The sequence below is a fragment of the Lynx rufus genome, unplaced genomic scaffold (assembly GCF_022079265.1).
Source record: "Lynx rufus isolate CCGP_SWC_20201006 ecotype Redwood Valley unplaced genomic scaffold, mLynRuf1.p SCAF_3, whole genome shotgun sequence".
Taxonomy (NCBI): Eukaryota; Metazoa; Chordata; class Mammalia; order Carnivora; family Felidae; genus Lynx; species Lynx rufus.
Genome location: NW_025814845.1, coordinates 53,926,635 through 54,068,097, shown reverse-complemented (window position 1 = coordinate 54,068,097; position 141,463 = coordinate 53,926,635). Strand labels below are relative to the sequence as shown.

Sequence of the window (141,463 nt, the reverse complement as noted above, 5' to 3'; positions counted from 1 at the left end):
GGCCATACGTTTGTGGGTCCATTTCTGGGTTCTCTATTCTGTTCATTCCATTGATCTGAGTGTCTGTTTTGTGCCAGGATTAATTTCTTTTAGATGCATAGTTTACATAATAGAAATACAAAATTGTAAGATTGAAAGAAGAGAAACACCATATATAGAACTTTTCTTTAGCTTAGTGATTATGAATCAAATAATATTTGCTTTTATAAAAAAATAAGCTTTGGAGGAAACATTTTGTCCCCAGGGACTTATCCAGCTTGCTTTGGGGAGGCAGTCTAGCCTTGAGTTTATTTTCAAGGACATAATGACTAAAGAAAACAGTATGCAGCTAACTTCCAATTACTCTCTTTGGGAATGAATGAATAAATCAGTTATTTAGAAACTACAGTTAAAGATGAGGAGGTCTTAAGTGGTTGATGCTTGTTTTGACATCCTGATCATACATTAAAATAATGTGCTTTCAGATTTTTTTTCAAATAGATACAATTGTTCATGTGACTCCAATATGTTTTTCTTAACCCTAAATATCTTTCTAAGTCCTATGATAGCAGAAATTAAAATGAGAGTTAAGTTGACAGTATAGTAATATTGTATGTTCTAGGGCCCAGCACCATGTTCTTGTTAGACTCAGTACATGACTGAAGGAGTGCAATTCTGTGCTAGCCATTAATAGTTCTCATCCTGCTGTCTTCTGCTGCTGGCTGTGAAATCTGCTTGCCTGCTGATGATCCTGAAGCATTTTTTAGTGCCTCTCAAAATTCTAAGAGATCCTTAAAAAATTAGAGAACTGAGAACCAAAAGTAACTTAGACTTGATGTTGAATATATATGTAACCAGCATGCTTGTGGAACCAACCCTGCCTAAGAGTCAGGAAATTCTAACGTGTTGGGGCAGAGGGTAGGGGGATGCCCTGTCCAAAAGCTCAGGCGTTTGTTTATTTGTTAGTTAGTTAGTTTGTTGACACTAATTAATGACCAAAACTTACAAGAAATACTGCACTGATTGAGTTTTCTGTTGAGGCATCTCAAATGAAAATCATTTCATGGATTTATAATTCTGAAAGCTGTTACTAGATGATCAAACACAAGGTCTGCCTTACGCTGTCAAATTAATGGCAACTGATACATGTAGTATCCATTTGTTTTGAATTCCAATTTCACGTTTGAGTTTATAAAATAACTGAAAGCAATCAGAATATGTATATATTACATATGTCATGTATAATATGTATATTTAAATCTGATAGCTTGGTTAATTAAGGGCTAGGAGAAAAAGTTGACATAAGATATAATTGGGACCTTGAAAGACTTTAATTTCTTCTCCTTCTCTTCCCTTCATTTACTGTTCTAGGCATAACAAATATCACATATTTGATTTGAAAACAATATTGTGTAGGGACTAAAGTTAGGAATCCCTACTTAAACATTCTTAATGTACTCTTGACTTGAAATCATTATGAATCATCTGGTTTAACTTTATAGAACAAATGTGAAATAAAGAGTAATTGCATCAGAGTAGGTCTTTGGAGGGGCTACTTTGGAAGAAAATACAGAAATCTGAGACATACACTTCTGTCTAGTGCTGCATTTAAATTTCAGATTCCAACCGCAGTTGTGATTGTTTTTAGTTTGTTAGCTGCCTAGGGTGTTATTTTAAGAAAGCAGAAGCACCATCATTTGCACACTCCTTATACTTCACACACCTTAACCCTGACTTTTTAGCTTCAGTTTTTCTAAAGAAGTGAAGCCAAGATGAAGAACCATTTGCTTTTCTGGGGAGTCCTAGCCATTTTTGTTAAGGCTGTTCTTGTGACAGGTATGTGGTATTTTGAAAATTAGCCCAGATAAAAGGAAAAATACAAGACAGATCTGCTCTTCAGTTTTAAACATTTGTGTTTGTGCTTCAGTTAGCTAGCTGTCTGGCTACTTTTTTCTAACATGCCTTAACCTTCATATGGGCAGTGATCTTTCTGCAGATGAGACTCATTGTAATTTTTTTTATTCTTTTTTTTCTCTTATTTGTTTGCCTACTATAACTTAGAGAATAAGAAAATATATATATCTGGATAAGTGCTGACAGCTATACTTATATAAATTTTCATATTGAATCTTGAAAATCAGTAATCCTCTCCTTGAGTACCTTAAGAGAATATTCTGGAGACATGATATAATCATTACTGTAATTATAATAATTACAATATAGAATGCTTGGGATTTTACTTACCCAGGGAGATTGATATTGCTTCTAACAACTTTCCTGAATCTGAGCCTACAGATTTCTTATGACACTTTAACAATGTTTAATATTATACAGGTTGCCTATAACTTGATGGCATAACTGTGGTTGTTTTGTTTATTAACCTTTCAAACTGCTGTAGAAAATGGAATACACCCTGACCATAGATGTAATAATGTTCATGTAGAAGGGCAAAGTTAGAAATGATATAATTTGGCCTGTTTCTAACACTTACTGAGCTTATTTCTCTCATTTCAGAACAGGGTATGTTGTAATTAAGAAGTCGTTTTAAATATATTTTTTGCTAATTTAGCATTAGAAATAATGAATTTCTAATAATATTTAAACATAAAGATAGTAGAATTAAAAATGTGCAGTATATGGACCTCTAATATATAAATAAACATTTATGAACATGTTTATATATCTATAAACATATATATGAAATACATATAGATACATTTGTAAAAGATCTGTCATTTCTTAAGTACATACTATTTTTCAGGCATTATGTTAGCTGCTTTACATATACTATTCCATTTAATTCTCACAGTAATCACTTGAGATAGGTACTATTAATATTTCTAACACATGGTTGAGTCCATTGAGATTTAGAAAGGTGAAATAACTCAGCTACAATCACATGGCAAGCATGTGGTGGGTAGAACCCCGGCCATCTAACCCTACAGACCACACTCCTAACTTCTATCCTCTTTTGCCTATATAGGAGAATCACTTTTTAGTAAACTCATGTTTATATCTAGTATGTGTTGTTAAGCATATTTTCTTATTTTTTGAACTGAATTAAATTTAACAAATATTTATTGAGAACCTGCTATGTCTCAGGTGCTCTTGGAATAAAGTAAGGTACATTCTAGTACTAACAGGTTTATTAGGAGAAATGCTGTCTGTCAGTGAGAATATTAGGATCTTTTAAGCCTTGGTGCATTGACTGTATTTGTATATTCCCTGGAAGATGTATTAGGTTGCCTAATATTTTTGTATGATAACAGTAAGTAGTAATAAACAGGAATAGTTTTTTCCTAGGTTTCTGGTAAGAAAATTAATTATATGGGGCACCTGGGTGGCTGAGTCGGTTGAGCGTCTGACTTTGACTCGGGTCATGATCTTGTGGTTCCGGAGTTTGAGCCCGGCGTCGGGCTCTGTGATGACAGCTTAGAGCCTGGAGCCTGCTTCGGATTTTATGTCTCCCTCTCTCTCTGCTCTTACCCTGCTCATGCTCTGTCTTTCTCTCCTTCAAAAAGTAAATAAACAGTAAAAAAAATTGAAAAGAAAAGAAATTATATGCTATAAATAAAATAAAGACATTTTCTATTTAAGACTTAATAGACAAGTCACATACTTGACTCAATCGGTATTTTTGGTCAGGCGTTACATACTCATTTGTATTTTATTGAGAAAAACATTTAAGAGTCTTGAATATAGGAGTAGGGAAAAGACACCACTTAAGTCATCTTATTCTTTTCAAAATGTTAAGAAAAGTTTTATTATTATGTTGAATTGAATTCATAATGTTTCTTCTGCAATACTGTACAGACTTTGGGGCGCCTAGGTGGCTCAGTCGGTTAAGCATCCGACTTCGGCTCAGGTCACGATCTCATGGTCCGTGAGTTCGAGCCCCGCGTTGGGCTCTGTGCTGACAGCTCAGACCCTGGAGCCTGCTTCGGATTCTGTGTCTCCCTCTCTCTCTCTGCTCCTCCCCCGTTCATGCTCTGTCTCTCTCTGTCTCAAAAATAAATTAAAAAATTTAAAAAAAAAGATATTTAATACTGTACAGACTTTTATCAGAAGACATATTAAGAAGTTATGAATAATGCCATAATAATGCATTGTAAAGTACTTCCAACAATTTGAAGTACAAAACAATAGTCTTAAAATGTTTTTGTAATGACTGTTAATCATTAAGACTGAAATACTGCAATTAGGTCCTCTCTGTTCTGGGATACCTCTGAAATAATTAGACTTCCAATTAAAATTATATCTATCCTGATCAATTTTATTATAGTGGGTTATAAGATTTTTTTTTCTAAAGCACCCTACATTGAGTAAATAAAAGCTAAAATTTGTGAATTCTATCAAATTCAGTATTCTGGCTGGGAAATTATCCTATAGTTTTGCAAGATGTTACCACTGGGAGAAACTAGGTAAAATGTACATGGGTTCTCTCTTTGGTATTTATTATCACTGCCTGTGAATTTACAATGATCTAAAAATAAAAAAAAATTAATAAAACAAAACAAAAATATATCAAATATCATTATTATTGTTTAATTAGCCTATTAAATAAAGTTGTTATAATTCTTCAAATACTTGCTAACTGATACAAGTCCTGATTATAAAAATTTTGTTTGTTTATTCTTTACAACACTTACCAGACCTCTTTTTCCAATATTCAGATTAGACCATAAATGTTGATTGTCAGAGTTAAGGCTTTAATGGTCATCTATGCATCCATTCAAAAGCTTGTATCTTTAATATTTTCTAAACTGTTTTTGCAAATTTATAGCACTTTACATCTATATATACCATATCTTTTAAAACAATTCCTATCAGAAATATTAACATATATAGCACTTATTATTTTATTTGAATGAATCATTATGCCATGATAACCTGATTGTTATTATGAAAAAGAAGATAGGGAAATTATAGTAAAGAATATTTAAAAGTCTCACCAAGTAAGGTTATCTTGGAGAAAACGTGCCTGTTTTTAACTCTAATGCAATATAAGGAGTAAAAAAAGTTTAAATGGGCGTTCAGGAAGGATGTGACACTTCAAACTGGAACTATAAAGGCTGAAGTTATTTTTTGTTCACTTCTGAATAATTACTTTGGTCTGAGAGAAATATCATCTAGATTTTTTGTTTTCTCTATCATTTTGTCATTTGGCACCGATTTTTACAAGGCTGCATTATTCAGAGAGCTGTGCCTCTATTAAAAGTATTAGACAAAAATCAGAAATACTTCAGCCAGGTTCCCATAGACTGGTCCAAGAGAAAAAGAAAAAAATTTGTTTGGAGTGCATTTGGATTTCCTTCTTGATGCTGTAAGATTCCACTTAGCATTTTAGATTAGGAAAGAGAACAAATGGAGAAAGCTGAAACTGATCAACCACAAAACTTAGTTTTTCTACAGGGAAAAAGATAAATTACCTCAGTAAAAGTCCATAAACAGACCTTTCCCCCCCTTTCTTCTTAATAATGTTTTATCTTCAAGCCCAAGATGAAGATGAAAGGACTGTTCTCGTTGACAACAAATGTAAGTGTGTCCGGATTACTTCCAGGATCATCCCTTCTGCTGAAGGTCCTAATGAAGACATTGTGGAGAGAAACATCAGAATTATGTACGTGGCATTTAAAAATTTTTTATTTCTGCATGTTGTAAGCAGAGATACTTTCAGATATTAACCACTGTTTGAATGTAATATCTGTCTATACCCCCTTTTTGATGTGCAGTACTTAGAAGAACTTACTTCTAAACTGTAAAAAAAGGTTAATTATCTATGTACATATATAGACATGCAGACTTTATGTGAGAGTTAAAAATGCTAATGGACAAAAGCACCTAGAACAGTGTTTGACCCACAGTAGACCCTCATACATGTTTATTACTTATCTTTCTCATTAGTTAAAGTCTTTCCTGATATTACTAGAGCCTTATACTCTAATAAGGAATAGATTCATTCATTCATTCATTCATTCATTCATTCATTCAGGAAACATTTATTGACTGCTACTAAATGCCAGTGAGGATTGGAGCTGGGGATACAACAGTTTATATAAAACACAGCCCATGCCATCAAATAATCTACAGTCTGGTAGGAAACTTTAAGCAGTTTAAAAGGCAATCACAGTATTGTAAATGCTATGACAGGAATAAGCATAAGATATTTCAGAAGCACTAAGGAGGGGCACCCAGTCCAGTCCTGGAGGGTGAAGGGAAAATGGTGGTGGGAGTCGGGTGTTTGGAGTTAGTAGGTGGAAGTGGCTGTTAGCTGAGTGAGAGTTAATTGGGTAAATGTGTGTGTGGAGTGACAGGGTTGGTAGGTGAGGCAGATCATTCCAGGGAAAGGAAATGGTTGCTGTAAGGAATCGTATGAGATCATCATGTAACATGCTTACCATAATCCCAGGCGCACTGTAAATACTTAGTAAATGTCAGAACTGTTAACTGCTTTTGTTATTGTTAAGACTTGGAGATGAGAAAAGCCTAGTAAATATGTGGAATTGCAAGCAGCTGCTTACAGTTGGCATGTAAAGAGGGTGGCATGGTGAGAGATGGGGCTGGAGAGGGGGAAGCATATCATGAAGTGCCTTCTGTGCCATCATAAGGGTACTCTGTTATTTGTGTGAAGACACTATAGGCTTTAGGCAGAGAAGAAGATTAGGCTAGTGTTTTAGAGGCCATTTTGGCGATAATGTGGCTAATATATTGCTACGATCTAGGAAAGAGACGGCGGTGTCCTGAACTGTGCACAGATTGCAAAGGATCAGAGTCAGTTGAACTGGTAGATGGATTAGATATGGGTCATTACAGAGAGGGAGGACTTAGAGACGGTGTCTAAGGTTTTGGCTTGACATATATGTAGATGGCATTGCTAAATCCATCGTCACGTTTTCCTTTGTGTCCTTTGGTAGGGAGGGGTGCACATGAGGAGGAATGATGACATAGATGAAAAAATTGTAAGCATTAATGAAATCACCTCAACTAGTTGAGAAGGGCTACCTAATTTTTCACGGAACATCACCAAATCTAGGGATCTTGAGTCCAGTTACAGCTTTGCTACTTAGTAGTTGTGTGAACTTGGGTAGATCATAGAGCTCTCCAGTTGATACTTTCTGCAGTCCTAAAATATGGATAATAATATCTGTCCATTTATTCCACAAATATTGAGCACATTCTACATGCCACACATCTAGAAAGGCATTGAGAAAGCATAAATGTTTTTGCCACAAAGAACTTACATCATCTACTACAGCAACCACTCTGTAGACAAGCAACTATGAAATGGCCTTTGCCATAATAAAGATACATGAACTTCATACATGAATGTCAGTGAGACAACAGAGGAAGGAGTTTGTTCAGGGGTGAGAATGATCATCGTAAAGAGGGTAAAACTTGAGCTGATTTTTAGAGGAAAAGCAGGGATTTGCCAACTAAGTGAAGATCATCGACAGAGGAGCTTCTGGGAGATTTATTTTGAATGGGAAATGTTTAAAATATGCAAATTACGGTGAAATCTGAGCAATAGTATTACTGTAGAGTGCTTGTAGAGTGTTATAGAGTACAAATGTACTAAACTGCTGATGAGACAGTAAGTACTGTGCCAGCAATATACCTATTACCAAAAATAGCAATATTTGCTAGTTTCATTATTTTGATCTCTTTTGTTTCTTTTTTTAGTGTTCCTCTGAGCAACAGGGAGAATATCTCTGATCCCACCTCACCACTGAGAACCAACTTTGTGTACCATTTGTCCGATGTGTAAGAGATTTTCTCCTTCATACTAATATAGATATGGAAGTTCATAACTTTTATTTAAACTTGTTAGTAAGAATGTTTCTGAATATATGAGGAATAAACATTTACCAATATAATTTGAGCTTTGAATACATTAATTCCTGTGTTCATTATGAGATATCATACATTTATAAAACTTTATCACAGATAAAAGTTAGCTATACATTTATTCTTATTTATTTATTTATTTTTTAATGTTTTGTTTTATTATTGAGAGACAGAGAGAGACAGAGCATGAGCATGGGAGTGGCAGAGACAGGGGGAGACACAATCTGAAGCAGGCTCCAGGCTCTGAGCCCTCAGCACAGAGCCCTACGCGGTGTTTGAACTTGCAAACCGGGAGATCACGACCTGACGTCGGAAGACTAACCCACCGAGCCACCCAGGCGCCCCAGCTATAAATTTATTCTAAATAAGAAATTATTGCCATTAGTACAGGAAGGGCCAATTTGTCTTAATAGCTAGATAATTGGATTTCAGACATATTAACATGTAGGTGTTACTTTGGAAACTATGGAATCCAACATCAGACAATTTCTTTTCCTTAAAAATATTCTTCCTGGGGCGCCTTGGGTGGCTCAGTTGGATAAGCGTCCGATTTCGGCTCAGGTCATGATCTCACCGTTCATGGGTTTGAGCCCCGCATCGGGCTCTGTGCTGACAGCTCAGAGCCTGGATCCTGCTTCTGATTCTGTGTATCTCCCCCTCTCTCTCTGCCCGTCTCCCACTCATACTCTGTCTCTCTCTCAAAAATAAATAAATGTTAAAAAAAATTAAAAAAAAAAATTCTTCCTTCCCAGGGCATCTGGGTGGCTCAGTTGGTTAAGCATCTGAATCTTCCTTTTGGCTCAGGCCATGGTCTTGCAATTCATGAGATCGAGGCTTGCATCAGGCTCTACGCTGACAGCCTGGAGTCTGCTTGGGATTCTCTTTCCCTCTCTCACTGTTCTTTCCCCACGTGCATGCACAAGCTTTCTGTCTCTCAAAATAAATACACTTAAAAAATATTTCTTTCTTCTTTGTCACTGTAAATAACCTGTTTAATTCTCCTTTACGGTTAGGAACAAACCTAACAGACTAGAAGGTGAGGTACAGTATAGACAAAACCATGATATTGTCATATCATTAATTTATATTGTTTACTTTCAACGAATTTTTGTATATTAAAGGCTGAAAAATCCTGTTAACTATTCTGTATTGTAGAGCAGCTGAGGTCTGAAAGGAGCTACCTTTTGTTTGTGGTCAAGTCAGAGCTGCAAGAGCCAGCTGATTGTGGATAGAAACGAATAGTCACTCAGGTTCTGATACAACATCTGGTGGATATTGTCTAATACGTATTTTTATTTTTCAGCTGTAAAAAATGTGATCCTGTGGAAGTAGAGCTGGATAATCAAATAGTTATGGCCAGCCAAAGCAACATCTGTGATGAAGAGAGTGAGGTCTGCTACACTTATGACAGAAACAAGTGCTACACAAATCGGGTCCCATTTACCTATGGTGGTGTGACCAGGATGGTGGAAACAGCCTTGACCCCGGATTCCTGCTACCCTGACTAACTGAAGTCACTGCTGACTGCATAGCTCCTTATCTTAAAAGGCTCTTCATTTCGATGCAGAAAGTTAATATATTTACCACCAGTGAATTGAAACAATGATTTTTTTTTCTTCATGTAAAACTAACCCCCCCAATTGAAATAGTAACATTATTATTTTTATTGAAATGACTTTTCAACTGTATGTTCTTAACTCTAAGTAGTGAAGTCTCTCATTATCCTTGCCTGAAGGGGTAGATGCCCTTAAGAATATAATTCCTAGCATTTAAAAAGAAACAAGGGGAGAAAATAAAATTCAAAAGAGTAAAAATCAGAAGACAATTAAATTTCAACTTTCTTTTCTTTTCTTTTTTTTTTTTTTTTTGGCATTGCCTTGGAGAGCCAGAGCTTTTGCACCTTACATACTGTTCTCTTTTTAAAAAGTGTCACTGTGCAGAGAAAATTTATATGTAAACATAGGTCAATTGTATGTCTTCACTAGAAAAATAATAATTGGAAAACGTGTTTCCAAAATATTTGTAAAAATAATTTAAAATGGGATCTCCATTTATGAGACTGATGAGCTGAATGTGACATCATTAAATGCGTATTTGAAAAATATATTTTGACATAGCACAGATTCGTTGGCAGATGACACAGACTTTTGTTTGATAATCAGGGTAGTGTAGGAAATTTCCATTGGAAATCATGTATGTTGTAACTGACTCTGATGAAATATGTATTCCAAAATATGTATTCTCTAGCACAGTTTGAATAATTAAATAGATTCATAAGCATATACCTGTGTGAAATAATTTATTGACAAAAATTGTGGAAACTTTGTTGTATGTAAGTTAAAATATAACTTATTACTGATGACAGTGTGTAAGTACGATATAATTATGCATTAATCACTGAATTCATACCTGTACATATTTGAAGTAGCTTCGTCATTTAAACCTAGAATTAAATTAAAAGGCAAGGTCCTTCTTGACAGTGTTTATCGTGGCACATAAACTTCTTATGACAGAAAGCCAAGGCCAGTTGACATACATATCCCAGGGTTCTGTGGAAAGTAAATGCTGACTTTGGATTTGAAATAATGGGAGGCTGCTTAGTAAAAGTTTCCTGAAGAGGCATTGTTCTGTTTTCTCTCTCTCTCTCTTTTTTTAAAGTTTATTTACTTTGACAGAGAGAGCGAGAGCATGTGCGCATGAGTGAGCGAGTGGGGGAGGGGCAGAGTGAGAGGGAGACACAGAATCCCAAGCAGGCTCTGCATTGTCAGCACAGATGCAGGACTCAAACTCGTGAACCATGAGATCATGACCTGAATGGAAACCAAGAGTCAGACGCTTAACCGACTGAACCACCCAGGCAGGCGTCTCTTTTTTTAAATGGTAACAGTAATTTTTAATAACTTCCACTGTGTTCGTACTGATTATTCAGTGTTTTTTTTGTTTTTTTTGTTTTGTTTTGCTTTTTTTGGATAGGGCTGGGATACTCTAGGGATCAGTAGGGATCGTAGTTTTGATGTGTTAAAGATACATCATTCCTGACTAATCTTTGATCTAGTGTGTGGTTTTAGCCAAGTCTTTGAATTTTATTTAATTAGTAAACATTTATTAAATATTTATCACGTGCAAGGAACCGTGCTATATTTTTTAGTGATTAAGCTGTGGTAAGTGCCCTCAAAATCATCACCACCACTCACTCCCTAGACCTCTGTCCCATTGTCATCTCATGAAGTTCACCGTGTTTTTTAAAACTGCAAACCCTATTTCCTTATCTTGGTTTATTTCTCCGCATGCACTTATCACCCTCTAGTAGGCTAGATAATTTACTTATTTATCACATTTATGGTTTCTTTCCCCCTCTAGAGTATAAGGTCCACAAGGGCAGATATTTTTGTCCAATGATGTATCCCCAGCACCCAGCACATCGCCTGGCACATTGAGGTGCTCAATAAGTATTTGTTGAGTGAATGAACATGAATACAACTTACTTGAGGAGATAAGACACACGCATAAATAATGACAATCATCTGACAGAAACTCATGAGGGCAAAGCAATAAGGTCCGAAGCATTATAAGAATTTATGGGCGGCTTCTGGGGAACGTGATCAAAACAGATGTGACCACCTATTGACCCATAGGCAGGACCTGGGCACTTCGAGGCTTCTCTCTCCGTCCCCTGTCCTTGGAACGTGGGTTCCCCTCGCCTTTCCTTCTCCCAGAGGCTGCTCCAGGTACATCGCCTTGAGATAGTGATGTGGCGTTGAAAACACCTGCATGACATGCGTGTTTGAGCCCAGGTAAAGCCTCTTCATAAGCTTTTAAGATTTGGTGGGCAGGTGTGGGGATCCATTCATCTTGACAAGCCTTGTATGTAAGTTTCCTTTGCTATTGTTAAAATTGCCGCCTACCAACACGGTCTGCTTCTTTCTTTGGTGTCTCCCTGTCCTCTGTGTCAAGAGGCTGGTTTCAGATTATACCAGGAGAGTTCCCGAGAGGCTTGTGAATCCACGTTTCTATCCGCCCCCACCCCGTTGTTTTATTGAGATATAATTGACATATAACACTGTGTACAGCATAATGACTACATATGTATCTATCGTGAAATACTACCACAATAGGTTTAGTTAACATCTGTCGCCTCATATAGTTACAAAATTTTTTCCCCCTGTGATGAGAACTTTTAGGGGGACACTGTTTCTGAAGAGGCTCCTCTGTTCTTTTGCCATCTTTGCCTTAGTTTTTCTTCATACCCAACAGAAAAAGTTTTGGTTAGCACGTAGCAGATCCTTGTAAGAAAGATTCCATCCTTATTCCAGCCCTATTGCCTCATTAAAGGACAGCCGAAATAGAAAACCTAAGAGCAAACATAAGTTCTATAGGTCTTCATTCTTTCAGAAGTTCAGTTAAACTCTAAGACCTTGCGTGTTCATAACAATTTGGCCACTTACCATGTACTAGACACCAATCTAAGTGCTTTATTGAACATTAACCCATTCAGTATAAATCCAGAGTAGCTGCTGGTTCTTAAATGAGAGTTACTGAAGAAAGATTAAAATTCATTCATACATTTGGGGCGCCTGGGTGGCGCAGTCGGTTGAGCGTCCGACTTCAGCCAGGTCCCGATCTCACGGTCCGTGAGTTCGAGCCCCGCGTCAGGCTCTGGGCTGATGGCTCGGAGCCTGGATCCTGTTTCCGATTCTGTGTCTCCCTCTCTCTCTGCCCCTCCCCCGTTCATGCTCTGTCTCTCTCTGTTCCAAAAATAAATAAAAACGTTGAAAAAAAATTAAAAAAAAAATTCTTTCATACATTTGCTTGTCATCAGGGAAACACTAGGGAATCAGTGTAGACAAGGCAGCTGTGAAAGGCCACTCTTGTTTCTGCAGCAAGCTTATTTGACTTACGGCTCTAGTTTGTGGGAGAGGTCCGTGGGCTGCTTCCACCCCATAATGATTGAGGGTGGCAAGGATACTAAGACAGGCTCATTCCTGGGAGGCATAGGACTCCTCTGAGGGGTGACTGACTTGAGGACTCCCCATCAGATTCGCTAAACATTTCCTGGCACTGCCCACCTTTAGATACTACCTACCCAACCTTCCTTCCTACCCTCTTTCCTCCACACGGGTCAGTCCCGCATGAGGCTCTGACAGTTGTCCCAGTCTTCTTGGGCTCCCACCCCATCTCCTCTTACAGGTATTTTTCCTGATAAATCTCTTGCAACTTTAATCTCATCTTGGATTCTGCTTCTTCGGGGTCTAAATTAAATAGTGGACAATTATAAGGTGTCTGATTTAAGAATGGTGATACTGAGCATTTTTCACACGCCAGGTGATTCACCTATGTCCTCTCATGTAACCCGCACAGTGACTCTTTGGGTGTCACTTTTATATTGTAAACGAGAAAAACAATCAAGTGAGTAATTAAAAATTTGACTGGTTCACTTGATCTAGTAAATGACAAGGAAAACTGAATCACTGCTATAGCCTTAACAAAGGTTAACAGAGGTTCTTGGCAGTCATTTATGCCCACTACATTTTCTTACAACTCATGCAGCATTTTGAGGTTAATCAATTCATTGATCTGTCAGAAGTCAGTTATTTTTGAACTTTTTGTCCTTCCTTTTTAATATGAATTAAATGGACATTTTTATTAAAAAAAATTTTTTTTGTTTATTTTTGAGAGAGAGAGAGCACAAGCAGGGGAGGGGCAGAGAGAGGGAGACACAGAATCCGAAGCAGGTTCCAGGCTCTGAGCTGTCAGCACAGAGCCCGATGTGGGGCTCAAACCCATGAACTGTGAGATCGCGCCCTGAGCTGAAGTCGGACACCTGACTGAGTCAGTCAGGCACCCCTGAATTAAGTGAATATTTTTAAAAGACAGGCATAATGGATATTATTGGTGAGAATGCTTTCCTTCTGTATAATTCTTGAAAGGTAGCCATTTGCCTAAATGAGCACACTCAGCACCGGTAAAGAAATATTGCATTAATTAACAGTAAAAGTAATGCTTCTTTGTATCAAGCCCTTAGAAACTAGTAGACCCAAGCCAAGTATTCAGTTTTCACTTTAAGACTATTGTCATTTCTAATTGTTTTATATAACTTGATATTCAAAATGGAGCATAATTACACTTCTGCCATCACAAACATACCACCGTATACACGTTCATAACCAGACATGCACGGACTCCCTAATCTAGAAGCAGCTGGATAGGAAAATTAACCTTCGATGTACTGCCCAGGTCTTGGCTTTGGGGTGGCAGTGTAGTATAGTGGGTAAACCCATGGCCTGGGTGGAAATACAGACTCTTCTTAGTAACTAAATGGCAGGTCACCAAGGGCAAGTTCACTGAATCTAAGGTTGAAGAATGGGAGTGAACTCTCTTACAGGTTTTTAAAATACAAAAACCCCAATATACATAATATATTTATATTACTTAGTACAGCTGTTGTAGCATTCAGTAACCTCCTGTAAATTGCAGTTGTTTTGTGTGTTGTTTTTCAGCTTTTCTCTCTGCTCAGGCAACAAATGAGAGAAAAATGTAAATATGTATTGGATCAGTGATTCTCAAACTTTAGCATGCATGAGACTCACCTGGAAAACTCATGGTAACAGATTGCTGGGCCCCACCCCAGAGATTCGGATTAAGTAGTTCTGGGATGCATTAGGAGAAATAGTAAGTCTCAAAACATTCCCAGGTGCAGCTACAGTTGGGGAATTGCTCGAGACCCTACAACTTTAGCATTCTAATCCTCCGTTGCCCCCTGGTGGTTGATTTATGAAGTACAACGCATATGCATTTTAACACACCTTTCATTTAATACTCGTAACTGCCCTATGAAATAAATACTATCTTCATTTTACAAATGACAAAACTGAGATACAAAGAGATGAAATAATCTTTATAAGATTTTACAAATAGTATATGGATAACCTATAATTGGATCCAAGACTCTCAGACTCCAAAGCCAATGCTCTGACATAGTATGTTATCCTGTCTAAAATACATTTTCAGACCATTTCCCTCAGTAATTCCACTTCTGAGGAAATAATAAAAAATATGGACAAAGAGGAATAAAGATATTTATCACAGCATTATTTATGATAGTGAAAATTTGTAAGAAACTTTAGTATCAAAGGGAATATAGTATAGGTATATTTCTGAATATTTCACAGACGATGAGAGTGAAGCTTTAAGTATTTTTATTTTTATTTTTTTTAATTATATAGGAATTTTTTATTTTTTATTTTTTTATTTTTTTCAATATATGAAATTTATTGTCAAATTGGTTTCCATACAACACCCAGTGCTCATCCCAAAAGGTGCCCTCCTCAATACCCATCACCCACCCTCCCCTCCCTCCCACCCCCCATCAACCCTCAGTTTGTTCTCAGTTTTTAACAGTCTCCTATGCTTTGGCTTTCTCCCAGCTTTAAGTATTTTTAATTGTGTGTAAATTGCTTATAAAACGTGAAGAGGGAAGTGTAGGATATTTCATAAAAGAATTATTTTAAGACTCCCTTCCTCCATACACACACATAGAAGAAAATAGGAGGAAATATTAACATTAGATGTTAGGATTATGTGTTACTTTTATTTGTTACATTTTACTTTTCATTATTTGCCAAATATTCAATAACAAGTGTGTATCTTGTAATTAGAAAAATATTAATCATTATTAATTTTTATTTTTAATCAATTATATTAAAATTTGGGAAATTCTGGCCTTGTATTCATTTATAAAATATATTTAAAGAAAAAGTGATGTTTATTTAGCATCCATTCTGTGCTCAGCACAGTGCCAGTTGTTATAAGGGCCTAGCTTCTTAGGAGTGTTTTTCCCTGTGTATAGGCAGAATGAACACAGGAAAAAACACATGATACAAAACAATGTGTGATTAAGGGGCGCCTGGGTGGCGCAGTTGGTTGGGCGTCTGACTTCAGTTTAGGTCATGATTTCATGGTTTGTGAGTTCGAGCCCTGCATTGGGCTCTGTGCTGACACCTCAGAGCCTGGAGCCTACTTTGGATTCTGTGTCTCCCTCTCTCTGTGCTCCTCCCCCACTCACACTCTGTCTCTGTGTCTGTCTCTGTCTCTCTCTCTCTCTCTCAAAAATAAAGATTAAGAAAAATTAAAACAAAACAAAACAAAACAATGTGTGATTAAATATAAAAGATAATGTGCCATGAGCCCTCAGGGAAGTTGGGGGTGTTAAGGCTGGGGTAGTCTTGAAGGAGATAATAATGAAATAGAATGGAAGTAGAACTTTCTAGAAATAGGTGAGTCGTAAAGACAGAGGGAGAAAGAAATATGATATAAAATTAGGATTGGGCTGCTCCTCTTTCTCTTTGTGTTCTCTAATCCAATTACATGCTTCATTTATGCATATCGCCTCAAATTGGTGATATTCAGTGGTCAAGACCTTTCTGTTCCTACCCTGGTGAGTGTGCAGTTGTCCCTTATTTACAGGCAAATAGCCTAGCACTTCGCCACTCCAACTTTGGTCTACCAACTGGCTGATTCATCTTCATGTGGAGGCATGTTCATAATACAGAATCACAGGTCGCGCTCCAGATGATGAGATTAAAATCTGCATTTTAACAAGATTCAGGTGTGCATTAAAACTTGAACAATGCTGGTATAGAATGCAACTTTGCCAGAAAGAGCCTGAATCCTAGGCTGGGGAGACAACTGGCAGCATGGTTTTATAGCTAAGGGACTGACAAGGTCCTAACCAAATAAAATTTCCTACCACTATCCTATTATCCTTCTGTAACTAGGTCATGATTAGATTCACTCTTTTTTTTTTTTTAATTTTTTTAACGTTTATTTATTTTTGAGACAGAGAGAGACAGAGCATGAATGGGGGAGGGTCAGAGAGAGAGGGAGACACAGAATCCAAAACAGGCTCCAGGCCCTGAGCGGTCAGCACAGAGCCCGACACCGGGCTCGAACTCACGGACCACGAGATCATGACCTGAGCTGAAGTCGGACGCTTAACCGACTGAGCCACCCAGGCGCCCCTAGATTCACTCTTTAAGGGCATGCTGGAGGATTTGGGAGGACTGCATATTGGTCAACACTTGGGAAGGAATATTTTTGCCAAGTTAACAACGGCCAATACCCACCTTGTGCGGTGCAGAAGAAATGAGGCATGGTTATTTGGATAAGCTCAGAGGAAATGACTGTCCAAGTTCTGCTGAAGCACAGAAATGGAAGCAGATGAAATGGGGCAATACAACAGCAGAGGACCTTGCCTGAGGAGGTGATGGGGGCATTGAGGGCAGCTTCATCAATTTCACAATTTTATCTGTGTTGATTACAGCTCCGTGGCCTCCTTCTCTATTTGAAGAATTTTCCTCCGCCAGCATGGAATTTTATTTGTTACTAGCTGAATCTTGATTCTGGCTATGAATTTAAAGTAAGAGAAAAGGTCCAGTGGCTGACATTATTGGGTTAGGGCTGAGGTACAGAGACAAGGAAGAACAGGTGGCCAAAACCAAAAGCTATATTCCGTTGTGAGATGGTGATGACCTGTTTTCCATCAGGTGTAGTTTTCTTCTGAGTTTTAATTGGGCAGTGGGCCTGAGTCACAGTGAAATCTTTGAGGTTTTGTGAAGGAGGGACAGAGCTGTTGATTTTAAGTCCCACATTTCTAGTTCCCCTTTTGGTTTTTAGAAACAAAGTTTGGTTTCCTGAGGGCAAGATGGATCTTCTTTAGGGTCTTTAGGGTCATGACTGAAGGAGAGCGGGGTAAGCAAAGGCAGAGATATGGCAAAGCAAGCAATGAAAGTAACTCAAAGGCCATGTCTTGTGAATTTTCTTTAAAAAACCTATAAAGTTAAGACTCTGATATGAGTGACTAAAGTAAAACTCGTTCAGGGGACCCGAAACCCAGAGGAAGAAGCTCCATGATAATGCCTACCAAGCTCAGTTTTCAGAGGTACCTGTACACACATTTCATCATCCTACTTTTATTCCTACTTAAAATTAACAAATGTAAGATTTCCCCCAGCCAACTGGATATATGGCCAATATCTAGACAAATGTATTGTAGGCTGTGAGACAGAAAAGTTTAGAAAGCAGGTGTGTGTTAGTTTTGCTGGATTGTCTTCTGTGTTTGTTATCCTTAGGTATTATTTTCTTGTTCTTTTTTTACTTTATTGACTAAAAACACTACCAGGATATATCCAGTCATTTTAGAACCAGTGGATGACATCCTCTAGACATAGGAACTCACTATAGAAGTGGGGCTGTAGTGGTAGGGTATGAGTGCTAGAGGAAGGGCTGATCACTATCAGAGCCTTCCATATTCAGTGTGGGCACCTTAACCGTAGAGCTGACTTTGAAAGCTGATTAATAACTTACCAATGGCACACAGGATAATCAGTTTACTGTGAGAAACTCAGGCCTGGTTTTCGGTCAGTACAAGGATACTTGAGCTGATGAGCTAGAGTGATGTTCGATAGGGACATCCCCCCTGTCCCGCCTTTTTTTTTTTTTTCCACTCTATATTCTCAGATTCAATAGATATTTTTGTCCCACTGTGCTTTTACATTTCACATTATGGAAATCTTAGATGATAATTTAAGCTATGGCACCTCAAGGATGAAGATGTGTCAACGTATCTGCCAAAACAAATATATGATTCATATATTTTATAAAATATTCAAGTGAATGCATATTTTAAATGAAAGTATTCATATCTAGATTAAAAATCATGTGGAAAGAAAGTGAAACAAGACTGTAGCTTTATTTTAATGAGGATAATTCTTAAGAGACAGTTTTATATAGAAAAAGTTAATGATTTTTCAGTATGTGATTAAAATATAAAAGTGTGGGTGGTGGGTTTTAGCAACTAGTGGATGGCTTGCATAATCTACCTCTAAGACCCCTTCTAATCCTGAGATTCTATGTTGCTGAGTATATATAGCTACAGAGTATGACGTGGCTAATTCGGTATCCCGTATGGTTTGCCCACAGGAAAAGCACACCACAGGATTTTCATGGGAGCTTTGAAAGCCCTTTTAAAAATGGTCAATCAATAAATATTTATTGATTATCTACTATGTGCAAGACACTGTGCCAAGAACTTCAGAAGACTCAAAGCACAAGATTCCTTTCCTCTTGAAATTTTCAACATTGTATATTCTCAAATTTCTGAGATCTTCTTATGAAATCTGTCCCAGGAAATCTTCTCCTAAGAAACTCCTTAGAGTTGGAAGTAACTTTCTAGATAATTCTGAGAATTCTCCCCCTCTAAGAAGGAATAGACAGATAGTAGGCCAAAATGCTGTTATTAAAAAACAGAACAAAATACCTAGATATATATTCTAAGCAAGGAAATACAGAGATATCTACTTTACAAAATAATTTACACCATTTAATCAGGATAGAAAGAAAATATGTCTGCAAATAATTCTGCTAGGACATGGAGAATAAGTCTTTACATTGGTAGTAGCATACACTGGTAGAATCATTTATATTATGCTGTTAAGGAAAACTGACTGTTGGATGTTTCTCTTATTTGGTTAGGATGGTGTTTCCTAAAATGTACTCTCCAAATCCTGCAGAGTATGCATTAGTGATGGGGTGTGGCAAGTCCTACACTTTGTTTTAGTTTATGGATTAATTTTGAGAGAGAGAGAGAGAGCGAGAGAGAGAGAGAGAGCGAGCAGGGGAGGGAGAGAGAGAGAGAGAGAGAGAGAATCCCAAGCAGACTCTGCACTGTCAGTGCAAAGCCCCATGTGGGGCACAAAATCACGAACTGTGAGATCATGACCTGAGCAGAAATCAAGAGTCGGATGCTTAACCAACTGAACCACCCAGTTACCCCAAGTCCCACACTTTGTATCTGGGTGCTCAGTCCCAGAGTTGCAGTCTTTCCCTCCCCACATTCCTAAGCCTTGTCTCCAGGCCCCTAGTTCTAGCATGTCTTCCCCACACTTCTTGAATGTCTTCCTCTGGCTAAGCTGTATCTACCTGGTAAAGGCCATAAGAAAATTAAAAACGAGAGTAGGTACCAGTGTCTCCTATTTCTGAAATATATTCTACAATGATGGTTAGCCTGGGTCAAAAAGATGAAGGTAGCATTTGGAGAGTGGATACAAAAAGGAACAGAGATATGTGGTCTTAAGATATGAAAATGGGGTAGCAGTGAAAAAGATAAATATAAAATTCAGAGAAGAAAAGGATTGGTTGACAAGCGACCCATTAGGAGAGAGAACAGAAAGGTGGGAAGAGGCAAAAACATAATGAAAAAGGTAGACATAAAGACTAGTGAGGGTTGAAGATTGCTTAGTACGTAAGATGTGACATAAAGTGGGAAAGATAGGGAAGACAAAAATAGGAAGCAAAATACAGAACAGTTGACAGAAAAAAAAGACAGAAGGAAGAGAGGAAATGATGAAGAGAGAAGTAGTAGAAGAAAAAAGGTGTCAAAAGAATATTAACTAGGGCAAAAAAAAAAAACTGAGAAAGACCAACACAAGAAAAAAGTGTACAATCATTTGGATTATACTGATGTATAGATCTCCATACATAAAATGGAAATTTCATCTGCCTTTCTGTCTTGCAAAACCAGAGAATTTTGCAAGTATGGAACTTTGAGAGAAAAGGGAAGTTCAGCAAACAAAGGGAAATTGACCCAGACAAGTGGCTTCCACGTTTCAAGGATGAAGGTCATAGCCTTTCTGCTGCTTTTTAAGGTCTGTGCTAATTAGTGACAGTACTGAATCTATCAACCCCCAAGGGCCCAATCTCACCAGCATCACCTGGGCCACTACTCCTATTTTTGGAATGGGGAAAAACTTAAGGATAACCAAGAGGGTTGGGAGAAAAAGTTGGGAAACCACTGTAGAATATCAGATATAGAATATCAGGTATTTTTCTTCCCCAAAGAATGCTTGGTTGGGATAATCCCTAGGCCTGAAGTAGTAAGCAGTCTTGCACATGGTCCTGTCGATTGGTCTCTATTTGAAGGGAATCAAATGAAATGTGTTCATCTGCATTAAGTGGGTCTACATTTATACTCTGAAACTGTGCCCCAGTAGCTAACCTAGACAATGAGTTAGGACTTTCAGTAGGCGTAATCGGATCTTCATCAAATGGGCCTTGCCTTCCAATGCCAGATGGAGTTCCAGTGCTGGAGGAATGATACTTTGCCAATTTGGAGCCAAAGCATGGTAACTGCAGGATGCTTGATGGTCTTTGTTGCTGCCTTTCACCCTCATTTCCTTGTACTTCACTTTGGATTCCTTCTGGATTGGGGGCTTCATCAGGTGTACCCATAACAAGCTGCTCAGGAGTAAGGTCAACAGTTCTTTCATTGAGCTGGTTGCCTTCAAATATTTGTTCCAAAACATTGTCCCCATCTCCTCCAAGATCACTTTTGAGGCAAGGCATATTCTTTGATTGAAGGGAACTGGCTTCAGGAAAGGGCATAATTCCCCTTTGGCTCAGCTGATTCTTCATGGAACATGGTGTGTTCCTCCTCAGGGTGGACACATCATCTCTAAAAGGACTTGGGTTTTCACTTTCTCCAGGCAGTCTTTTCTCTGAGCTGTTTCTTTGGCCAGGTAGGTTGCTTGGAGGGGAGATGGTATGTCTTGCATGTTTAGTATGACTATCTTCTGTATACGGAGGACTGGTGTCTTGGTTCTCCCCTGGTGCAAGACCAAAGGATGGAGTGTAGTCCTGTAAAGCAAGTGGATCTTCTTTGTGTCCTGTGGAGCTGCCAGCACAGCAAGGGCCTCTCTGGCTTAGATGAAATACATGCGCTTCTTTTTGACCTGATGGGTAACTTGGAGGAATTAAGTCTGGGAAAGCCAACTGTTCTCTCTCTGGTGAATTTATCCTAGTAATTTGCATGCCATAATTCAAATTCTCACTTTCATGCCATGTTGGACTTTTCTGAAGCCCAGCTGGGGAATTGCTAGGATAAGGCTGGTTCTCTTTCTCATGTGGTGGACTAGGGGGAGCTTTGTGTAAAGTTGTTGGCCGATCCCAGAAGTTTCTGTTAAAATATGGCCTTCTTTCTTTCTGCCCTTGGGCTTGAATCTCATGGTCCCAGGAGTTCCAAGAGGGGAACAGAGTGCTTTCTTCCTGTCCGACAGCATTATTAGCATAATAGCCCCTGCTCTCCACAGGTGGTGGTGCACTGGGAGCTGTATTATATGATGGAAAATTCTCATCTTGGTTCCAGGGATAAAATTCACCATAAGGGAAATCCTCCCTGGGTTTTGATGGATTATCTAAGGAATAGGGAAGGTATTCTTTTGGTTGATTTGAGGTATATTGCTCGCCTTCATAGTGCCTAACTGTTGGCCCTTCTTTAAAGCTCGGCTCCTCCATACCCCATCTACTTTGTCCTGGAAAAGTTTCATCTCCAGTTGCATCAATTGGGTCCTCTTCATTATAAGGGACTGTTTCTTTCAGGTCTGGAGTATTCATGGGGTACAGTGAATTTTTGGGTTGCCCCATAGTATTGGGAGAATCATCTCTCTCATCCCATGTATTGCTTCTAAGGTATGGTGAGTTTTCCCTGGGATTATAAGAGTTATAGTCAGGGTAGTAAACACCTCCCCTTGAGCCATGGGAAGGATGAAGTAAGTGTTCTTCCTGCATCCCGGGATCTTCCTTAATAGGTGGAGAGATTCCTTGATGATTCCAAATATTTCTTCCAGCAGGAAAATGTTCTCTTGCAGTGGAAGGGATTTCCTCAGGGTATACACGTTGATACGTACTGTGCTTTAATTCTGGTCGATTAGTTTCTGATTCATAAGGGATTCTTCTTGGCTCCAAAATAATCCCTTTGGGCAAATTCTGGCTTTGGGTTTGTCCATCAGAATTTGGGGCTCTTTTGGACTCTCCTCTTGGGTAATAAGAGTTTTCATGTTGACCAACAGAATTAAAATTTGGGACTAGCATGTTACTCTCAGGATGAGGCAGTTTATAGTTTGATTTATTAACTCCATAATCTTGAGAGTTTCTCCAGGGGCCAGATGGATCTCTTGTAGGAATGACTATTCTTTCTTTTGGACCTACTGGTTTCTCTGCTGGATTTTGGATTTTTTCATTGCGGACAACAGTACCATGTTTGGGACCCAGAGGAGCAACGTTGGTTCCCATAGGGTGTTTATTTGGTCCCTGAGGCTTTCTTCTGACATTTCCTGGATTTCCTGCATGAGTGGGAGAATTGCCTCTTGCAGTAGAAGCATAAGCTTTGCGATAAATTGGATTTCCTGAACGAAATGCTTGTTTGCCTTCCAAAGCAAAGGAGTTCCACCGAGGACCCCTTTGAACCTGTTGATTTCTGTAAAAAGGCCCATTCTGTCTACGCCCCACGATAGTACCAGTGGGACGCCATTGTCTTCCTGCAGGAAAATTTCGGATATTAGGATTTGGATAGTTTTCATAAATATTTGGCTGACTTGGTCCCCATGAGATTTGAGTTCTTGGTACTCCCTGGCCTGAAACATTAACTGTAGGGGGTGAGATAACCCCGTTTTGAGCGGTAGGATTACTCACAGTGTTTGGGCCATGGCCACTGTTTCCTGTTGGGCTGGTGTCATTTCCGCCCTGACTCCCTCCAGGTGCATTTGGTTGAGTAGAATTAGTCTCAGGACCTGTTGAATTACCCGAGGGCTCAGTGGCTGGACTCTCTGCTTTAGGAGGATCTTTTTCTTTGGGTTTTTCAAAATCTTGTTCAAACATCTCTTCTGAATAATAAGGAGGACGGCCCCCAAATCCCTGATATCCAAAATATCCAAAATAAGGATTCTGTAGGGAAGAAGATGGAAATTGGTAATTAGTATTTGTTTTGCACCATGGTGTTGCTCGGAATTTTTTTAACGTGATAGGGAAATGAGCCACATGCTTCTTTTAAAACCATTGACTATGCTTCCTTTCTTGAAAGTTAATTCCTCCTTGGTTTCCATGACCCAACTCCCTTCCAGTTTTCTCTTCTGGTACTCTAACTTTCTGACTCACTTCTTAGTTTTGTCTTCCTAGTCCTGACCCCTAAATCTGAGGGGTGTTTTTTTTTTAAAGGATTCCATTTTCTGTCCTTCTAATTCTTCTGTTCTCATTTTACACACCTGCCTTGAGTAATCTATTGCAGGCCAATTTTTTTCAATGCAGATATATATCAGTGACTCCCAAAGCCATAAGTCTGGCCCATGACACTATGTCCTGAGGCTGAAACAGCAAGACTGGGTCACTAAAGATCTCATTGGGCACCTCCAACTGAATGTACCCAGAATTGGACCTATCTGCGCCCAAACTTCTTTCTCCAACTTTCTATATATCTAAGCAACATTCACCACTATCTACCCAGTTTCCCAGGTTTCTACTCTCCTCTATTTCCCCCAACCAATTAATAACCAAGTCCTATAAAATCTGAACTTTCATCCTGTCCCCTCTTTTTTTTATCCCCAGTACTCTTGAACTGCTGCAATAGTTTTCTTACTGGTTACTCTGAGTGTAATTGTACTTTCCTCTCCATTGCTATCAGAACAGTAGAGGTTGGGGGAACCTTCTGTCACTTTCCTCTTTTAAAAAAAATTTTAATGTTTATTTATTTTTGAGAGAGAGAGAGAGAGAGAATGAACAGGGGAGGGGCAGAGGGAGAGGGAGACACAGAACTCGAAGCAGGCTCCAAGCTCTGTGCTGTCAGCACAGAGCCGGAGGTGGGGCTTTAACTCACAAACCGTGAGATCATCACCTGAACAGGAGTCAGATGCTTAACTGATTGAGCCACCCAGGCACCCCATGTCACTTTCCTCTTTAAATATTATTTAAAGTTGCCCTTACCTTACAGGATAAACTCTAAATCCCATAGCACAACATACAAAGCAGCACAGCATGGTCTAAAGAGTGGAGCTGTAGGCAGATATGGGTTAAGATCCCTGTTTCATCAGTATTAATAGTATGATCCTGGGCTAACCTCAGTTTATTATAACTTTGGTTATTTGTAAACTCAAGGTAATAAAATAATATCTATCTTATAAGTTGCCATGAGGGTCAAAAGAGATAAATATGTACAGCTCAGTGCCTGGCACTTAGTAAGAACCTAACAAATGTTGTACATTATATAACACCACCACCACCACCAATAATAATTTTTTATAATCATCTGGCCCATAATTATTACATCCAGGCTCATTTCCTCCCCCCTGTACTTTGTGCAGGTGCAAATCACAACTACTACTGCAGCTATTCACAATGGAATCTAAATGTCTCTCTATAGATGAATGGAAAAGGCAAAAAGTGGGCGAAATTGAACAGTAATTTATCTTCTTTGGGCTTCAATTTATTTGTATAATGAAGGAGTTAGATGATTACTTAATTCGCTTCTAGGAATAACTTTCTAGAATGTATTTACTTCCTTCTCTTAGTTGCCCCATCACTGTCTAGAGTCCAGTACCAACCTGGAGCAAAGGTTATTAGGTTAGCCTTTTTAGAGAGAGAAAGAGTGAGAAAAAGGGATGGGGAGAGAGAGGAAGGACAAGGGAGGGAGAGAGGGAGGGACAGGGGTCAGTACCTATAGAGGAGAAATGATGTACCACATTTATATTTGTTACTGGATGTTTTTCTTATATCATGGGCACTTGAGCTACAAATTCATGTGTTGAAATTTAACATTTTGAATAGATAGGAATTAAAAATCAGAGACTAATGGGGAGAAGGTAGCTTTACTTGTACTCACCCCGCCTTCTTCATTGCTGACTGGTGGACGTCCGAAACCTGGTGGTACCCTCTGAAAGGTAAACACCACAATGAATGCAAGAGGAAACCACGTTCTATGCTACCATTTGTTTGTAAGACTCAGGGTGTCTTAAAAGAGTTCGAGTCAGTGACTGGGTGTTAGCATTATTAGTTTTTAGCTTTTGAGTCATTATCTCTCACAATCTACTATTAATTATAATTATAACCCATCAGTGAATACTGGTAAATACAAAGGTTTCAGCTGAATTCTAGATTATCTTATTCAAAATACCATGTATGGCTGTGTATCCTAGCAGTCACCCCATCCCATGGCCTCCAACACACAGACACACGCAGACACACATACACACAGACACACACACACACACACAGAGTGTGATTTGAGTGTTATTAGGATCCAAACATCCATATTAGAACATGTAATAATGGAGATCAAATAATGACACTATTTTCAGAGAGTCTATGTCACATTTAGGATGACAAACCGCCAATTCTCCTGGATTATTATGATAACTTTTTTATTTGACCAAGGTTTATTTTCCTAATCAAACTTGGAGGCTGAATGTTTGATCAGGGGAGAGAGTTCAGGAAATCAGTCCAACTCCTGCAGACCTTCAGGAAGTCCTATGTGGATGATGTAATAGTTCAGCATGAGAATTACACTTATCTGTTTTTTAAATCTTCACCTGGTACTGCCTTAGTTTCTTTAGTTCAGTATGGCCAGTGAAAGGAAGACACTCTTTTAAGGAAAAAAAGTAAGGAACTCTTATTCCTTGAAATGAATTGTTCCTTATTGATAAGAAAGTGTCTTGATTATAGAATGATAGACCAAAAAAACCAAAAAACAAAAAAGCCCAACAACAACAATGCCATAGCTGAATAAAAAGTCATCAAATATTTGTTGTTTCTGGTATTTTAATAGCAACTGGCCTTTAAACTTTTCTTTAGGTCAAATAGTTTATTTTGTGATTTATATTTTTAATGCCTGTGATGCAATTTCAATAGTTTTATTTTAATGATTTTAAACTTTAAAGGATTCTCGTAAATATTATTTTGCAAGATTCTTTATAATGAGGTATTTGTGGCAAAAAATAATAAATGACGGAAAGACCTTAGTCTAATCATAGCGTTTCTTATGATTTGCAAACTCCATTTTGTCTCAATTTCCCCTTTACATTAAATGAAGATAATTTTTGTGCTTTCTAATCTCTTAGGGAAGTGGGGGAATAGTAGCGAAATAGCGCAATCCTTTAAAATTAATTCTTTGACTAAGTCATTAGTAGTTGTTTGGTGATTGTTCATGTCTCCAATTTGTCTGAGTAAAATATTCTTAAAATTTTTTTTCCCTACATGATTAATGATGTGATGATTTTTTTTCATACTCTCTACTGACTGGCATACGGATTCCATCTAGAGAGTATGAACTCATATTAGTTTGAGATATGACCTGTTAATATTATTTTTCACTTCTAGTATAAAGAAAAAACTCACATGTGGAACTTGCCATGGTGGCTGTTGATAGAGAAATAGCCCATTGCCAAATGGTGGGAATGCCTGAAGAGAAAGAAAGAACCATAGTGATGTGGAAGTGAGAAAGATAAATGGAAAATGAAACAAACCTATTAAATACAATTGTTTGAAACTTGACAGTCTGCATCTCCCTTTGCATTAAACTGCAATTTTCTATTTTTAGGGGTGAGATGATGATGATGATAATAATAATAGCAATTAGTATTGGTGAACACTTATGTTCTAGGTACTGTACTGAGCATTTTGTAGTGATAAACTTATTTAACCCTCATATAAACCTAGAAGACATGTGCTGAAGACATTATTTCCTTTTCACCGAAGATTCTGAGGTTCAGAGAAATTAAGTCACTTGCCCAAAATCTCTCAGTTGGTAAATGGTCCAGGAGTGTCTTTTCATTTAATTTTGTGTTCTCTCATCTGTAATAGTGTCTGATAATAAATAAATAGTGTCTGTTAATCGACTAATAGACAGCATTTTGGAAGCTCCACGTTGGATGATATCTTGAGAAACCATTTGCACATCTTCTTGCTTTAAGTCAGGATTATTTATGCCACCCAGAAGTACCGGAAGCAGTGTTACCTTTCAGGGCACTATTTGAGATCATCAAAGCATAGATCTGGAAGAGACTTAGAAATTGTTTCTTTACTCATGGGGAGCCCGTAGCCCAGAAAGGTAAAGTGACTGCTCAAGATCACACAAGTAATAAGGGCTGGGGATAGAACTCGAATCTCTGTTCCCTGATTCTTCTGTTAGTGCTCATGTTACAATACCATGCTGCCTCTGCATGGTAAATAAAAATAAAAAGAGCTTCTTTAAAGCAACAGTATTTTGGTAATTTTTTTAAAGATTTAAAACAATTTTTTTGGTATCTATCTATCTATATATAGATATATACATATGTTGGTAATTTTTAATCAAACAAAGGCTGGGGTAACTTGGCAGACAATTTTGGATAGGCAGTGGAGCATCATGTTAGAAGAAAGTGGCAAAACTGAAGATTCTATTTCATACATAGCAGTATGTGTCTTGAGCAACATTGGAGAAAGTGTGTATGTGGGGATGGTATGGCTCTCCAAATCCCTCTGAGCCCATTTGTTGACTCTAGTTTGGAATTTTGCTGGGCAAGCCTCACCTGAGGTGGCTGGGCTTCCTCTTCTGGCTGTGCTGGGGTAGGTGATGGCTGCTTTAAAGGCCGCTTTGGTGGTGGCTTTTTTGGTTGAGGCTGGTTGGTTTTCTGGGTCTCTGGGGCTTGATCAGTTTTGCTCTTTTGGCGTTTGGGTGCTGAAGGAGATGAGGGTTTCTGTGGGCGCCCCGTGTTTGGTGGTGGTTGAGGCCACATGGGCATCTGATACTGCGGGAAGAGCTGAGGCAGACCATTCCCATACAAGGGGCCCAGTTGTGCCATCTGTGAGGGTAGCAAATAACAGTAAAACCATAGGAGGGCTGAGATTCCAGCTTTCCTCAGCCTGTAATGTCACTCTCTAAAACTCAGGCAAAATCTCAAAAATTCTATGAAACTTAACAATGGAAGCCTCAAGATCTTTAGTATTTCTTTAAATATTGTCTTACAGAAATTAATTTCAGTCTTCTAGAAAACTAACAAACAAAGCAAAAGACAGAACTGGTGAGAAATTTAAGTTTAAGAATTTGGCTGATAATTTTCTAACTCTGAAGTGCTGACTCCCATAAGAAGTCATATAATTGATTACAGAGGACTTGGTGTCAGATTCAAAACTGTGACTTGTTACAGGCTGGAAAAGGAGAAAAAGCAAAAAGAAGATAAATGAAGTAAGAATGACAAACAGAAAAAAAACCCAACAAGGAACAAGAGAGGAGAATACAAATTCTCTGTTGTGTAAACATCCTTACGTGGTACTTATGGTTTTTGGTTACTGGTGAATTTTCATTAATTCCATTTTCATGATCAGAATCTCCACAATTTCAAGGTTGGAAGGGAAGCAAAGGTGGTCATGATCTGAAGAAACTAACATATGAATTGACCTCCTACAATGTCAGTTCCCATTCAAACATTGTTGCTTTGGTTTAACACCAGAGCTAAACACAGTAAAACCAAGAGTGAGAGTTTAAAAGAGTTGTGCCAATCAGTAGTTGAAAATTGACAATGATGATGATATAGGTGAGAAGCTTTTAAAGAGAATGACTTGAATAAAGGATTAAGAGAAAATTGATTTTGAAGAGAAAATTGAATTGAAGTCCTTGATTTTTCCTCCCAATGGTTCTCACGATCATCACAAAAGTCAAAAGTGACATATAGTATGGTAGTCATACAACTTTGTCAGAAAAATTATGCTAAAAGATCCAACTGATACGTGATTTATTTTTAGTTGGTTCTAAGAATTAGCACTAGTGGTAAGTATAATTGAAATTTATTTAGATAAGATAAAAACTTATTTCATAAATTTAGTGTTATCTTTCAAGATAATCCAAATAAAATTTACCTCCCCACACACCTGGAGTATTTTTTCTCCTTATTATTTGTGAATACATGTTGTATGATCTTTCCCCAGAACCAATTTCTCTTGGATACAAAGAATGTTGGTAATTAATAAATGATTTTTTTTTTACATGAGAGAATAACAGTAATGAATAAGAAGAAAATCTGGGGTAAGGAGACAGGCAAAATGATTTTTCCCCTTTAAAACTCTTACAATGATTATATTATAATTAAAGCATGTGGATAGCTGTTGGTATCTTTATTAGCTATGACAAAACTTATAATGTAATTATCCATATATAAAGAAGAAATTATCAGAAATAACACAAAGCGGAACTTACATGTGGGGAGTTCATGAAGTTGAACTGACCATATCGCATCATCTGTGACCAAAGGAATCCATTAATGTGATACAAAGTGAAAACATTTTATTATTTAACCAATCTACAAATCACCAGAAGTAAGCTGAATTTCTGATTTTAATGTACAACAGTCATATCTTTTACTATTTATGCATGAATTTAAAATAAGTATGCAATTAAAAAACCCATGTCACTAATTTTTAAGTCAGGATTTTATTTTGAGAAGAATCAATATAGAATAATAGAGAATAAAAATCTTGTCTACTCTGACGTTTTTGAATGTTCTACTCAACTTTTGGAATTCGAGACTTGAGAATATGATAATTCTGTGAAAAAGATGATTCTCCTTTCTGATGTATGTTGAATTTGGCTAATGATTTTGGCTATAAATCATGTCGAAGATATTATATGCCTATGTGTCTACCTTCTAAAAACGCTTGGTACAAATATCTACCTTTGCTAGCTTGAAAACTTAGCAGAGAAGCCAACATTAGCTATTCCTGAACGGAAATTAACATTTACCTTGGCAAGGAATAATGAAGTACATAGGTAGTATGGAGCTGATGAAATTACTACTTTGCCTTGATTTGAGAGTTTAAGTCTTTCAAATTTTCCCTTTCCCTCCCTCCATCTTTTTCTCAAGAAATTTTATATATCAAAAAGTTTTCCCTTTTTTAATGGACTCTCAGGACAGGGCTTACAAAAACTTCTCCCCAGAGACTGAATATACATACCTCCTCACTTTTACTGCTAAATCCAGGCATTCGGGGCATTTGCATCTGGAAGTGAAAGAATATTGGTGACAAATTCAGAACATAAGTTGAAATAAACCCAATAATTATCTCCAAGCTATTTAACAACAGAACACAAAAGGACAAGTCCTAAAAAAATACTCACTGGCATAGCAATAGAATTACCAAGCAGACCTAGAAAAACCAGGAGAATCTTCATTTTTCCACTTGGTACCTGGAATACAAAACTGGATTTTATTTTTGGAATATGAAATAATTTCACTGGCGGCATTCTGCCCAGCTCTGTCAAGGAGAGCGTAGAAACAGACCACGCTGGGGGATTCTGCCGCCATTTTTACTTTACGTTAAGAAACTACTAGTTATTACCTTATACTGTTCTAAACTGTGAAAAGGATCTGATTTAAAAGGAAAGATAGAAGCGAGAGAGAGAGAGAGAGGGAGGGAGAAGATTGATCCTTGAGAAGATGGGAGATGGTTTATAGCACTGGAATATGGACGTTAGAAGTTAGGAGTTTACCTGAAATATATAAATATTGCTGATTTTGAGTTCTTGTTGCTAGGCTGGTTTAGAATGGCATAGTAATGTCTGATTATAATCACCATTCAGAATAATCTCAGTTTCAGTGAAGGTGCAATCCAAAATCAGTACTTTTAGCTACTTTCTAAGATGCCATAGACAACATTCCATTATGTAGAGGCTAATTAAATAAGCTGGAATATTCCAGAATCCTACTCTTTTCTTCTTTCCTCTATTGTTTCTATTATTATTATTATTATTATTATTATTGCTTTTTTAAAAATTATTTTATCTTTTAAAAATTCACTTCTGCTCAAGGGCTGGTCAGAGAAATAGAAAAATATAGGCAAAGATATTTTTATCTCTTTGTTAGACACTTTGATTGAACATATAGAGGAAAAGATTGAAGTTATAGACGTATGTGTGAAGTTTGAGAATGTTTTCATGGATTTCATTTATCCCGCTCCAGTTAATTATGCAAGCCTTGTATAATTAAGACTTGTAGTTACAACTTTGAACAATTTTTTTTCTGAAACATTTACTTTTTTAAGAAAACTCTGCCCTATTTGCATGTACAATAGAGGAAAATGAAGGTTTTAATCAGAATGATTGATTTCTTGGTACATCGGATACAGCACAATTCCTAGTATAGTAACCAGCACATAGATACCAGTAGTTGCTCAGTCTTTTCGTTCCTCTTTCCTTTTTCTGGGCATGAAATGTGCGTAGAAGTATTTTGAGCCAATGCTCACCCTTCTGTTTACTTCCCATAGGAGCAATATAATTAAAGGACACTTCAGCATTTTCCTAAATTATAGGTGCAATCAATAACCTTTTAGATATCAGAGAAATTGGGAGAGTTCAGTTAAACAAAGGAAGCAGTAACATGTAAATGTCTTTACTGCTAATTAAGGATTTTCAGAATCATGACATTGTAGAGAATTAAAAATAAGAACTGAAACTATTGTCTTCAGCATAGGCTGAAAACATGAGGAAGCTAATAAAGAGGATATTGGTGAATGCTTTCCTTTCTAAATCTACTTTCTAAGATCATGGCCCAAGATTTTGGGGGCAGTTGGATGTTTAATTTCTCTCTTACTTAACCATCCATTTAATCTCTGTAGTAGCTGTCACTGAGACTCCTGATAATGTTACACACATAAGTAGGAATTTTGCCAATACAAAATGCCACTCACTTTCTCTTTTGTAAAATTAATATATTATACTGGACGACTGATAGTTTCCTTCTCTCTCTAGAAGTTCATGATTGGATGAAAGTTTATTTTTAACTGAAAATAGCACTCATAATGGTTGCTGTGGAGTACAGAGACTATGCAAGTTCTTACTTCTTTGTCCCATCTGTGAACTCAGATGCTCTTTGTTTCTTCTGACATACTTAAATAGTGTTTTACCCTCTCAAGCATACTTCTGACAATATTTAGTTTGATATGTGACCTGTGTTATAAAAAATGAATATAAATTCTCACCAAGTTATCTAGCTTAGGAAGAGTGGCTTCATGGCTGTGCTGGAGCAGCAACATTTTTCACTCAAATTTTGAAAAATATAGATTTGGTATAAGACGAAGGTCAAACACAGAAATGAGACAAATAAATGAAATGAATAGCAAAAGCTCAGCTCTAAGGCAGCGCATGTCATATTAGTTATTTTATCCAATCAGAGCCTTACTAGAGGGACTTAACAATCAAACTGAGTCTTCTATTGCTTTAAGAGAAGGGTGAAAGCTAAATCAGAGAGAAAATGACCCAGGAACAGTATTTGAGGTATTTCTAACGCAGTGCTGACAAGACTTGACTGCTCTACAGGAAGATGTACGAAAGCATAGTGTTAAATGAGATCTAAGTAGGTTGGAAGAAAAGTTAGAAGAAAAACAAATCTACCAAATAAACCAACGAGTTTAAAGTTTTATCAGAAGATCAGTATGCAGCAATGACTATACAACCAAGATCAAAGAATGCAATAAGGAAGTCAACCAGTATCTATGAATTAAGTTCATTCTTTGGCACTATATCATTTATGTTGACAATCTCTAATACTCACCCAATGCCAGCTAGTAGCTCCAATATATAACAAATAACTTTTACTTGAACTTTGTTAGCCTGTCTTTGAAATATAGTCTTACTGGTGTACAGTGGAAATGCCTACAAGTTGCTGAAGCCGGGGAGATCTCAAGGAGCAAGACACATTTGTTTCTTGGTAATAAAACAAAAATTCTTCATGAAGATGTCATGTTGTTTAACAAAAAGGCTTAAAATAAAAAGATTCCTCCTGTAAGAAAGCTTGGGATAGCAAGGTCACATTTAAGCTCTGTTGTAGACCTGTACAACCAATCAGCTTTGAGAAAAATGGTTTTGCCATCACAAGAGTTTAAGGTGAAAAAACACATCCAGTGTAAATTTATAATGTGTTATTATAGGAGCTGTCAAATCAAGTCTCTTATTATGTATAATAACAGTCCAGGAAAATGAGCTTACAGCTGTAAGATTTGGGAGATGCTTTCCTTGATGAATTTGGGGTTTTTCAAGCTTAGAAACTTTGTTTATGCAAAGATATTTAGGGAACAAAAGTGAATATTAACTATATTCTACTGTGATAAATCATTGACCATCATCAAAATGCAGGCCTACATACATCTCTCTCTCTCTCTCTCTCTCTCTCTCTATCATTCTATCTCTATATCTCTAATTCTAATTTTATAGATATAGATATATAGTATAGCTATAGAAATATAAACTTAATATAGTTAATTAGTATTTATTTAACATATAATTAAAATTAGGTGAAATGTTATACCCATGGACAACTCAGTGCCTTCATTTGATTCGTATTACATAAGGCTACCAGGACATAGTGTTTTTTTTTGAAGAAAAATATAACTGAGTCACTTGGGATTCCAAGTTTTAGATCAGATATGCAAAATGATAAATGAACTCTCAGCTATTCATGGTAACACAACCTCATGAAAATAGGAGTTAAGAAATTCACTGAAGGGGTTACGTTATGAATGTTTTTTGATATCTGGCTTTTTATAATAAAGATTTCACTTCCAAATAAATGGAAAATTTATACTTTTCATTAACAAGAGCAAATCGCTCTCTTTGCTGTACTTGGGATTCTCCTGTTCTCTTACGGCTCCACAAGAGAAAATATTTGTAGTGGTGATCTTTGCTTACTTATTTTCGTGTTGGCATTTAAAAATTAAGAATATTTTAATTTAATGCCAAAAACCGGTTCCTACTTGATATCATGGTGCACATCAGTTCATCCAGTGGTTCCGAAGGGTGCTGTCCTTCCAAGGCACCAGAGCTGCCGTGTCCTTCCTCTCAGGCCCAATAACACTGCATTTCTTAGCACCCCCCCTCCACTTCCTGCCGTCTCCCTGAATTTAGAACCACAAAGAATAACATTGCACCAGAATGTTTGACTTTAAGTTCTAAATACCTTTTAAGCCTGTCTGAATCCAAGATGTACAAAGGGATATCTGCTGCAAGTGCCTGCCTGTCTTTGATTTTGTAAAAACTGGGTAGTAGCTATAATGCTGTTTGTGCTCTGTGCACATTGAGATGAATTTGCAAGTGGTAGAACACCTAGGGGACAGTGTTTTCTTGTAGGTGAAATGAGAATCGTGATGCTGGGTGACACTGGCCTTTGCCCGTGCCCTTCATGTAGATGCTGGAGTTCTGATTTTGGCCTTAGTCATTTAGGTTAGTTCCAGTGGCCACTAAACCTCCTTTTCTTTTTCTTTTTCTTTTCTTTTTTTTTTTTTTTAAAGTAAGCTCTAGGCCCAATATGGGGCTTGAACGCATGAGAGATCAAGAGTCACATGCTCCACTAACTGAACCAGCAGGGGCGCCCCTCCTTTTGATCGCTTTCTTTATTTACCCTTGTTCCCTCTGCCACAAGGCTGGTTAGTGGTCATGAAATAATTCATGTCTTAAATATCCAGCTGAGCCTTTGAATGGATGAATTCTTAGTAGTGGTGGATAGGATTTAGGAAACAATCAAGTCTCTTTTTTCTTTCAGAACACCGAAGAAGTGCTTCACTTGACAAAATACTTCCAAACCAGTCCTTTATGACCTTTCCCTTTTACTGCTATCATCTCTGCTGATTTTATAAATTCTTTTTCCCTCCAAACAATTACAATTACTAGTGAACATGTTAATGATTTGGCTTAAAACCATTTTTAAGTGTATCTCCTTTCTTTTTTCTCTGTGTTCTCTTGACTTGGCTTAAAACCATTTTTAAGTGTATCTCCTTTCTTTTTTCTCTGTGTTCTCTTGACTTGGCTTAAAAACATTTTTAAGTGTATCTCCTTTCTTTTTTCTCTGTGTTCTTTTCTTGTCCATAAGCAAGTCTTCTTAACCTCTTCACTGGGATCTGTAAATGTATGAAATTATATATACGAATTTCTGTGTTTTTGTATAAATGCATTATTTTTCCCTGAAGGAGAACCATATCCTCCAAAGGTGTCTGACCTCCCCACTTTTTTCTCTCCAATTATTAAATAATTGATGTAATAGATTTTAATAAGATAAGATTTATAAGATTTTAATTGATTTTAATAAGATTTTTCTCATTGTCCTAGATTTGAAGCTGGTGGGAACAGAAAAGTCTTTTGGTTTCTTACTGTAGATACTGTAGAAAGAGGCCAGGCTTTGGAGTTGGCAGACCTGAGTTTAAACCTTCCACAAATATCCAACTGTTTGATTTTCTGTGTAGTAAAATGGGGGTAGTATGTTTCTTCTAAGAAGTAGATTAAATAATGCATGCAAAGTGCCTGGCATGTAGTAGGCACTGAGTGATGATCAGTGACTGATCAGTACATGAAGGTATTCTGATGATTCCACATTACACCTTGTAATGATTCACTAAGGACTCAAATGGAAACAAGGCAGTCATAGCTCTCAGAGCACATAGATCCTCATCTAAGCACAACTGTGGAGCTGAAGTTCTATGGATTATTATTAGTATAACACTCTATCTAACACTGCAGGACTCGTGAATGAAATACTTGAGACAAATAGTGTCTTAGAAATTTCTTACTGGTGACTACATAGTTTCTAAGTATAGAACTCATAACCTTGACTTCTCTTTGGGAACCGTCCATATAGCATATCCTCAGGCTTTAAATGTGAGACACTCTTCTAACATAGGAAAAGAGGAGGTGGTGTTGAACTCTTACAGATTAAATGGTTAACAATGTTTTATTCTACAAACATTTCCTGAGTGGCCTCTTCATGCGAAGCCCCAGCTTGGGTGCCCACTCATCCTGCACCAGATATTAGAGAAGGAAGTTTTCTGAGTCAGAACTCAGCATGGGGTTCGAACTTCAACTTCCATGACTTACTCGTTTTAAAATCTTGGGGTGCCTGGGTGGCTCAGTCGGTTAAGCGTCTGACTTTGGCTCAGGTCACGATCTCGAGGTCCGTGGGTTCGAGCCCCGTGTTGGGCTCTGGGCTAATGGCTCAGAGCCTGGAGCCTGCTTCAGATTCTGTGTCTCCCTCTCTCTCTGCCCCTCCCCCATTCATGCTCTGTCTCTCTCTGTCTCAAAAATAAATAAAAAACGTTAAAAAAAATAAAATCTTGGGCAAGTGAATTAATTGCTTTAGCAATTTAGCCTCAGTTTCTCCATTTGTAAAGTGGAAGATAATAATAGTATTTCCTTCGTTGGTTTGTTAAGAATTTAACAAGATAATTCGTTTAAAGTTCATAGCACATGGCTCAAATAAATCTTATAAGAAAATAGATATATGAATGAGCTTGCTTAATAGCTGCTTTAATACTGACCACTGACATATTCCCTAAGTACTTTTTGAGGAATGTTTCATTTCATTGTGCTTATTCATTAAAAACAAAACAATATAAATACGGAAAACAGGGGTGCCTGGGTGGCTCAGATGGTTAAGTGTCCAACTCTTGGTTTTGGCTCAGGTCATGCTCTCACGGTTTGTGAGTTCGAGTCTCAGATCAGGACTATAAGATAAGAGTATAAGTATCTCTTATACTTCATATAAGCACTCTCTCTCTCTCTCTCACCCTTTCTTTCTCTCTGCCCCTCCCCCCACTTGCTCTCTCTGTCTCTCAAAATAAATTAACTTCAAAAAACAAAAAAAGGAAAGCAAATACCCCCCCCACCCCCTCAAAGAGCAACCAAGCGTACATAAATAGAATATAGAAAAAAAGAAACAGGGTCATACATTTTATCAGATTTATCCAATTTAAATCCAGCTTTTAGTCTTCAAATAAAAAAGTTATTCTGTGATGTCAGGGAGTTACTGCTGTTGGGTGGTTATTTATTTGGACCACCCTCAGAGGTAGTGTTTACTTCTTGGAGCTCTGAGTAATGACTCTCTTGTATGTACTCAAGGTCAGTTTTAAATGATACAGAATCTAGGGAAGACTATCTTCTTCTCTCTCTTCCCTCTTCACCCTGAGAAGAAAATGTAACCCAGTGGCTAAAAACACAGGTCTTGTGGTTCGAAATACTGAGTAATGTGTACACCGTGCTTAGAACAATACCTGACTCCTCCTAAGTCCTTCATATGGATTAGATGTTTTTCTGCCTCTTATACTTCTTATAAGTTGGTTGTGATTCTGTCTCACGGTAGCAATAGTATATTTATTGATCATTTGCTGTGTATTGAGTGCTGTTCTAAGTTAATAGATTAACTCCTCTATTCCTCACCACAACCCTAAGAGGTAGGTTCTGTTATTCCACGCACTTTACTATAAGGAAACCAACATGCAAAAGGATTCAATAGTGTGTATGTTCATGGTTAAACAGCCAGTAGGCGGCTAAAGCCAGATAGTCTGGCTCCAGAGCCCCTGTTCTGTCCCCTACTCCTTGCTGTCTTGGTCTAAATTGAAGCAATGGTTTGAAGACACGGCTTTTCTAGCTTTTCCTTTCATAACAATGGCTGCCATTGTCCCTATTTAGGTGTCTCAATGTTAAGTGTGGAGAAAAATCACAGGCAGTCAGACTATCTAGTTTCTAGTTCTTGATTGATCACTCATCAACCCTGTGACTCTGGGAATCAGACTTTCTAGCGTTTCTTTAACAAGAACCTGTCTATCTGTTTTCCCACGCATATGATATTGTCCTTCCTCAGTAGAGTGGAATATTAGTGGGCCAGACTTTCAGTCTAAGAGAATCCTAAATTATTTGCAGTTCAGTTCTGATAAAATGCCTGATTGAGAAAAGTGGTTTTGGAAAAAGAGCTATTGAACCACTCCTGAAAACTGTGAGATCTGTCCCTGGATCAAATCATACTATTGGTAGCCCATACTTCTAGATTAGTTTAGCTCCTTAAAAAAAAAAATCGTCTTCGGGGGGCACCTGGGTGGCTCCGTCAGTTGAGCGTCTGACTTTGACTCAGGTCGTGATCTCGTGGTTTGTGGGTTTGAGCCCCGTGTCCGGCTCTGTGCTGACAGCTCAGAGCCTGGAGCCTGTTTCAGATTCTGTGTGTGTGTCTCTCTCTCTGCCCCTCCTCCACTCATGCTCTGTCTCTCTCTCCTTCAGAAATAAATAAACATTAAAAAAAATAAAAAAAAATCACCTTTGGGGTGCCTGGGTGGCTCAGCTGGTTAAGCGTCCAATTCTTGATTTGGCTCAGGTCATGATCCTATGGTTTGTGAGTTCAAGCCCCAAGTGGGGCTCTGCATGGACAGTGTGGAGCCTGCTTGAGATTCTCTCTCTCTCTCTCTCTCTCTCTCTCTCTCTCTCTGCACCTCTACGGCTCATGCTATCCCCCCTACCCTCAACATAAGTAAATTAAAAAAAAATCACCTTCTTTAAGTTACATTTACTAAAGCTCACAGATGAGAGGCATAAGACATATGCCGTGATTAAGTGCCCATGTGCTGGCATGGTGCACATAAGTGGTGTTATAATGGTGAGCACCATAGATAGAATCTGTACCTTCAGGGAGTTATTTGTGCAATAATGGATGTAGATGTTGTGATATTGGTTATAATCCTGTGTAATAGGGAATAAAACTGGAGAAGTTCAGAGCACATAAGAATAATTTTATGGAGAGCATCCCAGAGGATGTGAGATGTAAGCTATAGACTGACACTTGAGTTGAAGGTAGCCAGACAAGCATAGGAACGTACGGAAGGCAGAGAACAGCATTGGTAAAATCTGGAGAAAGAATGAGAAGATGAATCTGAGGAATGCAGAGATGTCTAGAATGGCTGGAAAAGAACTCCAGGACTGAGAGCAGTGGGAGATGGTGAGTGCTCAAGAGGTGAGCAGGGCTAGTCAAACACATCTGGAACCTAGTGGAGGACTTTTCCGTAAGACAGTGCTGAAAGCGGCACCACGTCACTTGATATGCCTTCCATACAATTCTACAGAGGAAATTTCTTCTAGAATTGTATTTCATGAAAAACCTTGCTCTCCTTGACAGGTGTTATTTTTCTGGAGTCACATGGCTACTGGGGGAATCCAGACCAGTGACCTTCCATTCTGTATCTTGCTTGAGAAATACTGATCTCTTTTCTTGCAACTATCATGATTTATTTCCTCTCTTGCCATAATTCTAAGTATGTGACATTCTGGTTACTAGGAAGCTTGGAGCTGAATTTGGTGCTAAATTAATGGTGGATCCAGATAATATGAGACCTAAGCTAGTACAATTTTGGGGGCTTTCTTTAAGGAAAAAGACCACAAAAAAACATTTGTTTAGATAAGAAATGAAATTGCAACAAATTTCAGGTTTTAAAAAGGTGACGAATACAACAACATCACAAAATCTGGAAAAATCAATATTTTTATTAACTGCCTAACCTCTCTCATAACACCTGTACATTTCAAACCCTGTTTTTCCTTCTCTACATACATATTTCTAGTGTCAGCTGCCAGGGACATATTCATACCACAATATGTTCTCTTGTCCTGCACCTTTGAGTCACAGGAAGAATGAGTGGGCAGGTAGAGGTCTGGGAAGCAGGAACATTTCTGGAAGCCATTTCTACATGGGATGGCTAGCAATATTTTAACTAGATACAAGAGTTAACTGTGGATTATAGATAGATAGATAGATAGATAGATAGATAGATATAGATAGATATAGATAGATATAGATATATATAGCACTAAACCCAAACTAAATGTCTCCCCATTGAAACTTCCCCCAAATGTCTATGCTATTCCAGTGCCATTTGAATTTAGGAAAATCATAATTGAGGGACCACGAGAGTTGAAAGAAACAGCATTTTTAGCTAATTGTGGGCAAATTTTATAAAAACTGATAGTCATGTGAACACATTACCTGGGCCCCTCTAAGGCATGGAAGGAAGGACCTGGTGCTTCATATATTTGATGGTGAATCACCTCTGACCCAAAATTGAGCCTGTTTGTACTTCTTTTATGCTTGTGCCTACCTGCTAACTTTACTAACCTTACTATTTCTTGCTGTTGTCTAAATCACCTTTTGAAAAGAGATAGCTACAAACATTTAATTAATGAAATAAAATTGTGACCATAAATCTTGCCTAGTTACCATTGTTTTACAGTAATGATAGTAATAGCACTTTGAAATACATATATAACAATAATAGCTTCATTTACTACGTGCTGGGCTCTGTGCTAAGGGCTTTAGATGATTTATCTAATATTCACAAAAACCCTATGAAGTAGTTACTAGGATCCCCCTCCCCAATATTTTACCATTGAAAAAAATGAAATTTTTCTCTTTAAAGTTTAGTTAGAGAGAGAGAGCATGCAAGTGAAGGAGGGGCAGAGAGAGAGAGAGAGAGAGAGAGAGAGAGAGAGAATTTCAAGCAGGCCTTGCACTGTCAGCACAGAGCCCACCCAACATGGGGCTCTAACTCATGAACTGAGATCACGACCTGAGCTGAAAACAAAAGCCGGATGCTTAACCAACTGAGCCATCCAGAAGCCTCTGAAAAAATGAAATCTTAATGAAGTTAAATAACTCGCCCAAGACTAAGTGGCGTTTTGAACCTAGGTCTGCCTGTGGTTAACCGTGTCTCTCTAGATAGTGTAGACTTACATGGAATGCATGTTTTCACCAGTGGTGTCAAGACACCGGGACCAAGATTTTATAAAGGACTTCTCTGTAAAAATGAAGTGGGATGTGAACTTACACAAAATGGGTTTGTGAAGTTTCAGTTTCAAATGCAAACACAAATTATAGTTTTTTAAAGCTTAATTGCATGGAAAGTAAAAAAAAAATTCTTCCTTCTCTTGAAAGCAAGAGGCTCTCTCTTGGTACTGGGAGTGTATTGCATGCTGGGCAAGATGAATCAGCTTTTAAATGAACAGTTAGAGCAGACTAGACTCAATTAGACTCCTACTAATTGAGTAAGTTGAAGCTTGTTGAGTCTATCACATCATTTCTTACCAGACATCATCTAATCACTTTCTCTAGAAATGCTAGCCTCTACACTGACACAATTACATTGAAACGGTGCACACATTTCAAACTCCTCTCCCTAAACAGGGTCCTATACATGGGGTGCAGCTCTCTGTTTATGGCTTTTGTATAAGGTGGGTTCCCTTTCCCACCCATCACCACCCACACTCACCTATCTATTCATAGCACATGAATCTCATGAGCCCACCCGCAGGATGTTAGATCAACTCCTTGGATTCCAAGGAGCTGCTACTCATTTATTTAACATGGGACTTAGGGACAAAGTTATGTATTTCAGATATATTGTATTCAAACTCTGAATGGTAGACGGTGCGGACTGAGACTCACAGCGAGTAAGTGACAAACATGGGCTGAGGCTACACAGACAGAGCGCAGGTTTGCACAGAGGTCTGTGTGCCTCCATTTTCCATTTTCCACAATACCACCATCACAGGTCTTGGCCAACAGTGGCACGAAGGGCACCGACTGACTGGGGCCACCAGAGTTAGGGAGTCAGAGTGTTGCCCGCAGGCAATTTCCCTCTGTTCTGGCTTTAGGCCCATCTTGGTTCTTTTGCTTTCCTCTGATGAGATCATTCTGGGCTCCTCAGCAATCCAATACTTGCTTTATCTACAAGAAATGTAAGGACCCAGCATAATTTAGTGTTCAAAAGATAAGTAACTGGAAGAGATTGGGGTTTTAAACAATGGACATTTTTCTTTCATTATTTTTTATTATTTTTATTTTTATTTTAACTTGTTTTATTTTTTATTCTTTAAAATTTACATCCAAATGAATTAGCATATAGTGCAACAATGATTTCAGGAGTAGATTCCTTAGTGCCCCTTACCCATTTAGCCCATTCCTCCTCCCGTAATCCTCAATTTGTTCTCCATATTTATGAGTGTCTTCTGTTTTGTCCCCTCCCTGTTTTTATATTAGTTTTGTTTCCCTTCCCTTATGTTCATCTGTTTTTCTCTTAAAGTCCTCATATGAGTGAAGTCATATGATTTTTGTCTTTCTCTGACTAATTTCACTTAGCATAATACCCTCCAGTTCCATCCACCTAGTTGCAAATGGCAAGATTTCATTCTTTTTGATTGCTGAATAATACTCCATTGTATATATATACCACCTCTTCTTTATCCATTCATCCATCGATGAACATTTGGGCTCTTTCCATACTTTGGCTATTGTTGATAGTGCTGCTGTAAACATGGGGGTGCATGTGTCCCTTTGAAACAGCACACCTGTATCCCCTGGATAAATGCCTAGTAGTGCAATTGCTGGGTTGTAGGGTAGTTCTATTTTTAGTTTTTTGAGGAACCTCCCTACTCCTTTCCAGAGTGGCTGCACCTGCTTGCATTGCCACCAACAATGCAAAAGAGATCCTCTTTTTCTGTATCTTCGCCAACATCTGTTGTTGCTTGAGTTGTCAATGTTAGCCATTCTGACAGGTATGAGGTAGTATCTCATTGTGGTTTTGATTTGTATTTCCCTGATGATGAGTGATGTTGAGCATTTTTTGATGTGTCTGTTGGCCATCTGGATGTCTTCTTTGGAGAAGTGTCTATTCATGTCTTTTGCCCATTTCTTCACTGGATTATTTGTTTTTTGGGTGTTTAGTTTGATAAGTTCTTTATAGATTTTGGATACTAACCCTTCATCTGATATGTCATTTGCAAATATCTTCTCCCATTCTGTCGGTTGCCTTTTAGTTTTGCTGATTGTTTCCTTTGCTGTGCAGAAGGTTTTATTTTGATGAGGTCCCAGTAGTTCATTTTTGCTTTTGTTTCCCTTGCTTCTAGAGCCATGTTGAGTAAGAAGTTGCTGCGGCCAGGATCAAAGAGGTTTTTGCCTGCTTTCTCCTCAAGGGTATTGATAGCTTTCTGTCTTACATTGAGGTCTTTCACCCATTTTGAGTTTATTTTTGTGTATGGTGTAAGAAAGTGGTCCAGGTTCATTGTTCTGCATGTCGCTGTCCAGTTTTTCCAGCACCACTTGCTGAAGAGACTGTCTTTATTCCATTGGATATTCTTTCCTGCTTTGTCAAAGATTAGTTAGCCACACATTTGTGGGTCCATTTCTGGGTTCTCTATTCTATTCCATTGAGATGAGTGTCTGTTCTTGTACCGGTACCATACTGTCTTGATGATTACAGCTTTGTAGTATAGCTTGAAGTCCAGGATTGTGATGCCTCCTGCGTTGGTTTTCTTTTTCAAGATTGCTTTGGCTATTCAGGGTCTTTTCTGGTTCCATACAAATTTTAGGATTATTTGTTCTGGCTCTGTGAAGAATTCTGGTGTTATTTTGATAGCGATTGTGTTGAATATGTAGATTGCTTTGGGTAGTATTGACATTTTAACAATATTTGTTCTTCCTATCCAGGAGCGTGGAATCTTTTTCCATTTTTTTGTGTCTTCTTCAATTTCTTTCATAAGCTTTCTATAGTTTTCAGTGTATAGATTTTTCACCTCTTTGGTTAGATTTATTCCTAGGTATTTCATGGGTTTTGGTGCAACTGTAAATGGGATCGACTCCTTGATTTTTCTTTCTGTCGCTTCATTGTTGGTGTATAGGAATGCAACCGATTTCTGTGCGTTGATTTTATATCTTGCAACTTTCCTGAATTCATGAATCAATTCTAGCAGTTTTTTGGTGGAATCTTGGGTTTTCCATATAGAGTATCATGTCATCTGCGAAGAGTGAAAGTTTGACCTTCTCCTGGCTGATTTGGATGCCTTTTATTTCTTTGTGTTGTCTGATTACAGAGGCTAAGGCTTCCATTACTATGTTGAATAACAGTGGTGAGAGTGGACATCCCTGTCTTGTTCCTCACCTTAGGGGGAAAGCTTTCAGTTTTTCCCCTTTGAGGATGATATTAGCGTTGGGTCGTTCATATATGGCTTTTAAGATCTTGAGGTATGCTCCTTCTATCCCTACTTTCTTGAGGGTTTTTATCAAGAAAGGATGCTATATTTCGTCAAATGCTTTCTCTGCATCTATTGAGAGGATCATATGGTTCTTGTCCTTTCTTTTATTGATGTGATGAATCACATTAATTGTTTTGTGGATATTGAACCAGCCGTGCATCCCAGGTATAAATCCTACTTGGTTGTGGTGAATAATTTTTTTAATGTATTGTTGGAGTGGGTTGGCTAATATCTTGTTGAGGATTTTTGCATCCATGTTCATCAGGGAAATTGGTCTATAGTTCTCCTTTTTAGTGGGGTCTCTGTCTGGTTTTGGAATCAGGGTAATGATGGCTTCATAGAAAGAGTTTGGAAGTTTTCCTACAATTTCTATTTTTTGGAATAGTTTCAAGAGAATAGGTGTTAACTCTTCCTTAAATGTTTGGTAGAATTCCCCTGGAAAGCCATCTGGTCCTGGGCTCTTGTTTTTTTGGCAGATTTTTGATTACTAATTTGATTTCCTTACTGGTTATGTGTCTGTTCAAATTTTCTATTTCTTCCTGTTTCAGTTTTGGTAGTGTATATGTTTCTAGGAATTTGTCCATTTCTTCCAGATTGCCCATTTTATTGGCATATAGTTGTTCATAATATTCTCTTGCTATTGTTTTTATTTCTGTTGTGTTGGTTGTGATCTCTCCTCTTTCATTCCTGATTTCGTTTATTTGGATCCTTTCCTTTTTCTTTTTGATCCAACTGGCTAGTGGTGTATCATTTTTGTTAATTCTTTCAAAGAACCAGCTTCTGGTTTCATTGATCTGTTCAACTGTTTTTTTTTTTTTCATTTCGATAGCATTAATTTCTGCTCTAATCTTTATTATTTCCTGTCTTCTGCTGGTTTTGGGTTTAATTTGCTGTTCTTTTTCCAGCTCCTTAAGGTGTAAGTTTAGGTTGTGTATCTGAGATCTTTCTTCCTTCTTTAGGAAGGCCTGGAGTGCTATATACTTTCCTCTTATGACTGCCTTTGCTACATCCCAGAGGTTTTGGGTTGTGGTGTTATCATTTTCATTGACTTCCATATACTTTTTAATTTCTTCTTTAACTGCTTGGTTAGCCCATTCATTCTTTAGTAGGATGTTCTTCAGTCTCCAAGTATTTGTTACCTGTCCAAATTTTTTCTTGTGGTTGATTTCAAATTTCATAGCATTGTGGTCTGAAAATATGCACGGTATGATCTTGATCTTTTTGTACTTACTTAGGGCTGATTTGTGTCCCAGTATGTGGTCTATTCTGGAGAACGTTCCATGTGCACTGGAGAAGAATGTGTATTCTGCTGCTTTAGGATGAAATGTTCTGAATATATCTGTTAAGTCCATCTGGTCCAGTGTGGCATTCAAAGCTATTGTTTCCTTGTTGATTTTTTTGATTAGATGCTGTGTCCACTGTTGTGAGTGGGGTGTTGAAGTCTCCTACTATTATGGTATTACTATTAATGAGTTTCTTTATGTTTTTGATTAATGATTTATATATTTGGGTGCTATCACATTTGGCACATAAATGTTTACAATTGTTGGGTCTTCTTGGTGGATAGACCCCTTGATTATCATATAATGTCCTTCTGCATCTCTTGATACAGTCTATTTTTTTTTTTAATTTTTTTTTCCAACGTTTATTTATTTTTGGGACAGAGAGAGACAGAGCATGAACGGGGGAGGGGCAGAGAGAGAGGGAGACACAGAATCGGAAACAGGCTCCAGGCTCCGAGCCATCAGCCCAGAGCCCGACGCGGGGCTCGAACTCACGGACCGCGAGATCGTGACCTGGCTGAAGTCGGACGCTTAACCGACTGCGCCACCCAGGCGCCCCTTGATACAGTCTATTTTAAAGTTTAGATTGTCTGATATAAGTATGGCTATTCTGGCTTTCTTTTGTTGACCATTAGCATGATAGATGGTTCTCCATCCCCTTACGTTCAATCTGAAGGTGTCTTTAGGTCTAAAGTGGGTCTGTTGTAAACAGCATATAGATGGATCTTGTTTTCTTATCCATTCTGTTACCCTATGTCTTTTGATTGGAGCATTGAGTCCATTGACATTTAGAATGAATACTGAAAGATAGGAATTTATTGCCATTATGATGCTTGTAGAGATGGAGTTTCTGGTGGTGTTCTCTGGTCCTTTCTAATATTCGTTGCTTTTGGCATATATATGTGTGGCATATATATGTGTGTGTGTGTGTTTCATCTTTTCTCCCCTCAGAGAGTCCCCCTTAAGAGTTCTTGCAGGGCTGGTTTAGTTTTCACGAACTCCTGTAATTTTTGTTTGCTGGAAAAAGAATTCTTGACTGCGTATTTTTCCGATTCAGCTCATTGAATATATCCTCCCACTCCTTTCTGGCCTGCCAAGTTTCTGTGGCTAGTTCTGCTGCAAACCTGATCTGTCTTCCCTTGTAGGTTAGGGACTTTTTTCCCTTGCTGCTTTCATGATTCTCTCCTTGCCTGAGTATTTTGTGAATTTGACTATGATATGCCTTGTTGATGGTCGGTTTTTGTTGACTCTAATGGGTGTTCTCTGTGCTTCCTGGATTTTGATGTCTGTGTTTTTCCCCAAGTTAGGAAAGTTTTCTGCTATGATTTGCTCACATAACCCTTCTACCCCTATTTCTCTCTCTTCCTCTTCTGGGACCCTATGATTCTGATGTTGTTCCTTTTTAATGAGTCACTGATTTCTCTAATTCTTAAATTGTGCTCTTTTGCCTTAATCTCCCTCTTTTTTTCTGCTTCATTATTTTCCATAAGTTTGTCCTCTATATCGCTGATTCTCTGTTCTGCCTCATCCATTCTTGCCGCCTCTGCATCCATCCATGATTGCAGCTCAGTTATAGCATTTTTAATTTCATTCTATTTTTTACTTCTTTTATCTCTGCAGAAAGGGATTCTAATCTATTTTTGACTCCAGCTACTATTCTTATTATTGTGATTCTAAATTCCGGTTCAGATATCTTGCTTGTATCTGTGTTGGTTAGATCCCTGGCTGTCGTTTCTTTGTGCTCTTTCTTTTGGGGTGAATTCCTTCGTTTTGTCATTTTGAAGGGAGAAAAGAAATTAATGAGGTAGAAAAAGTAAATAAAAAAATTAAAATTAAAATTTATTAAAATTAAAAATTAAACACACACATACACACACACAAATTTAATAAATGATGCTAGATCCTAGGTGTATTTTAGTCTGGGTGTTGAAAGTGGTTTGACAGATTAGAGAAAAAAAGGGAGAACAAAAAAGGAAATCATTTGAGAATTTGAAAACATGAATACACTGAAGTAGACTAAAATGAGATGATGGGAGTAAAATAGAATTTAAAAAAATTTACATAAAAGCAAAAATATAGTAAAAAAATTAAAGAAAAATATTTTTAATAGAAATTTAAAGTAAAAATGAAGTTTTCCACTTTCTGCATTCAAGAAAAAGAAAGGAAATGAAAAAGAGGAAAAAGAAAAAGAAAACAAGGAAATCATTTGAAAATTTGAATAGGTGAATACACTGAAGTAGACTAAAATAGAATGATGGAAGTAAGATAGAAGTTGAAAAAATTTACACAAAAGTAAAAATACAGTAAAAAAATCAAAGAAAAATATTTTTAATAAAAATTGAAAATAAAAATTATTTTTTTCTTTTTCTGTATTCAAGAAATAGAAAAGAAGTGTAAAAGAGAAAATTGAATAAATGGACCTGCTAACGGATTGAAGTAGGACTGAAATTACTTCGTTTTCCCCTAGAAGTCAGACTATGTAGTGCTTTATAGTCCATAAACTAAGTAGGCGGTGAGACTTCTGTTTTTGAAGAGCCAGGTTGGCCCAGTTGGGCGGGGCTCAGTGTAACAGCTCTATTCTCCACTAGATGGCGCTGCTAGCCTACTGGGGTGGAGTGTTGCAGCGCTTGTAGTTGCGTACGCGCATGTGCAGTAGCGGTGAAAATGGAGTCACCCAGGTACCCAGTCTGTTCTCCCAGATCACCAATCATGCACCCGTCCTCTGTCTTCAGCTTTCATCCACTCCCGCTTCTCCACTCTCCGTGACCAGGCCCCAGGCAGTACCTCCCTCCCGAGTTTTGTCTCAGGTGCGGCTGTTTTCCCCAGCCCCTTACTTCAGAAGGACTGCGGCTTTGACCCGTTCCGCCCCTCTGCGGGAGGGTCTCACCGAGCAATGGCGGAATGAGCAATGACTGAATGTCAGCTGCACCCAGGAATGCCCGCTGGACCCTGCTGCTGCTGGTGCCCTGAGACTGCGGCCAGGTGCCATCCTGCCCCAGAAAAATTTCATGAGATAGTGTAGCAGCAGCTTTTCAGGGATTATGGAAAATAACAACACACATATGGCACCAGGCTTCACCCTTAACCACCTTGTTCCAGCACCAGCGAATGTGGCCGTGTTCTGGGGTCTGCTGGGACCAGGTGGCTTCAACGGTCTCTACCAAATGTCCTTCCAGCAGCGGAACTGCTTTTCCCCGTGTGGCCCGAGAACCTCCGGACCCCACTCTGTTCCTGGGGATTCGCCTTTCCCACCAGAACACCGCCAGGTATTGAGCTGCAGGGTTGCAGACTTTGCGCTGTCCTTGTTTACAGTCTTAATGGAATTTAAACCCTCTTCTTTCTCCCTTTTAGGTTTAGTCCCTGCGGCTGTTTCCAATTTTCCACTTTCTCTCCAGCTGCTTTTGGGGAGGGGTGCTTTTCCTGTATTCTCCCCCAACCCCAGTCTCTGCCTTGTCTCCACCTGCAAAGGCATCTCCTTGCCCACTGCCGGCTTCCCTCTTTCCAAGTTCGCCTCTCCGCACCATGTACCTGCTGAATTCTGTGGTTCAGATTGTGCAGATTGTTGTGTTAATCCTCCAATCAGTTTTCTAGGTGTGTAGGATGGTTTAGTCTGGCTGTGTTTGGTCTTGCTGTATTTCAAGGACGTGAGACACACAAAAAACTTCCATGCTGTTCTGCCATCTTGGCTCCTCCCCTTTCCTTCATGATTTTTAAAGAAAGTTTCTGTCATAGATTTTTCTTTTTATTGTAAGGCTTTCTGAGGAGAGAAAATAGTTTAAAAGAGATATCATACATTTTCAATTTTTTAAGAACTAGTTTCCCATTCAGGGGAAGTTTCCACCATGGAAAAAAGAGAAAAAGCGTCTCCAAATCATAGAGTTTCAGAGTCAGATGATACTTTATTTAAAAAAAATTTTTTAACGTTTATTTATTATTGAGAGACAGAGAGAGACAGAACATGAGCATGGGAGGGGCAGAGAGAGGAGGAGACACAGAATCTGAAGCAGGCTCCAGGCTCTGAGCTGTCAGCACAGAGCCTGATGCGGGGCTCGAACCCACAAACTGTGAGATCATGACCTGAGTCGAAGTCGGACACTTAGCTGACTGAGCCACCCAGGTGCCCCAGAAGATACTTTAGAATCACCTAAAGGGATGTGTCTGTGTCTTTCTAGTTTCACAGGCCTAAAATCTTGGGGTTCTTTGACCCTTCTCCAATTGCTGGATGAATCCTGCCAGCTTTACCTTCAAAACAGATCCAAAATCAGACGTTTTGCACCAAGTCCATCCACTGTGGTCCAATGTTACCATCTTAGTAGTTGCTCGGCTTGCTTCTTGCTCCTCTTCAGTTTATTCTGAAATCAGCAGCCAAAGTGATACATTATATATAGGTCAGATCATGACTCTCCATCTCAGTCTGCATCAAAGATGGTCCTTACATGGCCACAAGGCCATATGTGATCTGATCTCACCTCTCTGATGTCCATCTCTTCCTACTTTCTATCCTTCCTCTGCTCCAGCCATACTGGTATTGTTACTTTATCACGATACCAGGTGTGCTTCTGCCTTAGGACATTTGCACTGTCAGTGCCCTTTGGTTGGAATACTTTTTCCCAGAATTGACATAGCTCACTCTCTGGCTTCCTTTAGATCTTTACTCAAATGCTACCTTGTCAGTGATGCTTAACCTGATGAAAATGGTCACCCCATCATCTTCTCTAGTTCCCATTCTGCTTTTTTTTCTGTTGTACTTATCATCAATTTACACATATTTTTCTAATTTAGATTTTGTTGTCTATCTTTCCTTTACAGTAAAAGTAGGAGCTTTTGTCTGTTTTTCCATTACTAAATCCCTAGTACTTAGATCATACTAGGCACTCAGTAAATTCTTGTGGAATTAAATAAAATCATCCCCTTTATGGGGCAGATGAGGGAACTAAGGCCTAGAGAGATTAGGTGATTTTTCCAGGGTTTCATTGCTGGTTAGGCTCAGTGTTGGAAGCACTGACTTTCAATGTAGAGTCTATTTTGCCACGTGATATTTTGTTTTGAGCAATTCTTAGCAACTGTTAGTATATTCCATGTTTGAGACTCAATACATTAAGTAATGATAGTGGGAGAGGCAAAGAGATAGAAAGCAGAGAGCCAAAGAGAAACAGAGAGGAAGAGAGGTATACACCCCAGGGTTTGTACATGCACGCACACACGCATGCACACACGCACACACACACATGTGCACACATTAGGAAGACAAAACAGAGACAGGAAGAAACACTCAGAGGACAGAGACAGCCCTAACAGGGTTCATGCCTCTAGCCATTCCCCATCCAAGGACACCCTCCAGCCCACCACACTGCTATCAGGGTTAATTTCACTCACAGCCGTTCGTGTCATAGAACACTCTTCTCTGGGAGCTACAGAACAAATGTGAACTCCTCAGCCTGGCGTACAAGCCATCATTTGTCTTTTCCTGTTTTTATCCCTGGCATCATGACACTTTTGCCATATTGTTCCATTTCCCCTCCCTAGATTTGCCAGATTTTCCCACATATTTGTCCATCTGCACGTGTGGTTTACTGAGCCTAGAGTTCTTGCTTTCCTTCCTCCACTTGGAAAACGGAATCTCTGAAACTTCCCTCTTCTTTCCCGGCAGAGGCAGCTTTCTGTCCTTTGAATGCTTATCTAGATAGGAGCATTTGCCACAGCATCTGAGTGACCTATTCGTCTTGGTGCTGTTGTGTTTCTAGGGTCTAAACACAGTGCCAGAGCCTAGCAGGTGCTCAAAATGTGTTAGCTGAATTAAGAACATTGCAGCAGCTTAACTAAGCTTTTTTTTTTAAGTTTATTTTTTTTTATTTTGAGAGAGAGAGAGAGAGAGAGATGCAGAGAGAGAATCCCAAGCAGACTCTGTGCTATCAGTGCTGAGCCCAGTGTGGGGCTTGAACTCATGAACTGTGAGATCATGACCTGAGCCCAAATCAAGAGTCAGACACTTAACCAACTGAGCCACTCAGGTGCTCCTAAGCTTGCCTCTTATGATAAGTGGTATGAAGTAGGGGCCACATAGATGAAGCTGCTTCTATTAAGTAAAGCCAGGTATTGGCTTACTTAGAGCCCTCACTTGTGACAACAAATAGCAAGTTCTAGATTAAAGCCTCATTAAGTCAAAGTAGGCATTGGCAGTTTTTACCAGCAAAAAGTCTCCTTAGCTTTGCTTCCTTTCCAATGACTATGGTAATTATGCATTTTAAATACACTAATTTATTTGGTATATACTTACCGAGCACACACTCTGAGTCAGTTACTGTTCCAGGGTCTGGGAGCCCTGAGGTAAACAAGACAAACATATTCCTGCCATCAGAGAGCTTAGCTAGCAGAGGGCTGGTGGGGGAGACAGACTGTAAACAAATAGGAAACAAATAATTGCTATAGTTGTAATATAGATGATATTATCTACATCAGCAGTTCTAAAAGGATACCTAGCATTTACTGAGTGCTTAGTATGCAAGTCATTACTTCTCTTAGCGTTGAGTGTTTTATTTTGTTTTCGGATAAGGAAGTTGTGACACACACAGGTTAAGTAATGGGCTCACAGCCAGAAAGGGCAGAATTGGGATTTGAATTACTAAGTTATACTGCTGTGTGGTATTTATTTATTTATTTTCTTATTTAAATATTTATTTATTTTGGGGAGAGCACATGTGGGGAAGGGGCAGAAAGAGGGGGACAGACGACCCCAAGGGGTTTCCACCCTGATAGGCTGACGGCAGTGCGCTGAGCCGGATGTGGGGCTTGAACTCACAAACCGGAATATCATGACCTGAGCTGAAGTCTTAACCGACTGAGCCAACCAGGCGCCCCTGGTGTGTAGTATTTATGCAAGAAAGGATGTTCTCAAGTTCTAATGAAATCCAGGCACGGAGTCAGGGTTAATTTATGTGTTTTCTTTCATCTGTATAACACCAAAACTAAGAAGATGCCTCAGTCTGTGATAGAAGGTGGCAGAGAATAGCAGACTAGAAATGTTGCATCCAGGCTGGCTTCCAATTGTGGTTGCAATTGTGCAACCTTGAGCAAGTTATGTAGCTTATTTAGCATTCAGCGTTTTATTTTAAAAAATTTACAAGTGTGTGCATGAGTAGTTTTTCTCTAAGGACATTTTAGTTTTGAAATCATTGCATTCAAATGTCACCTCCTCAGGGAGCCTTCCGTGACCACCCCATCGTTCCTTCTTTCTCTTTCTTTCCTCACCCTGCTTTAGTGTTCTTCACAGGGCTTATCATCACTTGATGCTGTATCACAGATTTGACACTCTGTTCACTGCTGTTTTCCTAACGCCTAGAACAGTGTTTAATGCATGGTGTTCACTCGGATCTTTGTTGAACAAGTGTGTTTTCCAGGAGACTGACTAGGTGACAGTCCTTAGAATCAGGATGGAATCTTCCATAAAAATGTATGCTTTGTGCTAACGTCTCTAAAACCGCAAAAAAAAAAAAAAAAAAAAAAAGAGACAAATGATACGTTTTTAAGAATCTGCTGTTAAAGGAAAAACTACATTTCATAAACTTGGCTTGAAAGTAGCTTGCTTGGCATATTTGGGCACTGGGTGTACATGAAAGAAAGCCTTAGAAATCCAAGACAGAGAGACAGTCTCAATCAGGATTCCTTCCTTCCTTCCCTCCTTCCTTCCCTCCCTCCTTCCTTCCTTCCTTCCTTTTGTTCTTTCTTTCTTCCTTCCTTCTTCCCTCCCTCCCTACTCCCCTTCCTTCCTCTCTCCCTCCCTTCCTCCCCCTCTCTTTCTTTCTTTTTCTTTTTTATATTAAAATTTTTTTTAAGGTGTATTCATTTTTCAGAGACAGAGCATGAGTGGTGGAGGGGCAAAGAGAGAGGGAGACACAGAATCCAAAGTAGGTTCCAGGCTCTTAGCTGTCAGCACAGAGCCTGACGAGGGGCTGGAACTCACAGGGCTGCAAGATCATGACCTGAGCTGAAGTCGGATGCTTACCGACTGAGCCACCCAGGTGCCCCTCTTTCTTTCTTTCTTTCTTTCTTTCTTTCTTTCTTTCTTTCTTTCTTTCTTTCTTTCTTTCTCTTTCCTCCCTCCTTCCCTCCCTCTTTCTTCCTTCCCTCCTTCTTTCCCTCCTTCCTTCCCTCCTTTCTTCTTTCCCTCCCTTCCTCCTTCCTTCCTTCCTTCCTTCCTTCCTTCCTTCCTTCCTTCTTTCCTTCCTCCCTCCCTCCCTCCCTCTCTTTCTTTCTTTCTTTCTTTCTTTCTTTCTTTCTCCTCTCTCCCTCCCTCTTTCTTCCTTCCCTCCTTTCTTCTTTCCCTCCTTCCTTCCCTCCTTTCTTCTTTCCCTCCCTTCCTCCCTCCTTCCTTCCTTTCTTCCTTCCTTTCTTCTTTTCTTTCCTCCTCCCTCCTTCCTTCCTTCCTTTCTTCCTTCCTTCTTTCCTTCCTTCCTCCCTCCCTCTCACCCTCCCTCTTTTTCTTTCTTTCTTTCTTTCTTTCTTTCTTTCTTTCTTTCTTTCTTTCTTTCTTAGGTTGTTGCCTGTATTCTGTTATCTGGGACTCAGTCCTCCTTGCTTTGCAGGGATAGACTAGTCCTAGACAGTCATACTGGAGTGATGTTCAAAGTATGCTAGACACTTAACTCTAGGGTTGACCTCTTTTATGTCAGTTTTTTCAAACACATCTTTAAATATCACCTGCGCATTTCTAGTTTGTGAATAAATTAGAATGTAAATCCCCATCCACTCTGGAAAAACCCACAGTCATTTCCTTCCCTGTGCTCACTACAGCTTATCTTTAAGTCATTATCAAACCGGTTGTTAGGCAGGTCTCTGGGTGGAAAGCTGCTGACCCCCGGGGAAAGATGAAAGTACAGGAGAGTGCTGGAGGCATCAGCAAGGGTATTATGACCAACAGCCTCATAATGACAGTTTCTCAGAGCTGGGGTTTGTTTCTAATGTCTGCCTTCTGTGCAGGGTGCTTGCCAGTGCTTCTACTTTCCCTCCCGTCTCTCATGGTTATGGAAGAAAGGAATTGTCTAAACTTTTAGTTTGGTCTCGTCTGCAAAATGCAGCATTGTCTGTCTGTGGATGTCATTTGGCTGCTCACACAGGCTGTCTCTACAAGTCAGCCCTTCAGTGCTGAGTTCTATGGATGGAAGCGTAACACACTTAGGGAGTCAGAGCTTCTATGTGTTTGAGACTTATTTTCCCAAAGAGAGTATATTCAAGTCCTAATGAAATTCAGATTGTGACTTGGGGTCAGTTTGGATATTTGCTTCAGCTCATGCATTACCATATACTGGTGTGTATTTGAATGATTAGACTTTTAGGCCGTCTGAGTAAGCACTGAAATTTTTTGGCAGAATTTTCTGTGTTCTCTCCACTTACTTTTTTCTTTCTTCCTTCCTTCCTTCCTTCCTTCCTTCCTTCCTTCCTTCCTTCCTTCCTTCCTTCCTTCCTTTCTGAGGAAAGATGACTCCTAGCTTTTGCTAGATTCTCAAATGGAAGTTCAACTGCTATGAAGGGTCCATGTGGGAGAGCATTGAGTGGGGCATCTGAAGGCCTCGGTTTTTCAGCCTCTGACAGCAACTAGAACTTGAAGAACAAATTGCTCTCTGGGCATTGAATCTTCTCATCCATAAATGAGAAGATCGAATTAAATCAGTGTCTTCCTAAACTTCATTCATCGACATAGTCATTTATACTGCCCCTGTGATTATCATATCTTATTATAACCTGTACTATTTACTTAATATTTTTTATTTATTTATTTATTTATTTATTTATTTATTTATTTTTTAATTTTTTTCAACGTTTTTTATTTATTTTTGGGACAGAGAGAGACAGAGCATGAACGGGGGAGGGGCAGAGAGAGAGGGAGACACAGAATCGGAAACAGGCTCCAGGCTCTGAGCCATCAGCCCAGAGCCCGACGCGGGGCTCAAACCCACGGACCGTGAGATCGTGACCTGGCTGAAGTCGGACGCTTAACCGACTGCGCCACCCAGGCGCCCCAATATTTTTTATTTAAACACGAAAAGAAATTTATTTTAAAAGGAACCTTGGGGCACCTGGGTGGCTCAGTCTGTTGAGTGTCTTATTTTGGCTCAGGTCATCTTGTGATTTGTGGGTTCAAGCTCCACATGGGGCTCACTGCTGTCAGTGCAGAGCCTGCTTTGGATCCTCTGTCCCTGCCTCCCTCTGCCCCTCCCCTGCTCATGCTAGCTCTCTCTCTCTCTCTCTCTTTTCTCAGAAATAAATACACTCTTAAAAATAAAAAGAACCTCTGGGGTGTTTGGGTGGCTCAGTTGGTTAAGTGTTTGACTTCATCTCAGGTGATGATCTCATGGCTTCTGAGTTTGAGCCCCGTGATCGGCTCTGTGCTGACAGCTCAGAGCCTGGAGCCTGCTTCAGATTCTGTGTCTCCCTCTCTTGCTCATGCTCTGTCTCTCTCTCTCTCTCTCAAAGATAAACATTAAAAAAATTTAAAAAAATAGAATAAAAGGAACCTCACTTTTGCATCTGTTAGTGGGAAACCAGAATCATTCAGTATACATAAAAATAAAATTATTCCTGTACTACATAAAAATTATTGAATTTATTTATTTCTCTAAGAGTGAGAGTGTTCATATATGTGTGTGGGAGGAGCAGAGGGAGAGAATCTTTTTTTTAAATTTTTGTTTTTTTAAAATTTTTATTTGTTTTTGAGAGAGAGAGAGAGAGTGAGAGAGCATAAGCAGGGGAGGGGTAGAAAGAGATGGGACAGAGGATCCAAAGCAGGCTCCTGGCTGACAGCAGAGAGCCAGATGTGGGGCTCAAAGTCACAAACGAAGAGATCATGACCTGAGCCGAAGTCGGATGCTCAACCAAATGAGTGCGGTGCTCCTGGGTGCCCCAAGGGAGAGAGAGAATCTTAAGTAGGCTCCACACCCAGTGTGGAGTCCGATGTGGGGCTCGATTCCACAACTGTGAGATCATGACCTGAACTGAAATCAAGATTCAGCTGCTCAGTGAGCCACCCAGGCACCCCAAGTTTTTCAAAGTTTATTTTTGAAAGAGAAAGAGAGAGAGCATGAGCGGGGGAGGGACGGAGGTGGGGGGGGGGACAGGGGATCTGAAGCAGGCTCCTGGCTGACAGCAGAGAGCCAGATGTGGGGCTCAAAGTCACAAACGAAGAGATCATGACCTGAGCCGAAGTCGGATGCTCAACCAAATGAGTGCGGTGCTCCTGGGTGCCCCAAGGGAGAGAGAGAATCTTAAGTAGGCTCCACACCCAGTGTGGAGTCCGATGTGGGGCTCGATTCCACAACTGTGAGATCATGACCTGAACTGAAATCAAGATTCAGCTGCTCAGTGAGCCACCCAGGCACCCCAAGTTTTTCAAAGTTTATTTTTGAAAGAGAAAGAGAGAGAGCATGAGCGGGGGAGGGACGGAAGTGGGGGCGGGGGACAGGGGATCTGAAGCAGGCTCTGTGCTGACAGCAGAGAGCCTGATGTGGGGCTTGAACTCACAAAACGTGAGGTCATGACCTGAGCCAAAGTAAGAGGCTTAAACGACTGAGCCACCCAGGCGCCCCTAGACATTATTATTATTGTTTTACATTGAATGTTTGTTTAACAATATCTGCCATTATCAGTTTTACTATTCATTCTTTCTGTACCTCAGACCTTCCTTCTGGGAGATAATTTAAAGCATAATGTAGTGTTTTAAGGTATACACTTAGAATTTTGTTTAATAAGAGCCTGCTTACAGTAAAAATAAAAAAATGCAGCTGCTCAATGACAGTAAAAATTAAAAAAAAATATTCAGCTGCTCAGTGAGCTGAGCCACCCAGACACCCCCAAACTATTGTCTTTATACTGGTGGCAGATGTGCTACTCCTGAGACACATGGGCATAATGGGTCTGTTATGTTTACTGCTCCAGATTAGCTCTCCACCCTCCTGTCTCCAGAAAGGTCCAGAAAATACTTTCTTCGCTAGGGCATAATGAGCTCTGGGGTTTTCTCCTCTGTAGGGCAGATATGATGACGGGGATGCTGCTTTGGGTCTCAATGGGAAACATAGGATTCTGTGACAGGAGAGGCCCAATGGTGGCGTTTATCCCTCAGATAAAGAGGATGTGATTACCATGGTAGGCCACAAGATGGAATAGTAATCACAGTGCTTTGACCAGCAAGGATGTGTGATGATGCCTAGTAGATCATGGGTTTCTCGATAAAAATAGATGGACATTCTGTTAAGATGTGGCCTGACATGAGAAGACAAAAAGAATCTAGGTTCATTGAGCCTAACTCAAGTCACCTAGTGGGACTCACAGTGTCTTATCCAGTTCCCAGACCTACAGCCCCCAGTCAAGGGGACATCAGGTTCCTGTGAGAAAAGACTACGTGTGTATGCCATAGTGTCCCTAAACCTTCTCCAGAAGAAACTGACACAGTGTTCTAGGGCATGTGGGAAGGAGTGGGGGAAGGGAAATACCCAGACTTCCAGCAGGTTGTTAGATGGTGGTCCTGAACAGGCAAAGCCTTCACAGTTTACCAATTAAAGCTTATAGAAATCAGATGAGAGATGGAATCTTGGTCCATGTCCATCTGACAGTGGAGCCAATGGATTTATCTTGTAATTCATTTTCCAGTCACAGAATGTATAGTGAGAATAGATGTATCTTATAACTGGCAGAATCCCACATAGATTCCTACACCAATGGAACACAAGCTGTAACGGTAGGAAGGAAGCTCCTGGAGCTGTGTCTCTTCTTACAATTTCTCCTCCCCTCCCCTCTCCCCCCCCCCCCACCAGATAGTAAGTCTTGTAGGGGGAATTGCAGAGATTAGTGTCACCACTGAAGTCTCGAGGGATACAGGGAAGGTGTCTTTCCACATCCTCATTTAACTCACTTGTTTGGCTGATGCAAAAGCTGGATGGGTCCTGGGAAATCATGGTAGATTACTGCAAACTCAGTCAGCTGATGATGCCAGTTGTAGCTGTAGTTCTAGGTGTGGCACCCTTATTGGAGCCAATCAGCATAACTCCTGGTGCCTATTATGTAGTGATTGATCCACCATATACTTGCATCCTATTCCAATCAGTAAGAAAAACCAGAAGCAGTTTGCTTTTAAAAAACAGGGACACTACAAACCTCAACTGTCTTGCCCCAGGGCTGTGTCACTTTTCCTACTGTCATAATACAGTCCTAAGGGTGCTGGATCACCTTCATATCACATAAGAAACCATGCCAGTCCATTACACTGAAGACTCAGTGCAACAGGTTTTGATTAGCACGAATAGCAAGCCAGAAGGTGGAAGATAAATACTGCAAAAGTCCACAGGGCTGCTGACATTTCCAGACGTTTGGTAGTCCTGGGCATGTCAGGATAGCTAAAAGAAAGGCAAACTGTGGCAGCTCCCAGTACCCCACAAGAAGAGAAAAGCACAATACATGTGGGGCTTCTTTGTGTTTTGAAGATAACATGTAGCACAAACTGTTATCACTTGAATGGCTGTCAGTGTTAAGTGAAACGTAGGGCAAGAAAGGTGTCTATTCAGTAACAAAAGCTTCCCTGTCACTTGTGCATTAGGACGCAGGGACTCAAATGGATGGGAAGTATCTGTGGCTGCAGGGAACCTCTGGCAAGCGCTGGCAGAATGACAGCACAGAGCTTTAGGGTTTTCTTTGTGAAAAGAAGTTCTTGCCTTGCTACTGGACCCTGGTAGAGACAGCATGCTGGGCTATGCGAGCCAAGTGATTATGCTGAGTTGCCTATCTTGAACTAGGTGGTATAGGATCCACTGAAACCATAAAACTGAGTATAAACAGCAGCATTCCACTGTAAGTGGGAACGATATATATGACGCCGGTTTCAGCGGGTCTGGAGGGCTCAAGTAACTTGCACAAGTGATTGGTTCAGACGTCCACGTACTTTCTCTTTTTGACTTTGATGCCTTTCCTCAGTCCACACAGTTAGCCTCATGGGGAGTTCCATATGACCAAAAAAGCAAAAAACAAAATAACCCCCCCCCCCCCAAACCAGATGTCCAGGTTTGCCCTAGCTAGTACTGGTTTATACCTGTTGTGAACATTCATTTATCATTCATGACACCACTTTTTGTTGTCAAAAGTGTCCCAGTTTGGGGAATCAGTCCTGTGACCACCCATCTATGATCAATTAATGGAGAGGAAAGAATGTTTGCCGGTTTGTGCATTTCTGTACTGTATTCCAGCATCAGCTGGAAGTGCACGGTTAGTGCACCACAATGCCACTCGGTGGGCAGGACCTTAAGAGGTGTGTCTGGTCGTCTATTTTGTTTGGAAGAGGAGATGGCTCAAGTTACAGATTTACACTGACTCAGCACAGCACCAGATTGGTCAGCTGGTCTGGGACTTAAAGATAATAAAATTGGAAAATTAGTATTAAGGAGGTCTAGAAGGCAGGCTATTTGGATAGGACTCTGAGGATGGGCTATAGTATGAACATACTTGTTTCTCATGTAAATGCCCGATAGAGGGAAGCCACGGCAGAGGAAATTCTCAATAATGAAGATGGTTCTTCCTGTGGGTGACATTTAGCCTCTTTGGCCACTTTGGTGTTTGCTCACTGGACCAGTGTTTGAAGTGGATATGGTGGCAGGGAAAGAGGTTATTCAAGGGCTCAACAACACTGTATCCCCGCCTTGTCAAACTGATCTAACTATTAACACTGTTCAGTGCCCAGCCTACCAATGGAGAGTCCACCTCTGAGCCCTTGATATGATTCACCAGGGAAACCAGCATATGTGATGTCACAAAAGCATGCTCTGGGGACACCTGGGTGGCTCAGTCGGTTGGTTAAGCGTCTAACTTCAGCTCAAGTCACGGTCTCACAGTTTGTGAGTTCAAGCCCCACGTCGGGCTCTGTGCTGACAGCTCAGAGCCTGGAGCCTGCTTTGGATTCTGTCTCCCTGTCTCTCTGCTCCACCCCCACTCATGCTCTGTCTCTCTCAAAAATAAAAAAAAAACATTAAAAAATAAAAACAAACAAATGCATGCTATGAATTATAAGGAAGAAGTCAAAAGGCTAGCTGTGGAGTATGAATGGAAAAGCACACATTCAGATAATGGGAACAATTCCATTCTATTCTTACTGATTGTTTTGCAGGGTTCTCTTTCTGGAAAGGATCAGCAGGAAAAGGTGGAAACTGCTATGACTCAGCAATTTTATCCCAGTGCTATCCATCTCATGTAGACCTCACAACAACCATGTGGGGTGAGTTGGCTTGTAGCTCCATGATGGAGATGAAAACACAGGATCGGGGAGATTGGGTCTCATTCCCAAAGACTCAAAGATGACGACATGTGGTGTCTGTCTGGACGTCTTTTACTATCCTGCTTTTTAGGAGACTGTCTGGCTTGCTAAGGTGGGACTCAGTGGGCACCTGTTGGCTACGGTGGGACTCATTTTCCAACCCTCGCACCTTTGCCAGAGCCGCTACAGGACACAGTTTTAATCTCCTGCAGGTCTCCTCGGGCTCTAGCCATAGGGTAGGGGTGAGTGGAGCTCTGCCTGAAAAGGGGGAGACATTAGGGGTGGCTGCACGGTCCTGCTGTGGTTCCCGAAGTATCCCAGGTCCGGAGGCATCAGAGCTCATCTCCTGGGCTGTATCCCCAGAATCTCCACAGGGGAGGGATGGGAATCTAGATCCTGGAGAGGGTAAGGCCTGGCTGGGCCACCTGGGAGGGGGTGGACAGAATGGGGTGGGAGGCTACTTTTCACAGGTGACCAGAACTGGCCTCGGAACCTGTCAAGTTAGGCAAATAGCCCTGACTGAATACCTAGCTTTGGTGACAAGTAGCAATCATTTGCTGATTCCCTTTTTTACCACAGTGTACTTCACAGGAATGAGCTAATTCTCACGTGGCACCCACATGACTCTTCTTGTGTTTCTTCCTCTTGGAGGCCTTATTCTGCAAATGGTTCTGAGAAAACTTGTCTGATCCCTCCCAGCCCCTCCAATGCCTCTCCGGCTGGGTGAGGCTGTCTCCTCTGTGGCTTCGGCGGCACCCTGTGCTTGGCATTTTCTTTCTTTTTTTTTTTTTTTTCTCCCCCCTCCCCCCCGTGCTTGGTATTTTCATAGCACTTTTCACGTATGTTGTGGGTTTTGCAGTATTGTTGTGAGATAATGTATGTAAAACACCTGAGTTGGTTCAGAATGGCTGTTTTTGTCATAAAAACAAAAACTGTGGTTGTCTGTCTTCTTGTCAGTCATGCCCAGTGTAAGCTGTGAGGGAAGGGACTGTGTGCCCGTTGCCTAGGACAGTGCCTAGGACATTGGTAGATACTCAATAAACTTTCAATGAAAGAATGAACAGATTAAATAAAATGGGTTAAAGAATAGCAAAGGTAGGGAATGAGCATGCCTTTCTTAACCATTTGAATATATGTAAATAATAAACATATAATTCCTGATATTTTCAACGAGAAAAATTCTTTATTTAAAATAAGCTAAGTGTTTTTACTAGATTAAATAAAATACTCTACAATGAGAATTTTAAATCCAATATTACCAAACCCAGTAATACCAGTCAGGGATTGTTCACTCATCCCTGTTTAATAATGTTTGAATGGTGTCTCTCATAATTCTGAGAATATGTGCCTTTGCTTGGACAAAAATTTCCAAAGCAATGTTGCATTTCCTGGATATGACTGTCATGCTGGAGAGAGAAATTCTATAGTGCCCAAGACAGCTAAGAAACAGCGATTTTCACATGCAGAGACCCTTAAACTTGCTCTGATGTCATTAATAGTATTTCTAAATCACAGAGAAAGCCAACACATTTTATTTCAATAAGAGAATGAAAGCAAGAAGGGGACCTACACTATTTCTAGCCACTTGTATTTATTAATATATGCTCAGCATTTTTAACGCCTTTGCTGCGGCAGGGTAGTAAGTGTTTCAGTAAAGAGATATACTATAGGGACAAAGCTGGGGAGCTTGTGCATACAGAAAGTAGCTGATAATCTCAAAGCTCTCAGGGCTCTTGGAAATGCCACACATCATGCATGATCTGGGGCTGCTGGACCTTGTTTTCTGGCATGGATGTTTGCTGAGTGTCTGGGATGGCTGTGGTATCTGTGGGCGTTTCTTCCAGGGGTGTGGTCACGTCGGCACCATAGGTCTCATAAATATCTGCTAATCCAGGGGTCATCAGTGGGTCAGCTTCTGCTGGGGTGACCCTGGGGGGTCCCCCACTCTGCCCTGCAGGACCTCTTGCCAGGCTGGGGTCGTTGCCCTTTGGGTGAGCAAGAAGCCCTCCCAGGGCACCAGGTGCTACCTCTGGAAGGAGAGCTGGGTTTTCCGGATCGGCCGGGTTGACATCCGGCCTGGGGGAGCCTTGTGCACCTCCTTCGCCCTTCTCAGGGCCTTTGGTTCCGGCGACTGGGGTGTCAAATTCCAGAGTAAAATCCCCACCCATGGCTGGATTGTGGGGTATCCCGCCAAGGTTAGGCCTCATGCCTCCAAATCCTGGGAACATGGCTCCATAGGCCATGGGGCCTCCTCTGCCTCCCTGGAAATAAACCATTTACCAAAGGTACCGTTATCACCTACTATTAAGTATACCACACAATCACAATTGGTCAGATTCACCTAGAAATCATAAAAAACTGTTAGGGAACAAAGAGTGAGTTGACAGCTTTGGGTAAGCACATTTCTCGCTAAACTGGCTTTGAAATATAAAGGAGAGGATTCTGCACTTTTCTGGAAAGGTGGAAGGCAGGTGGAGACCCTTTGCCAAGTCTGAATGAAAGCAGGAAGGAGAGAAGTGGGGAAGCAGGGCAGAACCAAGTCTACAGGCAAACGGAAGTTCAAATTTAATGTTAAGAAAACAATAAGCAGGCAAAATAGGCAATGCCATCATAAAACAAATGAACAAACAAACAAAAACTGGTCCATTGCTGAGTTTGTTGAGGGATATTTTAGAAAACCACCTCAACATCATTTCTCAAATGAACAAAGCGCTCTCTAAGATTTTCCTTTTCTTTTTCTTTATTTTTAGAACATGTGTCAGAAAAAGAAGCTTGATCTCTCTGGAGGAACTGAAATATTTTCTTCCTGTGGACGGTTAGAATTGTAGAACTTACCAGGTCCCTTTTTTTCTGCCTTTGCTGCCCCAAAATATCCAACCTCCAATTTTGGGCTACTTACAGTGATTGTGTAGGGCTTTGTAATTTGCATGTTTGTAATCTCATTTAATTAATCGCTTACAGTTTTTACTCATTTTAAATTCTATCTTCAATTTTTTGGTGACCTTTATTGGGGGCTTTTCATAAGCTACTACAAAATCTTTTAAGCATGAGGCAGAATATAAATAATTAAAATGATAAGATGATAATTAACGCTTACTTGAATTTTCAGCCAGTTGTGTTGGTAGTATGTGGATACCGCATTCTTTTCTCCTACCTTCTCTTGGCTCTCCACTCTCTAAATCTCAGCTTCTCACATCATCTCCTTGAGGGATGGCACTGCGAACCCCTTGCCGGGGCTAACTGCCTCTCCCCTTTACCTCTCTTATAGGTCTGTTTGCCCTTATCACAACATTTTGACACTATCTGCCCTTGTATCTAACTTTCCCATTGATTAGAGAGTAAACTCCTTGCGAACAGGAATCTTATCTAATTTATCTTGCCTCTGTAGTGTCTTCCTATGCATCTAGTTCATAGAAGGCACTCAAGAATGTTGGGATGAGAAAGGCACCTGGGTGGCTCAGTCAGTTAAACATCTGACTTTGACTCAGGTCATGATCTCGCAGTTTGTGAGCTTGAGCCCCCGTCTGGCTCTGTGCTGACAGCTCACAGCCTGGAGCCTGCTTTGGATTCTGTGTCTTTCTCTCTCTGCCCCTCCCCTGCTCTCACTCTGCCTCTCTTTTTCCCTCAAAAATAGGTAAACATTAAAAAAAAAAGAATGTTGGGATGAGAGTTTTCTTTCAGTGATAGCATATTTATAGTATTTATTCATTTGATAGGATCTATAGTTGATAACAATTTAATTTAGTATGGTATTTGTTTTCTTTTGTTTTGTCCTCTAACAGAGGTAACAGGTAGAAATTCCTGGGGGAAAATATGAAATTGTGCAAGTCTACTGGTCTCAAAATTTAAAGTTGTCATATGCATGGATAATAGAAAAAGAATATGCTCAAATTAACTTATTAACGCACTTTGAATTTTACACTAATCACCTTGTAACTTCGTTAGTTTTCTTTTTCTTATCTGAATATAGTTGACACACAACGTCACGTTAGGTTCATGTATACAACATTGTAACAGTGTTGTGTGGTGACAGATGGTGGCTACACTTGGGGTGAGGATAACATAATACATAGAGTTGTTTTCTTTTTCTTTTTTATCTCTCAATGTCGAGGTCTAAATTATTTGCAAAGCTGTTGAATTTGTTGTTTTGAATTTATTTGGTCCGAGAAGAAATGGGAACTCTGTACAAATCATGCGTGTCTTTTTTTTGGTTTGAAGCATATGCCATTCAATGATAATGGCCTTTCAGGAAAGGTTTCTCCTCTGCTCATATTCAAGAAACAGGGCAAAATCTTATGTTCTAGAATGGTCATGACTCAGAAATGACTAGATGGAAACGTGGCGAAATCTTTGCATGTTGCCTAAGAATCAAGGTTTTGGTTTCTGAGTGGAACAATCTGAGTCCTGTGCTCTATATTCAGTGACATTTATGGCCAATGCCTCTTGCAGCAAGTCTTTTGTGACTGTTCTGCCCTGACCACTATTTTCATAACAGTTTGAGGACATTACTCACCGCCATTTCTTCTGAGCTCATGATGCCAAGTCTGGCAGGAGCATTCTGTTCAAAAAGAAACAGTGCATCTTATTACCAGTCAGTAGGTTCCTATTATCCCATTAGCTACTCAAGACAAAGTTAAAAGTAAAGTAAAAAGTTAACTTTTTCCTTAAACCTTAAAGTTAATGCCATGTCCAACGGCAGGGTAAAGTGTAGAGGTGAGTCATTATTAAATGCATGGAGCCAAGTTGGATAATTCAGATAGAAAATTTACCTTTCCTAAATGCTGTTGTATATATGCGTGTGTGTGTGTGTGTGTGTGTGTGTGTGTGTTTCTGGCTAGAGTTACTCAAGTAGAAAGTGTGCCTCCTTGACATTTCAGTTGCTATTAGGCACTCAGAGAATATGGAATCTTTTGTGTGAAGGCTAGATTTTTATAATTATAGCTCTTAAGATAATATTGAATTTAAAATGATATTTTTTGTAGGTTACAGACTTACCAATTGATTTGCTCCATAGGACATGTAAAATATTCCTGGATAAAGCTAAATATAAATACAATAATCATCATAAAATGCATTTTCCAAGGAAAAATGTTCAAGTAAATTATAAGCAGAGGCATCTTTTTAAAAAGCTTACTGGAGAAGGTTTATTTTGTGGCATTGGTCCCCGAGATATCAAACGAGCTATTTGGAACACCTTTAAGTGATAGAAAAACAGTATTAGTAATTCATTTTTGCTATAATACAGGCAAACCTCCCATTACAGCCATTTCTAAGTGATATATGAAATGCATTTTCAGGTGGATTAGTCTAACAAATAACTATTTAATATTTAAGAAAACAAAGGAACCCATTGTACTTCATATTCATGAATAAATGGGGCAATTAAACATTCTCACTCTTCTTTCTTTTTTTTTATTTTTAAAATGTTTATTTATTTTTAAGAGAGAGAGAGAGAGACAGAGTGTGAGTGGGGAAGGGTCAGGAAGAGAGAGGGAGACACAGAATCTGAAGCAGGCTCCAGGCTCTGAGCTGTCAGCACAGAGCCTGACACAGGGCTTGAACCCACAAACCGTGAGGTCATGACCTGAGCTAAAGTCAGACGCTTAACTGACTGAGCCACCCAGGCACCCCTCTTCTTTCTTGAAGTATAGATATTTTTCTTAATAAAGTATCTCACTGAGATCTGTACTTACTGATGGGCCTTGTGGATCAGCAAAATCCATTCCTGGTAGCTGCATCATAGATGAATATTAAAATTACTAAACTATAAAAGTAGAACTGGACATACTCTTCACTTATTTATGACTATAATAAGCAATCTAAAATGAATTTCCTGATTTTCGCTTTCATTTAGTCAGGCAGGACACAAAGTCTGTCTTCTCTTTTTAATTTTTTTAACGTTTATTTATTATTGAGAGACAGAGAAGGACAGAGCATGAGCATGGGAGGGGCAGAGAGAGGGAGACACAGAATCTGAAGCAGGCTCCAGGCTCTGAGCTGTGAGCACAGAGCCTGACGCGGGGCTCGAACTCACGAGCCGCAAGATCATGACCTGAGCCGAAGTTGGACGCTTAACTGAATGAGCCACCCAGGTGCCCCAGTCTGTCTTCTTTTTAAAAAGGATGATAATATCTATCTTTATAGGATTTTAATCAGGGTGACATGGGGGAATGTCAAATGCCTGCAGCATGCTAGTTACATGGTAGCTTCCTTTTCTTACTACTGCTCTTTTCTCTACATTATTGCATGATTGTTTTTTCTCCACCAGATAGAGAAATAATAACCCAAAATACTACATGCAATGCTGTGGGATAATCAGTCTTCTCAGTCCTTCCAACGCTGAAAAAGGTCCTGATGATAGGAAGCATAGATTTCTCTGGGCTGTCCTATTTCCCCTGAAAGCTTTCATCTTATGTGACTAAGAAACTAAGAGGCACAGGATCTTTTTAGAGTCCATGCCTTGTTTCTGATGGCAAAGGACAGATATGTCAGCTGCTTAAAAACATATTTGTATTGTCATAAATTATGCCTGAAAATTCCGATTATTTAAATATGCTCTGCAAATCAGTTTTCCTTCCAGTTAGTGGGCAATCCTGTTTGGACTTTTGAGAAAGAATTACCTCGGCCTTTGGTGGCTTATCTGATGGTGCCACCTGCTGTTCAAGCATTGGCCCCTCTGCTTGCTGCAAGGGCGGTTGTCCCTGGTAAACTGGAGGCTGAGGTCCTCCCTTCTGGGCTGCGTCCTGGATGGCGGTTACAATAGTAGGCTGGAGGAAAGGTTTCTGTCCTGGCTGTTGAGGCTGCAGGGATGGCTGCGATGGGAGAGGTGGGGGATGTACAGGCAAAGAATATTCATACTGCAGAGAAATTTGAAAGGAGTGTCAGGAAGCGATAGCTCACTGAACTGTGGTGTCTAGAATTTCTAAAACAAAAGGGCTTGGGAAGCTTTCTACTTGCAAGAGAGTCCGGGGGAATTGGCCTGAAGCTTATGTTCATTTAGGAAGCACCAATTTATGTAAAGTCAATGTTATTTGGGGCAGTCTTTTGTGTGGCTGTCTCCTCCACTTCCTTTGGAACTATCTGTGCTGAAGAATATGGAAAACTATTGGACTTCCTGGTAGAATTGTTGTTTCCTCCTCTGAGTTCCCAAAGCTGCCTCTAGGTATGTCTCTTTTACCACTTTTTCACTGGATTACAATGATATCTTTGCCCACCGTCAACTGAGAGACAATAATATGTCTTCTTTGACTTTATAGCCCTAACACTTAACATGGTTCCTAACACGTGCCTAGCACTTGATAAATAATATATGTTTTGAGTTAATGAAAGGAGAGAAGTGATAATTAAGTAAAATACCAATCAAATTCCTGCATCATGGAGTCCATTTTGGAAATAATCAAGTAGAGAAACAGTCACTACTAACATTATTTATTGTCCCACTAAATGTGGCTTGGTGAATAATGTTACTTGTGAGCACTGGAATCAAAAGTTCCTATTAAAACAACCATGTTTATTTGCTCCTTTTTGAAATTAACTGTGGTCGATGGCTTCCTGTTATTTTTAAATCATTTGCAAGCTCCTCAGAGTGGTATGGAAATCTCACAACAATCTGGCTCTGCTTTGCCTCTTCAACTACTGCCCATCTCTAAACTCTATGGCTTTTTATTACCGATACCTCATAATTTAACACCTTGTAATACCTTGTCTTATCTTATCTCCCAATCAGATCGGAAACTTCAAGAACCTTGGAGCCATTTTTAAATGTTTTCATTTTCACTCCCAATCTATAATTTGGCTTATGCATTTATTAGGCACCAAAAAAATAATGGTTAACTGATTGATGTATTTATTGATTACTGTAGGGTTCATGATATTTTAACCAGGACTTTGGCATCATTTTAAATGTGACTTTGAATAATTATTTGGGACTCTTGACTAAGATGAGAATTGTCCAGGATATAGCCTGCTTCCATCTTGAAGATAGTTTCTCTCTTGTTATGGTTCATGTCATTAACATAGGCCTCTTATATTTTGGAGGCCATATCTTCCTATTTGAAATAAATATACAAATAAGTTGAAAGTTTGGACCACTTTATTTTAATTTTTCCTAAGTACTAAAAACAATTATAGGTTTTGACTTGCTAATACTTGGATAATTTTTTATTCATTATTATTATTATCTGTCTGTAGCTAGTATATGATAAGTTAGAGAAGGCAAATATTGTTCAGCGTGAAGTTTCAAGCACATTGATGCAATTAACCTACCTGTTGGGTTTCATGCTCCCTTGGTCTCATCCATGGGAAAGAAGAATGTGGTGGCAGGAGACCATGCATCCACAAAGAATTAAATGACTTTCCAAAACCAAATCTTGAATACTAAAGACATGTAGGGGGGGAAAAAGAAAAAAAAAACACATGCTTTTATTTCAGTAGTGGCTTAAACTTGGTTTTCATTTTCTACAAAATCCATAGAAAGTGTGGAGACAACAAAAGTAAGTGTGACATCGGTGAATTTAATGTGGACAGGTAAATGCTCTCTTCCAATAGACTTACTTTCCATCCTAAGACAGACTGCAAGATTCCCATAAACTTACTTGAGATTTAGCTTTTTAAGCACTCATATTTTGGGCTGTTCAATAAAATTGAAGTGCTAGAAAGGATTTTTTTCTTACTCAAGAACATTAAATATTGTTTTACCTACCATCCCATCCAAGGGTCTTATTTTGTTTTAGGTTATCTCAATTACTCATTTGTTCTTTCAATACTTAGGATAATATCTATTCACAAACAAATTTTATGAATTACAATGTTGCTATTAATAATACCACTACCACCACCACCATTAATTCTTGCAATAAGAAATATTTGAAAATAAGGTTACCTGAGAAAGCATATTTAATCCCTGCAAACTTCCCAACTGTCTCATTGTCTATCAAGAAAAAAGGTGGGTTAGTGTTTGCCACATATATTCCTTTTCATATGGTACAACCATTTTCTAAATATATGGTATTAGCACAAAGTTTGCAGTGGGTCAGCTGAATAAAATAAAATAGACACAATCATCATTGAAGAGTGGAAATGTTAAATGTGGTTGTGCCATTGTTGTTATTGCTATTAAAATAGTGAGTTTGCTTTTCATCATGAATCAAATAAGAGAAAAAGGTATCATTTAAGTAAAGGTCACATTAAAACATTGGAAAATAGCTCATTCAATTGAAATAGAAACTTAATCATGAGAACATTGTTTCATTGACGCTTTCCTCCCTTCCCCATTTAATTTACTTTGCCTTTTATAAATCCATCCCCAAACAGGCAAACAAAACAAAAACAAGACCAAACAAAGCACCCTTACCTCCTTCCCAAATAAAAAAGGCCTCAAAATAGTAAATGTAAAACACACTGGGGAAAATGGTGAGTATCTGGATAGATGGTCAAGAATGCTGCCAATTCAACAGAAAGTCAATTTCAATTTATTGGGAAGAGGTTTAGAGTGCTTTGAGTTGTTTTTAAGCTAGAAAATGAGAAAAAAGTAACTCTGTGAGCTTCCATTTGAAATAAACTTCTAGCCTATTGCCCCCAGATTATCATGATATGAATAAACTTTGCAAGGTCTTATGAAACATTTATAATCTCATAAATTTTTTTTTATTCATAACTGTTAATATTTTCTTTTGACATGGTCAAATGTTTCCAGTGTGCTGAGATTTTCTAAACAGAGTATTATTAGTTATGAGAACTTCAGCAAGACAAACAGGCTATGAAGCAGGTGCCACAAAACCAGGTTAATGTTATTTACAGGAGTTCTTATAAATTTTTTTTTAACGTTTATTTATTTTTGAGACAGAGAGAGACAGAGCATGAACAGGGGAGGGGCAGAGAGAGAGGGAGACACAGAATCTGAAACGGGCTCCAGGCTCTGAGCTGTCAGCACAGAGCCCGATGCGGGGCTCGAACTCACGGGCCGTGAGATCATGACCTGAGCCGAAGTCGGACGCTTAACCGACCAAGCCACCCAGGCGCCCCTACAGGAGTTCTTATAAACAACCACATTTTGTGGGGTAAATTCTCTTCAGGGGAACATTGTCATATAAAATACTATAAGGTGATGGAATTAAATGTAAACCATTTGTGGCTTCAGAACAATGTGTTTTAATTAATGTAGTAATTATATTAATATAGTAATTATATAATGTATACATAATATATATTAAATATTAAATATTAGTATTGATCTGATTCACACACAGATGACATTCTGAAGAGTAAAATATCTGAAAGTTTAAAATTGCAGTAAAATGAGAAGATGAGGTTCTAATAAATGTCATATGCTTCTCTGGAACTTCTCTAGAAAGCCACTGACTTCTGACTAGGAAAACAGAACCTGCCCATGGTGTTTCTCTCTTACCAAGACCATACAAATGTAAAGACTACATGTAAATACTCTGACGATACATACCTCCAGGCTCAAACTAGCCATGCCTGGTGTTCCAGGTTGCTGAGGAAACATCTAGATGGAAATAAGAATAATTTTGAGATATCTGGTGAGAACCTTCCCTAAATGCATACTGGAAATAGAAAGCCTAGCCCAGTGCATAAAGGCCAGCTGAGGGATTTTGACTTGAGTTTTTAAGCAGAATAAAGAAAAATTTAAATTAATTGGGAGAATTAACATCATATTTAATGGCTTTGCTCCCACATGAATCATCTACCCTTTGTATCTTAATGCAGAAATTTTTGTTTAACTTTGAGATTACATTGAGCACAAATACAATGTAGGATAAAGCTACAAAATAGAAAACCAAGAATACTTCGTATTCTTAAAGAAATTATCCTATAGGTAAGCAAAAGGGACAAACTTAAGGTCAATTTTCTTGTGGTTTTGCCAAGCTTACATGCTTCTGGTTCATGGAATGTGGCATGGAATCATGGCATTCAGCAAAGAGCACATGCAAAACCTAACCTCCCATCCATTCAAGGGGTTTCAACAAATGCTCCATCATCATTTATGAAAAATTATTTTATGTATAAATCTATTGATCTGTGTTTATATTTTTTGATCATATCCAAAATATACACTTTAAAAAAAGTCAAGTTTTATTATACTTAATGTATTCATTTAAAAGTTGTTAAAAATATAGTTATACTTACAACTAGATTTTTAAAGTGTAAGATATTTTTCTTTCTAAAGCAATCTTTGTTAATATGCATAAATACCAGTAGAAAAAAAATGGAGAATGGAAGAGTAAGAATTAGAGTACTTCGGATTTTGAGGGTCTTTGGTTCTTTGGAAATCCTTACTTTCCAGGGTCCCAGGTTCTCAATGCCTTCTTTCCTTCATTTATACACAAATATTTATGGAGCGTCCACTAAATATATTGGGATTTTTTTTTTTCATGAATAGGAAGTTGAGGAATAGTTTCCTGAGTGTGTTATCTACCTTCCACTTTCCGCTTTTTTATACAAGTAAAATCTTGCCCTCTTAGTCATGGTGCAAATTGCTCCAAATAGTTCAGTTTTGGAAATGGATAGCAGAAAAAGAGTTATAAATGTGTAGCAAATACTCTAAGCAGAGAAAAAGATCAGTTGTGTAGACAGGAAGACTGATGTGTGTGTGTGTGTGTGTGTGTGTGTGTGTGTGTGTGTGTGTGTGTAGTGAGCAGATTATTCAGCATTTTGGGGGACTGTGAGAATAAAGCCTTCCTTCCTCCCAGTGGCCAGTACACAAATAAGGTATCTTGGACAGATTCAACTACAAAGTATACTTTCCTTTCCATTTACTCCAAGTCATGAATTAACAACAAATTTACATGAATGTAAATGGACAGAGGGTACATTTCCAAGGAGGGAGTAAAAGTAGAACATCTAACTTGACAGGCAGTCAGTCGGCAATCCTAAACAATTGTCATGTCCTTCAGGGTGGACCTGATTGACACAGGTGTGGGCCAGCATAAGTTCCAGGAGTGTCAAGGTATTAGACAGTGGATGGCTGAGGCTGACCCCAGGGTCAGTATTATACAAAAGTAAGCTAGGGTGGCAGCTTCACTTTTTCTTTCACTTAAAGTTCATGTTGAGTAATGGAATAGAAACTCTTTTTATTCGCAGAGTTGAGGCTTTCATCCTTGTAGCCAGTTTTTATCCCCTTTCTCCCAAACATTTAACTTTAAGAAACCCAAGTAGCTAATCTTTTTTTTTGTCAGGGAACTGAAATATTTGAAAGTTTATTTAAGTCCAACTATGAGTTCCTCAAGACAAGAGATCATGTCAAACTTATGGCTCCAATGCCCAGCACGTTGCTGGATACATGTCAGGTGTTTGGTCAATATTTGCCAAATGCATATGGCAGCAGAACAAAGTCTCCATGAAAATAGAAACACATACTATTGGCTGGTAGAGTTCAGTACCCAGAGGATTGTATTCATGAGATCATATCAACATATGTTAGAATGAGCCAGGTATAGGACTATAACATACAATTAGCCCCATTGCCATAGCATGTTTTGATTTAAGAAACTTGAACTCTCAGTCATATAATATCTCCCCCATGAGGCAAATCTGTTGGTTAATTACTTAATTACTAGCTTCAAATGGAATTACTTAGCTCTGTTTTGTAACCATCATAATTTGGCTAATATTATTCTTTTAAAAATGAAGAAAATGGACTTTACTTTTTTGGAGAAATTTCTTCTCCATTTCAATTGCACAACGGCAGCAAGTGGTTATAATAAAATTGTGCCATGGCATTGCAGAGGGTACATAAGTCTTTTATATTTGAATTAATGGAATAAGATTTCAAAATTTTCTTCAGAATATTTTAATATCTTTTTGAATAAAAAAATTACATTGACCTACTGCTTTCAGATGGTAAGCTGATGTCTGGACACCTATGACCTTTGACTCAGTAGGAACTCTACCACTGGATTAATTCAAATGAGTCCATGCATGAACTTCAGACCATGTCCTTCCGTACTGTTTAGCATCCAAGAATCTAGAATATCTAGAAAACTATTACTTACCGGCACTGCGGAACTCATTTCCAGGAGGCAAAAGATCAGTATTAGGTCCTTCATTTTGAAAGTGGGATCTGAAACAGATGGGTTGGAGAATTAAATCAGATGAATTTTTATTTCAGAATGGTTAAAAGGCAATATTTCAAACGAGCCACATCTCTGTTCTTCCAAAACAATCAGTTTCAAGAAAACAAAAATAAAAATAAAACACAATTAAATATTTCTAAACTTATTTATGCGTACTAGTTTTTGGAATGAATTGACAATCAATTAAAAAAATATCTAAGTGATTTTTTTTTATGGAGTTACAACCTAAATGAACATATAGGAACAACCTTTGTGCTGTGTTCTTTAACTGCTGTGTTTCATTTCATAAAATGAATTATGAATTTGAAAATCCGTTCCATTATGTGAAATTTTGGTCTATTAAGTATCATTCACAGGATGTTATACTTTCTCTCCAGAGTACATTTTGAAATGCATTTGAAATATAATACAATGATTATTTTATAGCAAACCTTTATTTGCAGATATATTAGAATGTATCACTCTATGTTTCAGTTATCCAGATAAACATAACAAAACTTATCTTTTAAAAAACAAGAATGAGGGATGCCTGGGTGGCTTAGTTGGTTGAGTGTCTGACTTCGGCTCAGGTCATGATCTTCCAGGTGAAGCCCGACATCAGGCTCACTGCTGTCAGTGAAGAGTCTGCTTCAGATCCTCTGTCCCCCTTTTTCTCTGCCCCTCCCCCACTTGTGCTCTCCCCCCAAATAAATAAATATTAAAAAAGTAAGAATGAACTGAATATTTTAAATGCCTTTGATATTAGTGGGAAATATGTCTCAAAACTGAGTTTTCCTTTTTCTAAAATGAATTATCTCTTTAAGTTTATTCTAGAAGTTGAAAAGCCTCTTTACTCTTATATGAACAGAAATCTGCCTACCCAAGAAATTTGCTTGTCTTCTAATGCCTTTCTAAATTAGGCGCTGTCACTAATAATCACAAATAGTAAAAAGAAAGAAAAAAAAGAAAAAGAAAAAGAAAAAAGTCTATAGATTAGTCTTTTTTCTTAGCTGGTAAGATATTAGGCATGTCTTCTCTGGAACATGCTAATGGTTTACAATAAACTATTATTCAGCTTCTGGTGACAAACAAAAATCCTCTGTATAAAAGCTACTTGGAGATAGGAAAAAAGAACTTATAGGAATCACATGGAAATCATAAAATCACATTTTACCTTCAATGTTGACATGCACTGTGTTCTCAGGGCCTGGTGATGCCAACCAAGACAGCTCTAAGAAAAGAAGATTAAAATTTTTTCTGGTCTGTGCCTAGGACTCGCTCTGTATCTCTCATTCAGGGAAGACCAGAAACCTTTATTTAAAGCGCCAATCCACCAATCAAAGTGAGGCAAAACAGGGAAAAAAACCAAACTCTGCTCCTGTAATTTAGCCCACACCCTTTTATTGCATGCAAGGACATTGGCCCAGTAGAGTCTCATTATTTTTAATTGTAAACCAACCCTTGTATTTATTCAGAGAACTCAGTTGCAGGGAGGACAGTAAAGGAATAATGGACATAAGCTCTGAAGACAATCATTTTGGTGAGCTGAAGGAAATATATGTAAAATAGGTGCAAAATTAACCATTATCTATTTTGTTCAGGTTTTTATCTGCAGATAAAGCTAGTGACCCAGTGCCAACATTCTCAAGATTTTCACCCTCATACTTGTTATAGTAAATGTATCTCCCTTACCCCAACACTCTAGAAGGAAACATAACATAATGTTCTGAGACTGAAAGAGAAAATGAAAATATTAGATGGATAATGAGTACATTATAATGTTTTCCTCAGAATTTCCTAGATAGTTTTTTATCTGAAGATAATAGACTAGAGTTAGCCAAGCTTTTGTTAAGAAATTTTAATTGGACCCTCTGAGAGAATCACTTCAGGTAAACGTTTGGTGCATGTTCTTTGGGGAAAGAGGGACATAAGTCAAAACATTCTCCGTGAACCAATCAGGTCAATGGGCACTAGTTTCATTTCACTCTTTATTTTATTTTTTTTTTAAGATTAAAAAGATGCTTATTTATTTTTGAGAGAGAGAGAGGAGGAAGGGGAGAGAGAGAGAGAGAGAGAGAGATTGAGAGAGAGGAGCACAGGATCTAAAGTGGACTCTGTACTGACAGCAGAGAGCCTGATGCAGGGGTCAAACTCATGAACTGTGAGATCATGACCTGAGCTGAAGTCAGATGCTTAGCAGATTGAGCCACTCAGGCACCCTTATCTCAATCTTTAGATAGACTTATTTTCAGGCATTCAGTACCAAGCCAGGTTAGTCATATCTGTGTCACTTAAAAGGCTAATGTCAACATGGATGAGTTTTTCTCCAGGAACAGATAAAGATGTCTTGGATGTGGATTGGACTTTAACTGCTTTTGTTATTTCTCTGCCCCTCCTTATCTTTCCAAAGGTGTGATTTCAGATGTGGTAGGGGTAAGAATTTAAGATTGGTTTCCTAAGAAGGGATGAGTCAGTATACTCTTTAGGGCAATAGGGATCTTACCAATTACAGGGAACACCGAGGAAGCTGGTATTTTGGAGAAAAGATGTCTTCATACATAAGTGTAGGCTTAACATCTTCAAATAATGATATCCAAGAAATTGTTCCTGATAAAACCCATTTCCTATTGATAACAGAATTATTTTTAGGATGTAAAGAAATAAGGAATGTAAATATGTTTTGTAAATAGTAAAATGTTTTTGCAAAAAAAGTATTATTTTTGACCCCACCTTTCCCATTTGTCTCTATTCCAGCTCTGGTGCTTGATCAAGTCCTCTAATCTCTCTGAGCCCTAGTTCCTTCCTTTGTTATATAAGGATGATCATTTACCACCATAGGTTTGTTTTGAAGATTTGGTGAGATGATAAAGATACAGCGGCTGCCATATAGTGGGTGTTCAGTAAGTGGGTGATTTGTTCTTTGAGTGGAAGAAGCTACATGAAACACCACAGAGACACTGTGTGTGTGTGTGTGTGTGTGTGTGTGTGTGTGTGTGTGTGTGTGTGTGTTAAAAAAGAGGAGCAGTGGCAGTTAGGTGTATGAGTTCCAAAGAGGGTAGAGAAGGGACTTGATGGAAGGCATTTCGTCTGCATAGAAATTGATGCTGAATCCATGGGATTAAGCTTCCTAGTTGACTGTTAACCAGGAAAATGGGATGTGTGTGAATATGTCTTTTACAGTTTATGAGCATGATCATGATAGGCTAATGATGATGTTTTCATAGAATTCATATATTCTGCTTTTCTCTTAAGCTAAATACTTAACATACTATAAATGATGTTGCTTCTACCCTTTAAAAATGACCTTCACACTCAGTCCTGGATTACTGTCTTCCAGATGTTTGCGTTAGTTTCTTTCTCCTCCACTTTCCTGCATACCCACATCAATTTATCTTCCTAAAATATTGGTTTCAGCATTTCACAGCTCTACTCAAAAACTTTTTAAGGACACCTAAAGCTATAATGTAAATTTCACCCTCTATAACTAGACAGTCAAATTAACATGTCCATTCACCTTTCCAATTTCATCTCCCATTTTATGCAAGACTGTACATTGGGATAGTAATCATGATTTTTGTAATCAGTTGAAGTAAACATTTTGCATCTGGTCAACAGCTTTTTAAAAAAATCTTTTAATGTTTATTTTTGAGAGAGAAGAGAGAGACAGAATGAGAGCGGAGGAGGCGGGCAGAGAGAGAGGGAATCAGAATCAGAAGCAGTCTCCAGGCTCTGAGCTGTCAGCACAGCTGACATGCAGGGCTCAAATTCATGGACCGCGAGATCATGACCTGAGCCAAAGTCGGACCCTTAACCGACAGAGTCACCCAGGCGCCCCAAGTCAACAGCTTTTTATTTTTGATTTATGTTACTGGGAAAGTTAGCAAACATAATCCTAATACATCCTAATTAAAAGGAATTTAATTACAAAGAAATCTGTAAATTAGCCTGAGCATATCAATGTGTAGCAGTGATGATAGACATTAAGGAAGTACAACAGCTGATGGCTACTATGTCATGTTGATCAAGACCATACCTTTACCTAAAAAAAATGAGAGTAACAAGTTAAAAAAAATGCTGTGTCCGGAGTATAGCAAAAATAAAAAAGCTCAGAATGGCAGAAGATCTGAGATACATGAGGGGACATGTACAGAAAAACTTATAAAGAAAAAGCTAGATAAAGAAGATCCTGTGGAAAATGTCAGTACAGTAGCTGGAGCACAGCTTTTGAAAACCCTTCCATGACATTAATCATGTGATACTGGGTGAGCCACTCAACTTGAATATATACAGTATTTTTGTATAATTATTTAATCTATGAAATGTGGTCTACCATAGGATGGCATTAATTTAATTTAATTTATTTAAGTTAAGCATATTAATGAATATTAAGTGCTCAGCACACTATTTGGTATGCAGAAAATATTCAGTGATCATGAGTTATTGTTCTTGTTGAAATAAAGAAATCTATGGTGCATATCTACTTCATATTGGACTATGGGCCTTGGCTGTGACTATTCTAGCCACCAAAGGCAGTTATGTTAGTTATAACAATGAACTAAAATATATCATTCTTATGATTTTAATTGCTAATGAGCATGTTGATTGCATGGGACAAAACATGGACTTTGATTTTTGCTTTGTTCTCACACATGGTCCCTTTCAACCTTCTACTCCAGCCAGACTTGTTTATTCAGTCTCTCCAGAATGTGCCATGGTTTGTCTCTTCTTGAGGCTTTTATTGAACCTTTCTCTCTGCCTAAACTCTTTTCTTATCTCTTCACAGCTTGTTTTCAAAGTTCCAGTCCATTTTTACCTCTTTGGTGACTCTTTCCCCCACCATTCCACTCCACTGTGATGTTCTCTTCTCTGACTCCAAATATTTGTCAGTCATTCGACAACCATTCATACACTACATTGTGGCAAATTGCTTGTTATAGATCTTCACGTTTTACTTTGCACATGATCTTTTAATTTTTTGGATAGATTATCATATTTTTTCAAACACATAAAATATTCCTGCAGGAACAGAAATCACTCATTCCACTAAGTTGTATCCTTTGACGTTATATTCACATTATAATTGGTAATATTTGGATAGTATTTACTGTGGGCAGGCATTATTTTAGTGTTCTACATATATTATTTTATTTAATCCTCCAAATGACTTTTTGAAGAAGATACTATTCTCCCCTTTTTATACAAAGAGAAAACTGATCTACAGAGAGGTGAACTAAATTACCCAAAATGACAGTTAGTGAGTGGTGGGACCAGAATTTAGACACAGGCATCTTGCTCTTATGAACCATGCCAGAATGAATGAGTCATTCAATAGTAGATGACACTGATCAATCAATCATTGCTAGATACAAAGGAGTATAATACAGTACACCTACTTGTCAGAAATTTATCAGCAAATAACTCAAGAGAAATACACAAAAATAGTTAATGAGACAGATAGCAAACCAACAATAATTTAATTAAAAAGCCTATATAATATCAAAAAGGATGGTCCCACATGGATTAACTGCTAAAATAATAATGCTATAGAACAGTGATTCTCAATTAGGGATGATTTTGCCCCAACATGGAACATGTCTGGGGGACAAGAGGCTACTTCTGGTGGTTACAGTTTGCTGGCAGGAAGAGGGGGTGGAATTTGTTAGTGGCATCTAGTGAGTGGAGACCAGAGATGCTGCTAAACATCCTAAAATGTACAGGAAAGCCCCTCACAAAAACAAATATCCAGCTTGAGATGTCAATAGTTGTGAGGTTGGGAAACTGCTAATAGAAGAATGCTCTAAACTTTTTGAGGTTGGAGAAATCCTTTGAGGCTTTGGGGTCAGGTATGAGGAGGATAGGTTCATGCTGAGCCTTGAGGGAAGGCTATTTGTCAAAATGCCCAATCAGTAGCTGATGACTGAATCAATTGATAAGTATTAAGTTTTCCAGGGAAAGAATCTGATGGAGTGTCATGCATTAAGCTGGAATGGAAGAAGAGTGGAGAGTATGGTCATGTGAAGGAAGACCAAGTTTTAAAGTTGATTTTGTATGTTGGCATAATAAAAGGAATAATAAAATTTTCATGGATCTTACACTAATGTCTACTGTATATAATATTAATAGGTTATTTTATTGACCAATTAACATGTACCACATGCTGTGCTTTACTTTTTTTCTTAGTTCATCTTCACGATGCACTTCATTTTATCCTGAGATAAATACTGTGATGACTGGGATTTAGAAAGGATAGAATGTCCTTCGGGAGTCAATCTCCAAAGACCATATTCTTGACTGCTAGGCCACCGCATTGACTGTTATTATTTAGGGTTTTATAGAGCCCATTATCATGTTGGTTTGGGATAATGTTTATATCTGATTTTTTTAATTTAATTTTTTATTTTTTAAAATTTACATACAAATTAGTTAGCATATAGTGCAACAATGATTTCAGGAGTAGATTGCTCAGTGCCCATGACCCATTTAGCTCATATCCCTTCCCACAACCCCTCTCATAACTCTCAGTTTGTTCTCCATATTTATGAGTCTCTTCTGTTTTGTCCCCCTCCCTGTGTTTATATGATTTTTGTTTCCCGTCCCTTATGTTCATCTGTTTTGTCTCTTAAAATCCTCATATAAGTGAAGTCATATGATTTTTGTCTTTCTCTGACTGACTAATTTCACTTAGCATAATACCCTCCAGTTCCATCCACGTAGTTGCAAATGGCAAGATTTCATTCTTTTTGATTGCCACGTAATACTCCATTGTGTGTGTATATATGTATATATATATATATATATATATATATATATATATATATGCCACATCTTCTTTATCCATTCATCCATCGATGGACATTTGGGATCTTTCCATACTTTGGCTATTGTTGATGGTGCTGCTATAAACGTTGGGGTGCATGTGTCCCTTCAAAAGAGCACACCTGTATCCCTTGGATAAATGCCTAGTAGTGCAATGGCTGGGTCGTAGGGTAGTTCTATTTTTAGTTTTTTGAGGAACCTCCATACTGTTTTCCAGAGTGGCTGCACCAGCTTGCATTCCCAGGTCTGATTTTTAATCTTACAAAATATGGAAAATAAATTTTTGTGAAATCTATTAATACTTGTTACCATATAGTCTTATAGCATTTGAATCAAATTTGAATTATTTTCCCTCTAATAATATAGTGAAAGTTATTTTGAAAACTGCAGACAATATCAGAAATTAGTATTTTTATTGGCTTCTATTTGTTTCATAATCAAGAGCAATAACCAGAAAAATAACATGGTGATGGTAATAATTATATGAATATAAAAGAAAGACATATTAGATAGGATTTTACTACCTTATCAAATGATTTCATTTTTTTCTCTGACAGTACTTACACATGTTAGATTCATATTCAGCATAGTTATGATGATAGTGTAGGTATAATTTTATATTAGGCTTTAGGCTCTATGAATATTAATTAGCTACAGGGATAAATCTTATATTTTAAATTATGTGAGTAATAGCGCCTCAGACTGATGCTCAAGACTCCTTTTTATTTTTTTAATTTTTTTCCATGTAAACTTCATGCCTAGCACAGAACCCAGACATGAATTCATAACCCCGAGATCAATACCTGAGCTGAGATCAAGAGTCAGATGCTTAACCTACTAAGCCACCCAGGTGTCTCAAGACTCTTATTTTTTTTTTTTTTAAGATTTTTAAAAAATGTTTATTTTTGAGAGAGAGAGAGAGAGCGAGTAAGTATGAGCAGGGGAGGGGCAGAGAGAGGGAGACACAGAATCTGAAGCAGGGTCCAGGCTCTGAGCTGTCAGCACAGAGCCCCATGTGGGGCTTGAACTCATGAACCACAAGATCATGACCTGAGCTGAAGTCACACGCTTAACTGACTGAGCCACCCAGGTGCTCCAAGACTCTAATTTTTTGATCTTTGATTGTTTCTAATTTTTCACCATAGATATTTTGGTTAGTAAATATTTAAAAAAATTATATTTTGGATTATTTTCTTAGTATAATTTACCATGAATATGATTCCTTGTTCAAAGCATGTATAATTGTATGACTTTTTTTAAATTTTATTTTTAATGTTTATTTTTGAGAGAGAGAGAGAGAGAGAGAGAGAGAGAGAGAGAGAGAGCATGAGTAGGGGAGGCACAGAGAGAGGGAGACACAGAATCCAAAGCAGGCTCCAGGCTCTGAGCTGTCAACACAGCGCCTGATGCGGGGCTTGAAACCACAGAGATGTGAGATCATGACCTGAGCCGAAGTCTGCCACTTAACTGACTGAGCCACCCAGGCACCCCTTGACTCTTGATAAGTATTGCTGAATTATCTAAGTTGATATGCTACCAGCAACGTATGTATAGCAATTCACTTGTCAGAATTTGTTCACCTAATTAATATTTTCCCATCATTTAATAGGTGTAATACAGTGTTTTGTGGTGGGTTTTGTTGTTGTTTTTGCTTTATATTTTTATTGATTGAAGTATAATTGACATGAGACATTATATTAGTTTCAGGTGTACAATGTAATGATTTGACATTTGCATATATTGCAAATGATCACCATGAGAAATTTAGTTAATATCTGTCACCATAGTTACATTTTTTTCTTGTGATGATAACTTGGTGCTTCCTTTTTTTTAACAAAGAAGCTGAATGTTTTATTATTAAACTATTTATCTTCCTGCAAGACTGTTGCTTCACCATATAAAAATAGCACCAGCAAGCACAGTATATTGCACAGTCAAGATAGTATCATTCTTTATCTGATACTATACAACTAACAAACCTTTCTCCACTGCCAGTTACTTCCAATGGACTGGTCATTTAAGTATTTTGACCCTAATCCAAGGTTTGATGTAAGCAAGTTACAATATTCCCTAAGGCTTAAAAGTCATCCTTGAATTACAAAATTTTTATTCTTTTTATTTTTTGAATTACATAATTTTTATAACTAGTTTTTGACCACAGGCAATTTCAGGATTCTGAATATTGTAACTGGAGCCTAGCCTAAAAATCATAGGGTGTTGCAAAAAGATGCATATTGTGTTTATCTGCAATCATAAGTTAAGGGGTGTTTCCTTTCATTAGCATTGTTGCAAGTAGTTTCTTTTTCCACTGGTACTGCTAAAAATTGCTATTTTAAATCCTCTATGCACCACTGATTTAAAACAACTATGCTAGATTAAGTTGTTTAATACTAGTTTTAGGGGTTCCATTTTCACTACTCAATAGATTTTACATGTGTTTCACCAGTTCTGAAGGATTACTGAGTGTTATCTTGATCAGTCAGACATCTTGATAGCAAAATTTGTTGACAAGTGCTGGATTTTCCTCAAGAGCTTCATTAATTTCAGTTACTTCTCCTGATGGGGGAGAATAGAGTTCACTAGCAGCTTTCACACATTCCAATGCACCACACTCATCTTGTTCGTTCAGTGTGGTCCCAGCTTCAGGCAGGCTACAGTAAACAACCTCTCCCAAAGCTTCCTGTGCAAAATTGCTGATTCCCACTGTTCTGATACCATTTTTCTGTTGTTATCCATTCATGTCTGTCTGTCAATTTACGCGGGGAGAGCAGAGCTTGCAGCGTCCTCAGGAAGCGCCGACCCTCAGCCCCCAGGGCCAGGGCAAGAAGGGGTGTGGTGGTGCGGAGGCTGCGCCCTGGAGGCAGGCTTGGGCCTGCACGCCCAGCACCGCTCCCCCTGTTCGCAGAGGTGTTTTAATTTACATTTCTTTGATCACTATCAACTTTAAATATTTTCCTCACCTATTTATTTACCACCATATTTCCACTTTTTGTATTCATGTTTTTGCTTATTAGCCACAGGAAATTGATGTTCTTATTAACTTGTATTTCTATATATCAAGAAACATTTATTTCTTTAATTATTTTTTTAATTTTGTAACATAATTTATCGTCAAATTGGCTTCCATACAACACCCAGTGCAAGGAGCATTTATTATGCAACACTTTATATAGCATACAGATTAATTTCTTGCCATGTTTGATGTAAATTCTTTTGATAGGCATTAAAAAATATGTAAGTTAAGATGTCTTTCATATAAAGGCTTTATATTTCACAGTGATTTCTTGCTGTTATACTTTGTATACACGTAGAATCACGCTGAGCTCATTTTCTATCCCTTTTGCCTTCTCTGCATGGTGGATTCCAAAGTCACATACCTGGACTGACTGTGAATAAATTTGCATTGATCCTTTGCAAACATGGGAGTTTATAGCAGAAGTATGTGCAACGGATACAGCAGTTCTTGGCAGCTTGCCAAGTAACACCTGCTTGCTTTGTATATGAAAATGATGATTCATTTGTTTCTCTTCTGGATTATTACCTGCCAGGTGGTAGCCATTATAAACCCACTTCACAAGGACTTTTGGAAGAATGGGAGAGTTGACCACAAGTCAATACAGAATGACTTCAGGTCTTCACACATTGACCTTATGTAATGACATCAGAGTCAGTTTTACTGTAGAAATGGCAATTTTTCCCCCTGCTCAGAAGAAGTCTCTGGTGTATATAATTAGAAAGCAAGTCAGGAAACATATCCCATGCTAGTCAGTTGCTCAGTTTGTTGAAGAAGATTTATTAAAGGCTTACTGCAAACAGAATATCATATTAAATTTAATGACAATAAAGAGATACCCAAGCTCCTGTTCCTCAAAAATGTCATAGTCTAGTTAAAGACACCATACTTGACACTGATACATGAATTAGCCTTATTATGAAAAGGCTTATCATGTAAAAGAAGATAAGGTACAGAGTGCTTAATTGCTAACAACGTGGGTTCTGGGGTCAGCATGGTCAGGCTGGGATAGAGATTCATAATTCTCTAGCTGTGTGTCTTGGGCAATTCCAATAAAGGAATCTACATAGGAGTAAATGAACAGTGTCTGGTACATTGCAAGCATGCAAATAATGCAAATTATTGATGTAGCATAAATGTTAAAGGGATGTCATATAAGGAGGTTATTAGAATGGGAGAGAATTATAGAAGCAGTCTTGCAGAAAGTGAGTTTTAAAACTAGGATTGCAGGTGTACCTGGGTGGCTCAGTCTGTAAAGCGTCTGACTCTGGGTTTCAGCTCAGGTCATGATCTCACAGTTCATGTGTTGGGGGCTCTGCACTGACGGTGGGGAGCCTGCTTGGGCCTCTCTGTCTTCTTCTCTCTCTGCCCCTCCCCCCCTCAAAAATAAATAAACATTAAAAAACCTCTAAGATTGCAGATAAAGAATACAGACTGACAGTAATAAGGTGAAAGACCTTTCCATATTGAAGGAATGACCAGTGAAAAGAAATGAACTGGTTGCATTGAAGGTGAGAGACAAGCAGATTGGCAGAAGTTAAGTGATACTTGGGAATCTAGTGAAAAATGTATCCAATTGATAGGATGTGATATGATCATGATGCCAAACATACTGAACCTTGGTTTTTCCTTTAAGAAAATGAATAAGGTAATAACTGCCTAGGAGAACAGTGAGGCAAATTAGCTCCTTTTCTTTTCTTTTTCTTTTTTCTTTCTTTCTTTCTTTCTTTCCTTTTTTTTTGTTTGCATATAAGTTACTTATAGCCAAAGGCTGATACCATGAAAATGAAAACTTTTATCCTAGCTTTTGAATCTTTTTTGTTCTCGAAGGTATAAAAATCCTATACTTGGATACATACATTAAAAAACTAATGTATATGAGAAGAATAGATTGTATTTATTAAGTCTTTTCTATGTTCAAGGCCCTGGACGTTTATTTCATTTTTACTTATAACAACTCCATAAGGCAGATACTATTATTGTCAACATTTTATAGATGAAGAAACTGAGTTCAGTGGGATTGAGTAATTTGCCCAAAGTCACACAGCTAGTAAGTGGCAATCTGGATTTAATGCTGATCTGTCTGAAGCTGGAGCCAAATTGTACCAAACATTTAACATTTCTCAATGAAAAGGAGCTGAACATAAAAAATGAATTATTATTAACTGGATGTTTGAATTTCATTGCAGCGTAAATGAGAGGTTGAAATTGCTCACGCATTCAACAATTGAGCATCTAATGTGTACCAGGCACTGTTCTAGGCACTGAGGTACCAAAGTGACCAAATCTGACAAAACCCCCTCATGGAGCTCACCTACTAGTGGGGGAGAGAGTCAGTAAACAAGGTGGATAGGTAACATGTGTAGTCTGGTAAGTGCCAAGGAGAAAGAATTAAGCAGGAAAGGGGCATAGAAATTGTTAGGAGTGTGTGTTGAAACTTTAGGTAGGGTGGCCATGGAAGGACTCATTGTGAAGAGACCACATGAGAAAGAAATGAGGGAGAAGTCCATTCTAGGCAGAGGAACAGCCTGTGCACAGACAGAATGTTCCAGATGTGTGTAAAGATTGGTGAATGAACCCAGTGAGGGCTGAATGACAGAGTTGTGAGAGATGAAATCAGGTAGGATCTCATAGGTCACGGTCAGGGCTTTGGCTTTTACTCCAAGTGAAGTAGGAAACTAGGGAGAGGTTTTGAGCAGAGGAGGGACATGATCTGATCTTGTAATGGGACAATTCTGGCCAGGTTTAAGAGACTGAAAGGGGCCAAAGGCAGGAGCACAGAGACAAGTTAGGAGAGACTGCAGTAATCCAGGCAAGAGATGGTGGTGTCTTGGATCATAATAGTAGCAGTGAAAGCGGTGAAACATGGCTAGACTCTGGATATTTTTCGAGGTAAACCTTATAGAATTTACAGAGTAGATGTAGGATGTGAGAGAATTAAAGGGATCAAGCAAAGGGTAGCCTAATATTTATCCAGTGGATTTATACCTCACTAGTTCAAGTGTCATTTATCTTTATTTATTTATTAAAAACTTTTTTTAGCGTTTATTTAATTTTGAGAGAGTGTGAGCAGGGGAGGGGCAGAGAGAGAGGGAGACACAGAATCTGAAGCAGACTCCAGGCTCTGAGCAGTCAGTGCAAGGCCCGATGTGGGGCTCCAACTCATGAGCCGTGATATCATGACCCGAGCTGAAGTCAGACGCTTAATCGCTTAACTGACTTAGCCACCCAGGCACCCTAAGTGTCATTATCTTTAAATGCAGCTATTTATAGCATATTCAAGAACTCAGAAATAAGCAAAAAATTCTTCAAAGCCACCCAGACAGCACATAGTGCTAAAGCTCATGTCCTTCCAAGAGATATTTTTAGTTCCTTTTTATTCTAATTTGAGTTACAGTTCAAATAAACATCATCATTTTATCATTTTTAGATCATAAGAAATTCAGAAGGAATGGAGAGATTATTTCCAGTTTTAGAAACCCTTATAGTGACCAGAAATAATAGCTGAGACCAAGAACAAAGATAAAATACAAACAAAGCCAAAACATAAAAAACATAGCCTGAGGACACAGAATCTAATGTTTCATAATGCTTGAGAAGCCGCTGTTAAAATAGGAATGCACATTTGTAATGGTCATGGTACCGTTATAATTAGGTCAGGTAATGTTTTTATCTTTTCATCTAGAGAGGTCAAATTACAGATGTTTTGCCTCTAAAATAATGGAATGTGTTGGGGTTCTTTATCCTTATCACTTTCGAGGGCACGCACAGCAGTATTCTGGTAGATAAAAAGAGCTCTGGGTTTGAATTATGATCTCCTTTCCTTCCCTGCAGAGCTGGCTTAACAAACCAGAAGAAAATGATGAGGCCTTTTTTTACTCCCCCTTCCTTTAAAATTGGAACCTAGAGCAAGCATGTTGGCAAATTCCCTGTTTTCTTTGTTCTGAGTCCCTTACTGATACATTCTATTTTTTATTTTATTTTATTTTATTTTATTTTATTTTATTTTATTTTATTTTATTTTATTTATTTCATTTCATTTATTTTATTTTATTTTATTTTTATTTTTTTATTTTTTTAATTTGTTTTAGAGAGGAGAGTGAACACAAGCAGAGGAGAGGGCAGAAGGAGAGAGAGGGAGAGAGAGAACCTGAAGCAGGCTCCATGCTCGGCTCAGAGCCCGACGTTGGGCTTGATCCCATGACTCTGGGATCATGACCTGAGCCAAAATCAAGACCTGGGTGCTCAACTGAGTCACCCAGGTGTACTATCTTATTAGCTCATTCTAAAGGCTCACACGTGCCCCAGAGACTCCTAAGACCAAATTCTTTCAAATCTTTCAGTTTTAGGTCAATAACTATAGACTAATAAGCCACAAAAATTTCTAGCTCAAAAGCCTATCCACACTGCTTTGAATTTGAAAGGTGGAACTTTGCCCCTTCTTCACATTTCTCCATTTTCCAAAACTCATTTCTCAATTAGTTGAGGTGAGTAGAGCAGGAAGTGGATCCACCTGAAAATTCACTTGTGTGGAGGAGCTCATTCTCTGATAAGCCCAAGGAATGGAGCATTATGGGTTATATAATGGATATAAAGACTTATGGCGCACACAACTACTTATTTCAGATTTAATTTTAATTTGGGTTACAGAGAAGTAAATTTCTGAGAAGTGATTTCAACTGTTTCTAGGCAGATGTGGATTATAGCAGGAATTGAGGAATCTTACTGTGACACTGAGACACTGTGTTTCACAGGGTGTATGAGAATGTTGGGTCACATAATTAAAATTTTTTCAAAAGTTTCCTGACCATAGGAGTCTTCATAGGGATGAAGAGTTTGGAGAATTTTACTGAGTTTTAGATGGATCAAGGTAATGTTTGGTTGATGTTGGCCTCTAAACCGACTGATCTGCAAGTGTAAGAACGACTTTTTCCAGAAAGCAGCTAGGATTTCTTATTTAGACAAGACAAAGATCCTGTTGCTCTCCTTCTGTTGTCTCAGCATTTCTGGCTTAAACACAGAAGTGCAAAGAGATACATAACTGCAGGCAAAAATAATAGAGGAAGTACACATGATGAATCACAGGTTATTTGCTCCTCTAACCAGCAGGATGTATTTATCCTTGACTGGTTGTGCTGTGCTTTCCAGGATGTAATAAAATCTAGCACAGAATGAGGGGGGCAGGGGACAACTATCTATTAGATTCTACTTTTACTCTATGCCTTGTACTTTTCCATATTACTATATTTATTCTTTGCAAGAACCCCAGAAGGCAGGTATTGTTATGATCCCTGTTGTTTGGATATAGAAATAAGCATCAAGGAGCTCATGGCCATGCAGGTAAACTGTAGAATCGAATTTCCAGTTTAGTCTGGGTCCAAAACCCACAGCTCTCCCACTGTAGACATGTAGCTTGACTTAATAGGGTTTGCTTCAATATTTGTTAAAAAAATGACTTTTTGAATAAATGAACTAATATCCAGCCACTCTGGCCACTGCAGACAGATCCGTCTGAGATGAAGGGAAAGGATAGACCTGCATTTACTCAAGGCATAGGGCAAAGATCCTTCGTCCTCAGTATCGTGTCTAAGTACATTCGAGTCACCTCTCCTTGTATCTTCTCATATCTATGTGAAACCAGATTGATCCTTCCATCCCCCTAGGAGAAGATGGGATGGAAACAAGAAAGTAACATTTTATTAAATGTCTGCTAAACGATAGACAATGGACAGACACTTTTCTATGTTATTTCATGTAATACTCATATCAGCTTTATAAAGTAAGCATTATTGTCACCACCTTTAGAAATGATAACACAGGCTCAGAAAGGCTAAGGAACTTTCCAAAGATACATATCTGAAAAGCATGTCAGAATTTGAATCCAGGTCAGTCTGATTCCCAAATTCACACATGCTATTATCACACTGCTCCTCCACAGGAAATTAGGCCTGAATGGGTTATATTAATACAACATTAGTTACTTTGACATTTTAATGTGCTTTGGATGTTGATTCATAATATTAATTCACAATATTAATTCATAGTAGTTGTTAAAACATAAGGAAGCCTAGACCCTTGCCTTAATTACTTTGATTTTGGTAATGGGTTCCTCTACAATTTTTTGAGAAAACAGAACAAAACAAGACAGTTTCTACTGCACTAAAGTGTGGAGTTGTAAGTATTGGTGTAAGTGTTCTGCACATGTGTGTGTTGTGTTGCCAAACTGCTTTTTTCAGTATGGTCTTCTCACTCATTTCTTAGCTGAACTTCATTATTTTTCCAATCCTTCAAGGCAACAAAACTTACTGATTTGTTTTGGAAGGGCTGGTTAGACTGGCAGTCTCTGATTAAAGACTCAGAGAAAATCACATTATGTTCAATCTACATTTATGTCTGATAGGCAATTTCTGAAGGTGTCTCTGGGGGTAATTACCCAGGGAAAATATAGGCTAGAAAAACCAAGAAATGGGTAGGCCATCTTTCCCCAAAAACCAAAGAAATGAGCATTAACAGAAAGTAAACCAGTAGAGTCAGCGTACCTTAAATTTTAGGGTTCTTGTGATTTAATTAAAACTGGCACTGTGTTTTAAAGAGCATGACCTAAAAATATTTGTTAGATAAATATATATTAAGGAATTAGAAAATGTAAAGTTGCCACGTGGTTTCATTTCTCCAGATGATGTCTGTGGAAGTTGACTGTTGATAATGATTATAAATGATATAAACCAATAATAATGAATATTAATGGGCTCTTGAGATGTGCTAGGTGGACATGCATTGTTGGAAGTTCTAGCAAATAGCATCTATCCTTCCAAATGATAACTGTGACCAAAACTGAGGTGCAACAGTGCAAGCATCTCCTTATCGTCTATACCTGGCTGTCTTCCCTAGTGTATGTTACCTGCCTTGCTTGGGTAGGCCTTGTGGCCTTTGATGCCTGCTCTAACTCTTAAGAGCGTTTCACTGTAGTGTGTTGGATAAGTGGCTGAATTGTCTTTCTGCTCTGTCCCAGAGCTTACTACAGTGTAAAGTCTGTGGCTCTCACTGTCATAAACCATAAGAACGAAATATGCTTCTTAATCAATGAAAGCAAAAGAGGAACAGATGCATTTTCAGGGCTCATGGAGATGGGATGTCATCCTGTACCTTGTAATTGCGCTGGCATCTGCTGGCAGCTTCAGGACTTTTAGGGCACTCTAGCGCTCTCTTTTAGTGGCAGTCACCTGTAGGGAGACACAGCTATTGCCTGTGCTGCGCTGAATGATTCAGCTGTTACTAACTGCGTCTCCTAAGTGTCCAGGGTAGATTTCCTGGGAGGACCTGATTCAACTAGTCATCTCTGCATATAGGAGGTCTTCATTGGGCAGAGCTTTTGACTCAAGTCACTTTCATAGACTCTGGCCAGAAAAAAGAACCCACCCCTAGTCCAATAAGTGGTGTCCAGGGAAGGAAGCAAGGTGAAAGGAGTAAAGCATGATTAAGGAAGACTTTGGAAGGGGATATAGGCCTGGCAGGCATTTTGAAGCTCCCAGAAGGGGTTATTACTGTCAGAATAAACTTGTTCAGACATTTAGGATTATTTTTAACACTACAAAATTTAGTCCCACCAAAACTCTACAAAATACAATTCCTCTCATATTCAAATGAGGAGAAAAGCTTTCCAACCTGGGGATGGGCTTTATCCTTTTCTTTACCTCTCTTTTCTTTCAGATTTCTTTCAAAGAATTCCCTTGTAGAGAAAACTGCTGAGGAAAGGATTGAAAACTAGACATGATATCTTGACAAAATGGTACTGTGAATCTGAAGATAAAATTCTGGGAAGCTCCATTCTAGGATTTCCTTTATGGCAGTCACCTTAATTGCATTCATTCTCATTCAGTTGTTTCCACATAATCTACAGTTAGTTACACCAGAATCCGTTTCATGGATTCAATTAAAGCATCATTTGGTCATTCACAAACGCTCACTGGATGGTTGCTGTGAACTAGTCAGTGTGTTCTGATGCTGAGATTATGAAGGTGGCTAATCACAGTCCCTTTCTGCAAGGAGCTAACGGTTTGTGAGAGAGTCAAACATAAAGAACTAATTTGGTTTTATAAGTGTTATAGCAGAGGGATATGCCAAGAGCTATGCTACCATGTACAGTTTAGAAGTTGGTTTATTTATTCTACCAGAATTTATTGAGTTCCAACTCTGTGCTAAATATAGTGCTAGGGGGGTGTAGGGCATGACAAATAATTTTGCCTTCTAGAAGCTAAGAGTCTAGTTGGAGAGAATAATGCACACATGTACACACACCAATGATCAGCAGTGGTGGTTCAAGACAGTGTGAGATTAAAATCCAACTATTTATAGTAAATAGAGCCATAGTATTTCAGAGAAGAGATCTTCACAGGCAAGAGAAGTTTCAAAAACCGAATTTCAAATCCCCTTGAATGAGCCCTGAAGGGCAGATGGGATCACAGGACAGAGAAGAGGGATAGGTGTCTAATAAGGGTCGGCAGTGGCAACCAGTGTAAACCTGTTGTTCTTTTCAGACCTGAAGCCCTCTTCTTATAACAAATATTTCCTTTTCTGAAATTAAATTCATTCCATAATGTACATGCACAAGCAATTTAAAAATGAAATTACTTTAAATATAAATATAATGTTCTTACCATAATTTAAAGGAGAAAGAAAGATATAATAAGCAGTGCATTTCAATACATAATCCTTCAGCACGACTACACAAGTAGCCAAAATGAAGTAGTCAGATGTTTAACCACTTGTAATAACTAAGATAGAAGTTTGAGGAAGTAAGATTAGAAGCCACGTTGAACAAGAAGTAGAGGAAAATGAAAGAGCAGAGGTACAGTGAACATAGAATAAAAACTAGTGCTAGGGTGAGTAATGGCAGACTAGACCTGTCTATATGTGATGAGAGAAGGAGGGAAATCACCTTAATTGCAGCACAGATAACATGGCAGACAAATTATAGATTGTTGATGTGAGAAAATGAGGAAGTATGGTATTCTTGCAAATGAGCTGGATCTTACCTATCAGTGTGTGTCAAGGTAATTCCCTGTGTTGCCTGGGATGGATGAGACAGAATATTGCAGTAAATAAATTCTATCTTGAAACCACAAGTTGAGGTGTACATTCTGTCTTGAATATCCACAGGGACTACAGAGACCATCTGCTTTGATAATCAACAGGAAATTAGAGATCTATTGAAAAAAAGAAATAGCAATTCAAGGGACAATACAGAAGTTTTGTGGCAAATCTCTGGGGGATGAAGGGTTGGATAGAAAGTGAGATTGAAGAATAGCAAGCAGTTTCAAGAAAAAGTTTCAAGTTTAATTTTCATAACATACGTAACAAGAAACCATTACACCACAAAATTAAAGTAATATGATTATTAATACAATGTGATGAGATGTTTACATTTCATGTATATCAATTAATATTAATATTTGTCTCAAATCTTCACTGTAAAATATTTGTAAGCACCAAATATTTGCAGCTACAAATGCAGATGGTACAAGTGTGGAACATGGGTTTGCATGCTTGCATTTCGAGACAAGATTTTCTACAATGGTTAGCAACTTTTGAAAAAATTTGAACAAAACCAAAGCATACTATTTTCTTTAAAGCATGATATTTTCATGATTAAGAGGAAGGTGCTGGCCTAAAATATTCTGTGTATATTAACATTGTGCAAAAAACACGTTGTGTTATATATCAAAAAGAGTTGAATCCTAGGCTCAGATATACAAATTATTTTATTTACTTCCATGAAAATCTGGTGGGATGTTTGGAAGTTATATAGGATGTGAGCCCAATCTTCCTTGTTTGGCACATGCTCATGTGTTGCACAACATTTAGCAGGACTGTCCCTTGACGCTACACATCAATAGCAGTTTCAGTCATATGACAGTTAAAAATGCCTGAAAAAAATTGCCAAAATACCCCCATAGGGTTTTCCCATCTCCATTACAAGATTCTGTTACCATACAATGTTGCGACCAGGGCGACAATCACCGAGGTCAGGGTCCTGAGGGTAGGGGAATGCAAGAAAAAAAGAGAGAAGAGAAAGTTTGGGAACAGGAGGGTCCCCTGGGCTGATGGCCCAAGTGATGGCTTTATTGTTGCTGTACACAATCTTTTATAATATAAGACTCTTACGGATCAGGTCATTCTAAGAATAAACAGGTTTCACATGATCACTGCCAGCCAAAACATTTAGTTCTGTATACCTTACGAACTTTGTGAACGGGTCACAAGACCTTGTTGATAGATTGCTAGCAAAACACAGTTCCCATGTTTGTTTCTGACTCGGGGTAGAAAAAGGGAGGTAGCATTACTGCCAACACCTGCAGACCACAGGCTTCAGGAATTAACTTTCTCAGCCTTGACAAGGCTTTCGTATGCCCTTGAAAGTGGGGGAATGGGAGGGGGAACCACCGGGTTGGCTTGAGTCAACAGGGAACGTTGCTCGACCGGTTTCAGCCTGGCGCCGGCCGGGCCTCCCACATGAATGGGAGGGGGAACCACCGGGTTGGCTTGAGTCAACGGGGAACATTGCTCGACCCGGTCTCAGCCTGGCACCGGGGCCTGGCCCCCCACAATACAACAACAACAAAAAGGCTTAGGCCAAATAAAGTTATACTTTAATGCAGTACAGTGGGTTTGAAGGAGAATGAGGCCTTCTGTTGGGCAGAACCAGTTAGCAGAGACTTTAAAAAAAATTATTTGTTTCTGGGAGAGAGCAGACTGGGGGTGGGCAGAGAGAGGAGGACAGAGGATTCTAAGCAGGCTCTGCACTGACACGCTAACAGCAGCGAGCCTGATGTGGGGCTCGAGTTCGTGAACCATGAGATCATGACCTGAGCTGAAGTCAGATGCTCAGCTAACTGAGCCACCCAGGTGGCCTAGTAGAGACTTTTAAATCCAAGGCCAAAGATTTTATTCAAAAAGTTGTGACGGGGCGCCTGGGTGGCTCAGTCGGTTAAGCATCCGACTTCGGCTCAGGTCATGATCTCGCGGTCCATGAGTTCGAGCCCCGCGTCAGGCTCTGTGCTGACAGCTCAGAGCCTGGAGCCTGTTTCGGATTCTGTGTCTCCCTCTTTCTCTGACCCTCTCCCTTTCATGCTGTCTCTCCCTGTCTCAAAAATAAATAAAGGTTAAAAAAAAATTAAAAAAAAAAAGTCGTGACAAGTTATTGGAGTTTTTTAAAACATTTTTTTTGGTAATGTTTGTTTATTTTTCAGAGACAGAGAGAGACAGAGTGTGAGTGGGGCAAGGGCAGAGAGAGGGAGACACAGAATCCGAAGCAGGCTCCAGGCCCTGAGCTGTCAGCACAGAGCCTGAGGCGGGGCTCGAACTCACGAGGTGTGAGATCATGACCTGAGCCGAAGTCAGAGGCTTAACCTACTGAGCCACCCAGGTGCCCCAGTTGGAGTTTTTTTTTTTAAATAAAAACACCAGAAATTTAGTTCTCACAGTTCTGGAGGCTGGGAAATCTGAGATCATGGGGCCAGCATGGTTGCCTTTTCTGATAAGGGCCCTCTTCCTGGTTCACAGCTGGCATCTTCTCATTGTGTCCTCACAGGTGGGAGGGGTAGGGAACTCTCTGGGACCTCTTTTATAAGAGCACTCATCCCATTCATAAGAGCACTCATCTCTTTTATTTTTTTATTTTTAATTTATTTTATTTAAATCCAAGTTAGTTACATATAGTGTAATCATTGTTCCAGGAGTAGAATTTATTGAGTCATCACATATAACACCAAGTGCTCATTGTTATTGAAATGTTTTAATACCTTTAGTTAGTCTAAAATTCATTCATCTGTAGTTTTTCATGTTTTTGTAATTGTTATACTATCACAGCTCTAAACGGTCAAACTCCTTGGATAAAAAACAGTGAGTTTGCAACTTGTATTCACTTACTAGTAGGTGTTTAAGCAGAGTTTGCTGTGGGCATTTGTGGCTAAAATGTCAATTGTAAGGAATGTTCATTTCAGGAATGTGATTCCTGGAATATCATGTCTGTGCACCCCAAACTTCAAATCAGTAACTAGTGGTCATGTAATGAAGGGGGTACGAATTTTCATTTTGTGAAAGTTTTTAGTCTTGCAACGATGCAAATCTTTGTGTCTAAGTTAAGAAAAATAGAATGTACCCAAGTTTTTGGGACAACTGACCACTTTTTTACTCCAAACTTCAAATCGGTAACTAGTGGTCATGTAATGAAGGGGGTAAGAATTTTAGTTGTGTGAATTTTTTTAGTCTTGCAACGATGCAAATCTTTATGTCTAAGTTAAGAAAAAAAGAATGTACCCAAGTTTTTCTTGGGACAACCGACCACATTTTACCCCAAACTTCTCATGGCTTTGTTTCACTTTTCTCCTCTAGTGTCTAGGTCTCTTACTTCATGCTGACTGCCATTATTTAGGGAAATTGAAGCATAAATATTTCAGTATCTTCTAGAGGGTATTGTGGAAGGATTTCCCTGATTTTCTCAAAGATGTAAGTTATTGTCATAGCCCAGCATGAATACATACCAATCATCTTTCTAGGCAGAGAGTGGATGCTTTTTCTTGAGCCTTGTCCAAGAAATCTGGGATTGGTAATTTCCTGAAGAAAAGTATAGGAGAATTTCAAGGACAGGTATAGTATCTTATTTCTTTGTTTTTTTCCAGTACCTAGCCAGTACATAATAGGCATTCAGTAAGTGTGCTTGGATTGAGTGAATGAGGGAGAAGTGCATTCAGAGGTTACTGCCCTTTTGTGATTTTCCAGGATTGTTCTCCATTCAGTCTTCTTCTCTGATACCATTTGGTCAGCAGAGGGAGTCCAAGATCCATGTCAGTATCGGAATAAACTAGGGAAATGAGAAAATTTCTAGCCATAGAAAATCATCAAAAAAAGGAAGCATGAGTTTGAAATCGTCGAGAAGGCTTAATTTAACTCTTTCAATAAACTGTTACTCTTAGAATGCTAAATAATCTTGATCTCATGTGGATAATATATTAAAGGGAAATGCCTATTTTTATCTGATTTGAAACATGAAGCTTCCAGAATGTTTAAAGGAGAAAAAGATTGTTTACAACTAATTTTTACTCACATTTCACTGTCTCTACTTTTATCTTTGTATACATAATACATAGAATGTAGGATTCTTAAGGAAAAGGATTTTTGTATTATTTACCAGATTATTCCAAGTACCTGCTATGGGGCACCTGGGTGGCTCAGTCAGTTAAGCATCTGGCTCTTGATTTTGGCTCAGGTCATGATCTCACAGTTCATGGGATGGAGCCCCCCCATCGGGGCTCTGTGCTGACAGTGCTGAGTCTGCTTGGGATTCTCTCTCTTCCTCTCTCTCTGTCCCTTCTGCCCTCACTCTTCCATTCCCTCTCTGTCTCAAAATAAATAAACAAACATTAAAAAAAAAACCCTTAATTAAAAAAAAGAATAACACCTGGCACATATAGGCATTAAATAATGAAGCTGTTGAATTAATCAATAATTAAAATTATACTACCATACAGTTTGTGTCATTTAGCATTATATTGTCTATCAATGGATGGATGAATAAAGAATATGTGAGCTACACACACATACACACACACACACACACACACACACACACACACACACACACACTGGACTATTATTCAGCCATGAGAAATAAAGAAATCCTTCTCTCCTTCCACTGGCAACATGGATGAACAGGAGGGCATTATGCTAAGTGAAATAAGTCAGACAGAGAAAGACAAATCCTGCATGGTATCACTTACATGTGGAGTTTAAAAAAAAGTCAAACTCATATAGAGAGTAGAAAAGTAGTTGCCAGGGCCTGGGGGTTGGGGAAAATAAGATCGTTTAGTAAAAGTGTTCTAATTTTCAGCTCTAAAGGTGGATAAGATCTGATCAACTAATGTAAAACATGGTGATTATAGTTAATAACACTATATTATATAGTTGAAATTTGCCAAGAGAGTAAAACTTAACCATTCTCAAGAAAGAAAGAAAGAAGGCAGTAAAGAAAGAAAGAAAGAAAAAGATAAACATGCGAGGTAATGGATGTAATTAACTAGATGGGGGGAATTTTTTCAAAATGTATATGTCTACTAAATTACCAGTATACACTCTAAATATCTTACAATTCTATAGGTTAATTAACCTCCATAAAGATGAAAAAAAATTCAGTATTATATTGTAAGCATTTTCTTACATTGTATTTTTAACACTTCCTTTTATATTTCATTATTTCATTAAATATCCACATAATCACAATTTTATCTGTTCAGTAAAATATTCATTTTCCTTTGAATGAAAATACTCACTACTAGGCCCCGCTCCCAGAGATGTTGATTTAATTAGTCTGGAATGGGATCTGGGCATAGATAGCTTGTAAAGTTCACCAAGAAATTTTAATATACAGCCAGGGCCAGCAAGCATTGGTGTAAGTTACATAGCCAGACTACTTTCCAAAACGGTTGCACTGATTTACAGCAGAATCAGTTACACGCAGCACCAGGTATTTTCACCAATACTTATCATTATGGTTGCAGATTGCCTGAGTATTGGAAGTGTGGTCCCCAGCTTCAGCAACACTGGCATCACTTGGAGATAATAAGAAATGTAGCCTCTCTGACTCTTTTTGTGCCCTAGTGAATCAGGATCTAAGCTTTAACAAGATCTTCTGGTCATTTGAACACACATTAAAGCTTGAGATGCACTGATATAATGTCTTTTCTTAATCTGATAAGGCAAAAACAGTAGCTTGTTTTTATTTGAACCTGCTGAAGTTCAATTTTTGAGGTTAAACTTTCTCTTTCATGCATTTATTGTCTGTTTCTGGCTCATCTTTTTAAATTGTCCATTTTCATCCTTCACCTGTTTTAAAATTAGGGTGATTTTCTCAGATGTTTGGATATATGAAGAAGCTCTGATGGCTTAACAAGGGACATGAATGAATTATGAAGTAGAGATCTATTGGCATTGAAATTTAAATCTATCTAGAAGCAAAAGACACAAGAGAGAGATAGAGAAGAATGTCATGAACTAGGGAAGAATATTTAAACTGATTCTTATTTAAGGCCCTTAACATTTGTATCTCTCCTCTTAGCATTCATCAAATACCCAATCACCCATTCATTTAATGCATTTTTAGATTGTCTTTATACGGTATATGGTACTAGTGCTGTGAGTCTTTGTGACCATGTGGAAATCTATTTGCTCATCTTGGGGCCTTATAGTCTATTTGGTCTGGTTACACGTATGCAAAGTTAATTAATAATAAAACGTTTTGTTTGTTATGGCTGACTGAGTGCCAACTGGATGGCTAAGACATTGGAGTCATCTAGGAATTAAGCAATGGGTAGTGGAAGAGAAGGAACTCATATCCATTGAGTCTTATCCTGTATATGTTCTATCTTACTCAATTCTCATGATAACTCCATAACATGGTCAGGATATTTGGATCATAAACCATGTGAAAAGTTGAAGAATGATTGCTATTGGTGACATAGCAAATAAAGTTTATTTGGGGGAGAAAAGAATTATGTAAGAATTCCAATTAAAAAATGGAGAAGAAATGAGGGAAATAGAAATTCTCCATTAGAATCCCACAGTAATTGTTACTGTAGGAGAGATCCACAGATAAATGCTAAAATTAGTGGGTCAAACTTTTACAGAAAAAGATGATATTTGGATAGCCTAAAATCATCTCCCCCCAATATTTGGTAAGGGAAAAATAGTATATTTATGGTGGAGAAACCTAACAGACACCAGTTCAACATTACATGAGACATACTAATTCCATTTACCCCCTGAAAGATGCACTGAGAAGGGCATATCACTTCTGTGGTATTCTTCCTCAAAATTATAACCTCAATCTGATTCCTTAAAAAGTTAAAAAATAGAATTACCATATGATCCAGTGATTTCACTACTGTGTATTTACCCAAAGAATACAAAAGCACTAATTTGAAAAGATACATGCACCCCTATATTTATTGCAGCATTATTTGCAATAGCCAAATTATGGAAGCAAACCAGGTATCCATCAATAGATGAATGGATAAAAAAGATGCGATATATATATCACATATATATATACACACACACATATATATATGAAATGTATATATATATATATATATGAAATGAAATATTATTCAGCCATAAAAAGAATGAAATCTTACCAATTGCAGCAATATGGATGAAGCTAGAAGGTGTAATGCCAAGTGAAATAAGTGATTCAGAGAAAGACAAATGCCATATGATTTCACTCATGTGTGGAGTTTAAGAAACAAAATAAATGAACAAAGAAAAGAAGGGGGCAAACAGAACAACAGACTCTTAAATATAGAGGACAAACTGGCACCTACCAGAGGCAAAGTGGGTTGGGGGATGGGTAAAATAGGTGAAGGGGACTAAGAGTATATTTACAGTGATGAGCACTGACTGTATAGAAATTGTTGAATCACTGTATTGAATACCTAAAACTAATATAAAGCTGTACGTTAATTATACTGGAATTAAAAAATAAATTAAAACCTCAATCTAATCACAAGAAAACGTCAGAAAAAACCCAGTTGAGGGATAGTCTACAAAATACCTACCAATACACTTCAAAGGGTTATTAAAGACAAGGAGAGCCTAAGGAATTGCCCCTATAGGAAGAAGCTAAGGAAACATGACAACGAAATGAAATGTGGGATTTGAATTAGATCTTGGAACAGAAGAAGAACAGTAGTGGAAAAACTGATAAAACCCAAATAAAGTCTGTAGTTCAGTTAATAATATTGTAGTAATGTTAATTTCTTAGTTTTAAAATCATACCATAGGTGTGTAAGATGTTATATGAACCTGGTTGAAGAATATATGGAAACTCACTCTGTGATTCTTCTCTAAGTCTAAAATTTTTTCCAAAACATTTTAAAACATGAAAAAACCTGTTTATACAGAAAAAGAAAAAGTTTAATTCTTCCTCTTCATCATGATTCAGTTCTCAACATATGGCTGCAACCAAAACCTTCTTTACAAAAAAGAGGAAATGAAAAAAATAAATGTGATTAGGTTTTCCTTTTGTAAAGAGTGATCATTTCTACTATGGAACAGAGTTCTTGGCTGTTTATAGTCACTCCTTCATTGTCAGGTCTGCAAAGCATTGTTCCTGTGAAATGAAAATTGTGCAATATACTGAATCTCTCTTGGCATAAGCATTTCTGGAACATCTTTTCACAATCAATACAGTTTCATCTTGGACATCAGCTAGTCCAGCCTGCTTATTTTCATTTCATAGTTAGGAAGGAAATAATACTACATGTTTATATGTTACTTTATACTTTTAAAAACAGTTTTATATTTATATCTCACTTCATGCACACCAGCTGTGTTGATAGAGCAATCATAACTGGCATCCCTGTTTTATAGATTTCAAAATACAGGCTGTAGGATGTTCACCAAATTCTAAGGCCACAGTTAATTATTGGCTGGCACTCTTTTGCACCTTCCTGAAACTTTCCTATTCTCTCTGAAAGTGAAAGTGGACAGTCAAATTCTCTTTCCCTTGCAGGTCAGAAAACAGGGTAATCCTTATGTAATAATAATAATTAATAATTAATAGTTAATAATAATATCCAGCCTTTATTGCATTCTTACAATATGCTAGAGGGTTTGCTGAATGTTTTTAAATAGATAATCTCATGCAATTTTCTTTATGATTTTACAAGCAGGTGGAAGCAGATGTGGAGGTGATTGGCATCTGATTGGATATGACTAGCAGGAGAAGAGGGAAACATAAAGGGTCATGATGGTTATAAGCTTTGGCGATATGGAATATGGTGGTACCATTAACAAAAACAGGGTGCAGAAAGAAGAATATGAAGTAAGATGACTTCTTTTTTTTGTATATGCCACGTGTATACTCTGAACTTACAGTGTGCCCCTTACTTGGCTTCTTTAAAGTACTTAGAATAATTTGTTATGATTTAAAAAATTTACATGTGCATGCTATTGTAATGGAACAGAGACTGAGATTTGATTAGACAAGAGAATGTAAACTCATAACTTTCAGCAGATCCATCTAATAGCCACTTGCCTGGAATGGTGTGAAATCTTCCCTAAGCATGTTTCTGAGGATTGCATTGGTGCAACTAGCTTCAATTAGCGTGGGGAGACATTCCTTTGAAAAGCAAATCAGACTGCAATTACAGTGTGTGGGGCAGACGGGGCGTGGAGGGGGTAAATGATTGATAATTAACTAGGAGAAGCTTGCTGACACAAAGTCTGATTTGAACAATGATAAAGAAACATGTCTATAGTTATTACAGAATATGAGTTTTCTCTCTCTGTAACCCCACAACTATATCGCTCAGAGTGGGAGAGGGTGGGGAGAGAGTATGTTACTGAGCAATCTTACATCAGCTGATGAAGCACATATACAGTACCCACAAGAATGTACAGAACAGTCCTTCAGGTCAGAGTCAAGTCCTACAACAAGGGCCATGGGTACAATCAACCCTGTCTGTTACTCACAGATAAGAGTCCCTCCATCTCTCATGGAAATAACCGTTTATGATTCCATATTGCTTTATACTAGGAGAAAAACCTATTTGGACTTAAATATATCCTATGGCCTTCAGGCTCCTTTAGTCTAGGGTTCCACCTTTTTTTTTGTTCTAAGTTTCCAGAGCCAGTTGTTAGTTCCACCTGATTCCCCGCTGGATGGGGCTAACTGAGGAGGGTTTCATCTCATGGTGAGGGTCTATGAGCCAGCTAGACCTTTCACACTGTCAAAAAGGACCACACCTTAGTCTTTCAGTTGACAATATTCCTAAAAACTCTCTCCTCTGTTTCCTTCCTTCTCTTACCACATCCCTCTTCTGTTACCCTTGGTATATATCATGTCACAGACATGGGGAGGGAGGAAGGAAAAAAAGGCCAAATATCATCCCACTGATACCAGTTTTCAGGTGGGGAGAAGGAGGAAAAGAAGGTCACAGTGATAGGGAATTCTATTTTCACTTTTTATAGTGGTAACAGAGATAATGAAAGATTTTCTTAAGGTGCAAAATCCCTTTAAGAATGTTAAAGGATTGATTACATAAGTTATGGTTAATTGGTAAGGTGGAATACAATTTAGACATTAAAAATATGGAGTTTTTGGCAAAATAATGACAGGGAAATATTTATGATATATAGTTAAGGGGAAAAAGCATGTTATATCATACAATATGTTACTGTGGAGATAATTCAGCTTTGTGAAAAAAATACACAAAATATGCACAGAAAAAAGCGACTAGAAAATATTCATGAAAGTGTTAATGGTAGTATTACATAAATGGTAAAATCTGGGTGACTGGTTTTCCTAGAATTTTCTGCATTTAGAAAATTTTCTGTTTGCTTCTTCTCTAAGATAAAGTCACAAGAATCAGCTGGTGACTGGCTGAAAGTCTCTTTATTGGAAAGTGCACAAGCTCCAAATTACAGTGGATATTTTGACAGTCCTGGCATAATTTTGTTTACTTTTAAAATGAAAACTAATGTACACATTCAAAGTACACAGAATAACTACTGTAATATTTAGAGTTCATTTTGTACATATACAAATTCACACACCCTCCTTATCAAAGTCTTGTTAGTTTTTTTCTGATTGAGGACCAGAAGGGACCATAAATGCTTAATATTTGAGATACCAGATGTATCATATTTCTAATGAATAATCACTTCTCATTTGATATTGGATGAGGTACCACGTGGAATTGTTCCCACTTGATCAGAATTAGTAACTGAGCCTCAGATTAGAAGAACAGAGGCTGAGCATTCACATTCTTCGTTTCAAGGAACCATCAGGTATCAGGACTAGCCACTTCCTTGAACACTATACACCTTTTGATTGTTAGTAGATCTCCCTCCCTGCCCTCCCTGCCAAAGATACCGTGGAGTGGGTTAGGAATAAACACCAGAAATGGATTTCTGGTTTCCATAATGATAGATTAAGTCGTTTGGACAGATTCTGTCTGCTGGAGAAAACTGAACATGTGAATGATACATTGAAAAAAATTTAAACCATCAAAGAGTTAATGTCCTAGTGAGGAATTACTAGGCCAAGATCCAGAAGGGGAATGGAAATCTAGAGAGGAGAGTCCAACATTTGGAATCATTTTTGCCCTGGAGCTGGTGGCTAATCTGGAAGTGACCAACCTGCACGTTCAATAGGGCTGCTAGGTTTGAGGGGCAACAGTCAGAGTCTAGGGCCCACCAAAAGTGGGAGCCCTAGAGAGCTACCATCTGCTATTGTTAGGGCCCAGTAAGGGTGAGCCAGAAGGAAGTCAGTTCTGGAGAAATTGAAGCCCAACTTTCCATTATCTGAGTAGACCAGAAAAATCTCAAACTCTAAAATTGGGTTAAGATGATCCAAACTGACGTTCCCCTGGGCTCCTGGCAGAGGCAAACAAAAATGCTCTCTGACCTTAATTGTTTCTGCACAAATTTTTAGAAACAACATCTGACGTGCTATCCAAGATAACTTGATTCAATAGGGGGCAAGATCTCATGAGTAAGAAAGAGAAGAAAAACCAAATAGGAGAGACCAAAGTTGAAACAAGATTACTAGGATTATACTTTGCTTTGAAAAAACCAAAGTTCAAAAAACTTATCAGGAAACAAGAAACTCTAAGTATGGTATAGCAGATTTCAAAAAGAGCCAAACAGAAATTTGGAATTGAAAATGTCAGTCAACAAAATTATAAAACAATAGATGGGTTTAACTGCAGATTAGCTACAGCTGTAAAAAACCCACAACAATCTAAGAAGTGAAACGTAGGTCAGAAGGTTAGAATGTAGGGTGACAATGAAGAGTTTTAGAAATACATATTGACAGGGGCACCTGGGTGGCTCAGTTGATTAAGTGTCTGACTTCAGCTCAGGTCATGATCTCACGCCTCGTGAGTTCAAGCCCTGTGTCAGGCTCTGTGCTGACAGCTCAGAGCCTGGAGCCTGCTTCAGATTCTGTGTCTCCCTCTCTTTCTGCCCCTCTCCCACTCACACTCGTGTGTGTGTGTGTGTGTGTGTGTGTGTGTGTGTGTGTGTGTGCATCTGTAAAAAATAAATAAACTTCAAAATATTAAAAAAAAAAAGAAATACATATTGACATTCAGAGGTTACCCCCAGGGTATTGAGGATACAATTTGTAACATGAATGTGTCCACCCAAACCAGTGATGGCTATCCACCTTGAATAGTAGTGGGGAAGGAGCAGGATTATCTGTGCAGAAGGTGATGTGTGTTAGTGCACAGAAAGTGTGCTAACTTCCTTCCATGATTGCCTTTTATGACTTTTCACATTGTTCTATTCTCAGATGCACAAGGACACTAAAATAGACTGGTAGGCTCTTTGGGTTCTAAAAATGTTTACTAAGATTCTGGAAAGGACATAAGTATACTACTTGTTGAGATGTTCTTATATGTGATGTTTTCTTGTGGCTATAAATTTAAGGGAAGTTTAATTCAAACTAGTTGTTCTTTTCTTTCTTTTTAAAGTTAAAAAAATTTTTTTAAAGTTTTTATTTAAATTCCAGTTAGTTACCATGCAGTTAATAATAATTAGTGTACAAAATAGTGATCAACCCTTCCATATAACACCCAGTGCTCATTACAAGTGCACTCCTTCATCCTTATCGCCTATTTAACCGTGCGCCCACCTACCTCCCCTCTGGTAACCATTAGTTTGTTCTCTATAGTTAAGGGTCTGTTTCTTGGTTTGCTTCTCTCAAATTTTACTCTGAAATGAATACTTCTTGCAATTATTTGTCCTATGTGTTGGTCTAAAATCTGTCACACAGTCGTTTCATGCTAGGTATGTGATTTTAGTTTTACAAATTTAAAGTTTTAATTATGTTAATAATAATAAAAGTTCAACTTCTGTTTCCTTAGTTCCATTGAGTTTCTTGAATGTGGCTCCTAATGTCTTAGGTTAGATGTTTACTGGTGAGGTCTGTCAATATCTCACTGGGAGAATGAGCCTGCATTTTTACAGCTCTTTTAGGATGATTTCTTTTCCTGACCCGCAGAGGTCTTCCTACCCAAGGGATACTTAGTTGGAGGAGTTATGGAATATTGTTTCCTCCTTTCCAAATCACTCCCATTGTAGAAGGCATCAATCACTTATTTATTTTGCTCATATGTTCTCTGATTTTCCTTAAGTGTTGTCCTTCCTCAACCTTCTTCCTGAGTTCATGGGTTCTAACTTGGATTTTATGAATAGCTATCAGATTTGAGACTAAATTTATTTCTAAAAGTGCCCTGTTCCCCTGAAACAGCTATTGCTCTCTTTTCCTTAGCTTGAGTTGGTTCACTACACTTAACTAGTTTTTCTGTCTCTGGACCACCAGGGGGAGGTATTTTCTATCCCTTGGCCTGATAATTTCTAGCAAATCATATCAATTGCAAATATTGTGGGCTAATAATTTTTTATTTTTTATTTTTTTGAGAGAGATGGAAAGAGTGAGAGTGGGGCAGAGAGGCAGAGGGAGAGAATCTTAAGCAGACTCCACGCCCAGTGCAAAGCCTTACATGGGGCTTGATTTCATGACCCTGGGATCATGACCTAAGGCGAAATCAAGAGTCAGAAGCTTAACTTAGTGAACTACCCAGGTACCCCTGGGCTAATATTTTAAAATACCAACAAATGTTTAGGAATCTTTAAAAAAATTGATAGACCCTTAAAAAAAAGGTCTTAGGTTTAAAGAAAAATTGAACAGAAAGTAAGGAAATTTCCCCTTTGTCCTCTTTCCCACCCCAACCATTGATCTCATTACTAACATCTTACATTGCTGTGGTGCATTTGTTACAATTGATCCAATACTGATACATTTTTATTAACAGTTTTCCATAGTTTACATTAGGGTTCACTTTTTATGTTGTAGATTCCATGAATTTTGATGAACAAATGTCTAATGTCATGTTATCTATCATCTCAGTATGATACAGGATAGTTTCATTGACCCTCTGTGCTCCACCTAGTAATCCCTCCCTCCCTCTGAACCTCTGGCCACCCTGATCTTTTTACTATCTCATGGTTTTGCCTATTTCAAAATGTCATCTGGCAGGAATCATATAGTATGTATTATGCACAGATAGGCTTCTTTCACTTTGCAATACGCACTTAAGTTTCCTTCAAAAGGTGGATTTTTCATGGCTTGATAGCTGAATAATACTTCACTGTTTGGATGTCCCATAGTTTGTTAATCAGTCTTCTGCTGAAGGACATCTTGGTTGCTTCCAAATTTAGCAATAATGAATAAAGCTGCTATAAACATTTGTATGACGATTCTTCAGTTTTCAACTCATTTAGGTAAATACCAAGAAGTGCAATTGCTGGATCATTTATTTAAGAGTATGTTGAGTTTTGGAAGAAACCACAAACCTGTCTTCCAAAGTTGGCGATACCATTTTGCACTCCCACCAGCAACAAATAAGAGTTCCTGTTGCTTCACATACTCCCCAGCATTTGGTATTATCAGTGTTGTGGATTTTAGCCTTTCTAATAGGCATGTAGAGGTATTTAGTTTTTTCTTAAATTTGTAATTTCATGCATATGATGTTGAACTTTTTATCTTTTTCATATATTTATTTGCCATCTATATATCTTCTTTGGTGAGATGTCTGTTCATAGTTTTGTCCATGAAAAAAAATTGTATTGTTGTCTTATTTTTGAATTATATAAGTAGTTTGTATATTTTGGATAATAATGCTTTATCAATTTTGCTACTATTTTCTCCCAGTCTGTGGCTTCTTTTTTTCATTTTTCTAACATTATCTTTGCAGAGCAGAAATTTTTAATTTTAATTTTAGTTAAAAAAATTGTTAATGTTTATTTATTTTTGAGAGGGAGAGAGGGAACAGGGGGCGGGCAGAGAGAGAGTGAGACATAGAATCTGAAGGAGGTTTCAGGCTCTGAGCTGTCAGCATAGAGCCCGATGCAGGGCTTGAACCCATGAACCATGAGATCATGTCCTGAGTTGAAGTCAGATGCTTAACCAACTGAACCACCCAGGGACCCCTTTAATTTTAAATTTAATTTTAATTTTAATTTTAATGGACTTTGGGTTTTCTTCTTCTTCTTCTTCTTCTTCTTCTTTTTTTTTTTTTTTGGTGTTGTATCTAAAAAATCATCCCTATACCCAAGGTCACCTAGATTTTATGCTCTGTTATATTCTGGGTAAATTTAGGTATATAAGTCATTTTGAGTTAACTTTTGTGAAAGTTGTAAGATCAGGGTCTAGATTTGTTTTCCTTTTCTTTTCTATTTTGTTTTATTTATTTATTTTCTGCATATGAATGTCTAGTTTTTCCAGCACCATTTGTTGAGAGGATCATCCTTACTTATTTCTGACATTTTTTGTATCTTATATGACAATGATTTTATAGTATCTTTTTTTTAATGTATAGAGAATAAAAAGAAAAGAATAGAAAGATGATTTGGTCTTTCCTGTAGCATTATTGATAAAATTTTATCTTTGGAAATTTAAAAAAGTTTCTTCCAACTTTATAACTTATGCAAACCCAAGTTCAAATGCTAGGTTCTCTGTGACCTTGGACATGTGACTTATACTAAGCTTTAGATTTCCCATAGGTTAAAAGGAATTTTACTTTAAAACCTGTGGCTCTTCTTAAATCTAGACTTGCACTGCCCAATGTGGTAGCTACTCATCACCTGAGGCTATTGAGCCCTTGAAGTGTAACTAGTTTAAATTGAGATGTAAATGGAAATTCTCATTTGATTCCAAAGATTTAGAAACCAAAAAAAAAAAAAAAAAAAAAAAAAGAAACCCAAAAAACCAAAACCAAAACCAAAACCAAAATCAAACCAAACCAAAGCAAACCAAAGCAAACCAAAAGCAAAAACAAAAACAAAACCGAAGAGATTTTTGTTTGAGTCTAAAATAGACTATTAATTTTTTATGTTGCATATATGTCAAAATATGCTATTACATATATATGTTGTGTTAAATAAAATGCATTATCAAAAATTTTTTAAATTTTTAAGTTTTAATTTTTTAATGTTTTATTTATTTTTTTTTTTTGAGAGAGAGAGAGACAGAGAGACAAAGCATGAGCAGGGGAGGGGCGAGAGACAGGGAGACACCGAATCAGAAGCAGACTCCAGGCTCTGAGCTGTCAGTGCAGAGCCCAACAGGGGGCTCAAACTCACAAACCCTGAAATCATGACCTGAGCTGAAGTCAGGTGCTTAACCGACTGAGCCATCCAGGTGCCCCAAAATGCATTATCAAAATTAATTTTACCTACTTCTTTTTACCTCTTTTATGTGGTTACTAGAAAATTCAAAGTGACCTATATGGCTCATTTTATATTTTTATTGGATGGCATTTCTTTAGACTTTGGTATCCATTATGATGTCAAGAGTAAATTAGAATTCAGTTTTCTAAAAATATTCTGTTTTGTACTTCCTAAATAGAATGCCCTAAGTATATATTATTTCCCTCTTCTTTGGGCTCCAAGAAGAATTTGTCATCTAAAAAAAATTTTTTTTGACGTTTATTGATTTTTGAGACAGAGAGAGACAGAGCATGAACAGGGGAAGGTCAGAGAGAGAGAGAGAGAGAGGGAGACACAGAATCTGAAACAGGATCCAGGCTCTCAGCTGTCAGCACAGAGCCCGCTGCGTGGCTCCAACCCACAAACCGCGAGATCATGACCTGAGCCGAAGTCGGACGCTTAATGACCGAGCCACCCAGGCACCCCTTGTTATTTAGAATGAAGTAGATATTATTACATTTTGCCTTTTAATGAGGACATAAAAAGGATTAATGTAAACGTAACACAAAGCGCAGGGAAAAGAGGGCAAAGCACATGTCTAGATCTAGGAGACAGAGGTGGGTTTATAATGAAGCTAATGAAGTTCAAGTTCACGCTGCAGTGCTCTTCACTTGTATGGGTTCCTTCCTAGCCCCCGAGAGGAGAGGAGGCTAATAATGTGCTCACAGAGTCTTATGTTTTGCAGCTCTTGAAATAGATATTTTAACCACAACCAGTGAAAACATTTGACTCTCTCACCTTGACTTTCCTTTCATCTTACTCTATCTTGTGTCAAATAGCATTGGGGTGATCACAGGGATTTTGGGGACGGGCCTAAGGAAGGTTGATTTAGGGACATATTGAATTTGGTGGGGTATATTTATATGGATTGTGAATAATTAAGTTGCTCTGGTTGTTTCATTTCGCACATGGCTCTTGGGAATACTCCTAACTGTCCTCCCCACCTCTGCCCCAGCGACTCAACCCACCAAATTTTGGGACACCAAAGTGAAGGCAGTATGAACTTGTCTTGTGGTGCTTGGAAGCAGAAGTACGTGGTAAGGGAAGAAAAAAAAAGTTCTGTATGATGTTTAAAGACAGAGACTGGTCTGCGGAAAATTTTACCAATCAGACTGTAAAGTTGACAGCAGGTTTCAGCTTTCACTGGTGCTTTGTTGAATGGGAAGATCTCAATTGCCAAGAATAGATTTAATACTGCAGCACATACAATTACATATTTACTATAGTTTTTTTTTCTTCTTTGGTGGGAATTGAATGAAATTGATTGTATCAAAACTACTGTGTTTGTAGAATAAGAATGAGAAGACCTGTGTGTGAAGTCACACACCTGTGATAGGTCACCATATATTTTCAATATAATTCCAGGGAGAAGATTAAAAAAGAATGGATGCTACAATGCTCAAAGTTGTTTTCAAAGTTTGGTGATGATCCTTGGGGGTCCCTGGTATCCTTTTGGTACATCAGTGAGTTAAAATAGTGTAGTGATACACAGATTATATTTTTGTAGTGATACTACTATTCTTTTGTAGTGATACACAGATTATATTTTGCCTTTCCATTCTCATTTTCTCAAGAGTATTCAGTGGAATTTTGAGCAGTTATGTATGTGATATTACGACAGATACATACAGATTGAATGCAGAAGTAGGTATGAGAATCCTATCTTTTTTTTTTTTTTTAAGTAGGCTCCACACCCAGCATGGGACTTGAACTCACAACCCCTGGAATCAAGAGTCGGATTCTTTACCGACTGGGCCAGCCAGATGCTCCGAGAATTGTATCTTTTGTTAAGTCAGACATGAGAGAAATTTCAAAGATAAATCTACTCTTCTCACTACATTTTCTTAATTAAATAAGGCTTTCTCATTAATAAAACAGTATTTTCATTATTTTTATTTTTTTAAGTTTATTTATTTATTTTGAGAGAGAGAGAGAAAGAGAGAGGGAGAGGCAGAGAGATGGGGGGAGAGAGAGAATCCCATCCTCACTGTCAGTGCAGGGCCTGATGTGGGGCTCAGACTCACGAACTGTGAGATCATGACTTGAACCAAAGTCAGATGATTTGGGCACCCCAAAAACAGTATTTTTCATGTAAAAATATGTTATTTGTACTAACATGTAATTTATTTATTATTGATGTCTTTAAGTGAATGGATAACTAAACATTTTTAATTTCATATATTCTTAATCTCTACTGTCAGGAGCACACTGTATACACTGTATGTTAGCCAACTTGACAATAAATTATATTTAAAAAAATAAAAAAGAAAAAAAAAGAAAAGATGTAGAGAAATATTGGTAGAAGTACATCCACATGGCCATTTTAGAGAATAATTTGCCAATATCTATCAAAATTTTAAACATTAAAAAGCATATCCTTTTATCCAGTAATTCACTTTGAGGAATCCATCCTCTAGAAACTCTGGCTCTGGGGTGCCTGGGTGGCTCAGTTGGTTAAGCATCTGATTCTTGATTTCGGCTCAGGTCACAAACTCAGTTTGTGAGTTTGAGCCCCACGTTGGGCTCTGTGGGGACAGGGTGGAGCCTGCTTGGGATTCTTTCTCTCTCCCTCTCTCTCTGCCTTTCCCCTGCTTGTGTACTCTCTGTCTCTGTCTCAAAATAAATAAACTTAAAAAAAAAGTTTTCAATGATCAATGAGATGATAATTCCATTAGGTCCTCATTTAGTTTTGTTGAAAGCTAAGAACAAGAAACTACTGAGTTGCAAAAGGTTATTTTCATTCTCAACATCAGCACCAATATTTGAAATTCTTTGTTATGTATCTTGGAGGTGTTCTATGACAAAGCAATTTCCCACAGTGAGATTGGTGGTAGGTAAGACAGTCCTTTTTTGGGTAATGTTGGGAAAGAGACTATGTAAGGAGAGAAGGAGAGAAGGAAGAGGAGACGTGTTCTCGATCAAGGTCAGTCTTTGCAAAACACACATGTGGGGGTTAAGAATGGAGATGTCACCCTCAGAACCATTTGTTTGTAGCCCTTGGAAAGTCTTCATGTTCCTGCAGGAGTAGCATGCCCCAGGAAGACACCCGGTCTAGATTGTCTAACTGGTAATCATACAACTAAACTGATAATTAAAGCACAGAGAGGAAGGATAGGGACAAAGGGTGGATCTCAAAGGACAGATAATTTCAATTGGTTACAAGGCTACTAAAAGTTTATAGTGGTGTGGAGTTCGCAGAGCACTTTTATGCACTATCTACTTGTGTAAACCTTGTGGGACATTTATAGCAGGGTTTTTTGCTCCCATTTTACAGATGAGAAAAATGAGGCTAAGAGAGAATGTGTTCTTTTTTTTTTTTTTGATAATGGGTCATCCAGGAAACCATTTGATGGCTCTTTTAATTAGTATCACATGGCACTAATGGAAAAATAGTTTTGGAAAATTCAGTCTTGATTTACTCAATTTGGCTATGAAAACTTTGACAGTTTGTAAGTATATTATTCATACTCTGCAAATCTGAAACATTGTGGCTAATAAATGGTCAGCCATTAGTAAATCTTTAACCACCTGAAAAGCTTATCATGGCATATATATTTGGATTTGTTCCATACTGATGGGGCTGAGTCAAACATAGTGAGAGATGTTATGAAACCTATCCATGTTTTCCCTTTGTGGGGCTCTATTGTGGTTTCTGTGAATCCTTTCCATTCCTTCCCACTCTGAATGAACTGTGGTGGTCTGAGTTATAAACTCATTCAGACTAAATTCTACCTTTTAGATGTGTGGAGCAAGAGAATCACTTTTAGTGATTACTTCATGTCATTTCTCACTTTTAGATATACCAAAATAAAGCACTAAATGCCAAAATCCCTAACTCTGTATTTAAGCAACTTGAGGACAGGCAGTGCGATTTACAATTCTTTGTTTCCAGTTAATATTTTGGGAGTGCTTGTAGAAAATTAAAGCTGTGGCTCTTATGGGAGCGAGTGGGTAATAAGTTGGTTGTGAGGAAATTAGAAATTATCTTTACATTGCTCAATATCCACTCCGTGACTGCAGTGCCTCCTACTCCAAAGAAAGCCCTCCATCTGGAACATCATCTAAGTCCTGATGTAATGCAGTTTCTGAAAGGGTCCCATTTTCTTCTCTCCCCAAAGAAGAAAAAAATTCAGTTTCAAAATACATTTAATACGTATACTTTCCAAGTCCAAGGTGGCATAACGTTACATTTCAAAGACAAATTTATCCATTTGTTTTCAGAAGTCATTATTCTCCAGGAAGAATATATTTTCTGAAATTTCAAGAAAGTTAGGTAAACTAAGAGTTTCTTCTGATACTCTCTAATGTGTCTCCATCTATTCCATGATATGATCAGTGAAAAAGATTTGCATTTGAGGCGGCTTAGTTGAAAAAAAATTGAAACAGCTTACTGATTTCCTGGAAGAAAACAAAACACTTTTTAAATGTAGGTAAAAGCATATTGGATTGAAACATTTTTACTTGAGATCAAAATTTCTTTTCTAAGAGTATCCATCTCAAATCATTCTTTTGTTCTTTCCAAGGATATTTGGTTCCAGAGATCTGTACATGTTAAATGATTATTTCTGCTTGTTGGTACTTAAAGAGCTTAGTTTTGCAACATTTCTTAAGTCCCATCTCAAGATAATGGCACATATGTTCACCTACTGTGCTAAATCCTATCTATTAGGATCTATTATTACTATAGACAGGAAGTATTACTGCTTCCAACACTAGGTTAAGAAGGTTCTGTGTCTCATCCATGATGGGTGAGTGGACAAAAGTATCATGATTGATTAACTGTGTCTGCTGGCGGCCTGCGTGTGTTTGGGAGTCAGAGGGAGGTGAGAAAGGGAAAGGACAGTCTGTTTCCAAATACTCCCAGATCAGACCTAAGATAGAAAGTATGTTATGCCAGCAACTAAATGTCTCCTTTCTGGGTTGATACAATAGAATTGGTGGCCCAATAAAAATACTCCCTCACAGTACTGGAATCAACTGTGAGTGTTAGGTATAGGGGATCCCTGGTTTTATTAGGATCTGTATTTGTTGAGGCAAGACAACTCTGCTCCCACCCTGCAGATGACTTTCACAAGGCATTTTCCTGGCTCAGAGTATTTACCATTTGGCGGCCCTGTGGTGGTTTCCTGGGTAGTGTGCATGCCCCTTCGGATGCCTGCAGGGGCCGTCACTTCAAAGTCATCATCTGTGTCACTAGGAGTTGGAGAGAAGCCTTCTGAGGTTCCCTGGATGGCAGGATTCATTCCTGCTTGCCCTGCAGGAAGGATTCCATTCTGGGCATCTGGATTAGCTTGACTGTTGGGCAGGATGGATCCTGGGAACAGGGGCTGGAAAATGAGGCCTGTGAAGATTTGTGGGGCCATTGGCTGGAATGAGGAAGGGAAAATGCAAACAAAGTCAAAAGACACATTTTAATGCTGGTCAACCAGCCTTTTCTCCTTTGAGGTTAGCAAGTTGAGGTAGGAAATGCAGGACCAGAAGGGTAGAGTCAGGCAAGATAATCAGGATTGGGCATTCCTTAGAGGAAATGCCTCCTTCTTTTGAGCAAGGCTGATGCTGGTTTTGTGACTACAATTCCATGTTGTATCAGAAAGGACACGTCAGAATCAAGCCAGTCATGGGAAAAGGAATAATGAAAAATTTGCTCATCTCAGGTGTATGTGGAGATAGAACTAAGGCAGAAAATCCATACTATTATGCTGGGCTTTCTCTCTGCTCTTAACCTAAATTATACTCTCTCTTTTGCCCAAAAGTTTTTAAAGTAATTTAAGATACTAAACGTTAATGGAAAAATTAATCCAAGTAGTCAATCAATCCTCATCTCATGGTTGGCATCTCTTCAGGTTTCTTTTGATTTATTTTTCAAAGGCATTGGAATATTCAGTTAGAAATATTTCTCTTGTCATTTCAACCACTTCTTTATTCCTTGAGGTTACTCAACGCAATTCCTCTGGATAGGTCTGTCAATGATTTGCACACTGAAAATAAATGTTGGTGCCTGCATTTATTTTTTTTCCCCCGGAAAAAATTACTGTAAGAAATTCCTCCTAAGAAAAAATAATTCAGTATAAACTGGATTTGGAGAGAATTCAGGCGGGACTTGTTCTCTGAAACCCCTTAGCTCTGATAATGTTGACATTGAGTAAGAAGGGTTGAGGGCAAATAATTAAGATACAGATCATTTTCTTTGAGCATAGTTCTTAATTGTAAGTTTGTATAAGAATGGCCTGAGGGGGTGCCTGGGTGGCTCAGTCGGTTAAGCATTTGACTTCGGCTCAGGTCATGATCTCACAATTCATGAGTTTGAGCCCTGCGTCAGGCTATGGGCTGACAGCTTAGAGCCTGGAGCCTGCTTTGGATTCTCTGTCTCCCTCTATCTCTGCCCCTCCCCCACTCACATTCTGTCTCTCTCCCTCTCAAAAATAAACAAACATTAAAAAAAAAAAAAAGAATGGCCTGAGAAGTTTATTTAAAAGGTAATTCCTAGGCTCTATTGTTAGAGAGATTCTGATTGAGCTATTTTAGGGGAGAATCCAGAAGTCTGCATTTTTTTTTATCAACACCCTGGGTTGTTTGATTTGCGAGCCAACACTAAAGTTTTTGAAAACACTGTCTTAGATTTACCAGGTACTGAAACCAGAATTAGACTTACGGCAGATGAGAGACAGGAATAGAACACAGATGTTTTCAAGCTGGGGGTCATGGCCTCCATAGATTTGAAATAAAGAAGGCAGTAATGCCCATCATTAAAAAACAAGATAAAAAGAATAGACTATAAATTACCAAGTGCATTCTCTACAGTAAGGGTAAATACTATTTCATGAAGTGTGTCTGTGTGTGTGCATGTGTGTATGTGTGTGTGTTAGCTGCATGAAAAATATAGCTGTTACCATGAGTTTTACTGAAAAGAAGTTTGAAAACCACTGGTATAATGGATCGAAAAATGGCTTTTGATCCGAATATACTGTTTCTTGACCTTGGGACCTAAGGTGCTTGGGTTCTCTGAGCCTCAGTATTGTTACCTATAAAGTTGGGTTACAACTCTGTTCTTTGTGTTCTTGTGGACTGGCTGGCTCAGTCCGTAGAGCATGCAACTCTTGATCTTGGGGTTGTGAGTTCAAGCCCCACTTTGGGCATAGTTTACTTAAAAATCTGTATTTTGTCACTTGGTGAGAATTAAAGGCAATGTATGTAAAAGATCTACCAAGTTACCTGTTACACAGAATTGGCTTAATGACTGGTAGATGTGGATGTTCATATACCATTGTTGCAGAAAAGCCCCATTACTTGATTTTATTTGTGAACAATCTAGCAAATCTCTACCTTTTTCATAATAGAAAGATTTCAAAGAAAGCTGTCTTCCAAGATACTGCCTCGACTCTTAACTTCAGTGTCATGTTTAGATACTGCATTAATTCAAGTCATTTTTTTTCTGACATGACTTAAGGGGAAATGTATAGAAGTGTCTAATAAAGGCAAGATGAGTTTCATTTAGGTCAGCCCTCTAGTTATTTCTGTGTGTAGGGAAGAGTTCATCCATCACTATAAGATGTTAGAAAAAACATATTTTCATAAAATTAAAAATTTAAGCCAAGAAAATGAATCTTTCTTTCAGTAAATGTCAATATGTATATTATTGTACATTGTATGACTTTTGATAATTTAGAATCCTAGATTTTAATCTATGCATTTTAAAAATATGCATTGGATTTCTGGATAGAATTGAATTTGATATCAATATAGAGAAAACAAAAGCTAAGTCAAATGAATGGAAAAGTATCTGGAGAAGGATAGTGAAATCTTCAGCTAGACAAAGGATAACTTAATACAAGGACCTATAAAAATGTTCGGTTTATAGAAGCATGCACAAGGGTTAGCGGGTGTGGTCAAAAGAGATTGTGTGGGGACAGAAGGAAGGATTGTGATAGCAGGGAAAAGAATTTGAAATGCTAGTAATTTTATATATATATATATATTTTTTTATATACATTTTATATAATTATATATGTGTGTGTGTGTATATATATATGTATATATGTATATATTTTACCAATTCTTCTGAGCTTAGGATGGTACCCTAAAAGGACAATAATAACACAAGTTATTAGACAAATTTTAATATATTTGAAGCAAGATATGTATAACATAACTTAAAAACTTAAGATACTTATAAAATTTGTAAAGAGACATTTAAAAAATTTCAACAATATTTTAACTGCCTCTGTGACTTGTGTCATATAATTCAAGCTGGCATATGATATTGGACTGCTAACACTTATTATCTGAATGATGTGAAGTCTTCTGCATTTAAAAAATTTATAAATGTTTCTATTATTAAGTAATACATGCACATTGGAGGAAACTTGGAAAATGTAGAAAGCAACAAAGAAAAAAAGTATAATGCCATTGTACAGAGTTGGATGGATTTTCTTCCAGATGTTTTTCACACATGTCTTTTTTCCATAATAGATGTTATGTCATTTATATAATTTGGGTCTTACTTTTTCTTTTAATACTACATCAATAATCATTTAACCTTACTAGTGACAAAATCGAATAAATAAATATCCTTTTTGGATGGTCACAAAGTATTTGCTCTATGTTGTACCATTTACTCAAACATTCCCTTTTTGTTTAAATTTAAATTGCATCCAATGTTTTTTTCCACTACAAATATTATTATTTTGATGGATATGTTTGTAAATAAACTTTTGCCATATTTCAGATTATTTCATTTGAATGTGTTCCTAGATGTGGAATTAAGAATTGATATGAACCAGGAGCTTGGTTAAGCATCTATCATCTCATGTCATGATCTCGTGGTTCACGGGTTCAAGCCCTGCATTGGGTTCTGTGCTGACAGCTCAGAGCCTGGAGCCTGCTTTGGGTTCTGTGTCTCCCTCTCTCTCCCTGCCCCTCCCCTGCTCCTGCTCTGCCTGTCTCTCTCTCTCTCTCAAAAAAAAATATTGTCGTTAAAAGAATGTTTTGAATACTGAGATAGTATATAACAAATAACCAGATGCCTAGAACAGTGCCTGGTGTGTAGTAAATGCTCAATAAGTGTTAGCTCATTACTATCAGTGTTCATACAGTGCAAAGTAAACAGGAAACTTGGCAACTATCTGGTGAATTGAGGCAGGATGACATATTTCACACTAAACTGATTTAAAGTAAAGATCACATTGCAAAACAGTCTTACCTGGGCTCCAAGGTGTGCTACAATAACTGGCAACATCTGAAAAAAGAGTGAAAAATTCAATAAAAAATATGCTCAAAGCAGATGATATAAATATAGGGACTTTCTTAAGAGTATACAATATGCCTTGAACAAATATTTGTTACCAATGTATCAGCTAATCATAGAGGCCCATCGAGTTGGATGGGAACTGAAACTCATCTGATGTGTAAAAAGCAGATTCAACCCAGAGGGATTTGGAAACTAGTCCAAGGCAGCACATTAAGGAGGTAGAAGTTACTAAATTGGACGAGCAAAAACTAATTTTGGTCTCAAGCTATCTCCAAACTGAAAGTTATTACAAGTAATCATGAGGATAAAATGCATGTATTTCTTTTATATGGACCTCAGAAGATACACTAAAAAACAGATTTCTAAAATACAAAGATTTATTGAAGCAAATATATTTAGTCTCATGATGGTTACCTGGATATTTTGCTGTTAAAATAGAGCACTGGTAGAAAATGATGGATGATGTTGTTCTATAATCTTGATACTGGCAGTTCTTAGAACTGAGTGAGAAATACTTTACTGTTCACTGATAATCACATGAATGTTATTGATATGGAGAACAAAGGCAAAAGAAATGTAGATAAAATTAAATTTCCACATAACTTGCAGCCCACTGACAAATACTTGAGGCTGGCAGAGTATGACATTCCTATAGGAACTCCCAATCTTAATGTTAATGCTTTGCTAGAGGAAAAAACAACCTTAGCTTGACAATAGCTAGGCCTCCAGGATCCTATAAGTCTTCTTTAACATATGAAAACCTTTTGCGAACTTTTCTTTTTCTCTGCCCCTCCCAACTTAAAAGTATATAAACCAACAGCTTCTTACAATCCCCAGGACAGCCCTTTCTGCCTCAGTCCTGTGTCCCGGTGCTTTAAATACAACCACTTTTTTGCACCAAAAATGACTCAAGAATTCTTTCTTGGCCATTCACTCTCAGACCCCCACTTCAAATCACATCATTATGAAGTTTTAGTTGAAAAGATTTTGGTGAGGGGGTTGGCATTCTCTAGTACTCTAAGAGTTAACCTAGAGTTGTCCAAGAGAACTAGGCTTTTAAAGTTTATTTTAATCTCTATAGAAATTCACATAGTGTCACGAAAGTTATCAAAACGGGGATTTTAATACTAACCACACCAAAGATACAAAAGTCTTATGAAATGGACTCTTAACTTTGTAATTTCCCAAGATAGTTTGCACAGTAATCCTCATAATGCCAAAAGGTACATGCATTTAAGTATATACATTTAGAAAAAGTTTTACTGTCAATCAGATTCTTGATTACTGACAAAACAACCGAGTAATCTTCAGAATGGCAATGGGAAAGTGGGTTGAAGGGAAGGGGTGCTCAGGATTTGGAAAAAAAGCATAATTAAATATCTTCTTTGAAGGCCAATTTGAAGGAACGAAAAGATACAAACAGGAAATCACAGATGTGTAAATAAAAAGTTTAACAAAAAATAACTTAGTTATTAACCAGTGTAACAATAAGGAGAAAAAATTTTTATAAGTTTTTTGGTAGAGAAATTGTTTGAAATAAAAATAGCTAACACTTCTGAGTGTTTACTGTGTGGTAGGCACTGTTCTAAGTGTTTTATATTTATTTGCTCATTTAATTCTTATAATAGCCCTAGGGGTAGGTTCAACTTTAATTCCTATTTTAAATCATGAGGAAAGTGCACCACAGAGTGGTGAAGTAACTTGACCATACATGTAGTGACTAGGGAGCTGGGATTTGACCAAAGTTTTATGGTTCAGGAGTTCACTCTTTCTTTTTTTTAATGTTTACTTATTTATTTTGAAAGAAAGAGTGTGCATGCAAGCAGGGGAGGGAAAGAGAGAATCCCAAGTAAGTTCTGTGCTGCCATCCTGAAGCCTGATATCAGGTTAGAACCCATGAACCCTGAGATTATGACCTGAGCCGAAATCAAGAGTCAGATGTTTAACTGACTAAGCCACCCAGGCACCCCTAGCGTTCTTAACCATGTTGGCTTTGGGTTGATAAATGAGAGCTGTGGACATGTGCCCAGGTTTCTGGCAGAGGATATAAGCTACTCTGCATAGGGAGAGGCAGGCTCCAAGGAGCTGGGGCAGCACAGGAAGTCAGGTATGGGGACCCTTGGTGGTGGCATATCCTGGAGACACTGAAGAATCCCTACTGAGAATGGGGATTGATTTATATTATTGCATGTTGGGAGCATGCAGTGTCAAACCCAGTCTACTGAATCTTTAGTAACTTCTGTGGTGCCTACTAATGCTTTTGACTCCAGTGGATGTTTGTTGGTGAATTTGAAGATGTACGAAATTTGACTTCAAGGTTGAAGCAGGGTGACAATTGAAACTGAAGCTGGGGAGTTAGCATATGGATTATATGAGGGGCATGTGTTAAGGAGATTCTCATTTTATTTGCCTGTCTCTAGTCTTTTTAGTCTTTCTCTAATATGTATGTAAGAAATAAGCACTGACTGGTAGACAAGATACATCTCAATATTAAAAAAGAAATGTAAAAATTAGTTATGTCACAGAATTTCACAAATATGAATAAATGAAGCAGTATAGAGTTTCCTGTGTTATTTTGGATAAATGAAAGTACAGAGAAAGTACTTAGTTGCATATGACATAAAACTTAAGTTGAGCAGCTTAAAATTATTTTGTCAGTTAAACTCAGCTTTGATTATAATTACTAATTAATTTAAGCTCACTCTTATTAAGACCTGGAGGTGTCCATAGTGATAGGAAGATTTTAGAATATATTGGTCCATTGTTGTATTCATGTTTCATAATTTGGGAATGTGTATTAAAAGTCTTACATATTTGTATGTCTTTGGATCCCAAAATTCTGTTCCTAAGAACTGGTCATAAGAAAATAATCATTGACATGATCAAAGACTTAGTTAAAGGATATTCACTGTAATATTGTTTATAGAAGCACACATTTGGGTGAAAAAAACCCCACAATTTTTACAATATGATGGAATGCTAAGCAATCATTAAAAACCATTTTATTAGTGAATATTTCAAAATACAAAGACTATTAAAAATATATTAAGTGAAGGGGGCCTAGGTGGCTAATTGGTTAAGTGTCTGACTTGATTTTGGCTCAGGTCATGATCTCATGGGTTTGTGGGATCGAGCCCCCTGTTGGGCTCTGCACTGGGCATGGAGCCTGCTTAAGATTCTCTCTGTCCCTCTCCGCCACCCCCTCTCAGAATGGATGAATAAACTTAAAAAAAAAGAATTCTATCATATATGCATATATATATGTATATGTGTGTGTATATATATATATATATATATATATATATGCATTTTCTTTGAAAAATGTACAATAATCATATTTTCTTAAAAAAATGTACTTACATGTGTAGAATAAGGACTGGAAGGTCATACCCTAGAATGCTGACAGTGTTTAGTTCTGGCTGATAGGATTATGAGTGAATGTTCTTTTTCTTTTTGCTTTCTATATTTTCATAATTCTATATAACTTACATCAACTATATACGTAATACATTAAAAAGCTTCTACAAAAATGAGACCATTATGTGGGAATGATAAGGGCTGAGTTCATGTGTTTATCTATGAACAACTTAGTCTAGCTGTAAAGGAATCATTGTGTTTTTCTCCAGAGTCACTAAGCTTATTTAGAGAAGTTTTAAGAAGGTAAAACTTGGACTTTGTCTGTAGGTAAAATGCAACACTTTTGACAGGAGTGATGCCCCATGTATGTCATTTATATCTTAGTGGGGGAGGGTTTTTCAGGGTTTTTCCTGAAAGCAAGTAATGATGGGAGGGGAAAAGGAACTAGAGAGTCATTGAGCACTTGAGAGGAGGCATGAAAAAAGGGCATAAACAGGAGACTGGATTTGCTGGGAATAAACTTTATCCATCTCTTGATTTCTCTTCGGGATGATTGTGGTCACCCAGGAAGTCCTCTATGGAAAACAGCAAGCAAGAAAAGAATCCTGCTACCTCTCAGTTTCTCCCCTTATACTCTTGACTTTTCAGTCTTCTACAGCTCTTCACATTTCCCTGTTACCCGCTACAAATGTATTCTAGAGAGGGTATGGGGTTGCGTGCTTGGCTTTCCTTGTGTGTTTTCATCAAGAACCAAATTGCCAAAGATGTTCTATGTTCAATTGGACATTCCTCTGTAAATTTCTGGGTGAAATTTTCGAGAACCTTAAAAAAAATTCTTTCCTCCCCTTTAGGGTTCCACCTGATAGAAAATGCTCCCCCTTGTTGAACTGAACTCCTGTTTTGAACTTACTTGGGCTTGCAGTGGCTGTTGTGTATTCAATCCCCCCAGGGTCAGTGGGAGGGTCTGGGTACCAGGCGCCAGCCCTGCAGGAGGATTTAGCTGTAGGGCAATGAAAAAGATTGTTATTGTGTTGTTTCAGGTTGGCCATTCAAGAAACCAAAATGTATTTACCAAAGTTAAAATATGTTTAAAGGACGGGTTTGCTATGCAAATATATGTGTTTAGTATGCAGACCTGAAAAATAGTATGCAATATACTATTGCCTTAGGAATTAGGTATAGAGATGAAGTTCAAAGACTTACTTAGTGTACCAGTACGGCCATAAGGTCCAGGACTAACTTTTCCCATATTAAGTTTTCCTTTGGCATTTAACCCATTTTCTTGAGGATTACTTAGGTGATTTTATCCTCACTTTCCCCTTTTGGCCGTAACAATGGTTCCTGGGATTTTTTGATAGCTTTCTTATAAAGAAACTAATTCCTTTATAGGTATCCCCATAAAAATTGTGAAGGTCACAGTGAAATATCTAGTCTGAATGTTGTTTAATACTATGTTTCAATCTTAACAATCAAAAAAGGAATTTATTATGTTTCCTCTCCCAGAGTAAACCATACAGATAATCCATGAGAAGAGTGAGGATCTTTCTACCCCTTCTAGTTTTCTCTTGTCTCTAGTTTTCTCTTGTCTAGTGGTCATAGCGTTTGTGTGGGTGTGTGAACACTGTAGGGTGCAGTGAGGAAAATACGTTGGAGGAATGTGTAGAGGAGCTTGAAGGAGAGATAAAAAGAACAAAAGCAGCAAAGACACGAAAATTTGATTAATTCTTTTAGAAACCCTCTTGCTAAGTAAAACTTTGAATGATGTACTGAAGAGCATCCAATGCTCCTATTTTTTTGTGTTCTCTTTCAACTAATCTACAATGAATGTGTGTGTGCGTGTATTTGTGGGAACACACACATGGACATTAAACATTACGTATTGCATTTAACAACGGATATTAAAATGATATAAAAGAGTCTTACCAGCTGCAGATCTGCGCCCAGTGTGATCATCTGTGTCAGCGGTATTAGACTTAAAGAGGGGAAGACCTGCAGGGCATGGAAACTGATGTGAGACCAGAGCTTGTCTGTTGCCACCATGCTGTCCGTGCTGGATATCCTCAAGTACCTATACTCCCATTACAGGTGGATTTAGGTAGATTTAGGATGAAGGTAAATGGAGGTGAAGCTTGACTCCTTCCATGGCCCTCAGAGGTGCCCTAGCAATGTGTTGAGTTTAAAAGTGTGTCAGTGCACCTGGGTGGCACAGTTGGTTAAGCACCCAACTCTTGATTCTCTGGATAAAGCCCTGTCTCAGGCTTTGTGCTGTCAGTGTCGAGCCTGCTTGGCATTCTCTCTCTCTCTGCCTCTTCTTGCTCTCGCACTTTCTCAAAATAAATAAATATTAAAAAATATGTAACTTACTCTCATTTCTTATCTCATAGTAAATTATACACTTTAGTACTTAATTTCACACAGCTAATTTTGTCTTCTTTTGCCTAAACAACATCCCCAAATTGTATAAGCTTCAGGTTCCTTAGGGAGTGAGACGGCTCCTGACTTGAGTGTTCTCTAACGTCCATAGACTAAAAAGAGAACTTTGGACTTTGTTGTTATAGTACTATTTCACAACATTTAGAGGTAGGTAAGGAGGGATCCTTTAGAGCAGAACCAGGGTTGGATTGAGAAGGTGGAAGCCAAGAGACAATGCAGTTTTCAAAAATATTTAAATATGTTTTAAAGAAACAGATTTTACAGTGATATAAGCTTATCAGTAACAATGGAACTTAAGAAAACTATAAGGAAATATGCAGTTATTTTTAGATTACCTCTTAATCCCTGCTAGCTCTGGCAGATATCACATACGACTATGTCACAGTATTTCAAGGACATTGATGACCACGCTTTGTCAATAGGTGTAGCTATTGCTTTACAGAGTTTACTATTGGTTGCTAAACAATAAGACAAAAGAAAAAGAATGAAGATATTTTGCTTTTCTTGATCAAAAATTTCAAAAAGTTTATTAGTCCTTTTTGTTTTTTCTTCCCAAAAGGAAGCCTTTCTCTCTTGTTCGGGCATAAGACTATGTAAATCTTGATTTTAAATTCCCCAGTCTTAACATGTTTCCTTTGTTGGCTGCAAATGTTCTGCATTGTAGGACTCTTACCTGATTTAGCTGCTGTTGGTTTAGAAGAGTTGCCTGATCTAGAGCCAGTTTTGTTGGAAGTCCCAAAGCAGGGTTGAGCTGTGTCTGCAATTAACGAATATTAGATGAGACGGGAATGTGTCTGAGATTTTGTATCCATTTATTTCCAGGATGTTACAAGTTGTCCCAAATGCACAAATGTCTCTGGAGAAGTTTTAGTTCCCTGGAAAGTTTGGTGTGTGACAGGGGATGGAATTGTAGAGTCGAAAAATGTGAGACCAGAGAGGTGTGGTGGGGAAGGGTCTACTGTGGGGTCGGGCACATAAGTGTCTTATGGTAGTTCCTAGGCTTCCTTTTCTGTAACCGCCTTCCTCCTTTTTTCAGGACATGAAATACATAGTCTGCACCTTAACTCTGTAACATTTGCTTTTTCCCAATGTGTGAAGGTAAGCTGCCATAACTTCTACTCTGTTTTCATGAAGCTTCCTGCTTCTGTCTTGTGCCTGACAAATCATTTCATGTAATGGAGATTCAATCTCCTTCTTGGCCTCCTAGTGTATTAAGAATAACCATCTTGTGGCACCTCGATGGCTCAGTAGGTTGGGCTTCCGGCTCTTGGTTTTGGCTCAGGTCATGATCTCACGGTTCAGGGGTTTGAGCTCCTCATCAGGCTTCATGCTGATAGTGGCAAACCTGATTGGAATTCTCTGTCTCCCTCTCTCTGCCACTGTTCTCTTTCTCACTGTTCTCTTTCTCTCAAAAATAAATAAACCATAAAAAAATGTGTAGGGGTGAAATGTCCTTGACATCCACATTATCTGGTTGTATGGTTTTGTTCTATAGACGAGAAAACTGAGGTCCACAGAAGCAAAGTTACCTGCCCAAGGTGATACGGTGAACGGCAGAGCCATCCACCAGGATCCCTGCAAGTTCTCTTAGTCCTTGAAGAAATAAATGCTTTTTCATTAGCTTCTCTGCATTCAGGTAGAAGCTCCCTGGCCAGGTTGACTCCAGTTTGCCTATGCTCCCTGCTGCATCCCAGAGGGCAGCATGGTATGGCCCTCCAGCGCTGCATCAGCCATTGGGTAACTTGACTATATCTTGAAGTTTCTACTGACTGGTTTCACTCTGGACTTACCCCCTCAGTTGTAAGAAGTAAGATTGTCCTTAGAGGTCCCCTTAAGCTGTAAGATTATGTAAGTGTGTTTTTCATCCCCTACAATCTATTGTCAGCATGGTAGCCAGAATGGTTCTTTGAAAACGATAGTCTGGTTCTTTCACTTCTCTGCTCAAACTCTGCATTGACTTCTATTTTCACTCAGAGTAAAAATCAGAGATCCTACAATGATCTGAAAGTCCTCATGCCCTGGGCCTCCAGTGTCTCTCTGAACTTTCCATCCCACCCCATTTCCTTCTCCTCACTCTGCTGCTGTCTTTGGGACAGGTGTTTGCTGTCTTTGGGACAGATAAGGCTCATTCTTGTCCTAAAACCTCACCTCTACCTGTTCCTTCTCTCTGCAATGTTCTTACCCCGGACATTGGCTCACTCCCTCACCTGCTTCAAGTCAGTGCTTGAGTGCACTGTTTTATTGCTCAGGGTCACTTACCCTGGCCTTTCTCCTAAATATGCAACTTGTCCCATCCCCAATGTGTACCCTATTCCCAAGCTTTGGATCTACTGAAAACAATCACTAGGCAGTTTGAAATGTCCACATTTAAAAATTGATTCATTTTTATGGCTTTATGATAATTTAATAAATTCATCTACAAATAATAAAAAATACTTTGTCTATGTGTCATGATTTTTCATTTGGTAAATATCACTACTATACCTTATAGACATGTCAGTGTCACACCCCACATCCCCTGTACCACTCACACTGCTCTCACGTCATTGGCTGTTAGCAATCTGCATTAACCTGCATGCCACTCCTGAGTCAACCTTGCATGATAGCTGTGCTCCTGGAAAGTTTTATTTATCTTGAGTTTTTACAAGTAGTATGGTAATTTAAATACTCCATAGACACCCTATCTAGAAAAACTTTTTGGTAAATTTGTTTAAAGTGAAAAATCCATGTTTTGTAAAAGAATTACTAATTTACCTTGTTTCAAATTATTTTTTTTGTGGACAGCTTCTTTAAAGAGGGATGTAGGTATATTTGGAGTGAAATAAGGAGATTGGTTCTATCCTCTACCCATAAATTCACCCTGTTCATCTTCTTCATAGAAGTAATCATAGTTATAATTTATAATTTAACATTTCTTTAAAAAATATTTAATATCTACAATCCTTGTGAACACCGTGAAGGGTCATGTCTTCCCCTCTGCCCTCCACTATTGTGTCTTCAACAGCTAGCACAGGATTGGGTACATAGAGAGTTTTCACTAAGTATTTGTTGATATTATAGATGATTATAGATGTGTCCAGTGAGTTCAACTATAAATGGGTTTTTTCGATTCTTCTATTTCACAGAAAATTCCTTCTAATTTTTTCTCAGTGTACATGCTCAAGCAGCTCAAATGGTCAAAGGGAAGTCCATCGAGAGATCCAAACCACCCACATGTACGTCTATAAAATATTGGAGGACAATTGAAGTATGTGTTAGAACACTGGTGCTCCTTCCTTTCAAAAACTTGTTAAATGTGAACGTATTTTTCAGTGAAATGTTCTAAGTAAAAAATGTTAGCCACTTTGTAATATTCCCTTGCTGTTGTGCAATTTGATAACCTTTATAGAGTTTATATACTTGCATAATTTGGTAGCCTTTTCAGAGTTTATATAGTCTACATGCTTCGTGTTTCCAATTAAGAAAGTCAGAAAGTACAGTCTACCTCTTTAGTCATGAGAAAATAATTGATCACCAAGAAAGTCTTAAATTATTTTTGGAAAGTAAAATAATTATCTACTTTGAGTAGGTATAATTTAAGCATTCCTCCCCCCTCCCCCCGGTTTCTACCCTATTGTTCTGCCAAAGTAATTAAAGTTCTATGTTAGAGTGGATGCATTTTTAAAATCTAAGAATTTGAAATATGCACTAAACCGTATTAGTTTATCATTTTTCACTTTGGAAAATAAAAACAGAAAACGAAGGGAATGGGTTACAGGACAGAGCAGTTTTGATGGAATGCAGGAAGAAAGGTCTACAAGCAGAGGGTGCTGCTGAGGCTGGTTGGTAATAAAATAAACATATTGCACTTACTGGTAATGACTGAGTTGATCCTAGAAGATAAAGCAGTAGAATCATAGTCTTCATGTTTCAAAATGCTGCCTATAATAACAAAATGATGTCACTCTTTCACTCTATTTTTTCCCCTTTTCAGAGAAGATTTAAAAAAAAAAGTTCTATTTGAAATATCATCAGTTGATGTTACCTTTCTCTCCACTCAGGAAAATGTACAGGTGAAACGATATCCAAAGTCCAGTTGATTTCTCCAGTTTCTGTGTTGAATAATTTTACCCTTGGATGAGTTGTAAGTTTGTAGAAGGAATTTAAACTCAATTCCAGGAGGCTGGCAACTGAGACACCAATCAGGACTTAGCTGTCCGTGAAATCATTTGGTTTCTCTCATTTCCCAACACTTCATTAAGTGAGTTATTAGCTGCAGACATCATATTACCCAATGTCTACCATTTGAATAGAGGGTATTTCAGGAAGACATACCTTGTGCAATTAAAAAAAAGTGCAGACAATAAAAAAAATTACAATCCTCTTTCACTTTCATCTCCCTCCCAAATGACTTTCCAGATGTATGTTTTGTCATGTTTGTAATGTTATGTGAACATATAAATCAAACATCAGAATGTACAGCTTTGTATACAGTTAGAAAGTGAGGCCTATTATATATTGCTTTGCAACTTTATTACTTAAATAATGGACGACTTCAGGTGTCAGTACAGATTTATTTCATTTATTTAATGGTTATGTTATATTATGTAACATTTCTTTTTGATGGACATTTAATCTACTTCCATTGCATTTTGTAATTATAAAAGTGGTACAATGAATATCTTTATAAAACTTGTCTCACAAATGTGGGAGTATTTCTGTAGGTTTTAATCTCAGAAGTGCTGAATTAAAAGATATCTATGTTTTAAATGTTAATAGATATGGCCAAATTGTCATCCAGAAATGTTCAATTGCCTGCTTTATTTTAAATGAGGAGAAAGATACTGAAACTTAAGCAAAAACACAGGTGTCCACTGAGGTTTGTTTAACAAAAAAAGAAATAAATAAGTGCTCATCATAGGTTTTCAGGGTCCCAGGCTACACTGGGAGTTTTTTGAGATGTGCCACCTCTTTAACAATATTTTTATGGAAGTTGGTTGGGTCTATTCAACAACTTCCTTTTTTTTTTAAAGTTTTTTTTAAGCTTATTCATTTTTGAGAGACAGAGAGACTGAGTGTGAACAGAGGAGGGACAGAGAGTGGGAGACACAGATTCCGAAGCAGGGTCCAGTCTCTGAGCTGTCAGCACAGAGACTGATGTGGGGCTCAAACTCACGAGCAGTGAGATCATGTCCTGAGTCAAAGTTGGATGCTTAACTGACTGAGCCACCCAGGTGCCAGGTGCAAATCAGTGATGAATCTGTGTTTGCTAAGATTTCACATGGGAGGCCATCTTAGATTTGGTTTGTTTTAGGGTCCAAGTGTCTGTTAATGGAAAATTGTCTGAGGCAATGAGGCATTCCAAAGAAATTTTCTGTAGCTATTCAATTCATTACATAACTAATTTTTATTATTGTCAGATAAGGATAGGAATACTGTCTGGGAGGGAAGCACAAAGGTTAGCAGTTGTATGTATGGTAAGTGCAATAATAGGAACAATCACATGTATGAAGGACAGCAAGGTTAATTTTGTTGGGGACAGAAAAGAAGAACAAGCTTAATAAGGAGGTGACTCTCAGCTCAGCTGGGTTTTGAAGGATAAAAAAAAATTCATTAAGAACGCAAGCAGAACAGCTAGGCAGACCAAGTGTCCAGATATGGAGGAATGATGTTATTGTTTCCTAGCACTGGAACAAAATGGAGTGAGGGTAGCAGTGGAAGACAAGGTTGGATAGACGCCTAATTGTAATCTTCTGTAGCATTTTGTTTGCTTCTATTACTCATTTTGGCCCTTGGTTAGACATTATCTTATTGGGCTCCTTCATTATTTCCCAGTTATATGTTTCTCTTGAATTGGATGGAGAGTCTTAGGATCTTATCTTACATTTGTTTAGTGTCTTCTATGTTAATGACATTGCAAAGCACCAGATGGTCACCACATGTCAATGAATAAATGGTAGATGTATAGGTCTTTGGAACAAAGTTGAGGTGAAAGAAAACTTCAGGGAAGAGATGGGGTTTTAAATGGATTTGAAGAATAAATATAATTGGTGAGACAGAGAATAGTCTGGAAAGGGGGTGAGATTGAGAGGAGCAATGGAATATAAGTGCTGACAGATGTGAAAGGGAGGAAACTTTATTTATGTTCTCACAGGCTTTCATAGATACAGTCAACTCATTCCGTTGTCCAGTCAACTCATTCTCCCAACTCATAATTCAGCCTGTATTTTCTCTGTGTTTTGCTAGCATCATTTCAGAAATAAAAGTGAATGCAAGGGACAAAAATCCCTGCCCTCATGTAGCTTACATTTTGGTGGGGGAAAACATTAAATATTCAAGCACCCTTATTGTATGGGAGGGAGCCCACAACATTAGGGAAGCTACTTTCCCTGGACACTATTTTCTTTTCTTTTTTCATTTTTTTAAATGTTTATTTATTTTTGAGAGAGAGAGAGAGAGAGAGAGAGAGAGAGAGAGAGAGAGAGAGAATGTGAGTAGGGGAGGGGCAGAGAGAAGGAGACACAGAATCTGAATGAAGCAGGCTCCAGGCTTCCAGCTGTCAGCATAGAGCCTGACATGGGGCTCAAACCCACCAACTGTGAGATCATGACCTTAGCTGAAGCCAGACACTTAACTGACTGAGCCACCCAGGCACCCCTTCCTGGGCACTATTTTCAATGAATGTGTTGGAAGTGAGACTTCCTTATTATTATTATTATTATTATTATTATTATTATTTTTCTTTTTGGTGAAGGCAGAGTTGAATTCTATGGTCCTGTTGTTTTCTGGGCTTAAGTGAGGAGGCTAGTGCTTTACCCCTGGCCTAGAGTATAGTGCTAGCAAACAGCTTGTTGGAACTGAATCACTGTGACTGTCTGGACATTGGGTGATTCAGGGGACTGACAGTGCATCCAATGTCTCCTGCAGACATGCCTCCAACCCCAAGTGGGAATGAGACACGCCTTAGCTCGAAAACTGAGCAGTCAGTGAGATTTGACCAAAATAAACAAGGGAAACTCAGAAGGCTGAGTAATTTTCTTAGACGAGAAATTTTAAGTCTGAAAGCAGATAACTTACAATAATATAATTATGGATTTAAGTGGCAAGAAATATGTACTATAAAAGGAAATAAATTCCTAAATCATTATAAAACTGAGAGACATCAGCAAAAACAGTGAGGTAATTTATTTTTCTGAAATGACTTAGGCTATCAGGATTCATTAAACTAAAGATGACACCTTTTAGACGTGTAGGTCTAGACATTTCTTGATCTTTCTAATTGGTTTTACTTTTGTGTCTTTGAGTTATGCACCTCTTTGAGAATCTGATAGAATCTATACACCATCTTCTAAGAAAAAGGGCACATTTGCTCATGAATACTATGCGTATCGAAAGCTTTAGAGGTTTTGTGGGTCTCCTGATAGCCCAGATTAAGAGTGTCTGCTTTAGAAGAATCTTTGTGGACACCTCTAATAATTATGTGATCCTTGAGCTTTCTGGGCTTTCTCAAGTCAAGTAATCCAGTGGATGTGGGGAGATCTGGAATTACCCATACCCAAGGTTCTCTTTGTGAATCCTGGTCTAAGAAGACCCTGTTTGTCAATGAAAGGATAAGGCAAATTGGAAACCTTCTCTCTCTCCTCCCACCACTTGATAATTCAACCACAGTGTTAAAAGAATTTGAGACACATGATGGCTATTAACTATATCAATAGCTTGACTGAATAAATCAAATAAATGAATAATTGGAAACTGCAGTTACTATTCCATGATGCAAGGTAATTCAAATGACACCTATTAAATATAAACCTAAATTAAAAAAAAACAAACAAAAAAAAACTAAATTGAGCTGGGCCAGGCATTGTACTTGATGTTAGGACACAAGAGTAAGTAAGACAGAATCTCTGCTTGAATTCTTGTGGGAAATACTGCAAGTATTTGCTCATGGTCTAACATGCAGGTAAAATGGTAGTGTGTAGTAGAGGTGAGAAGACAGCCTTAGAACATTTTCGTCTTATTTCTCTACCTTTGTTCTTGGTATTCCCTCTGCCTGGGGTCTCACTTTTCATCTCTGCTCTCAATGTTCTCTTCATCCTTAAAGATCCTTCTTTATGCTACAATCTCCATTAAGTTTTTCTTTTTTCCCCCCTAATTTGGAGTCAGCCTTTTCCTTTCCTCACAAATTTTGGGAATTTGTAGCTTTCTTATTTATTTTATTCTACTTTGGCTGAAGCTATTGCTGTTTATGCTTATGTTTTGAGATATTAGATTTCAAGGAAGATCCTGTGTCTTGCTTACTGTAGCATGCACCAAAGTATCTTACATGTGGTAGAATAATTAATATGACTTGAATTGAATTAACACTTGCTTGACTTTGTAAATTTACAAAACTCTTTGAAACTCTTGACCAGTTTGTACTATCCCAGTGGAATGTAGGACATATACTTGGAAATTTGCAGCAGAACCACTTTTTTATGGAATAGTTTGGTGAATGTCAGAACAGCCACTAGATTAAATATACCTAAAATTCTACTAAATAGAATGTAACGATACAAGTTTTTACAAATCTCTTGAAGTTCTGTTTGGATTAGGCATCAGAAAATATGTCCAGACTTCTTGGCAGAGTGGATTGTCCCTTGTCAGAGGTAATATAGTATATAGTGTCATTAGAAATGTTGGATATGTTATATAAATGTCTATATACTATAAGGTTGAACTCAATAGATTGTGTTAACATTGTACTCTGTTTATGTAGAAAAATTTCTTTCTTTTTTTTTTTAATGTTTATTTTTGAGAGAGACACACACACAGAGTGCACGTGGGGGAGGGGCAGAGAGAGAGAGAGGGAGACATTGAATCCAAAACAGGCTCCAGGCTCTGAGCTGTCAGCACAGAGCCCAATGTGGGGCTCGAACTTGTGATCTGCGAGATCATGACCTGAGCCAAAGTTGGACGTTTAACCAACTGAGCCACCCAGGCACCCTGAAAAATTTCATCTCAACATTAAAAGTACACACTTGCGAATTAAAAAAAAGTTAGGATGATTGTAGATGATTTTCTAAAATGGATAAGAATGTTCTGCAAATGGCAACAAATGAGAATGCTGAGGGGAGGGATAAGAGATGCAGTACTAGTGTAATGGATGAATTTATAATTTCAGCGTTTGGATTATGGCAAAATGGCTTAGATAAGGTTCTGGGATGGTGTTGAGAATTTATATAGTTTCAGAGTCTGTACAATACTGCCAGTGGGGTAGTTACTTTCAGTTTTGTGGAAGTAATCAGGAAAATACATAGTTTCAAAGTCAGATGGAAAGTTAGTATATGATTCTATGGTGCCAAATGGAGACTCCAAAGTTAGATTCAGAGTCAGTATAAGATGGGGTGCCATCATAGGGAGATGCTTTTGTTTCCAAATAATTGTTGTAGGTTTCAACTTCTGGGCTATTGTAGGTTGGGGTGGTTTGCTTTGTGGTTATAGCAGATGTTAGTGTGGAAATTATAGTTTGAGCTAAGTTGCACATGTGGTGGTGATAGTGGAAGTTGCTCCAGAAGTAGTGATAGCAGGGGCAATGAAAGTTATAGTAGTGGTTTTTGTTTGAGGGTGAGAGCTTGAAAATGAAAATATTAGATCTGGATGTGGGATTGGATAGAGGATCACAGAAGGGAAAATTTCGTTTTGATAAGGTTGAGTTTGTCCAAGTCTCTTGTTGATTTGTGGATTTGGACAGAGTTTGGTGAGATCAGATATTTCTTAAGATGGCCTTCGATAAGATTAAGATTTATGAGGGGTTTTTTTGGTGCAAATAATAAATTTTCAAAAATATTTTGATAGATGAGATTTTGATTGACTACAAGGCTTTGTAAGAGTTTTTGCAGAACAAGCAACTGACTAAATAGCTGGTATAAGAAAAACTTTGGACAACACAATTCTCTGCTTAATAGCTGTTTTGGATGACAATATGGAAAGGCTACACCTGATGAAGCAACTGCTTTTGGATGCATTTTAGATGGGTTGGCTCTTTGCTTATTAATTATTTTTCAGTGGATTTGTGTACATCCAGGTCTTAACTCAACAGCTGTTTTTGGATCAGCTATGGATGAGGAAATGTTCTTCTGATAAGTTAGTTTTAGATGAATTTTGTTAGAATCTGTTTTTTTTTTCAATTAAAAAAAATTTTTAGTGTTTATTTATTTTTGAGAGAGAGGGGTGGGCAGGGGCAGAGAGAGAGAGAGATAGGGAGACACACAGAATACGAAGCAGGTTCCAGGCTCTGAGCTGTCAGCACAGAACCTGATGCAGGGCTCGAATTTACAAGCTGTGAGATCATGACCTGAGCTGAAGTTGGACACTTAACTGACTGAGCCACACAGGTGCCCCTAAGAGGCAGCTGTTTCTGGATGAGTTTTTGATGGTATAGCTCTTTGTATATTAACTTGTTTCAAATAAGTTTGTTTGAAGTGGCTCCTTGCTGAATAACTTCCTTTGACAAGAGAATTCTTTGTAGGTCAGCCTTTCTTTTATGAATTTATGTTTAGTCAGGTCTGGGGTAAGGAGCTGCCTTTGGATGAGCTTTGGACAGGAAACTCTTTTCTGGGAAATTGATTTCAGATGAGTTTGTGTAGAACTAGGTCTTGAATGAATAACCATTTGGGGATGACTTTTGGCTGGGGTGGTTCTCTGTATCCAAATTTGTATAGAGCCAAGTCTTGGCTGACCAACTATTTCTGAATGAGTTTAGGATGGAGCTATTTTCTTCTCATCAGCTATTTGGGAAAAACGAATTTGATCAGACTTGCATTGAGATGAACTTGGACTGAATGCAGGTGATTCAGACTGTGCTCTTTGGTTCTACCTTTCCTTTGCTATTGTCATGGGATTGATCAGAGAGAAGGGTAAGGCTAAAAAACTACCACTAAATTTTAGGGAAAAAAAAGTATGCAAATGATGGCAATGTTTTTTTATTTGACCTTTATTTTACTGGGAGGTCTAAGCTAGCTCTCATGTGTGTATATAATTTAGTTCTATGACTTTTTCTCTTTAAAAATATTTTTTTCTTTATTTTTCCCCCTTTTATTTATTTATTTATTTATTTATTTATTTATTTATTTAAATTTATATCCAAGTTAGTTAGAATATACTGCAACAATGATTTCAGGACTAGATTCCTTAATGCCCCTTACCAATTTAGCCCATCTCTCCTCCTACCACCCCTCCAGTAACCCTCAGTTTGTTCTCCATATTTATGAGTCTCTTCTGTTTTGTTCCCTTCCCTGTTTTTATATTATTTTTGCTTCCCTTCCCTTATGTTCATCTGTTTTGTCTCTTAAAGACCTCATATGAGTGAAGTCATATGATTTTTGTCTTTCTCTGACTGACTAATTTTGCTTAGCATAATACCCTCTAGTTCCATCTACATAGTTGCAAATGGCAAGATTTCATTCTTTTTGATTGCCATGTAATACTCCATTGTATATATATACCACTTCTTCTTTATCCATTCATCCATTGATGGACATTTGGGCTCTTTCCATACTTTGGCTATTGTTGATAGTGCTACTATAAACATGGGGGTGCATGTGTCCCTTTGAAACAGCACACCTGTATCCCTTGGATAAGTGCCTACTAGTGCAATTGCTGGGTCGTAGGGTAGTTCTATTTTTAGTTTTTTGAGGAACTTCCATACTCCTTTCCAGAGTGGCTGCACCAGCTTGCATTCCCACCAACAATTCAAAAGAGACCTTCTTTCTCTGCATCCTCGCCAACATCTGTTGTTGCCTGAGTTGTTAATGTTAGACATTCTGACAGGTGTAAGGTGGTATCTCATTGTGGTTTTGATTTGTATTTCCCTGATGATGAATGATGTTGAGCATTTTTTGATGTGTCTGTTGGCCATCTGGATGTCTTCTTTGGAGAAGTGTCTTTTCATGTCTTTTGCCCGTTTCTTCACTGGATTTTTTTTTCTGGGTGTTGAGTTTAATAAGTTCTTTACAGATTTTGGATGATAACCTTTATCTGATATGTCATTTACAAATATCTTCTCTCATTCTATTGGTTGCCTTTTAGTTTGCTGATTGTTTCCTTCACTGTGCAGAAGCTTTTTATTTTGATGAGGTCCAAATAATTCATTTTTGCTTTTGTTTCCCTTGCCTCTGGAGACGTGTTGAGTAAGAAGTTGCTGCAGCCAAGGTCAAAGAGTTTTTTGCCTGCTTTCCCCTCAGGATTTTGATGGCTTCCTGTCTTACATTTAGGTCTTTAATCCACTTTGAGTTTATTTTTGTGTATGGTGTAAGAAAGTGGTCCAGGTTCATTCTTCTGCATGTCCTGTCCAGTTTTCCCAGCACCACTTGCTAAAGAGTCTGTCTTTATGGCCACACGTTTGTGGGTCCATTTCTGGGTTCTCTATTCTATTCCATTGATCTGAGTGTCTGCGTTTGTGCTCATACCATACTGTCTTGATGATTACAGCTTTGTAATATAGCTTGAAGTCTGGGATTGTGATGCCTCCTGCTTTGGTTTTCTTTTTCAAGATTGCTTTGGCTATTTGGGGTCTTTTCTGGTTCCATACAAATTTTAGGATTATTTGTTCTAGCTCTGTGAAGAATGCTGGTGTTATTTTGATAGGGATTCCATTGAATATGTAGTATTGACATTTTAACAATATTTGTTCTTCCTATCCTGGAGCGTGGAATCTTTTTCCATTTCTTTGTGTCGTCTTCAGTTTCTTTCATCAGCTTTCTATAGTTTTCAGTGTATAGATTTTTCACCTCTTTGGTTAGATTTATTCCTAGGTATTTTATGGCTTTTTTTGTGCAACTGTAAATGGGATTGCTTCCTTGATTTCTCTTTCTGTTGCTTCATTGTTGGTGTATAGGAATGCAACCGATTTCTGTGCATTGATTTTATATCCTGAGACTTTGCTGAATTCATGGATCAGTTCTAGCAGTTTTTTTGTTGAATCTTTTGGGTTTTCCATAGAGTATCATGTCATCTGCAAAGAGTGAGAGTTTGACCTCCTCCTGGCCAATTTGGATGCCTTTTATTTCTTTGTGTTGTCTGATTGCAGAGGATAAGACTTCCAATATTATGTTGAATAACAGTGGTGAGAGTGGACATCCCTGTCTTGTTCCTGACCTTAGGGGGAAAGCTTTCAGTTTTTCCCCATTGAGGACGATATTAGCGTTGGGTCGTTCATATATGGCTTTTAAGATCTCGAGGTATGATCCTTCTATCACTACTTTCTTGAGGGTTTTTATCAAGAAAGGGTGCTGTATTTTGTCAAATGCTTTCTCTGCATCTATTGAGAGGATCATATGGCTCTTGTCCTTTCTTTAATTGATGTGATGAATCATGTTAATTGTTTTTCAGATATTGAACCAGCCCTGTATCCCAGGTATAAATCTCACTCTGTTGTGGTGAATAATTTTTTTCATGTATTGTTGGAGTGGGTTGGCTAATATCTTGTTGAGGATTTTTGCATCCATGTTCATCAGGGAAATTGGTCTATTGTTCTCCTTTTTGGTGGGGTCTCTGCCTGGTTTTGGAATCAAGGTAATACTGGCTTCACAGAAAGAGTTTGGAAGTTTTCCTACCATTTCTATTTTTTGGAACAGCTTCAAGAGAACTGGTGTTAACTCTTCCTTAAATGTTTGGTAAAATTGCCCTGGAAAGCCATCTGCCCTGGAGTCTTGTTTTTTGGGAGATTTTTGATTACTAATTTGATTTCTTACTGGTTATGTGTCTGTTCAAATTTTCTATTTCTTCCTGTTTCAGTTTTGGTAGTTTATATGTTTCTAGGAATTTGTCCATTTCTACCAGAACGCCCAGTTTATTGGCATATAATTGCTCATAATATTCCTTTATTATTATTTGTATTTCTGCTGTTTTGGTTGTGATCTCTCCTCTTTCATTCTTGATTTTATTATTGGGGTCCTTTCCTTTTTCTTTTTGATCAAACTAGTTAGGGATTTATCAATTTTGTTAATTCTTTCAAAGACCCAGCTTCTATTTTCATTGATCTGTTCTACTGTTTTTTTTTTTGTTTGTTTGTTTGTTTTGGTTTTGATAGCATTGATTTCTGCTCTAATCTTTATTATTTCCTGTCTTTTGCTGTTTTTGGGTTTTATTTACTGTTATTTTTCCAGCAAATTACGTTAGGTTGTGTAGCTGAGACCTTTCTTATTTCTTTACGAAGACCTGGATTGCTATATACTTCCTTCTTTCGACCGCCTTGCTGCATCCCAGAGTTCTGGGGCTGTGGTGTTATCATTTTCATTGGCTTCCATCTTCTTTTTAATTTCCTTTTTAACTTCTTGGTCAGCTCATTCATTCTTTTCTAAGTATTATCTTTCCAAATTTTTTCTGTGGTTGATTTCAAGTTTCATAGCATTGTGGTCTGAAAATATGCACAGTATGATCTCAATCTTTTTATACTTGTGGAGGGCTGATTTGTATCCCAGTATGTGATTTATTCTGGAGAATATTCTGTGTGCACTGGAGAAGAATGTGTATTCTGCTGCTTTAGGATGAAATGTCTGAATATATCTGTTAAGTCCTTCTGGTCCAGTGTGTCATTCAAAGCCGTTGTTTCCTTGTTGATTTTCTGTTTAGATGATCTGTCCTTTGCTGTAAGTGGGGTTTTGAAGTCCCCTGCTATTATGGTATTATTATCAATGAGTTTCTTTATGTTTGTGATTAATCGATTTATATATTTGGGTGCTCCACATTTGGCACATAAATGTTTACAATGTTATGTCTTCTTGGGGGCTAGACCCCTTAATTATGATAGAATGCCCTTCTTCATCTCTTGTTAGTCTTTATTTTAAAGTCTAGATTGTCTGATATAAGTATGGCTACTCTGGCTTTCTTTTGGCAACTATTAGCATGATAGATGGTTTTACATCCCCTTACTTTCAATCTGAAGGTGTCTTTAGGTCTAAAGTGGGTCTGTTGTAAACAGCATATAGATGGATCTTGTTTTCTTATCCGTTTTATTACCCTATGTCTTTTGATTGAGCATTTAGTCCATTGATGTTTAGAGTGAGTGCTGAAAGATATGAATTTATTGCTATTTTGTTGCCTGTAGAGTTGGAGTTTCTGGTGGTGTTCTCTGGTCCTTTCTAGTCTTTGTTGCTTTTGGTCCTTTTTTTCCCCATTTTTTCTCCCCTCAGAGAGTCCCCCTAAAATTTTTTTTGCAGGTTGATTTAGTAGTCACGAACTCCTTAATTTTTGTCTGGGAAACTTTAAAAAAATAATTTTTTTTAATATTTATTTATTTTTGAGACCGAGAGAAACAGAGCATGAACGGGGGAGGGTCAGAGAGAGAGGGAGACACAGAATCTGAAACAGGCTCCAGGCTCTGAGTTATCAGCACAGAGCCTGATGCAGGGCTCGAACTCACGGACCACAAGATCATGACCTGAGCCGCAGTCAGACACTTAACTGACTGAGCCACCCAGGCACCCCTCTGGGAAACTTTTGATATCTCCTTCTATTTTGAATGACAGCTTTGCTGTATAAAGAATTATTGGCTGCATATTTTTTCTGATTCAGCACCTTGAATATATCCTTTCTGGATATAAGCCACTCCTTTCTGGCTTGCCAAGTTTCTGTGGATAGATCTGCTGCAAATCTGAGATGTCTTGCCTTGTAGGTTAAGGACTTTTTTCCCTTGTTGCTTTCATGATTCTTTCTTTGCCTGTATATTTTTTGAATTTGACTATGATATGCCTTGTCGATGGTCCATTTTTGTTGAATCTAATGGGTGTTCTCTGTGCTTCCTGGATTTTGATGTCCTGTGTCTTTCCCCAGGTTAAGAAAGTTTTCTACTATGATTTGCTCACAGAACCCTTCTACCCCTTTTTCTCTCTCTTCATCTTCTGGGACCCCTATGGTTCTGATGTCGTTCCTTTTTAATGAGTCCCTGATTCCTCTAATTCTTAAATTAGGCTCTTATGCCTTAGTCTCCCTATTTTTTCCTGCTTCATTATTCTCCATAAATGTGTCCTCTATATCACTGTTTCGCTGCTCTGCCTCATCCATCCTTGATGCCGTGGCAGTGATTTGAGATTGCAGCTCAGTTATAGCATTTTTTATTTCATCCTGACTAGCGTTTACTTCTTTTATCTCTGCAGAAAGTGATTCTAATCTATTTTCAACTGAAGCTAGTATTCTTATTATGGTGATTCTAAATTCTGGTTAAGACATCTTGCTTATATATGTGTTGATTAAGTCCCTGGCTGTCATTTCTTCCTGCTCTCTCTTTTGAGATGAATTCCTTCGTTTTGTCATTTTGAAGGAAGAAAAGGAAATAATACGGTAAAAAAATTAAAATTAAAAAATTTAAAAAAAGAAAAAAAATCAAATAAATGATGCTACATCCAAGTTGTATTTTGGTCTGGGTATTGAAAAGAGCTTTATAGATTGGAGAAAAAAGAGAAAGATAAGGAAAGAAATGAAAAAAAAAGAAAAAGGAAAAAAGAAAAAAAAAACGTTTGAAATTTGAAAAAATTAATACAATGAAATAGAACAAAATGAAATGATGGAAGTAAAATAGAATTTGAAAAATATACAAAAAAGTAAAACATACAGTAGAAAAAATTAAAGAAAAATATTTAATAAAAATTGAAAAGAAAAATAATTTTTTCTCTCTTTCTGTATTCAAGAAAAAGAAAATAAAACTGAATTGATGGACCAGCAAACAGACTGAAATATGATTCAAATTATATTGTTTTCCCCTAGAAGTCAAACTTTGAAGCACTGTATAGTCTGTAAAGTAAACAGGCTGAGAGACTTGAGTTTTTGAAGAGTGAGGTTGGCCCAGTTGGGCTGGTCTTAGTGTAATGGCTCTGTTCTCCACTAGATGGCACTGCTTAGTTTACTGGGGTGGATTGTTGTTGTGCCTGTAGGTGTGTATGTGCATGCGCAGGAGGGGTGAAAATGGCATCACCCAACTACTCAGTCTCTAGTATTGGAACTCTGTTCTTCCTGATCAGCAATTGTACACCCGTCCTTTGTCTCTGGCTTGCATCCACTCCCCACTTTTACATTGTCTGTGTCCAAGCTGTGAGGTTGCCAGGCGGCACCTCCCTCCTGAGTTTTATCTCAGGTGCTGCTGTATTTCCCAACCCCTCACTTTTGAGGAACTACGG

At 38.1% G+C, this 141,463-nt stretch overlaps 4 protein-coding genes across 4 annotated transcripts; 1 reads left to right on the top strand and 3 right to left on the bottom strand.

The window, feature by feature from the left end:
* Positions 1-1,673: 1,673 nt before the first annotated feature.
* Positions 1,674-10,106, top strand: JCHAIN (joining chain of multimeric IgA and IgM). The gene is made up of 4 exons (XM_047091600.1): positions 1,674-1,815; positions 5,473-5,599; positions 7,660-7,740; positions 9,128-10,106. Exons 1-4 carry the CDS (start codon positions 1,752-1,754, stop codon positions 9,330-9,332), a joined length of 477 nt encoding a protein of 158 aa, XP_046947556.1. The 5' UTR covers positions 1,674-1,751; the 3' UTR covers positions 9,333-10,106.
* Positions 10,107-20,739: 10,633 nt separating this feature from the next.
* ENAM (enamelin) lies at positions 20,740-32,703 on the bottom strand. Its single transcript, XM_047090826.1, has 8 exons — positions 32,650-32,703; positions 30,791-30,859; positions 30,628-30,672; positions 29,873-29,914; positions 28,209-28,481; positions 27,037-27,099; positions 25,526-25,576; positions 20,740-23,598 (listed from the first exon to the last, which is right to left on the bottom strand). The coding sequence occupies exons 1-8, from the start codon at positions 32,701-32,703 to the stop codon at positions 20,740-20,742; spliced, it is 3,456 nt and encodes a 1,151-aa protein (XP_046946782.1).
* Positions 32,704-62,787: 30,084 nt separating this feature from the next.
* Positions 62,788-79,027, bottom strand: AMBN (ameloblastin). The gene is made up of 12 exons (XM_047092260.1): positions 78,950-79,027; positions 78,170-78,175; positions 74,077-74,166; positions 71,520-71,570; positions 69,945-69,992; positions 69,329-69,439; positions 67,684-67,920; positions 66,757-66,795; positions 66,198-66,257; positions 66,059-66,103; positions 65,577-65,621; positions 62,788-63,324 (listed from the first exon to the last, which is right to left on the bottom strand). The coding sequence occupies exons 1-12, from the start codon at positions 79,025-79,027 to the stop codon at positions 62,788-62,790; spliced, it is 1,347 nt and encodes a 448-aa protein (XP_046948216.1).
* A 4,404-nt stretch (positions 79,028-83,431) lies between these two features.
* On the bottom strand, positions 83,432-128,240 carry AMTN (amelotin). The gene is made up of 10 exons (XM_047092258.1): positions 128,187-128,240; positions 125,008-125,091; positions 123,825-123,890; positions 122,812-122,901; positions 118,497-118,532; positions 117,348-117,374; positions 114,352-114,663; positions 93,955-93,998; positions 83,668-83,847; positions 83,432-83,603 (listed from the first exon to the last, which is right to left on the bottom strand). The coding sequence occupies exons 1-10, from the start codon at positions 128,238-128,240 to the stop codon at positions 83,432-83,434; spliced, it is 1,065 nt and encodes a 354-aa protein (XP_046948214.1).
* Positions 128,241-141,463: the final 13,223 nt, after the last annotated feature.

Bases quoted from the DNA above. Each gene is read 5' to 3' on its own strand.
- AMBN (XM_047092260.1), bottom strand. From the start codon at position 79,027: ATGACTGACAAATATTTGGAGTCAGAGAAGAGAACATCACAGTGGAGT. The intron at 67,921-69,328 runs GTAGGTTAATTG...ATTTCTCTGCAG, and splicing joins GGGAGCATGAAACCCAACAG to TATGAATATTCTTTGCCTGT. The intron at 66,258-66,756 runs GTAAGTACAGAT...TATCACTTAAAG, and splicing joins CTGATCCACAAGGCCCATCA to GTGTTCCAAATAGCTCGTTT.
- ENAM (XM_047090826.1), bottom strand. From the start codon at position 32,703: ATGTTGCTGCTCCAGCACAGCCATGAAGCCACTCTTCCTAAGCTAGAT. The intron at 29,915-30,627 runs GTATGTATATTC...CTTTGGTCACAG, and splicing joins TTAGCAGTAAAAGTGAGGAG to ATGATGCGATATGGTCAGTT. The intron at 28,482-29,872 runs GTAAGTTCCGCT...CTACCCTCACAG, and splicing joins ACTTCATGAACTCCCCACAT to ATGGCACAACTGGGCCCCTT.
- AMTN (XM_047092258.1), bottom strand. From the start codon at position 128,240: ATGAAGACTATGATTCTACTGCTTTATCTTCTAGGATCAACTCAGTCA. The intron at 125,092-128,186 runs GTAAGTGCAATA...CGTTAATTGCAG, and splicing joins GATCAACTCAGTCATTACCA to ACACAGCTCAACCCTGCTTT. The intron at 83,848-93,954 runs GTAACAGAATCT...CTCTGCGAACAG, and splicing joins CCTGGTCGCAACATTGTATG to GGGGAGCGGTGCTGGGCGTG.
- JCHAIN (XM_047091600.1), top strand. From the start codon at position 1,752: ATGAAGAACCATTTGCTTTTCTGGGGAGTCCTAGCCATTTTTGTTAAG. The intron at 5,600-7,659 runs GTACGTGGCATT...TTCTTTTTTTAG, and splicing joins GAGAGAAACATCAGAATTAT to TGTTCCTCTGAGCAACAGGG. The intron at 7,741-9,127 runs GTAAGAGATTTT...TTTATTTTTCAG, and splicing joins GTGTACCATTTGTCCGATGT to CTGTAAAAAATGTGATCCTG.